Source organism: Episyrphus balteatus, chromosome 2 (assembly GCF_945859705.1).
Source record: "Episyrphus balteatus chromosome 2, idEpiBalt1.1, whole genome shotgun sequence".
NCBI classification, from domain to species: Eukaryota; Metazoa; Arthropoda; class Insecta; order Diptera; family Syrphidae; genus Episyrphus; species Episyrphus balteatus.
The window spans coordinates 48,962,460-49,083,914 of record NC_079135.1 but is presented as its reverse complement, the minus strand read 5'-3'; the positions used below and the strand labels follow the sequence as shown (position 1 = coordinate 49,083,914).

At 30.8% G+C, this 121,455-nt stretch overlaps 5 protein-coding genes and 1 long non-coding RNA gene across 18 annotated transcripts; 5 read left to right on the top strand and 1 right to left on the bottom strand.

The window, feature by feature from the left end:
• Positions 1 to 14,198: 14,198 nt before the first annotated feature.
• Positions 14,199 to 30,442, top strand: LOC129911743 (rab GTPase-activating protein 1-like). Of its 4 annotated transcripts, none has more exons than XM_055989646.1 (11): positions 14,199 to 14,379; positions 18,198 to 18,553; positions 18,922 to 19,122; positions 23,443 to 23,712; positions 26,069 to 26,249; positions 26,315 to 26,502; positions 26,830 to 27,899; positions 27,958 to 28,146; positions 28,217 to 28,936; positions 28,999 to 29,382; positions 29,826 to 30,442. In XM_055989646.1, the coding sequence occupies exons 2-11, from the start codon at positions 18,352 to 18,354 to the stop codon at positions 29,970 to 29,972; spliced, it is 3,552 nt and encodes a 1,183-aa protein (XP_055845621.1). In that variant the 5' UTR covers positions 14,199 to 14,379; positions 18,198 to 18,351; the 3' UTR covers positions 29,973 to 30,442. The 4 variants fall into 4 exon arrangements, with proteins under 4 accessions (XP_055845621.1, XP_055845620.1, XP_055845622.1 ...); XM_055989645.1 differs by having other exon boundaries at positions 14,200 to 14,379; positions 26,063 to 26,249; positions 29,826 to 30,440; XM_055989647.1 differs by lacking the exon at positions 18,922 to 19,122 and having other exon boundaries at positions 14,202 to 14,379; positions 26,063 to 26,249; positions 29,826 to 30,440.
• Positions 30,443 to 36,517: 6,075 nt separating this feature from the next.
• On the top strand, positions 36,518 to 102,547 carry LOC129911741 (ribosomal protein S6 kinase beta-1). 2 transcript variants are annotated; one of them, XM_055989644.1, is made up of 11 exons: positions 36,518 to 36,716; positions 37,568 to 37,721; positions 67,741 to 67,781; positions 73,965 to 74,091; positions 75,745 to 75,876; positions 75,948 to 76,081; positions 76,151 to 76,342; positions 76,403 to 76,493; positions 78,817 to 79,065; positions 79,145 to 79,252; positions 97,415 to 102,547. In XM_055989644.1, exons 2-11 carry the CDS (start codon positions 37,623 to 37,625, stop codon positions 97,643 to 97,645), a joined length of 1,404 nt encoding a protein of 467 aa, XP_055845619.1. In that variant the 5' UTR covers positions 36,518 to 36,716; positions 37,568 to 37,622; the 3' UTR covers positions 97,646 to 102,547. The 2 variants fall into 2 exon arrangements, with proteins under 2 accessions (XP_055845619.1, XP_055845618.1); XM_055989643.1 differs by lacking the exon at positions 36,518 to 36,716 and adding an exon at positions 36,867 to 36,994 and having other exon boundaries at positions 37,148 to 37,721.
• On the top strand, positions 48,203 to 49,510 carry LOC129911742 (uncharacterized). 7 transcript variants are annotated; one of them, XR_008771695.1, is made up of 4 exons: positions 48,203 to 48,536; positions 48,607 to 48,640; positions 48,731 to 49,083; positions 49,144 to 49,510. It is a non-coding gene; the product is annotated as an uncharacterized LOC129911742 (long non-coding RNA). The 7 variants fall into 7 exon arrangements; XR_008771697.1 differs by lacking the exon at positions 48,607 to 48,640 and having other exon boundaries at positions 48,203 to 48,359; XR_008771694.1 differs by lacking the exon at positions 48,607 to 48,640.
• LOC129911740 (uncharacterized) lies at positions 79,325 to 104,492 on the bottom strand. Of its 3 annotated transcripts, none has more exons than XM_055989642.1 (6): positions 103,818 to 104,492; positions 86,924 to 87,115; positions 86,682 to 86,816; positions 82,670 to 83,424; positions 82,471 to 82,606; positions 79,325 to 79,622 (listed from the first exon to the last, which is right to left on the bottom strand). In XM_055989642.1, the coding sequence occupies exons 2-6, from the start codon at positions 87,054 to 87,056 to the stop codon at positions 79,453 to 79,455; spliced, it is 1,329 nt and encodes a 442-aa protein (XP_055845617.1). In that variant the 5' UTR covers positions 87,057 to 87,115; positions 103,818 to 104,492; the 3' UTR covers positions 79,325 to 79,452. The 3 variants fall into 3 exon arrangements, with proteins under 3 accessions (XP_055845617.1, XP_055845616.1, XP_055845615.1); XM_055989641.1 differs by lacking the exon at positions 103,818 to 104,492 and adding an exon at positions 92,941 to 93,003; XM_055989640.1 differs by lacking the exon at positions 103,818 to 104,492 and adding an exon at positions 92,937 to 93,505 and having other exon boundaries at positions 79,406 to 79,622.
• Positions 104,493 to 111,606: 7,114 nt separating this feature from the next.
• On the top strand, positions 111,607 to 113,190 carry LOC129910497 (tektin-1). Its single transcript, XM_055987900.1, has 3 exons — positions 111,607 to 111,919; positions 111,974 to 112,486; positions 112,557 to 113,190. Exons 1-3 carry the CDS (start codon positions 111,747 to 111,749, stop codon positions 113,134 to 113,136), a joined length of 1,266 nt encoding a protein of 421 aa, XP_055843875.1. The 5' UTR covers positions 111,607 to 111,746; the 3' UTR covers positions 113,137 to 113,190.
• Positions 113,191 to 115,160: 1,970 nt separating this feature from the next.
• Positions 115,161 to 120,327, top strand: LOC129908316 (all trans-polyprenyl-diphosphate synthase PDSS2). Its single transcript, XM_055984732.1, has 4 exons — positions 115,161 to 116,149; positions 116,208 to 116,397; positions 119,207 to 119,753; positions 119,820 to 120,327. Exons 1-4 carry the CDS (start codon positions 115,845 to 115,847, stop codon positions 120,089 to 120,091), a joined length of 1,314 nt encoding a protein of 437 aa, XP_055840707.1. The 5' UTR covers positions 115,161 to 115,844; the 3' UTR covers positions 120,092 to 120,327.
• Positions 120,328 to 121,455: the final 1,128 nt, after the last annotated feature.

Here is a 121,455-nt window from a genome sequence, read left to right as displayed (position 1 = left end):
TTATATCAGTTCAAAAATCAATCGTTAAATGTCACTTATCAGCTTTTACACACTTTTTTAACAATTTAGTATAAATTCCAGGCCTTTTGATTAACCAAAACTAATATCTAGCCAAGTTGGTAAATATTTGATTGAAATTCAAAGACTTTAAATGATTTAATTTAAGTGAAGAAAATAGTACGTATACGCCATAGTGACCCATTTAAAAATTATTTCTAAATTCAATGCTTACGCATAATTTTTGATAATTTTTTCGGACATTCATTTTTAGATATCTATTGTCTGTTCAACAGTTAGTCATTCAAACTCTTAGAGCCATGTACTGAAGCGAAACCTAAGCATTCAAACGTTTAGAACAAAGCAGTCTATATTCAACTTAAATGTTTAGGTTTCATATTAGAAAATGGTTCTTAAATGGCCAACAAAAACTACTAAAAACGAGAAAATTCTATAAATATTATTACGGCACCATTCAATTTCAATTTACTTTCACTATGAAATTCGTTTAATAGAAATTCTGAGCGACCAAAATATTAGAACAACATTTTATATAACCTAGATTGATTGAGTCACTTTCAGGAAATTCTTATGATTAAGATTACCTACAATGGTGGGTGGCAATATGAAAATTTGTTGCATCATAAAAGATAAGTTGGAAGCTAATCAGTATCAATTTTGAAACCAAACAAGGAAGAGATAGCTAACTGAACTTGTGATCGCATAACGATTGTTTAGCCCAAAATTGATTAATTTTTGGATCGAGGTTTTTTTTTCCTTTTTTATGATAAATGAGGTATTAATTTCAGAATACTATTTAAATTAAGAAAACACCAGTTGATTCAAAATATATTCATGTATGTTGCATACTCTTAGGTGCCAACGAATACACGAGATAACCGATTTAAACGCGTAAAAAATTCGAATGGAAAAATTGTTTAGCTGTCCTAACATTTTGTTTGCTCCTGGCATTTCGTTTTGTTCTTAAAAAAAAAGAAGAAAAACATCATAAAACGGATTCTACACATTTTATTTAACATAAGGAACATACTCTAGAGATTGTTGAGTGTTGAATTAATTTAGAGTTCTTGAAAATTTTAAATGCAGCTAATTCAAGAAGCAGATACAAATCACAAACACATTCGTTAAGTTAATCTTCATCAAACCCACTTAGTTAATTCAGGATTACCTTAAATTGCTCACTGAAAAACTGAGCCTTAGAAAACTTTTATTGGAAATTTAAAAAAGAGAAATAGATCGGTTTTTTGAAGAAAATAGTACTCATACACCCGAGTGACCATTTTTTAAATTTGTGCTTATGACTAACTGCTGAACCAAAATTTTGTAACTATAGCTGTTTTTCGTTAAAATTAGAAACAACTCAACAATTGTAGAACACTCTTTGAAGAAAAAAGTACGTTAAGGCTCGAGTTAACCATTTGTTTAAATTGCCTATATTTGTCAGCAGAATTCAAATGAATTTTGAATGCATTTACGACATTTATTGAGAATTCATCAGATACGGAATTCCAAGCAGAAATTCATTTAAATTCTTCCGCTATGTTGTGTATGTCTATTTTCTGAAAATAAATAGTTGCATATCTTAAGGATATTCCAAAATATTGAATAATCAATGATTTTTCGATCAATATAATCTCATATTATTATCAAAATGAAATTCGGTATTATTCGGATCAATGTATCTACTGACTAAAAATTTTAAACTACGGATTGGATTTCGAGCAACTATAACAACCAGTTACATCTTGAATTCCTTTAAAAATCTCTCTGCTGAACTTGATCGTAAACTAATGTCATCCAGATGAAACTTAAGGTATCCAGATTTACATCATTATTTCAGTTTAAAAACACCTACCTCAGAGCAAACATGTCTTTTTTTACTGACCAATAAGAACTGTCAAGGAAAATTTAAATGATAGAATATAGTTGTTTCTTTTTTATAAATTTACTGTTATATTAATTTATGTTACACATAATAAATTAATTTTCTTTTTAGTATAATTTGTGCAGCGTTTTTTCATTTATTTTTTTTTTTTTATAGTGCAAATAAACAACAAAAAAATATTTTGTGTTTTTCTTTTTAATAATAAAAGTAATTCTCATCAAACATCTTAACAAAATTAATATCTTCGATTATAATGAAAATACAAAAGAGCAAATATATATGCATAAGAATATGTATAAATCTAAAAAAAAACAAAATTTTCAAAAAAAAAAAATATAAAAAATAAAAAAAAAAGATCCTCAGAAAGGTTTCAAGAAACAAACAAAATTGAGAAAAATACAAATTGTACAGTCCCCTTATAAAAGGAATATATATATATATTTATATTTTTATTTGAATTAAACAAACAAAAAAAAAATAATGTACAACGAAAAACCAAAAACAAAAGTAATTATTATAAGAAACCATTTAGACAATGTTACGCAAAATCAATTAAATATGAAATTCAAAGAAAAGAAACAAAAACAAAAAAAGGAAAGATTTTTATTTATTTTAATTTAAATTTTAAATAAAAATATAAATAATTAAGTTTTATCATATCAATATAAGAAAATATTTTATATTAAATTCAATTTTAACAAAAAAAAAAAGATTAAAATAAAACAAAACCAAAAGAATTTTAGGGAAAGGCTGCAAAGATGTGTGAATAATGAAACGTTCTGTGATTGTAAGCAAACATAAAAAATAAAAAGATTGCTTAGTTTGATTTTAACTCAAACATTTTGGTTAGAATTTATTTTGAGTTTTTTTCCAAGCCCGTTTTAAAAATGAAAATAAATTAATAAAAAAAAAAAACAAATATAATTATATTTTTTGTATAAATGAAGACTGTTTCAGATTTTAAAGAAACATAATTCTTTTTGGATAGGAAAATATTATTTCAAAAAAATATAAATGTTAATCTAGAAAAATAACTTATTGGCTAAAAAATAAATTTTTAATAAAAAAAATATTAAAATATGGCGTAACTTTATATTAATTTTAAAAATTATATTATAAAAAATAAAATTAAAGTTAGAATATATTGATACAGTTCTCCTTCTATGCTATTATATGAAATTTATTAAAAAAAAAAAACTGAATGCATATATTGGAATGTTTAAATTTAATTTTTGTTTTAAAAAAATCTAAATCTTAAAATGTCATATTTATGTTTTATTTAAAAAAAAAAGTATATTATCTTTACAACTACATTATATGGAAAAATATAAATTTTGAAAAATAAACCCCTTTTCGGAGTAAAAAAAAAACAACATTTGGACCTCATTAATTAAATCGTATATTTGAATATTATGTAAAATATTTATATATATTTATCCAACCAAAAACAAATCTTTGAACAAAAAAATACAAATATTTTTATTGCATGTGTAAAATATAAAAAAAAAAAAATATAAATTCACCGCATCAGAATTTTGTGCGCTATCAATATTTACCAGATTACAACTGCCGATTTTTTCCATAACAAACACTATTATTTCATGTGTTTGTTATACAAGAAAATTAAAAAAAAAACACACACAAATATTACAAAATTAAAAATAATACAAATTTTATACATAAAATTAAGTACACAAAGTTTCAAAATAAAAAACCGAATATACAAAAAAAATAAAAACAAAAATTCACACAGCCTTCATAAAAAAAATATAAAAATAAAAACAAATATATCGAAATATAAAGAGAAACAGTAAACAAAATCCAAAACTGTATACATATTAAAAAAAAAAAAAAAAATTTATATTTATATTTATATTTATTCAAAAACTAAAATCTTATATAACCTAACTTCAGGTTGTTTCTTTTTTATTAACATAAAACAAAATTCAATAGATCAAAAACTCACGTTACAAAACCAGAAAATTTAATATTAATTTCATCTAATTGATAGATATTCAAAAAACATTTTTAGATTTAAGATAAGATTATGAAATATTCTATGAAAATATTTTGAAAAACAATTAAGAAGAAATGAAAATTTTAAACAAAATTCAAAATTCTTTAAAATTAATCGGGACAATGGCAAAAATGTGGATATATATGAAAAGTTCGGCTGTGGTGCAGAGTAAGATAATAAAAAAATATGAGAAGGTAGAATAATAGTTTATGAAAATTGGTTACAAATATTGGCAGTGGGAAAGAAACCAGTGATACGAAAAATTTGTTCATTGAATTTAGTGAAGGAAATTACAATTAATATCAAATTTATACTCGTAAAATAAAAATTATTAAGGTATTATTTTTTATAATTTTTGGATAAAATGAAATGCTGGATTACCCATTTTCTAAACACTTCCGTTGAAATTTATTGATAACCATTTTATTTTATTTATGTATTTTAGGAAATATTTGTTTTATTTTTGCCAATTTTTTTTTTTCTAATGTAAGCCATCACTTATTTCCAATGAACGAATTTGATTTGAATAGAAAAAAAAATTAAAAGTGAAATTTATCTTAAATCTACACATTTTGAATAAACCATCCTTAGATATAAATACATAAAAAAAAACAAAAACTAGTATAAATTTTAATATTTAAAATTATAAAGGAAAACAAAATTAAAATTATTAAAAAAAAAAAAAAAATAAACACATTTATACCTCCATCAAAATTAAAAAAAAAAACTTATTCACAAATGACATTTAATTCTATTTAAAAAAAAATTAATAAAATTGTAAATATTTACTACCTATGCCTCGATTCATTATAAACAAATATTAATTTATAGTATAATAAAAATAACGAGTACATAATTGCTTAGATAGTCCAATGTTAGATTTACATATATATTATTTTACAGAGAAAAACAAAAATCTTTAAAATATTCTATTGATAGATTTTTATTAATTTCTTGATTTTCATAAATACTCGTTTTTATGTGTATATTTGATTTATATTGTAAATTTTAGTATTTATTATCTTAAAATATTTATAAATTTATTGTATACATAATATTATATATGTAGTTTAAGTTGAAAGCAAAAAAATAAAATGGTTTGAAAATATAATTGTAAATTTTTTTAACGCATACAGTTAAGTTGTTTTTTATAAAATATATATTATATATATAAATACATATATGTATATGAGTAATATTTATGTATTTTTAATGTCATTTTTAATTATTAGACAATTAATAACAAAAATCTAAAAAAATTAACAAAAAAAAAAAAGAAAATAGAGATTTAAACACACAAATTGATTATGCATTGTTTTTATAATAATAAAATTATTGGTAAATCAAAAAAATATAAAACAGTTGTTTCTTTATAATATATTTGATCAACATTTGAAAATGATGAGTTTTTTTGAAGATGGAATGCAACTAACTATAACTTTATATTGATAGTTACTTTAGAATTTCTTTCAAATGCAAGTTTTATCAGATTACAAAAGGAAAAGAATTTCTTTCATCATCCAAAAAAAGTCGAAATGTTTTGCATCAACTTTGGAGATTTATGAAGAAGGTATGTAATCATTGAAAAACAGGTAGGTAATATGAAAAGTTATGAGGAGTCTGAGATTATAAATTAAAACAGCAGGCTTTGATAAGGATGATAATAAAGCAATAAGGGAACGATTGATTCTACTTCTACAATGCCAGTTCGAAATGCTAATTTGCTACTGTGTAACTGCTTATATAAGAAAAGTTTTATCCTTCTTTCCAGACCTGCTAAAATCGTTCCTATATATTATATTAGCTACTGTGTAACTGCTTATATAAGAAAAGTTTTCCTTCTTTCCAGACCTGCTAAAATCGTTCCTATATATTAGAGTTGACCGATTTTTTTTTTATTTTATTTTCAAATCGTAATAGCGCTGAAAAATTGCGAATGGTAAAGACCAAGAAGTTGTTTAAAAAATAATAAAAATCCCTGCCACATAGTGGTGTCTTTGGTACTTTTTGGCGTCAAAAATCTTTTGCGCATGGCCATTTCTTGACGAAAAGTCATGAAATTTAGTACACTAAAGGATGTTAGTATAACTATAAAAATGCTTAAGCATTATATATCGTCGCCGTTCAATGAAAACTCCCTAAGTCCATTTCGACTTCAGTTACATTTTCGCAGTTACCCAATAACCAAAGCTTTATTTTTCAATTCTAACGAAGCAATTATTTTACAGAAATGTTAACGAACACGTAGATAAGACCATTTTTGAATTTTTAGTATTGGATAACCAATTTCTAATGCGATTTCTCCAAAAGTGAAAAAAGGACTTAGGGAGTTTTCATTGAACGGCGACGATATATATAATAATAACATTATAATATACTTTAGTTGTGTTTTATTTTCCTCGTGATCCAGATCAGATCATTGTTTTTGTTTTGTTTTTGTTTCGCAAATAAATTAATGATCCGGATCACGAGGAAAATAAAACACAGCTTTTATACCTATAAACATGAAATTGTAAATATTTAAGACTAAGCCAATCTGTAGGTTTAAATATCGTAGAGTGAATAAATGAATAAATGAATAAATGAATAAATAAATAAGAAAAATCTTCAAACTTTTTTCTATTCAAATGGTGTTTCCAAAATGGCGGAAAGATCAAGCGTTTATAGAATCTTCTTTTTCCAAACCGTATATAACTTAAAATTTAACTAAGTTGATGTCAAAAAGATGTTGATCTTTGATTTAAGTACCACTGTTCATGAATATGTTTTTCGGAGTGAATATCGACGAGGTTCAGTGGTATACCCAGAAACAGATTACGATTGTTCCGATGACGAACCCGATTCCAATTTTGAAGGCAATAAAATTGAGATCAAAGAAAGCAAAGTTGCGACTTGCGAAAGTCATTTATGTCACGGAAGTCCAGTGATATGGAAATCCAGTGCCAAAAATGTAACATGTCATTATGCTGCAATATTTAAGAGGAACTATGTTTGGCTAAATTCCACATATAATAAATTATTTAGCTTTTAATGTATAATAAACCATGTATGGGCTCTTGATCGAGACTATGAGAACACTTTTTTTTCAAAAATTATTCTTTCATAAGAACTTGATCTCTTTAATACAAAAATAGATTTATGCAGCTAGAGTAGATACACTCAAAACTAGATGGCACTCAAAAAAGTGTTGTTTAAAAAAAAAACCTGTATCTCTCGTAGCTCAAAAAACTGAATTTTGTGGCTTTCGCCACTATTATTCTCATAGCCTCAATTATGATTAAAGCATGATGAAAAAATAATTTTTAAAATTTTCACATTTCATTTTGCAATCATATTTTCGTTTCCAACTGCACATTTTGTATAAATAATAATGTCACAATTTAGCTCACGAAAAAAAGCGAAGAAATACGGAGAAAAAAATGTCACCTAAAATTTAGCAGATCGCTCTAATTTTAAACTGACATTTTTTGTTTCCTTTTTTTTACTTATTTTTCAGTCGATAAAGGCTTAATTGTTACAGATACAAAAACAAATATATCGAAATATAAAGAGAAACAGTAAACAAAATCCAAAACTGTATACATATTTAAAAAAAAAAAAAAATAATTTATATTTATATTTATATTTATTCAAAAACTAACATTTTATATAACCTAACTTCAGGTTGTTTCTTTTTTATTAACATAAAACAAAATTCAATAGATCAAAAACTCACGTTACAAAACCAGAAAATTTAATATTAATTTTTTCATCTAATTGATAGATATTCAAAAAATATTTTTAGATTTAAGATAAGATTATGAAATATTCTATGAAAATATTTTGAAAAACAATTAAGAAGAAATGAAAATTTTAAACAAAATTCAAAATTCTTTAAAATTAATCGGGACAATGGCAAAAATGTGGATATATATGAAAAGTTCGGCTGTGGTGCAGAGTAAGATAATAAAAAAATATGAGAAGGTAGAATAATAGTTTATGAAAATTGGTTACAAATATTGGCAGTGGGAAAGAAACCAGTGATACGAAAAATTTGTTCATTGAATTTAGTGAAGGAAATTACAATTAATATCAAATTTATACTCGTAAAATAAAAATTATTAAGGTATTATTTTTTATAATTTTTGGATAAAATGAAATGCTGGATTACCCATTTTCTAAACACTTCCGTTGAAATTTATTGATAACCATTTTATTTTATTTATGTATTTTAGGAAATATTTGTTTTATTTTTGCCAATTTTTTTTTTTCTAATGTAAGCCATCACTTATTTCCAATGAACGAATTTGATTTGAATAGAAAAAAAAATTAAAAGTGAAATTTATCTTAAATCTACACATTTTGAATAAACCATCCTTAGATATAAATACATAAAAAAAAACAAAAACTAGTATAAATTTTAATATTTAAAATTATAAAGGAAAACAAAATTAAAATTATTAAAAAAAAAAAAAAAATAAACACATTTATACCTCCATCAAAATTAAAAAAAAAAAACTTATTCACAAATGACATTAAATTCTATTTAAAAAAAAATTAATAAAATTGTAAATATTTACTACCTATGCCTCGATTCATTATAAACAAATATTAATTTATAGTATAATAAAAATAACGAGTACATAATTGCTTAGATAGTCCAATGTTAGATTTACATATATATTATTTTACAGAGAAAAACAAAAATCTTTAAAATATTCTATTGATAGATTTTTATTAATTTCTTGATTTTCATAAATACTCGTTTTTATGTGTATATTTGATTTATATTGTAAATTTTAGTATTTATTATCTTAAAATATTTATAAATTTATTGTATACATAATATTATATATGTAGTTTAAGTTGAAAGCAAAAAAATAAAATGGTTTGAAAATATAATTGTAAATTTTTTTAACGCATACAGTTAAGTTGTTTTTTATAAAATATATATTATATATATAAATACATATATGTATATGAGTAATATTTATGTATTTTTAATGTCATTTTTAATTATTAGACAATTAATAACAAAAATCTAAAAAAATTAACAAAAAAAAAAAAAGAAAATAGAGATTTAAACACACAAATTGATTATGCATTGTTTTTATAATAATAAAATTATTGGTAAATCAAAAAAATATAAAACAGTTGTTTCTTTATAATATATTTGATCAACATTTGAAAATGATGAGTTTTTTTGAAGATGGAATGCAACTAACTATAACTTTATATTGATAGTTACTTTAGAATTTCTTTCAAATGCAAGTTTTATCAGATTACAAAAGGAAAAGAATTTCTTTCATCATCCAAAAAAAGTCGAAATGTTTTGCATCAACTTTGGAGATTTATGAAGAAGGTATGTAATCATTGAAAAACAGGTAGGTAATATGAAAAGTTATGAGGAGTCTGAGATTATAAATTTAAACAGCAGGCTTTGATAAGGATGATAATAAAGCAATAAGGGAACGATTGATTCTACTTCTACAATGCCAGTTCGAAATGCTAATTTGCTACTGTGTAACTGCTTATATAAGAAAAGTTTTATCCTTCTTTCCAGACCTGCTAAAATCGTTCCTATATATTATATTAGCTACTGTGTAACTGCTTATATAAGAAAAGTTTTCCTTCTTTCCAGACCTGCTAAAATCGTTCCTATATATTAGAGTTGACCGATTTTTTTTTTATTTTATTTTCAAATCGTAATAGCGCTGAAAAATTGCGAATGGTAAAGACCAAGAAGTTGTTTAAAAAATAATAAAAATCCCTGCCACATAGTGGTGTCTTTGGTACTTTTTGGCGTCAAAAATCTTTTGCGCATGGCCATTTCTTGACGAAAAGTCATGAAATTTAGTACACTAAAGGATGTTAGTATAACTATAAAAATGCTTAAGCATTATATATCGTCGCCGTTCAATGAAAACTCCCTAAGTCCATTTCGACTTCAGTTACATTTTCGCAGTTACCCAATAACCAAAGCTTTATTTTTCAATTCTAACGAAGCAATTATTTTACAGAAATGTTAACGAACACGTAGATAAGACCATTTTTGAATTTTTAGTATTGGATAACCAATTTCTAATGCGATTTCTCCAAAAGTGAAAAAAGGACTTAGGGAGTTTTCATTGAACGGCGACGATATATATAATAATAACATTATAATATACTTTAGTTGTGTTTTATTTTCCTCGTGATCCAGATCAGATCATTGTTTTTGTTTTGTTTTTGTTTCGCAAATAAATTAATGATCCGGATCACGAGGAAAATAAAACACAGCTTTTATACCTATAAACATGAAATTGTAAATATTTAAGACTAAGCCAATCTGTAGGTTTAAATATCGTAGAGTGAATAAATGAATAAATGAATAAATGAATAAATAAATAAGAAAAATCTTCAAACTTTTTTCTATTCAAATGGTGTTTCCAAAATGGCGGAAAGATCAAGCGTTTATAGAATCTTCTTTTTCCAAACCGTATATAACTTAAAATTTAACTAAGTTGATGTCAAAAAGATGTTGATCTTTGATTTAAGTACCACTGTTCATGAATATGTTTTTCGGAGTGAATATCGACGAGGTTCAGTGGTATACCCAGAAACAGATTACGATTGTTCCGATGACGAACCCGATTCCAATTTTGAAGGCAATAAAATTGAGATCAAAGAAAGCAAAGTTGCGACTTGCGAAAGTCATTTATGTCACGGAAGTCCAGTGATATGGAAATCCAGTGCCAAAAATGTAACATGTCATTATGCTGCAATATTTAAGAGGAACTATGTTTGGCTAAATTCCACATATAATAAATTATTTAGCTTTTAATGTATAATAAACCATGTATGGGCTCTTGATCGAGACTATGAGAACACTTTTTTTTCAAAAATTATTCTTTCATAAGAACTTGATCTCTTTAATACAAAAATAGATTTATGCAGCTAGAGTAGATACACTCAAAACTAGATGGCACTCAAAAAAGTGTTGTTTAAAAAAAAAACCTGTATCTCTCGTAGCTCAAAAAACTGAATTTTGTGGCTTTCGCCACTATTATTCTCATAGCCTCAATTATGATTAAAGCATGATGAAAAAATAATTTTTAAAATTTTCACATTTCATTTTGCAATCATATTTTCGTTTCCAACTGCACATTTTGTATAAATAATAATGTCACAATTTAGCTCACGAAAAAAAGCGAAGAAATACGGAGAAAAAAATGTCACCTAAAATTTAGCAGATCGCTCTAATTTTAAACTGACATTTTTTGTTTCCTTTTTTTTACTTATTTTTCAGTCGATAAAGGCTTAATTGTTACAGATACAAAAACAAATATATCGAAATATAAAGAGAAACAGTAAACAAAATCCAAAACTGTATACATATTTAAAAAAAAAAAAAAATAATTTATATTTATATTTATATTTATTCAAAAACTAACATTTTATATAACCTAACTTCAGGTTGTTTCTTTTTTATTAACATAAAACAAAATTCAATAGATCAAAAACTCACGTTACAAAACCAGAAAATTTAATATTAATTTTTTCATCTAATTGATAGATATTCAAAAAATATTTTTAGATTTAAGATAAGATTATGAAATATTCTATGAAAATATTTTGAAAAACAATTAAGAAGAAATGAAAATTTTAAACAAAATTCAAAATTCTTTAAAATTAATCGGGACAATGGCAAAAATGTGGATATATATGAAAAGTTCGGCTGTGGTGCAGAGTAAGATAATAAAAAAATATGAGAAGGTAGAATAATAGTTTATGAAAATTGGTTACAAATATTGGCAGTGGGAAAGAAACCAGTGATACGAAAAATTTGTTCATTGAATTTAGTGAAGGAAATTACAATTAATATCAAATTTATACTCGTAAAATAAAAATTATTAAGGTATTATTTTTTATAATTTTTGGATAAAATGAAATGCTGGATTACCCATTTTCTAAACACTTCCGTTGAAATTTATTGATAACCATTTTATTTTATTTATGTATTTTAGGAAATATTTGTTTTATTTTTGCCAATTTTTTTTCTAATGTAAGCCATCACTTATGTTGATCTTTGATTTAAGTACCACTGTTCATGAATATGTTTTTCGGAGTGAATATCGACGAGGTTCAGTGGTATACCCAGAAACAGATTACGATTGTTCCGATGACGAACCCGATTCCAATTTTGAAGGCGATAAAATTGAGATCAAAGAAAGCAAAGTTGCGACTTGCGAAAGTCATTTATGTCACGGAAGTCCAGTGATATGGAAATCCAGTGCCAAAAATGTAACATGTCATTATGCTGCAATATTTAAGAGGAACTATGTTTGGCTAAATTCCACATATAATAAATTATTTAGCTTTTAATGTATAATAAACCATGTATGGGCTCTTGATCGAGACTATGAGAACAATAGTGGCGCAACCCACTTTTTTTCAAAAATTATTCTTTCATAAGAACTTGATCTCTTTAATACAAAAATAGATTTATGCAGCTAGAGTAGATACACTCAAAACTAGATGGCACTCAAAAAAGTGTTGCTTAAAAAAAAAACCTGTATCTCTCGTAGCTCAAAAAACTGAATTTTGTGGCTTTCGCCACTATTATTCTCATAGCCTCAATTATGATTAAAGCATGATGAAAAAATAAGTTTTAAAATTTTCACATTTCATTTTGCAAAGTACACAGATCGAGCTACATACATTTTAGCTCCCATCCCGACTAACAATTTTGATTCTATAAGGCTATACAGATGCTACCGTTGCTTCTGTAAAGCTCTATAGAAGCAAAATTGTTTGTAGGGATGCTGAATTCTCTCCAAAAATTTGTTAAAGAATTTCAGTCGAGTTGTGCGGAACTTCAGCTTAAAGGGCCCAACCCATAGAATCCGTTGCGTTCGTTCCGTCTTTCAACTTTCAACGTTTTCAACTGACAGCTCGATAAAACACACACATTCTTATGGGAAGCGACCCATAAGCGACGGATCGGACGGAGACGGACGGATTCGACGGAAGAAGTTGCCCAACTTTCTACTTTTTCATCCGTCGTATGCTTTGACATTGGTTGTCAACAATAGATCTGTTCAATTTTCTGTTTTAGAGTGCACACCGGGGAATTTCAGAACTAAGAACTGTGTTCTTTTCTTCTCCGATTTTATGAATTGTGAACTTTAATTGTTTATTTGTAAAGAAAATGTAATAAAAGTATTATTTAATGATATATCTAATAAATTATATTATGCCAAGTCATATCTACAAATGATAATCTGTTATTAAAAATTGTTTTTAACTGAAGAGCAAGTACCTACATGAAATCTAGTCACGCATTTTATTTCATTAAATAAAAGAACAACAATAATAGTTAAAAATTTCTTGCATCAGAACTTCCTTAGTGCACATTCAGCGATAAAATATCGAACATACCTCGGAATTTGAAGTGAGCTGTCAAAAAGCAATCCGTCGTACGACGTATTCTATGGGTCACCCCTTTCTGTCCCAAACTTCAACTTCAACGGATGGATTGACGGAACGGACGCAACGGATTCTATGGGTTGGGGCCTTAAAAATCATATTTTCGTTTCCAACTGCACATTTTGTATAAATAATAATGTCACAATTTAGCTCACGAAAAAAAGCGAAGAAATACGGAGAAAAAAATGTCACCTAAAATTTAGCAGATCGCTCTAATTTTAAACTGACATTTTTTGTTTCCTTTTTTTTTACTTATTTTTCAGTCGATAAAGGCTTAATTGTTACAGATACAAAATATGTAGAAAAAAACGAATTGTATGTGTACAAATTCGGCTGAAATTCTTAAAATTCTGAGCTCAGCTAAAGTTTTGAAATAATTTTGTATGAGAGCTAAAATTTAGCTCGATCTGTGTACTAGGCTATTGCACTTATTGCAATGGCTGTTGTAGCAAAATTTTTCAGCTTTAAGAAATCTTCAATTGCAAATGCATATTAAATTCACTACTGAAAAATCATTAACATTATTTCAGATTTTTTTTAGTACTGATGTTTTTAATGTACATATTTGTACTGACATTTTTAATCCAAATTCAACGACATCTACATGTCACTTTCAAAAAACTCCTCCACTACCATCCCTGTCTATTTCGCACTACACTACCATCATTAATCACACAAAATTAAAAATGGCGTCGCTTAAATAAACATATCTAGTTCTACTCCTCTATCTTAGAGAAAATTACCATCTATCTTTCACTCTCACATATTGTTTGCAAATAAAAAAGATGTAAACATTTCACATACGTGAACTATTTTTCCCTAGTATTTGTGAGTTTTTCAAAAAAGTGTGTGAGATACATCGCGCAGCTGACACAAAAGCAGAAAACTTCATCATTTATTCTCTAAATATTTAAAGAAGAAAAAAACTTAAATTTCTTATTTTAGTTTTTTAGTTTATTATACACCAACTAAATAAATAACTAAATTGCTTCTTCATATATCAATTTAAATGGTGAGTTAATATTTATACCGAAACACAATTTATGAAAATGCATATATTTTTCTTTTGATGGCCTCCGTCATCGATTTTGACAGTCTACTTTCGATTTGATTCGATTGGGGAAAAAAATCATCAAAAGTGCAATCGGAAAACTAAAAAATTTGCAATTTCAGGATGAAATCAATGAAATATAAAGAAAATTTGTCATAAATTTGAAATTACAAATTTTAAATAATTTATTTGTTAACTACTAATAAATCTAGTAATATTTTGTAAGTAGTTTTATGCATTTTGTCAATGTTGAATAGATGGTGCCTAGTTACCTCTATCTACATCAATAGTTACCTTGGGTAGGGTGTCTACCTTTCAGAAGATTAATCATCATCGATTTCCCAGAGAGGCAAAGGCAAACAAAAATCATCCGTCGTTGTCGTCGTTGCGATAGTGTACAATTGCATGTATGTACATTGGCTTCGGTGGTGCTTGTTTGTATATTATTTTAAATAATATCATCTCCAACATTCCAAGAGTTGGGCTTATTGGAATTGTAAGACCCCACGTTAACTGTTGTGGGTAAATGATAACAAAAAAGTGAATGTGGGAAATGGGGACAATTTGTAAGGTAGTATGTAGGTATTTTATAGTAAAAATCTCATGTTTAGTTGTGGTTAATCACCTCTTTTTTTTAATTAAAAAGATACATTCAATATGTAGCTATCTAGTATCTACCAGAATTTCCATTTGAAAATACATAATTTTTAATGCAAAAATGTAACTACATATTTGGCTATAGTCTACCATTTATTATCCCCAAACCAAGATATATGTAGGTACCTATTGTATGCTTTGTTTTGAATTAAATCCATGCCAGTGAATTGGAAAAATTTCTGTTTTGGACTGACAATAGTTTCTTCCCACAAGATTGTAGAAGTGAGTTCATTTTAGTATACTTGTCCTGAGCGTCTCTATTTAATTAGTTTTTACAATAGAGCAGTACCATTTGCGATTTATGTAAGATTTACAGACCGATTGTCCCCCACCAGTCACAAAATTTTTGAGACTGACAAAAATTCTCAAATTCTGATATCCTATAGACCAGTGTTTCCCAACCTTTTATGTGACGTGCCCCACCAAAACCATTCCGAAATCCCCCATGCCTCCCCTGCCATCATGAGCTCACAAAATTTTTAGCCCTTGAAATCTCAAATCTTCAAAAAAATGTATGTCTGGAATTATGAAAATATACACATAGAAAATAAGTACCCACACAAATTTTTGTTTGTTAAAATATATGATTATTATATAATTAGTTTATATTAGGTAGCTATTTTTAAAATTTAGTGATATCCTTATGGTTGTTGCCTCCTGCAGATGGCTTTAATATTAGGTTCAAGTCCTGAAAGTTTCATTCTCAAGACTCCCCGTTTTGCAATGTCGAGACGATCTCGTTTTTTTAACATCAAGTCATTTATGGCACTAAATCCGCAATTCGTCAAATATAAAGAGGGAAAATGTAGTAAAAGTTTTCTAGCATGTTGGTTTGGGGTATTTGACCTCAGCTTCTTCAGAAACCCAAGTCATCGTTCCTTTTATGCCAAATAAAGTTATAATTGAGTTCTTCTTGATACTCTTTGTTATTATCAGAAAGATTTACTAGCATGGTTTACATCATCCAATTTGGGAAATCGATTTGTTTTAAATTAGAAAAATCTTTCTTTAAAATCAGCCGATACATTTTTCAAATGGTTGACAATTACATTCTACTTTTTTCAAAATTTTTGTTCAAACTGTATTTCTAGCATAGTTCAATGTTTGAAGCTGCTTAAGGGTGGGCACACAAGAATTATAGATTTTTGAAAAAAAAGTGTAATGAACCAAACATTTCAATTGCCCCCCTAAAAGGTCATAGAATGCTTCCATGGTTAGGTCTTGTGATGTGATGAAGCACACATTAACAAAGTCACACCCAAACTACCGGTGTTTATTTTCTGGCCATTCTTTTTTGCTGTCCTCGATGTGGTTTTATGCGCTGGTGCTCAACTAATTGCTCATTGCAGTTAATCTATTCAAGGTCTTCGCATTTCGCGAGTAAACCGAAATTCGTTGCACAAGTATCGTCCGATACGTAAAATACTAATCACCTCCAACACTTATCGCTTTTTATATCACCTATCTAAGTAACGCTTTGTAAATATTGTTTTGTCCTATGTTTTTTTACTCTTATAGAGATATTAATAAAATTAAAGTGTGTTGTCTTGTTCTCCTTAAAATGGTACCAAGTGAAGGGCGTTCGTTGTGATGCTTAGGCATGGAACCAAACTCTCCGTACCAGGGTCAATCCTCTAGTATCTTTGAGGCTTATTAAAATAGGGACAAAACTTAAACTCGAAACCAATTACCGTTTAAAAAACATCGACATATTTATGAATGTATATTAGGGTGGTTCTTATCCGGGACATGCAGTTGGATAGCCGCCAACCGGTTGGAAAATATGAAAAACAAATTCCCTATTTTTAGATTCTTATTTGATTTCCTTCCTCTCCCAGATTTAACTTAATTTTTATGTCAAACATTTCATTTGATTTTATAGGTTTTTTGTATGGGGTATTCCATTAAAATTCGGGATTCATTGGTATTTCACCTTAATTCAATTCTAAAGCTCATTAGTGTTGCATTAGTGTTATATTTATAATGTACATTGCCCTAACAATTGTCTCAAAATTGACAAGGGATTCTCAAACTGATTGAAATTTCTGACGAAATATTTGAAAATTTAAGATTTATTTTGTATGTCTTAATAAGTATAGAAAGTGATATCAAACTTCATATTTCCAAAAATAGAAAGAGCAAGACAATTTGTCTTGCCCAAAGATAATTTTAACAACTTTTTTTAATTTTCATTTTCAACGGAAGCTAGCTAGTGTTTATCTTGCGCTATAGGAAAAACGGTTCAAACATTTTGAGAAAAAACTTTTGCATTTTAGTGTAATTTTGTATTCTCGTAAAACTCATTATGTGGTGTGGTTTTCATGTCCGGAAGTGTACATTTTTAACAAACAAAGATTTTGATAAATAACTGTAATGTTATACATCCCAGAACTTGATGCAGTGTCACTTTAGTATTTAATCAATTTATCATTGTTAATAAAGATTCTTTTGCCATCACCTGATGATGTTCATAGACATGAACGAAACGACGATTTGACCTTAAGCCCGTTTTTAAAACATATAATATTATTTAAGTTTAAAGTCTCATCTTATTATTAAAAGCTGCGTAAAAAGTCATTCATAGACAAATATTTTTCATCTAATTTTGTAAGAAATTTAATAAAGAATTTGATTTTACATTTCAAAAATATCTTTTTAAATGGTTTTGACCTCCAAACAAAGAATTTCCATAAATATAAATAAAAATAAAATAAAAAATGTTTATAAAAAAAGTAAATAATTGACACCTAAAAACTTGAAACTGTTTTTATTTTCTAGGTTCCTTATTGGTTTGAAACTCAACCTGTGCCCCTGTTTTGTAACTTTTATCACTGGCTATACAATTTTTGAATGACTTTAAAATCTATTTTATCTCATCAAAATAAAAGAAATTTTGTTCAAAATCATACTTAACACATAAATTTTAAACTTGAAAAAAAAAAATTAGCTTTATTTACGGAAGAAAATGGATTTTAAAGACATTCAAAAATGGTTATCGCCAGTGATAAAGTTACAGACCAGGGGCACTGCTTTTGAGTCTAATTTATTCTTTGTATTTTATTTTTCCTTTTTTTATTTATTATATTTATAATTGATATAGATATTTATTGTTCTAATTTCAGTGAAAAGTTAATAAATGCTTTGCAGTCTGAATGAGTTATCCTCTATTTCACAAATTAAAGATGTTTCAAGCTGCTATGATCAAAGATCACAAGGAGCATTGAAAACACGTTGAATCCAACAAATTAATTGTGTTTTGAACTCGCGTATAGCGTCATGGATGATAACATCAGCACGAATTCGTCGTCTGATTCAATAAGTACAAGTGGAGAATACGAAATTGTCGTCGATAACCCAATGAATACAAAGTCCAGTAATATTAACAACAAATCACCAACTTTAGATATACCCAATAACGGTGATTTTCATGATCTAAAAAACGACATGACCGAGGCAATTCGAGAGCTAGAACAAACAGGTAAATTAATTTAAAAAAATTCATGAGTTTCTTCCATTTTTTCCAGTAGTTTATGCTTAGTTTTGCTTCTTGTCCCAAAAGGCAAACAAATAACTAATTGCACGAATGCACGAATTATACGAACGAGAATTAAGTAAGAGATGACACCTTGATCAGCATGCTGCGGCTCTTAGGTGTTCGTTGGTGCTTTTGTTTTATTTCTCTTTTATAAATCTGAAAAATCAGTTGCACAATGGTTCTGTCTGTAGAATCTCAGTGTCCTTACTTATTTGCCTATTCTTTTTTTAAAACCTCACTTTTTTCTAATTTAATTTTTTCGTTTTTATTTTTTAATCTGTAAAACGCCTGAAAAATGTATGTGTCTCTAGATCTTATTGTTTCGAAGTGCGACTATGAACTTCTGAATGATTTGTGTGTGGATAGGACAACAGAGGCGATGGCATTGTGTCAATTGAACAACGGACGTAATTCGATGGAAGTTAAAGCCTGCATTTTGGATGCTATTAACGATGAAAATGCTGTAAATAACAATATTATGATGAATGAATCAGGTCTTGTGCAAGATACAGGTGATAAAGCAACCAAAAGTGCTTTAATGTGCTTCATAATATAAATTTTTTAGAGTGTGTAGTCAAAACTAATGTCTCATTTATATAGTTAGTTGAGTCATGATAGTTGAACCATAATAATTGTCTGTTTTTTTTTTTTTTCGTTATTGTTAATTGCATGTTTCCGCTAGATTTTTGTTTCTATTTTTTTATTATTGTATATTTTTCTCCATATTTTGAAAAGTATAAATATTATTTTGTTCAAATTTCGTTGGGTAACTTAAAGCATTTTACATTGGTTTATGTTTTGTAATTGGCATGTCGTTGCCATTATAAATTTCCACAGGCTAGACAAATCATATCATACGAATCAGACATAGTTCTTCCAATACATTTGGCTTTTTATCAAATATCTTTCGAAGAATGTCCTTTCAAAATAATCCAACCTTACCTATCGTACTAATTTTCAGGCTTATTGTCACCTTGATGAGTTCCTTTTGTTCGTTTAGCTCAAAATATTGATATCAAAAGGTTGACCTAGTTCATCTTACCGATATAATTACAGCGTAGTTAATCAAACGAAGACAAAAGAAACTTTTTGAAATTCATCCACTCATGTTTTTAAATATTCAATCATACGTCAAAGGGAGTAAAACATGTGTTTTGATTTTTCTGCGGACCCAGAGTGAATTTGTTTAAAAAATAATAATTAAATTCTATTGGTTGTCGTCTTTTTTTAAATTTTTGACTTTGACTGTAGAAACTAACGAAATTGCATTGCATGTTTAAAAAACCAATTTAAAAGTTAATTGTAGAACCCCGTGAGGCGATGGTTATTGCGATGGACTATGACTCCAGAGGTCTGGATTCGATTTCCTTGCTCCACCATCTAAAACAAAAAGTTTGTTTTTCAGGGGTATTACATATTGCGAGGAATTGACAAAGCTTCGGTGGTAAATTGTGTTCCAAAAAAAAATAACTCAAACTATCAGTCATGGCTCTCATTAATTTTCAGACGACTATCGTCTATTTAAGTTAAATATTAGTTAAATAGTAGTCACATAGTACTTCTTCTTAATGCATAAATATTATTATATTTATTATTAGCCCGAAAAACAAAAGTGTTGATATCTGATCTGCCCATCGTTCGTTGATTTTGTGTTCCATATTTTTTGATACGGGTTTGTTGAAATTTAAATGTAACAAGTAAAACACTTTGTTAAAATTATCTGTATAATACAACTGTGTGCAAAAGGCATAACAGCATAAGTCGACTTATGTCAAAATTGAGTTTTTTTTTACAAAATCTGGTGCACAATAGCCGATTCCGTCTGCCATATTTGTTCGTATTCTTATTTTAAGCGGTTTTTAGAATTATAGATAAAAGAAAAATGACAAGCATTTATTTGTAATGGGAAGCCAAACATTCAAAAAACGCTCTCCTGAAAAGTTATGAAAGGTGACTAATGCTGTTTTACCTTTTTGGAACAGGCATAATTTTGTGAGTTAGTTATCGATTGTTTTCAAAATAAAATATTTCTCCTATTTGCTGTTTATCAACGATAACACGTGTTTTCGTTGAAAGGGTCATTCCAAAACATAATAACTTGGGCGGCCACTGCAGAAGCGGTTTACTCACCGAACTAACGTAAATTATTTCAAATTGGGAATGAATGAATACTATTGGTTTTGGTAGTTAAAAAAACCACAGGTCTTCCCGCCCGCACCCTGGCTCGATTGGTATGGTAAAAAAAATGAAATCTTTATATAAGTTAATATTAAGTTTAAAACTTCAATGAGGGATTGAATTAGGTCATCATAAAAGCCTAACGCTCACATCTCAGTTCTACAGCTATGGCCAAAATAATTGAAAAAATGTTTGCTTCACTTAAATAAGTCAAAAATGTTAAGAATTAAGTATATTTTTAAAATAATAATTAAAATGTCAACATATTCAATGCATTTGAGTAAACTAATTTGGTTTCAACAACTAAATCAGGTGGTCAAAAAAAATAGTGCAATCAACAAAATAAGAAAAAAATATTAAATCATTGTTTTATAAGTTTGTCTTATATTTGACGTTGTTAGGTCATCGAGTTTTTGAAAAATTTTAACTTTTTATCAAAATGTTTGTAATTCTTAAAGTCAAATAAGCCGCACAAACACTAATTACACCTCATTCGAAAAGACGTAAATATTAATTTCGCTTTAAACCACGCTGATAGGGACAAATTATGAGTTGTTGAGAGGATTTATAAGGTACATTGCTATAGATTGCCCATTTTAAAGTACATAATCGCCTCTCTTGTGGATGGATTACACTGTCGAATATTTTCTCCCAAGAAAATTGCCCTCATGATCAAGTTACTAACATCTCTGCTTAAGTTTGGAACAGCTGTTCTAACATCATGTTACACCTGCTGGATATTTCGATTGACATTTTTCATATAAATTGTTTTTTTTAAGAGCGGACGGTTAAATGTCTTCGCCGTTTTGGAGCTCAATGTTTTCAAAGACATTTTTAAACAAACAAACACTTCTTATAGATGCAGTTTTACAATTAAAGGAACACATTCGTGAATACCTGTAAAAGAATAGTCAAATTTGTGTGCACGTGTACCTTCCGTGAGCAATAACAATTTTGTTAATTGTTGATGCAATTCAGTGTTTTATATATTGTGCAGAGGTTCAAAATGACAATTTTCCTTTGAAAAAGTATTCACTTATGATTGGTGGAATTCAAATATGTACATATACATACATACATAATTTTAAAGGTTTTCTCAATTCATCTTTTATGCACAAAAGTGGATTTCGGTTAACTTAACTACTTCCTTGGTCAGATCAGTGTTAATTTCGGGCTCCGACGTGTTTTGTTTTTTTAGTTTATATTTTTGTTTTTGCGATCCATTGTCATTGGCCAATTGTTGTTGTAACAATCACCATATTTAGATCAAATGTATTCATTTTGATAAATGATAACTTTTAAATCCTACTTGTCACCCACCTAGTCGATTCCACTGTAGTTTTCTGGTGCTTCAATTTTAAAAGGTGTATTTCACTGATCAGTTTAACCGCTTACCTAAATAGTGAGTAAATAGAATATAATCGTATTTTAATGCGTAACTTAAAACCAAAACAGAAAATTGATAATATTTTCTGTTTTGGCTGAATCAAATTCATTTTTGAATTTTCTACAGAAAACGTCTGTGAAATTATTGAGATACAAAAATAATTTTACCACCTGCCAATTGTTTTCCAAAACTTTTATGATAAAAAACTAAAGCAAATTGTTCAAACACACGCTGTTGTAATTACAAACATAAAATATCTTCACAGTGTTCTCTCTATTTCTTCAATCATTTATACTTGCAATCTGTTCCTTTTTTTTAAATCTCTTATTTGATTAGGTGCAGTCTCGTTATGTCTACTTTTTTATCAATTTAAAAATAAAATAAAAGAAAAATAAGTTTTACACACCAACAAATAATATTGAAGAGCTTCACCCAATTCTAAATCAATTGATTGACGGTGATAAATTAAAAAGAAACAAACTTTTTTTCTTTCATAACTCTTCGATTGCTCAAGCGTTATTACGTAGAATTTTATTTAAAACTAAATTCCCGAGTGAACCACCACGGACTACAGCCCGCCCTACGCACAGTGGTGATCTACATTTTTTGTTATTTATCTTTTTGTTTTGTTCAATCTCTTTTTTTTATCATGTTTCGCTCAATTGAACTTATAGTGTCTATCTGCATTTGGTTCTTGTTGTATGAGTTGATTTTGGGCGCTTCCTATGAGAGAAGCGCAAACGGTCAACACAGTGATTCAAAGATGGTTTATTATTAGAGCGAGTTAGCTCTTCTCTGTCTCTATCGATATTAACTTGAATCGGATGATTTATCGATGCAAATGATCAGTCGGGTGGAAGCATTGAACCAGCAAAGCAAACGAAAGTGAATAACCTTTCCTTCGTCATTGTTGCATCAAAATAATTAGATTTTTTTTTCTTGGAGCAAAGAATCATAGCTGATTAAATTTATTGTGCAAAGTGAAATGCAAGAAAATCAAATCAGTGTATTATCGGCATACACAAGTTAGTTGCATTATTTTGCTATATTTTCTTATTTTTGTCTCATTCTCCAGCCTTTACTTTCCTATTTTGTTATTGTTGTTTTTGTAGAATATAATGCATTGTTTTTGTAATTAATTGATATATATTTTGTAAACAAAACTCCTACTTAATCGTATTTGATTGTAAAGTTGTTTTCAAAACTGAATCGTTTCTTTTACGTTCCAACTTTTGTTAAATCTTTCTTCTTGTTTGTTTTTTATTAGCTTCGTGTAATGCAACAAAATTGGCACAGAAGTCGTTGACACTTCCCTTGGCTGGGACATCAAAATCAACAAATATACCAGTAGCAACTCAGTTGGGTACTCAAACTCTTGGTCGACATGGTGGCCCACTATCACCTAAATCGAATATATCTACACCAGATGTCAATAAGGTTGGTCATTCGGTGTTCTATGATTGTATCGATGGCAGCCCAGCTGGCGGAGAAAAACAGGATGATATGAAACCGGAAAAAAGTGATACTGATGAAGAAGGTGAGTGTTAGTAATTTGTATTATACTAAAATACTCTATGTGTTAATTGATTGTTTTCAACAAAAAACATTAAGATTTCATTAATTTTAAGTCGCACTTGCTTAAGTTCAAATACTTCGGAAAAATTAAATAACTGAATGTTCGCCGAAAAAAAAAAAAAAAGTTATCCTTAAACCGAAGAAAAAAAAATTCGGAGCTAAAACACTTCTATAAAAAAAAGGAAATTTTAAGATAACTTCAGAATCAACCAGCAACTCTCAAAGAAGTATCATTTTGCATATTGTCTCACATTATTGCCCATTCAAAAACCAGCGGCTTTCTCATTAAACAGTATCAACTTCATCCACTATCATAAAAACTTAAATGAATCCCAGCTTTTTATATAAGTTAATCAAAAAGAACCTTTCAAAATCGAGGACTTAAGTTCAGATGCTTTGTTTTGCACGCGGGGGAATACAGCGACACAAAAAGATTCGATGGTTTTCCTGCTACGAACGATGAACCAACATTAAACATCTCTTTATATCACCATACAAAATCAAATATGTATCACGTCTTTATGGGTTTAATAAAGCTTTTCAGGGCCTTTAGTCCATACAAAAATTTGGCGTTTCGTCCCGGTGGAGCTCACTTGGACTCATCAGTTGACTTATCGTGAGGCACCTTGTCAATACGCAAATTTTGTTTATATTCAGTTCAACTAACAGATTTTTAAACAAAAACCTAATGTGAACTATATCCAGCAAGATTAAGATTTAAATCATTAAAACTGGAAAGAGGTTTTGCCCGTGGCCTAGTGGCTAGTTAATAAAGAAGAAGGAGATTAGTTTTGTAATACAAATTCTATATACTACTGAAATCAGTAAAGTAGAAGAATAAGCACTACATTTAATTGGACTTGCTAAATTATTGATTTAATAGCTTTGTTAAGCCAAATTTTTGTATGGACTAAAGGCCGTTAAAAGCTATATTAAATCAATAGTTTAACAAGTCCAATTAAATGTAGTGCTTATTCTTCTACTTTACTGATTTCAGTAGTACATAGAATTTGTATTACAAAACCAATCTTCTTCTTTATCACGTCTTTAGTTAAAAGTTCTTAACAATAACCATCTTCAGATACCTTAGATTGCCTTTTCAGATCCTTTTGCTCCTGATTAAAAAGACATCACAGATCTGCAACTAAAGTAGCCGAGATCCACACTAGAATGTTTGTATTTGCAATATTTTGTTGAAGTTTTTTTATTATCTTGCGCAAGCCTATCAAACCGTCAATGAAAAGAAAAACATATTGTAATGAAGCAAAAGCTAAACACTACTAAGCTAAGTGAAGATGATTGAAACATTTTACAATATTTTCAGATTTGTCAAAGCTCTTGGAAATAGCTTTGAGCTGTACAGAATTTTCAGAAAATATTGCATTTTTAAATTGTTGTAAAGCCTTTTGGGATACATTTTTCACTGACAGATCATTCAATATTGTAAGATCTTATCGTATGTACTTTGCTTTATGTGCATATACATACGTATGTATATGCAACAAGTACGATAAGCGCTACAGCTTGCCGAAGTCTTCCCTCAGTAAAAAGCTCCGATGTTGCAATTCTTAAGGATATAGGATTGGTCTACGGACAAAAAAAGTTAAAGATCGCGTATTTACTAAAGATGAAATTGCCAAATGGATAGGAAGAACCAGATATTTGGATGCGAATTTGCTATCAGAGCTAAACGGCAAATTCTTGAGCTTCTGTGATATATACGTAATAGCTATGATGATCCGCGTAACGCCAAATTATATCATTTTAACCTTATAAAGGCGCCCGTCCCAAATTTATATCTCAGTAGAACCCTTGAGCAAGAACGACTTTACAATATTCAAATCCAGCATTGGAAAGGAATTCATCTTTGGCTTTACCGATTCGACATCCACAAACGTCGGATTTGATACCACACCACGTCGATCATATTTTAAGCGCTAGAAATCTCTTTATTCTATATAAGCAAAATACATTCGTGCTCAGGATTGGAAACCAGTAAAGTGAGTTTCAAACATTTTGAAAGCGTTTTTCTCGGAAGTTTGGCGATTAGTCTGCTTTAAGGTCAATTTATTAACGATGGGACACATTGTGTCGATATTTCCTTTAAGTTTCTTACAACACTCGCACGATTATTAATATTAACGATAGTAATAAATAACCCTTAAATATTAAAAAAACAAATTATCTGAATTGAACTTAAGTTTGCGATTTGATGATTCATGTGCCAATTTAATAGAACAATCTGCAAAGCGATTCTAATTGATATTGATTGCCCTTTACCAGTGCTGAACTAAGTTTTCTATTTTGTTTAGTTTCAGATATCGACCAACAGGGATGCACAATATTTTCTGGCGTCACTTACTTGGGAGCAGCTAACATAAATGCACCAAAGTCAGAAATTGACATTCACAGAATAATGTGTGAGTTAAATACGGGATCGAATTCGGTTGGCCTTAAAGTTTCTGTCAGCATTCCCAATTGTTCCGATGGTCTTGTCATGTAAATACACTTGAATTTATTGAAATTTAATTTAAATTATTAATTGGTTCATTTTTGTAAAAAAGGCTCTATGACGCAGACAACAATTCACTTATATCGTCGTATGAAGTACAAACAATAATTTTGTATTTTCGCGGACCAGTTGACAGTACCGAACGCGGTTGCTTTGCTTTTACTTGGTTGCATGGTGAATCCTTGTTCCAATGTCATGTGTTCCGATGTCATATACCCGAGGCAGTCAACCAAGTTAGCGGTAAGATATCCTTTTTTACCGACTTCCAAAAAGGAGGGGGTATTCAATTCGTCTGTATTTTTTTTTTTTTTTTTTTTTTTGTGTTTGGTACCTCATAACTTTGGACTGAGTGAACCAATTTTGATAATTTTTTTTTGTATTGGAAAGCTGGTGGCTGCAATGTGGTCCCATTTCAATTTGGTTCAGTAAATGTCATAGAAACTATTAGAAAAACAATAAAACCCAGTTTTGATCCATGGAAGTCGGTTTTGTTTTTTGATAAAAATGATTATTTGTCTGTTTATTTTTTAATTGGAATTTACAAATCTATAACAAATTGTCTTGCAGCATGTTTCACCAAAGCTTTTCGACGTTATCCAGCCAGTCTAACGTGCAGTGTCACTTCAGCGGTCGATAGTATAATGATAAACTCAATTACCTCGGACATAAGTGGTAATCCAATTAGTGCAGCCGGCTATGAGTTTATAGTTTCACTTGAAATCCGAGAGAAAGTGGCCAAGGCGTATTGTGCTGTTCCACGGGGTGATAGGTCAAGCTTCAAATTGCGATGCAAGACCGACAAAGAAGTGTGCATTACTGTAAAACAAACTGCATCTTCAACACTACAACCACTTTTTATTGAACGATGTTTTGGAGTTCTTCTCAGTCCTGGCAAACTTGTCCGCCAGGCTGATATGCAATTACTCGATATGGTCTCGATGGGATATCAAGTGGCCAACGTTGACAACCAAACTCCTTTGACCCTTAATCCGTATCAAATCCGTGCCGAATGGAAAGCTAGCGACAAAGCTTTTGAGCAGCTCAACTATGAATCTAATAAAACGTTCCTCACTGTAGCTGTGGATCTTGTTATTCGTGGAATACAAGAACCTGTACGATTTGTTATTGAAACTCCAGTCATAATACAGTCACAAACTGAAATTCGTATAATGGATCATTTCACATCCAAGCGTCCCATGTCACTGCGTTTCTATCTACATTTGAAGAAAACCGATGAAGCCTCCTGGGAGGTGGCATCTATTGATCCATCTGAGGAAATACTCGAACAAACACCCCAGTCGTCTCTTCTTAAATTTGGAATTAATAATTTATCACGAATGGTTCGATCGTCGAGTGTTGTATCAATTGAAGATGATTGTCCAACAGATTATAGTTCCGATGGAGATGAACCTTTGCTCAGTGGCACTGGCGAAGTTTCAAAGGAGTGCTCACAATATACCTTAGATGAATGGGATCCGATATTAAAAGAATGGGACACAGAAAAGAGACCTAAAAATTTGGCTCCGCTTGTGAGGCTCGGTGTTCCTGAGGCATTGAGAGGAAAAATATGGCAAAAGTTATCAAATGTAGAAGGCAAAATTGAAATGACCGACATGTATAGGACTTTGATAACTGAAGTAAGTAGACAAATTCATAAAGAAAGAATATTTGTAAATGATTTGAAATTTTTATCAGAAAACAAAATGTGAAACAGTTATTCAGCGAGACATTCACAGAACATTTCCTGCACATAAATGTTTCAAAGAAACCGGTGGATCTGGACAGGATGCACTTTTCAAAGTGTCTAAAGCATATGCCGTCTATGACAGTGAAGTTGGCTATTGTCAGGGTCTGAGCTTTATTGCTGCCAGTTTACTTTTACATGTAAGCATTTTGTTAACAGTTTTTTGTTTTATATTCAAAAGTTTTAATTTTTGTTTGATATTTTAAAAAGATGCCCGAAGAAGACTCATTTTGCGTGCTGGTTTCGCTAATGTACGACTATCGTCTTCGAGACCTCTACAAGCAAGGCTTTGAATCCCTTTACCTGCGATTGTTCCAACTTGACCGCCTTATTCGCGAACATTTGCCCAAACTTCATGAGCATTTCGAACGATGCGGTGTCGAAACTCATATGTATGCATCTCAGTGGTTCCTCACCTTATTCACAGCAAGATTTCCTTTATGTTTCGTATTCCATGTTCTCGATGTATTCCTACTCGATGGTATACCCTTGCTTTTCCAAGTGGCCATTACTTTGCTTTCAATCTGTGAAGCCGAATTGCGTCAACTCGATTTCGAAGGAATACTCAAGTATTTTCGTGTAACGTTGCCCAAAAAATGTCGCAGCTCTAGTCAAGCCCGTAAAATCATGAAAATGGCTTGTGAACGTAAAGTCAAAAAATTAAAGCAATACGAAGATGAGTTCTTCTTGCAGAAAAAGAATGAGGAACGTATTGAAAAAGAGGCACAAATATATGAAGCAAAGTTTGGCGAAGAACGAAAAAAATTACAAGCTGAAATCGCTCTTTTGCAAAAGAAACTCGATGACAGCACCGAGAAGGGAATTCAAACCGAAAAGACACACACTGGAATAACACATGATTATAAGCAAATTATTCAGCGTCAAGAAGAGGAAATAACTAGGTTAAATGAAGTTGTCGATGGAATGTCGGTAAGTGATGATGATAGAGTTTTTGTTTCTTAAAATGTTGACGTTTTTGTTCTGTCTTTTAGGCAACGATAACAAAATGCAGTGTGTGCTCGGAAAATGTCCAGAAGAATTCATCGCTCAAGAATGTTCTAAAGCCACAGAAAAAACAACCAGATGAACCTGCCCTAGGACCTCTGGATCCCATAAATATAGCTACACAAAGAATACGTGAGCTCGAGCTAGAACTTGCTCAAGCTAAACTCGCTCAGGTCGAAGCAGAATGCAAGAATCAAGATCTTAACCATCAGCTCAATGCCACCTTATCAGAAATCCAAAATAACCGCAGCAGCTGGCAACCATGGCTGTCGAAAACGTTCAACTCTATACAGGAAAAGGTCACGACAAGGCGCGATGCCCCCACATTCCAGTCGTACACAAATCCAGGTCCCGACGAAGGCAGCAATCAGGTAGCTTAGGCCAGCACAGACCTATTACCGTTGGGCCGGCATTTAAAGAGAGAGCGCGAGACCACCATTTAACACTTGACTTCATCATTATTATTGTTTTTCTTTTTGTTTCTTTCCTTTTTTGTCTGTATTTTAAGTTTACTATCTCATTAAATCACATTGTGGAATATTCATGTACCTTTTTTGTAACGTACGTTGCACATGTGTAAAGTTGTTACACGCCATTACACCGTCATTTATTATTTTTTTTTTATTTTCGTTCGTCACCTGCTTCACAACCTTAATTTTGAATTTATTATTATTTTTTATTTTGTTTATTTTTTTCATTGTTTATTATAAAATGAAAATAAAAAGTTTATATTTAGTTGTTTTGTGACATAAAAAAAAGAATCTATTGGCAATTTGTGTGTGTGCGTATGTTTTTGTTTATTTTTTATTTCTAGGACCGCAGGGCATCATCATTGGTAATGGAACAATCTCCAAAGATGCCTTCTAAATTCCAACATGTACTCAGTCGCAACAGTATTGATATTCTACCAAGGGAACGTCCCATTTTAAGAGACAACTTGAGTTTCAATAATTTGAAATAACAGCTGCGGCAGGATGTTAAATCTCCTCGCACCAGAATCCTCTCATCTTAACTCTGGACATAAAATCAAAAGAAATATAAATAAATTGTCGTTTTGCCTCGAATGTAATATGGGAATCAAAATTTTAAGTTATTTTGCCCCTTTTTTTAATATTTATAAAATTAAGTTAATTGGTGCTCGAATATTTGTTTTTGTTTTTTTTTTTTTTTTTGTTTAACAATCTCCCCAATATGATTGTTCTCTTCTTAGAAACTATATTTTTAAAATTATTAGATTTGAATTCACTATTTAAGAGCAAAACAAAATAAGCACAAGTTAAATGTGTGCACTTGTTTAATAAATGAAAGGAAACCAAAAGAAAAAAAAAAACACTTGGAAACTATTTAATTTGTTTTCTATTATTAAAAGTGTGGGCTATTCGTATATATATTTTTGCACTTCAACCAGTTTATCAAAACATAAAAATATATATAAAAACAAAAGAAAAAAATTTATAAAACAAAAAAAAAATGAAATAACTAAAGCAAAATAATAATTTATGTATAGTTACTTAATGTGTAATCTAAAAGAAATCTATTTGCAAAATAAAACTATTTGATTTCCCATGCTTAAATGCAATGATTTTCTTATTCATTTGATATTGGTAATAGCTTTTTTACATTAGGGGTCTAAGTTAAGCTTAAATGAGGGATAAGAAATTTGGACGAGTTGCCAGAAAAGCACAAAAATTTCATGATGGCGATGAACTCAAGTTTCATATATCTGGTAAAAAAATGGATAGCGTAACGGGTACAATGGTTGGCACCCCTAAGCATTTTTTTCACTTTGAATTGCGAATTACTCTCGCATTTAAAAAGTTAGGAATATGTTTTATATGTCAAATTAAAGTTTAAAGAATTTCTGACTTGCATGTTTTTAGAAAAAAATGTTTAAAAAACAAAGACTATTTTTAAAAAAAGCTACCGAAAAGGTACAATCATTGGCACCCAGGTACAATTGTTGGCACCCGAGGGTACAATTATTGGCACCCTCAAAATTGAAAGAAATACAAGTGTTTTTCATGATAGTTTTTATCAAAGTTAAGTTAAAAACAGTTTAATATAACAAAAAATCTTCATTTAACGCAATTAATAAAAAAATTAAATAAAATGTACGACTGGGTCGTATGTACTGGCTCTTGTATTTCAATTTACATACCTTTATCTTAGATAATTTTTGGAAGTTAAATCTTTTTTAACTTTAAATTTAACTAAAAATTATGTCATTTTCGCAAAAAAGAGAAACGTCATATTTCTGCTTGCCAATTTTTTTGAGAAAAACTAAACACGCTTTTTTGTTAGAATTTTTTTTAAACATTGCGTAGGCCAAATTTAATCGAAATCGTTGGAGCCGTTTTCGAGAAAATTGCAATATCTTGAAAACTTTATATAGGAGATATCCGTTAAGAACGAGATATTAAAATAAAATAAAAACGGGTCTTGGAAATCACGTAGGTACAAATCGTCTGTAACGAGTTTTTGGCAAATCTATCAAACCTTTTGATCTATTTTTACCCCATTTTTCAAACATAAACTTATAACGGATACACGGTATAATTATTGGCAGTCTTGAAGGTACAATTATTGGCAGTGCCAACGATTGATGCCCCAAAACACCCATTATTGGCACCCCCCTGCCAATAATAAAACTTCTACTTTATATGGGACCAATTATTGACACCCCTTTTTAATTAATTTGAACATATTTTTTATATAAAAAACAATTAAAAACATTTAATTTATTATATTGTTAAGGTAAAAATAAATAAATCTTCATCCAAAAACTCAAAAAAATAATCAAAAACGAACAGTTACCAAATTCGGTGTCCTTATCGGGAACACTGTATTTTTTGCACTTTTTTCATGAACTTAGAACGGCTTTACTTTTTTACTAATTAAAAGGGACTGAGAATGAAATAGACCTAAATAAAAATGCAGAATTGTGGAGAATTGATAAAGGTTTTGATTAAAATATGATTTGTGTCCCTGGGCATAGTAGTTCTTGTGAAATTCTTTATTGCATGAAGGGTGCCAATAATTAGTACAAAAATCGGGGGTGCCAACCATTGTACCCCTTACGCTACTACTCGCCACTCGGTTGAGTGATCTTACCGTTAAGCATGAATTAGATTATTTTAGGTCGTAGGGATATTTCTCTTCTTGATTACCTGCTTGAAGGCAAAGTGACGGACCCAAAAGTGCATCAGTTATTCTTTTCTGACGATGGAGCATGGAGCCATCGTAAGTGAAGACCCGATATCCCTGCAACGAGCACTTGATGTATGGGTGGATGTTCTAGAAGGTAGTGGGTACCGCATAAGCGCGAAAAAGACAGAATACCTATGATGCCCATTTTCTGATCCACACAGGCCTATTCCTGACATTTATTTGAATGGTGTAGTGCTTCCCAAGTATGAAAAGTTTCAATATTTAAAAAAAAAACCGTCAACACTGCTCTTGGAGTCAAGCAGGACAGTAAAAAGTAAGGGACAAATGAGTGAAAACTCTCCAATTTTTCCCTAGAGCTGCGTACTGAAAAACGAATAGCTAAACGAAATTTTTCGTTCACGATTTCGTTAACGAAATTTAGTATGGAAAATTTCTTTTCGCTTCAGCTGCGTAGGTACTAGGCTAAAGCGAAATTATTTTGTGGGATGCAAATGGATTTTATAAATAACTCAAAACTGATTTTTTCAATACGAAATACGATTAATGTTCTCGATATTATGATCATGCGAAAATAGAAAGAATTCATTTATAGATATTCATAATTTATTATAAAATTCACTTTAGGCCCAATTTATTCACACTCCATTAAATTTAAAGTCGCCATTTAAAAAGGGAAATTTTAAAATTTGTATGGAATTTGACAGATTTTTTATTTTTAATGGGGACTTAAAATATAATGGAGAGTGAGGAATTTGGCCATTAATCAACTATAATTAAAGAGGATTTTGCTAAATCAAAATACAAATAACCTGATAAATTCGATTTCAGAGCGAAATTCTTTTATGTTATAAAAATGAATTTTATAAATAACTCAATACTATATATTTATATCGCCAATGGAATTTTTAATGTTTTCGGTAAAAAATATTTCCATCTGAAAACAGTAAGGGCCAGTTGTACAAATATTTAATCCGTGGATTAGTAACTTTTATCTTCTGAAATTGGTAGTAAAGCCTGGGGCCAAATCGTCGCATCCGTTGACGAAACCTCAAGCGTACGAAAGATAATTTCGTGATACATTAAACGAGCACAGCGATTGGGATGACGGCATACGTTAGAAAACAGAACGACATTTTTGGTAGAATGTACAACTGCATAGGCCAAAACATAATTGTTGACAAATTTGACTTCGTCGACCCCTATGCGAGGATGGCCGAGTGGTCTGAGACGCCTGACTCAAAAAACAATGTTGCCTTCTAAAGATATGGGAGCGTAAATGACATGGGTTCGAATCCCACTTTTGACAAGAAATTTTTTTTTTATTTTTTTTATACATTTTAAAGAGTTTTATTATTTTTTTTTTGGCTAATCACGTCGTTTTAGTTTTTATTTTTTTTTTTATTTTTTTTATACATTTTAAAGAGTTTTATTATTTTTTTTTTGGCTAATCACGTCGTTTTAGTTTTTATTTTTTTTTTTATTTTTTTTATACATTTTAAAGAGTTTTATTATTTTTTTTTGGCTAATCACGTCGTTTTAGTTTTAGCCCAGTACGCAGATCGCGCTAAACTAAATTTTATCTCGACAATTTTTATCTCTACACGCGTTCGCTAAAAGCCAAGATAAATTTAAATTTAAAAATAACGGCTGAATCACAGTTTCATTTACTTATACCAGCTTACATTCAATATTACATTACATATTTTTTTACCTGCAGAATACCTTTTTTACGCTCTCATTTTGTTTTATTCCTCTTCTTTTATATATTCCAAAGTTTTTTTTGCCTCTTATTCCTTGCAGCAACAACAACAACCACAAAAATGTCAAAATTTATCTGTGAAAAAATGCGCTGAGCATTATTTCGCGAGCTAAATTGAGTGGAGACTTTTTGCAAAAGTAGTAGATGAGAATTCGAATTTAGCGCGTGAACTGCGTACTACCTGGCTAAAAATCCTCGCTAAAATTTATCTTTGGAGGAAATTTGTATGAAAGATAAATTTTAGCGCGATCTGCGTACTAGGCTTTAAAATCAAATTTTTTTTCCATATAATTCTAATTTGAGGAATTATATTTTTCTTTAATCATTGGGGGTTGGTGCTGGTGCTTTGAACTCTTTTGGTGAAATTTTATTTTGTTGATATATGGTTAGTACGCAGATCGCGCTAAACTAAATTTTATCTCGACAATTTTTATCTCTACACGCGTTCGCTAAAAGCCAAGATAAATTTAAATTTAAAAATAACGGCTGAATCACAGTTTCATTTACTTATACCAGCTTACATTCAATATTACATTACATATTTTTTTTACCTGCAGAATACCTTTTTTACGCTCTCATTTTGTTTTATTCCTCTTCTTTTATATATTCCAAGATTTTTTTGCCTCTTATTCCTTGCAGCAACAACAACAACCACAAAAATGTAAAAATTTATCTGTGAAAAAATGCGCTGAGCATTATTTCGCGAGCTAAATTGAGTGGAGACTTTTTGCAAAAGTAGTAGATGAGAATTCGAATTTAGCGCGTGAACTGCGTACTACCTGGCTAAAAATCCTCGCTAAAATTTATCTTTGGAGAAAATTTGTATGAAAGACCCAAGTAACAATTTTACTTGCATAAGGTCCATTTTCTTCGATTCGGCAAGCTCTAGTTTGTATAAGTTTAGTTTAAGGCTTACTTACGCAAATCATCCATTTTGGAAACAAAGGAGGTCTCCTTAAGGCCATCTGGAAGTGTTTAGAAGAAGCCTTGTAAATATAAGTTAAAGAAGACCTGTTTGAACCGTTTTAAAGAAGTTTTCTATTTTCAAGTGACAGAAGGCTTTCATAAGACCTGTTCCAAGAGGTTCTTGTAAGTATGCAATGTTTTCATCTCTCAAGTATGCAATGTTTTTCACCAATAAATATGCAAAGCTTTTATCCTGCAGATATGCAATGTTTGTAACACTTTAGAAAAAAAACATTGCATTTATATGTGAGGTTTCAATTAGCTCCCTTTTTGCCACTCATCTTTAATATTCGAGTATGGTCTACTGGTAAGGTGCTGGCTTGGTATGCAGAGGTACGTGGGATCGATTCCTGGCGGGGCTATTTGTGAAATAAAAAAAAAAAATGTGCCAAAAAAGAAGAAAAAACAAAATAGAAAAAAATTAAAAGAAAAAAAAAATCAATAAAATCTTTTTTTTTATTCATAAATTCAACATCTTATAACAACCTCCATAAGGCCTTATTATAACATCCAATGCAAATGATAGTTTCCTTAGCGAAGCTATAGTTTCCCTAAAATGTTTCATTGTTTTGTAAAAAGGCCTGCATAAGGTCGTTTTACGCTGTTCGTCACAAGCTATTAGCTTGTGGATTGCCTGTGGAGGAAGGTCTCGGGGAAATTCGGTAATCTGCGCCAAAATGATTTGCATAAGACTTGTCCTTCTTCTTAAACAAGTAAAAAAATAGCTTGCATTGACCCTTATGAAAGCTAAATTGTTACTTGGGGATAAATTTTAGCGCGATCTGCGTACTAGGCTATATGCCCTAATGTATGTTTTCGTGATTTCAAACAGTTTGATTATTTTTAAAATAAGATATTCTTATATTTTCATTACTTTTTGAACCCATTAACAATTTGTTCGAAAGCTTCAAACCAAACGAATGACATTCCGTTCAGTCGAATACGAAGTCGTTTGCTGTACGTATGACATCATGCCAAATGAACAGATTTCGTTAACGAGCTACTCGTTAACGTATGCGACGATTTGACCCCTGGTACGCAGCTCGCGCTAAATTTTAGCTCCCATACAAATTATCGAAAAATTTTATCTGAGCTTAAATGGATCCCATACAAATTATCGATAACTTGTATGGGAATTTTATCTCGGCTAAAATTTAGCGCGAACAGCGTACCAGACTTAAAGCTGAGGTTAAGCACTTGTTCAAGGTCCATATATGTAAAAATAGCCACATGCATGCTTGATCCGAGTTTGACCCGCAGCCAATCCACCGAAATCGGCGAGTTAAATTCCTGAACCAAGGCTGATCAATGTTTGAACAACTGGACTAAGAATTCATAAAAATATTAATCGTTTACTATTTCCGTTCAGCTGTTTGAAATTGTTAAAAATTATAGCAAAAACATAAAACAATTTAAAAAAAAAAATCACCAACGTCCTATAAAATAATTCAAACACACTCTGTCAACACACCCCTAATAATTACGACATTAGAAAGAGATCAATATACAAACACAATTCGACTTTGGCCTTGGCCAAACACAAGCAGCAATATTTCCATCGACCATTTTCTTCACTATTTTTTCGTTCATTCTTCGTGATTTTTGATTAGTTTAGTTCAATTTGAGCATTCTCTCGGTGAAGAAAACAAATACAAAATAAATTCGTGAAAAACGCAATTCGTTCTATAAACCAACACGCGCAATTTTTTAGAAAAAATTTATCACAAAATATATCAAATATTTTGTGAATTATATGAAATATCAATTAAAAACAAAGAAAAATTGTTAATCTACTCAAAAACAGTTTTAAATGTAAAACAAAAAACCCCCCCGAAAAGAAACTCTACGTAATGGGCCAAGGAAGCGTGTAAAAAAAAAGGCCAGTGTCTACCTTTTTGGTTTCGTTTTTTTTTTGTGAAAATGAATTTTTGCTTTCAAAGCATTCAGTAAAAAAAAAAAGTTTATACAAAAAAAGTTGAAAAATAATCAAATTTGTGCTGCTGTCACATAAATTTCATGAAATATTCAAACAAATTGAAAATCAAAAAATTTTAATTTTTTGTAGTCTCGTTATCGTGAAACGAGATCAAGTTCGTAGTCGTCGTCGTTGTGAGTGAGGTGTTCTATTGCGTGACATATTTTCGTGTGAATATTCATCCTACACACATCTTCATAAAATTTGTCGAATTTTTTATCAAAAATTTTGTGATAATTTACGGCAAATTATTTTAATACAAAAACAGTCTCGCCAAATAATTAAAAAAAAAAATACCTAAAATATATTTGGGAGAAAAAAAAATTCCAACTTTGACAGTGTGCGTGGCAGTGAGTTTGAATTTCGTGTGTGTAAACACAGGAAAACCCAAAAACAACAAAAAAATATCGTGTTTGCGAGTGCAACGATAACAAGTTTTCGTCATCGAAAAAACATCTCGTTGTCCTTGTCGCACTTATTTGGAAACTACATTTCTGTTTCGATTTACACACTTTCGCCGTAGAGTAGTTGTTGTTCGCCGTGGTCGGTCGTAGTGTCGCGCGCGTCGAGAACATATTTCAACTAGAAAAAGACAATAACAAAAATATACATTTTGTTTCTCCTTTTCCACATATATATTCGCTAAATTGAATTGCATTTCTTTTTTCTTATCACATCGATTACAAAGAGTATATTAATAATTTGTTGGTTCGTTAAAATCCATTCATAATAAAAATCGCATAATGGCTGATGTTAGTGATGTGACTGACGTTTTCGATTTGGAATTGCACGAGGAAGAAAATCATCGAGACTCGGATGACGATATTATCGAACTTGATGATGTAAGTACATACACATCTACAACAAACGAATATAATGCTTTCTCGCTCATTTGACGTGCATTTCCGTTATTATATATTATTTGCAAATTGTATATTTATGTTTTTATATATGAACGTGCAGCTGCACTGGAGTAAACAATGAGTAAAACTATAAAAACTGTTTTATTTTTTCTTTCTCTTTTACTGCATGCGCCTATCGTTTGTTGTTGTTGGTTTTTTGCTATAATATTCACACGATGCAGCAATTTGTGTGTGGTGTGGTATTTATCGTTTGTTTCAACATGCGTGAAAGTAGAATGAGAACGAGTGAGACGGAGCATGACAAGAAACCAGATTTATTGTTTTGTCTAGACAAATTGTCCAGAACTGTTTTTTTTTTTTTAATATTTTTGGCGATTAGGAAGGATTTCTGGGACAAGGAAAAGAAAGAAAACAAGGGATTCGTTGCTGATTTTGGTTGGGAAAATTAACAACATTAGAATTTATACCTGTTTACCTTTGTTGCAGTAATGTACCTAACCTAAATACATTTTGCCACTTCACATGAAACATTTTGCACCCAAAATTGGGTTGGACTTGTTAAACGAGTCATGTTGAGGAATTTGCAATTATTAAAAACTAGTTGAGTCATGAAATATCAATGGACTATACCTAGAATTCTAAGAATAAGGGTTACAGAATAGATACATAGCTACATTTAACCCCCGCATTCCTACCCTTTTAACTTATTTCGCCTATTTGCGAGGAAGTAATTGATATCTGAAATTCCCTCTAAATAGTAGGTAGGTACAATGCTGAGATGTGATTCATCAATAATTTGTGTTATGGACATTAAAAACCATGTGTCAGTAGGATTTGTATTACAGATTCCTAGTATCAACCAACACGGATTTGGCAAAGCTGTTGTATCTACTTTGTTTTTCTTGTAACACATCCCTTAAGTATTTAAGGGAGTTGCTCAAGTATTTTAGTTCGATGTAAAGAGTAAAGGTCAACTTTTTCATGACCTACACTGTGGATATAATACACGAAAATACTGAACTAATTCAGGTGTCAAGCAAAGATTCCCGCTTATTGAATTTTTAATTGCACTGTTTACAAATGACATTGTTAACCATCTTCCTGGAGGAATTAGAATGGTTCTAAGACCCCAGACAACACATCACACGCAGTAACACAAGAGAATGGACAAATAATGAGCATTGGCATTTTGCCGGGTTTCACATCTATTTTCACAGCTGAAGCTTTTGGTATTCTACAAGCAATTAACACAGCAGCCAAACATCGTAGGAGAACTATAATCTGCTCTTACAGTATATCTGTGTTAAAAGCTACTATAAACCCGAACAACAATGTAGAACTAGTAACCGAAATAAGAAATCAGCTTTTCAAACTGCAAAATAAAATCAAACTTATGTGGGTTCGCGGCCATACTGGCATATGCGGTAACGAAGAAGCAGATCGAGCTGCCAGCTCGATGAAAAAGGCACACGTTTACTCCTTCATTTTTACAAAAAAAGACATGAACAACTTCATACAAAAATCTCAAAGAAAGGAGCAGCTGAATGATTGGAGCGAATACCATCACCACTACAAGGAAATTAACCGCGACAAAACATATCCTCAATACCCGAAACTACCAAAATATAAAATCAGAAATTATATTCGACTTAGGCTTGAACACACAGCCGTCACACACGAACACCTCCTCATTAAACAAAACCCGCCCATATGCACCACCTGCAACGTAACTTTAAGTTTAGAACATTTATTAAAAAATTGCATAACATCTAAAAAGTTTTTTAAAAACAATAATGTATGTACATATATGATCTACTTACAACTCCAAATCATACCAATATTGAAATTATAAACAATCTCATCAAACCTAAATATTAAAATTTGAATTTATTGTAAAACACTTACTGGCTGAACAGAATGGAAATTCGCTTGTGGCAAAGAAAAACGCCGTGGTACAAGATGTCAAATAAAATCGCTCAAAATGTAGAAAAGATGAACAGAATTATGTGGTGCGCTAAAATGTCAATTGCCTTGAAAAAAAATAATTTTAACTGAGCAACCACATTTGAAACGTCAAAAGTCATTGCGCTTGTAGCTTGAAGTAAAAGTCGACTCGACTTGTACCACAGCGAATTTGCTTGCCACAGCCACAGCTACGTATTCTGGCACCAATATACTAATTTCATACTTTTTAACTTTGACAGCGACACAAGACACAAGCCACAGACACACATTCTGGTCTACCAGTAAGAGCGGAATTCAGAGTCGTTACTCAAGTAAAAATTTTTCTCAAGCACAAGTCTGAGATGAATTTTATGAGTATTTGCCCAAGTATTTACTTCAAAATTTTCTCAGTGGGAATTCATTAGCTAAAGTAAAGACACCCCTAGGTTTTCTTAACGTAATTAGTAGCTGAAGTGGACCAAACGCAAGACCAAATGTTCACTTGAGTAAAATTTTTACTTAAGTAACGACTCTGAATTCCGCTCTAAGGCCCAATTTATTCACTCTCCATTATTTTTAAAGGCTCCATTAAAAATTATAAAACTGTCAATTCGCATACAAATTTTAAAATTTCCCTTTTTTAATGGCGACTTTAAATTTAATGGAGTGTGAATAAATTGGACCTAAGAGCTAATAGTCCTCTCAGCTAGGCTCTTTACACTATGTATTAGCTAGTTAGTTTTAAGTGCTTGTTAATAAATAATAAATAAAAAATAAAAGAATGGTTGGAACCTTTATCAATGTGTTGCTATATGCTGACGACTTGGTCATCAGTATCGAAAGAAAATTTACAGTTGATGATAAACTGGCTGGCCACATACTGTGAAATTTTGGGACTTCAAATTAAGGGGTTATATCTAGTTGTAAGTGCGAAAATCGTGCTTTTTCGTGAATTTTTTGTGAAGAGGCTTTCTATTAAATAAATACATACAATAAATGGACATATAGCAAATTTATTGTATTTTAAGAATTCGCGATGTAGGTATTTTCAAAAATATTGAGTTCTAAAGAGACTAAAAGATAAATACAGGTAATGAACGAAGGAATAGTCAAAATTTTGATTTATTTGACAAAATGGCGTCTTCTCAAAGTAAAAAATCGTTTTTTACCAAGAAAATTTTCACTTTAAAGTGGCTTAAAAATTATTCCTTCATTCATTACCTATCAGAAGTATCTAAGAAGATCGTGTGAAGATCTTGCTCACCGACTTTGAAAATACCGTTTCGAGAAAAACGCGTTTAAAAATTGTGGGAACCATGTAAACTAAGTTAAAACGCCTTCATAAAAACTTTAACTTCTCCGTTACTGATTGCCGTATCAATGTAATATTTTCAGATAGTATTTTTAAATATGTGCCCTTAATTATGAAAGTGGACTAAGTCACTCCTAAAAATGGCATCAAATCTAGCCTAAAAATAATTATTATTTAAGGGGTAAAGTATATTTGAAAGCGAAATTGCAGTAAATAAACTTCTTTATTGCTCCTCTAGTGATTTCATAAAAAAAATAAAATTAAATCGTTATAAGAAAATTATTATGTAAGGTTTTCTTTAAACAATGCAAAAAGTGACTTAGTCCACTTTTAGAATCAAGGGCACATATATTTACATTCAAAATATGCAAAAAAAAAATTTTGTGTTTTTTCAAAATTACAACCTATAACCCCCCTTAACACAGATAAGTCAAAAATTATGATTTTTATCTCAATCAAATCGGACTGCAGTTGAAAGCATTTGGAGGTACAATGGGAGAATATCAAAAGTAACAAAAGAATACAAATATCTTGGAGTGAAGCTGAATGCTTGATTCACACACAATATTGCGAGGCGAGATCGTTGCGAGAGTAAAATTGATATCTAGTTTTCGATGGTTGGCCAAATAATTTCCTATTTTTACACACATTCTTCTATTTCCTGTCCAATTACACAATTACCCAAAAAAAAATCTCAACATTATCAAATGGCCTACGATTTAATTGACCAAGAAAAAATCTAGTCTCGCTCTTGTCTCGTCGTCTCGCAACATTATAAATCAGGCATAACACTACGGTGAATTTTTCAACCTAACATGGACGAAGATTTTTTCTAACAAACACATAAGATTGTCGTCCAAATACCAAATCTAAAATTCAATTGTGAGATCAACTCGGTGTTATGCAGCACAAGGGGAATGGAAGAGTACCTATGGGGAAACTGAGAAACTTCAAAGAAGCTTCATCAAAAAATGTTTAATCTCCCAATCAACACACCTAATTTGGCGATATACTTAGAAACCAGCTTACCGAAGATTTTTACTAGCTCTTTGAAATAACAAGGTGATTATCTAATTAAATCATGCTGCTATACGAAATAAGGCACAAGGATTGGTGGTATGATAAATGGAAACGGATTGCCGCTTCAGTTATTGAAGATATATTCAATTTGATATAAACAACATTTTGAATGTAAAGGAAAATCTTTATAGAATTATTCAATTAAATGAAAACTCGGTTCAAAATTCACTTGTAAAAACAACTGCTGAATCCGAAAACCGAATATTATATAGTCAGTTGAATTTTAATCTAAGTAGGCCCTGATTTTTCTATTTTATGACAGATGGTCAGCACTTGAAACCTGTCGGGTTTAAAGGAATCTGTGGCCGAACCTTTCTAAGAGCAAAACTGAAACCATACTTAAGCTAAACAGATCTCAATTGTCCCTTTTTGGTCGGTACCCTAACAGGTCACAACTCAATGGGAACTCACATGAGCAGAATGGGTTTTGTCTCACCCGACTAGTGTAGAGGGTTTCAAGATGAAGAGGCGGAGGAGGGCTCATACTACTTCCTTTGCGAATGCCCCAGAAAAACAACTCTCGGAGAATACTTCTTCGACGAGTGAGATGACGTCTCGTCCTTGCCATAAGAAACATCCTGAAATTCATCCAAATTTCAGGATGGTTCAGGGAGGCTCCAAATACCCATACCTAATTCCCAATAAAACCTTTCCTTACCCATCCAAATCCTTCCCACCTTACCTTTGGGAGCACAATGGATCCATCGAGATCTGAGTGGGATGATTCGACCTGCCATATTATCGCCTCGTTCTAACGTAACCTAACTGAGGCTAAGGTTGTCAATTTCAACAAAATCAAATGCAATGCAAACCTTTTTCCAAACACATTAAAAGAAATATAACAATGTTTACCCAATATAAGTTCGTAAAATTTGAAACTGATGTCGAAACTGAAAAGAAGAAAACAACTTACCTGAATTGAACGGATCATTCCTTGACAATCGTTATTCTATTATCTGATTTTTTTTATGGCCTAAGGTAAAATGTGCAGATTAAAAAAGATTTTTGGATGCCAAAACCTCAAGTGGCACGTACTGTAAAGGTGATATTTTTTTTTTGCTTATGACGTGGTTTAGACAAAGGATCGGGCAAAGGTTCAATTTCATTTGCTTTTGCATATGTTCAAAAACTTAATTTTTACCTGGCTATTTTCCGTAGCCTAATCTCACTCTAAATCTTTTGTTCTTCTATTTTTTGCAAGTCTATTATAATGACTCGACAGGTATGAAGGCAACCATTGTTCATAAACTAGGGTTCATCTTAAGTCCACATATAAAATTACCTTTGTTCATACATACATACATAAGTTCATCTTCTTGTTATCCAGCGGACTTCCTATGTCTGGAAATTAGAATACCCCTTTCTTGGAAATACATTTTTGGTGTTTATTTTTAGGAACCCAAATCAGAAATATAAATACAAATGTACTCAACTGTAATTGATAAATATTTTTTTTTAAATTTCTCTAAGTATGACTTCACCATGTCTTAACCTTCACACACTCTTTCAAGTAATCCAAATTATATCAATTTGCTTGTAAATGAATCTCCCACTCAAGGTCGTCAGGTAGATAACCTTGTTCTAAATTGCAATCGCCTATACTTCAACGCTATCCGCAACAGTCATCGTCGCTAACGATGTTGTTGCATGGTCAAATGTCTGCCACTGAACCGCATTTAATCACAATCAATTTTATTTTAGCTAAAAAGTAGGTAGACATTGCTTAAAAATCAGTCTTTTCAGAGATTCTTGTGAATTCTAAGAAAACTAACTAAAGGATTCATAGGTACTAATGTAAATGTACCTATGGTTTTTGTCATCGTCTTTTGTTTTGCAAACAAACACCCCTTAATTTTGTTTTGTATGATTTGAAGGACGCTACTCATTTCTTAGAACAAATGAATCTATACTTTTGGAGATCCAAATTGTGATGTGAGAATCTATTTTTACACAAGGAAATGCCAATGAAAGAAATGTGAGTTTGAGATTGTTCAGTTCATTTAATATTTCGTCTTGTATACATATTTATTATATTTGTATGTATCTTTGAGTATGTATGTATTATATCTCCCCTGCCTATAGAACTATTCTGGTTTTGTGTTTTTTTTTTTTGAAATTCGTATTTCTTAACGGAACACCCATTTAAATTCGATAACAAAACTTCAAGGCTAAGTTCATAAAAATTCAGAACTCTGTGTCTGGTCGGGGATTGAATTGAGTTGGTGGAAGTTTTCTTCTACTACACATACAAAAAGATTCTCAAAGACGAACAACAACGAAACACACAAAAGCAATAGAAGAAGTTTTTTTTTGTCTTTCTTTTTGATTTAATCGTTTGGATGTTTTCGCCGAATCTATCTCAGAAATATTATGTAGGTACAGTACATATATACAAATGTGTATAAACTTGCTTGTGATAAAAAAATATCAAATTGTGTTTTTACCTTCAAATGTATTCGTTTTTGTGTAAAATGAACAAAATAAAAAATAAAAAAAAAAATGAGAACTTTGAAAAGCAAAGACAGCAGAGTAGAGAAGAAACATTTGATTGTAAAGATGAGGTCAATAAACAGACTTTGGAACAATCAAGGTCAATTTGAACAGGAACACCTATAGTTATTTTATTTGTAGACAAGATTAGACAGTGGAGGCGACGAGTGGCCTTTAACTTAAGTGTTTGGAAAACGATTTTGTTTCTATGGCATTTAAGCAGGCTACCACTTATGAAATTGATTTTGATTCGATGAATTCAAATAAATAGATTATACAAAAGTATTTACTTCAAAATTCTGAGTGAATGTTTTTGGTGCATTAAAAACCTTAATAAAACCTAGTACAAAAATGTACCTAATTACTAACATAGTAATTGAAACTACACATTCAAAATATGTAGTATGATTTTTAAATACTAATTTAAAAAAATTTGTAGGATCTCGTACATTGAATTTGCATAGAAAACGCCAAAAGACGGTTTTCGTTTTTAAAAGGACACAACCAACAAGCCAAAAAAACATGGTGGTCAATTTATAAAACTTAAGAGTTATAACTAGAAAGAAAATGGCATTCAAATTTCAAAGCTTGGCAAAAGTTCCCCTTGCATAATATAGATAACGTCTCATTCATTACGGTGCTTAAGGCCATTTTCTTACCGAAGACGACGTAATTATTTATAGGGTTTGACATTAGCTCTGTTTTTTTTTTTTTGTACTCATTCTTGATGAACTTTCAAATGAAAAATTTATAAGGCTATATTTTCCAATAGTTTCATCTAATTTAAGCGAAGTGTCCAACATCAAAGTCGAAGAATTTATAGAGGCGTTTAAATACTTAAAAACGGGAAAAGCTATTATGCCACACGAAATACCCTCACAATTTAAAAAAAAAAGGTGGGAAGTATCGGGTTTAGATGACTCATAAATTATGATTCTTGCCTCAAGCAAGAGCCCGAGAAAACTATATGCAGATAGTAATTATAGACATGTATTATGGAGCTGTTACTAAAGTATTATCTGTTGCTGGAGTCGGAAAATTTAAAATCACAGTAATGTTACACCAATGAAGCGTCTTGAGTCCTCTGAACTTCATTATATTTCTTGATTACATGCTTGAAGGCAAAGTTACGGACCCAAAAATCCATCAGTTATTCTTTGCTGACGATTAAACCACCATAAGTGAAGATCCTATATGCGATTGCAACGATTGCTTGATGTTTGTGTGGATGTATCCGAAAGATACTGCCAATTTTTTGATCCACACAAGCCTATTTCTGACAATTATTTGAATAGAGTAGTGCTTTGCTAGTGTGAAAAGTTTAAATATCTCTATATGATCAATAGCGAATCTACTTGTGATGATGTGGCAAAACGGCGTACGAAATCAAAAATGTTTTAATAAATTACCTAATTATTGTTCTCAACTATTTACCAAGTTTTTAGTGAAAGCATTGTAAGAAACAAAAATGGAAATCAAAATACAAGTTTTAAGTAAGGGTTCTTAGAAATTTCACAAAAACTACATTTAATCGAAAAGCGTAAAGATTTGCAATGATCAAGTTATCAAATTCTGAGAGCCCCTAAGTTTGCCTTTCGGCATATTTCCTTTGCACCATTATTTTTCAAAACACTCTGTTTATTAAATGTTTTTATTTTTTATTTGAACTGGCATTTACAAAATGTTTGAATAGGTATGTATGTATATTTTGTCATTCCAAAGTTAGGAGCATACCAGGTTGTGTGTATAAAACAAATCTAAAATCGAAATAAATATGAATGTTCATGAAAAATTTTCAATTTCAGACGAAAAGTTCTAATGTTTGATTGATTTATTATTTTTTTTTTATTTTTGATCGCGATTTTAAAGATTTTTGTTTGATTTTAAAATAATAATTTTCCTCTGACGATGGATAGGACGAATAGGTACATTCAGCGAAATTAAAGTGTTGGTGTTTAATACTAAACACCAAGAAAATTTTTCTCTATCAAAAACTTGTTTATGAAAAGTATAATGTATTTTGATTAGAGAAAATAAATACAAAATAAAAAAATTTGTTTGTATGTGTTCTTTTATTCGTATTAACTACAACTAGATATGAATGAACTTTTTTATTGTTTAAAGGTTTTTGTTGTTTGATTATTAAAACATAAAAAAGACATGAGATATGAATGAATTAATTTTGGCATTTTTAAATATAAATGAAAACAAAAAAGTTGAAATACAGAGTCATGATTTTAAAATAAAAATTTCACAAGCAATAATGGAAAGTAATAAACAAAATATTGCAAAAAGATAATTGCTTTTGGCAGAAAAAAAAAGAAAACAAAATTGGTGCATTCTGGAAGTTGTATTGACGCACCTAACCATTGTGTCACATTATGTGTTAACATCAAACTGTCATTCTGCATAATTGGTATGGAGAAGTACAGTGGGTTAGGTGGTGAAGTAATGTAGGCATAATAGTCTGATGGAAAGGATACTTCTCAAATCGGCCGCACAAATCAACGAAATAATGCAAAAAGAAGATTGTTGAGATATTCTTCGATCTAATTTCATCACATTTGTCCGAAAAAAACCGTTATCCAATGGAGGATAACATTATTCAACAAGATGGAGATCCTAAACACAATGGAATCAAGGCACGAAATTGGCTAGGAAATCATTTTTTTTGTGATCCAGCACAAAGCTCCAACTGAATGCTATCGAAAAATTGGATTATTGTAAAAAAATATGACAGAGCACGAGAGTCCACTTTGAAACATGTAACAAATCTGAGTTCTGAATATTCTTCAGGAAAGATTTCTTAATTGATTTGTTTAAAATATCTCTAAGATAGTCAAAATCTTAATAGAGAAGGAGTTATTTACTTAACTCATTAAAAAAAAAACACATTTTTTACCAATAAGCAAAACGTACCTCAACAAACAAGCCTCTCCAACTAGCTCGGTACAAAGTTTGCTGTATTCAGTTGGCTGACACAAAATAGGCCACAAAATTTTATAGGCGATGTTGAGAAGACTCATAGCTCTGTAGTTGGCACAATTCGGAATCTATGTTCTTGTAAAAGAGGCATAACGTACAGTTTTCATTTATTGGGAACACTTTCTTTCGACCATTAAGGAGTTGGTGTGTGCTCCTGGTGAAGGCTTATCTCCAGCAGTTTAGCGAGTAGGCTCTATCAGCACAAGCCCTTTGCTCAATTTGAGTCTGGAAATCGCTATTATCCCATATTTTAGATGAAAATCCATGAAGATTATAAAAAAAGCATTTAATGCTAATATTTTGTATTGAAATTTTATTTTTAGTGTAAAATATTTTCGATTTGTAAGAATATTTTTTTTTATAAATTCATTTTTTCGTTTTTTTTTTCTTAAACTCTGTACAGAATGTTGCTATTTTTAAAGATCTTTACACAAAATGAGTTGTAAAGTTGTTAAACGCATGGTTTTTCTTTGGCGACTTAATACGCCAATTTTTTTTTTTTATTAATATCATGCCATAGGAACAACAATTCAAACCAAAACAAGCCTATGATGTGTAGGAGCCTATACAAAACAAACAAAGACTAACTTTAGCTATGATGTCACTGAACTCAAAATAATTTGCCATATAAGGGGACAATTTTGAATTGAATTTCTTTATTGAGTCTTTTAGGTTACAGTTGCTGTCTTAGTCTAAAAATAACAATTCTTTACTACTTTACTTAAGTTAAACTGGCGGCTATAATGTATTGCCTGCTCTTTCAGTTGCTTTGTAATGAAAATGAATACAATGTTTGCCTCATGGCGGTCAGTAAAATGTTTTTCTTTTTTTTTTCTACTCTTGCTCATGACAGAGAGTTTTGTTTACGTTAACTGTGTGACGTTTTGTCACCCTCTTATAAACTAGGATACATATATACAATAAAAAAACTACAGATACCTTACAAACTAACCCTACGATAGAATGCCTTGAACATTTGTTAGGTTTGTGAGATACGAATATACATAGTATGTACGGAATACAAATATACATTTTCTTTTTTTTTTTTGTTAGAGCGAGAGCTCAGTCAGATTCTTGTGAATACATTGTATGTTAGGTTAACATTTTCGTTTATAAGAGCGAGTACGCCCTTAGATTCATTATTTATTTGTTTTTTTTTTTTTTTTCCCCTTTTTAGTGAATATTATTAACATGGAGGAAAAAGGCATTTATCGGGGAACACATTTATACTTCGATTGTTGTGTACGAGACGAGATAAACATAGATACACAGAGGGTGTTACAAAAGAAAAAAAAAAGAAACTTCATTAATGAAGATAATGAATGACAGATAACATTGATTATTACAATTATTTGTTTTATAAAATATTTTTACTTTTGATTTGTTGTTCATTTAATTGTCTTTTACATTGGTGATTTTGTAATTATTTATTTTATAATAATACCTGTTATATATTGTTTGATAAATACTTGAATTGTATTTTATTTCAATTAGAAGATAACTAAATGATACTTATTCTAGTATTTTTAAGTAAGTACTGTCGGCCAATCTTTAGAGAATTTTGGTAACTTATTTTTAATAATTTTATAGGTAGAAAAGGGGTTCCCCCAACGTACACTGTAGTGAATCGCGGGACGCAAGTGGCGAATGGATAATTATCCGCGATTTTGATTTGGGATGGCCCTGTTATAGAACTCTAAAGGTTCTAACACTGGAGCGTCAAGATCCACTGAGAGTATTCCGAGTGGTGACAGATAACCAACGCCGTCCCAAGAGGACCCAGTCTGGGATGCTAAGGAATGTATTATTAAGTCGTTTTCGGATTGTTCAAAGTTTGAAATTGTTTTTTTCATGAGAAGCGAGACGTATCTCATCAGCGGGACAGTATTTGTGTCGCTGTAAATAAAGTTATTTGAGAATCTTTTGGTCCGGGTCTCAAAGTTTTTACCAGCACAGAGCCTAAGAAGTTTTCTTTCAAGGATTTCCATATTTTGGGCTACCGAGGGAGAGATGGTAAACCATATTGGAAACCCGTATGTCATTACTGGTCTAACTAATGTTTTATAAAACAGTAGTTTGGATTTTTTGTTTAAGGCTCTGTGCCTGAAAAAGGGCATCAGCATGTTAGAGACTTTTCTGGTCTTTTCAATGGTGAGTTTAGCATGATAATTAAATTTAAATAGATTGTTGAAGTTGATTCCTAAATATTTCAACTTGTTTTGAACTTGGATTGGGCAACCGTTGACGTTTAGTGTGAGATGTTTGCTTTCCCTTACTACTCCAATTGGACCTTTACCACTCGCGTTTCTGATGCAAATCAGTTCTGATTTTGGGACATTCAGCTTGATACCCCAGGTGTTGTAATAGTCGTTTATGACCCCGATGTGTTTTTCGAGGTGGTGTAGAGCTACTAGTGGATATTCGTGGTTGGAGTACGCGATGGTGTCGTCGGCGTAAAGGAGACCGGTTGAGACCAAATTATTTTCTGACCATGTATGGGGGAAGTCGTGCACAAAGATGTTGTATAGGTGTGGGCCCAATATTGACCCTTGCGGGACGCCACTGTCGCAGCTTCGGGGGTTCGACTTTGTCCCTTGAATTTGTACGAAGAAAGTTCTATTAGATAGAAAGCTGTGCAGAATATTGTAGATGTAACTAGGAAGATTAATTGATACGAGTTTAGAGATAAGCCCCACCCTCCATACGCTATCGAAGGCTTTTTCAACATCGAGAGAGCAGGCGACTGTGCATAAGGGGACAACGATCTCTCGTAATAGACAACAAAATAAACACGCTGTCGCGTCAAGGGATGGCCCCTTGTGTCATCATCTAAAGTCTTTCCCCTACCAACAACTAGAATTCAAAGAAAAACAACAACAAAAATTATTATAAACTTGGTGTGACGAAAAATTGCCAAAGGTGATTAACCGAATAAAGTGATTTTCGGTTTGGGATTTTTAAACGCGCAGCTGTTGCCGGCGCGCCGATGCACACGGCTAGTGTTACACAATTAACTTCGGTTTACTGACATGCCAGTTGTCAGTCTTTTAATGTCTGCAAAATATTCTTCCTTTTTTTCTTCTATCTACATGCCACAAGAAAAAGTGCTAAAATTAAGACCGAAGATCAGAGAGTAATTTGATATATTTCACCATTCTTGTTGACAGCAAGGGGAGAATATGAATGAGTTACGGTTTGTTGACCTTTTTTTTAATATACAAAGGTACTGGAAATTATAATTAAGCAGGCATTTTTCCTCTTGGTTGGTCTTAAATGTCTCCATTAACTTAAATGACTGTCAATATTCAAGTATTTTGGTGGTTGGTATAACAAAAAAGAGATTAAAATCTATTTCAAGAACGGATGTCAAAATTTATAAGACCTCTATTATTAGATTGCGTGATGTCTAAAAGTTTTTTTTTTTGATTTTGAATTCGGGTCGACTTGTTGTCATTGCTCTCGTTTTCAACATAACATAATGTTTGAAGCAAAATTTTGTCGTTTAAAATAAATAAAATTGTATTTTAGAGAAGAATATTTCTAATTGCATTTTTATTTTGTATGCAGACAAGCGATAGACGATATTATTATTATTTTTATTTTGTATTATTTTTGTTTATTTATATTGAAGGTGGTTCGTGTGGGCACTATTTTTATAATAGCTTTGGCATTAAAAAATATTATTCTGGGCTGTTTATATTATATTTAGCAATATGTTGGTTGAAATATTGTATTTATGTTGCTAGATATTAACAAAAATTTAAGGACATCTCCAATTTTATTTTTATTTGTCGAACATTTGAGATAAAATTCTCCTGGGTGGTGTCAAATTAAGGCTGAGGAATATTGAAAAAATAAATACCTAAACCTTAAGGGGCTCGGATCCACACCCCTAGGTAAGCAGTCAAGCACTGCAATCACTGCATTATTGCCAACTGCGTTTTTCTATATTTTTCTTATCAATTCCTAGATTTATCTCGATTAAAAATTAGTGGTTGCATGTTTAAAGTTGTAACAATGCTTCCGGTCAATTTAATGAATTGACGTCATAAAAACGTGTATTATTGTGAAAGCGAAATATCTAATAATTACCTACATATTAGAATCTTTTGGTGTGTCAAAGTAGATTGCCTTGTGCAAAAATTCTTTTCTTACTGTTTATTGTTAAAGTTCAAACCCTATTATGTCATACAAAAATTACACTGGTCAGCAAAAAAAATTTAGTTTTGCCAAAAAAAAAAACTGTACTTTTAGAAGGTTTTGGAAATTAATACAAATTTATTTCGAAAACATTAATATTTTTCATTTTGGATGTACCTACTTTTTGAAAAATCACTGTCACGACTGAAAAATTTCGATGAAATTTTCAGGATTTGTTTCTCTAGTTGAGTTAAATATTTTTTAAGTACTTGAAGAATAATCCGTCCACTGTCACGTCCACTTTTCTTATAGGGGAAGTGGGGGCAAGACCGCCTATGGGGGCAAGACGGTTTTCGTACTATGTTGTATGAACAAAATTGGCAACATTTGCAATATAAAATAGGTGCCCTTTGGTACGATCGATCACGTCTGTAAGTTTTAGCAATTTCGGTTAAGACCCCGAAGAGTTACGGTAAATTTTGTGATTTTTCATCAAATTGTTATAATTCATGTGAAAAGTCAGTTGTATTTTTGACACTGAAATAATTAAAATTTTTAACTTTTCCTTTTTTTATAATCAGACCTATGATGGTAGCCGATCGGAAAAATATCCGATCGGAGAAAAGTTCCGATCGGAAGATTTTTGTATTCACGGTACCCGAATTTGAGGAGAGAAATTATTCCAATTTTTTTGGTTTTTATATTTTTCGGATAATTTTTCACGTTTAATTTTCTATCGGGAAGAATCGGAAAGAAAAAAAAGCATAAAGCACAACGCGTCTCAAATATTTTGACAGTTCACTGCATAGCATCGCATGTATTTTAAATTTTCAACGCACCTAAGATTTTTTTTCGTACATCTGTCCGATTTTACATGTCTCTCAAGTTAGCAGAGCAAGGTCAGCAGAACATATGTTTTGTTATTGGATCTTTTAGTGCTTATTAAGTGCTAATTAAGTGCCCCAAAATTAAATTAAGTGCTCCACTACTTTTGGAGAAAATTAATGTTCTGCTAACTTGATTTAAAGTTAGCAGAGCAATTACCCGAAAATGCCCTAAACTGCTCGTAGAAAAATCGGGTTTGGTATAATATTTAGGTGCTAATTAAGTGCTCTACGAATCCCAAAAAAAATTTCCAAAAAAAATTTTTTTTCCAAAAATAATTTTTTTTCTGTTATTTTCGAAAAAAATTTTTTTTTTTTTCAAACTCTCTCAAATAATTAAGTGCTTAACTAATATAAGTTAAGTACCCCCATTTTCCGAAGAATTTTCCGAGATTTTTCATTAAAAAAAAATATTTTAATTTTTCATACAAATTCGTGTTCTGCTAACTTGAATTTTGATTTTCTCAAAAAATAAATTTTTTTTTTGACAAAATTCAAATGGAGTAATTAAGTGCTCGACTAATTTGAATTAAGTACCCCATTTTCCGAAGAATTTTCCGAGATTTTTCATTAAAAAAAAAATTGTCATTTTCCATACAAATTCGTGTTCTGCTAACTTAAATTTTGATTTTCTCAAAAAATAAATTTTTTTTGACAAAATTCAAATGGAGTAATTAAGTGCTCGACTAATTTGAATTAAGTACCCCATTTTCGGAAGAATTTTCCGAGATTTTTCATTAAAAAAAAAATTGTCATTTTCCATACAAATTCGTGTTCTGCTAACTTAAATTTTGATTTTCTCAAAAAATAAATTTTTTTTTGACAAAATTCAAATGGAGTAATTAAGTGCTCGACTAATTTGAATTAAGTACCCCATTTTCGGAAGAATTTTCCGAGATTTTTCATTAAAAAAAAATATTTGCATTTTCCATACAAATTCGTGTTCTGCTAACTTGAATTTTGATTTTCTCAAAAAATAAATTTTTTTTTGACAAAATTCAAATGGAGTAATTAAGTGCTCGACTAATTTGAATTAAGTACCCCATTTTCCGAAGAATTTTCCGAGATTTTTCATTAAAAAAAATATTTGCATTTTCCATACAAATTCGTGTTCTGCTAACTTGAATTTTGATTTTCTCAAAAAATAAATTTTTTTTTGACAAAATTCAAATGGAGTAATTAAGTGCTCGACTAATTTGAATTAAGTACCCCATTTTCCGAAGAATTTTCCGAGATTTTTCATTAAAAGAAAAATTGTCATTTTCCATACAAATTCGTGTTCTGCTAACTTAAATTTTGATTTTCTCAAAAAATAAATTTTTTTTTGACAAAATTCAAATGGAGTAATTAAGTGCTCGACTAATTTGAATTAAGTACCCCCATTTTCCGAAGAATTTTCCGAGATTTTTCATTAAAAAAAAATATTTGCATTTTCCATACAAATTCGTGTTCTGCTAACTTGAATTTTGATTTTCTCAAAAAATAAATTTTTTTTTGACAAAATTCAAATGGAGTAATTAAGTGCTCGACTAATTTGAATTAAGTACCCCATTTTCGGAAGAATTTTCCGAGATTTTTCATTAAAAAAAAATATTTGCATTTTCCATACAAATTCGTGTTCTGCTAACTTGAATTTTGATTTTCTCAAAAAATAAATTTTTTTTTGACAAAATTCAAATGGAGTAATTAAGTGCTCGACTAATTTGAATTAAGTACCCCATTTTCCGAAGAATTTTCCGAGATTTTTCATTAAAAGAAAAATTGTCATTTTCCATACAAATTCGTGTTCTGCTAACTTAAATTTTGATTTTCTCAAAAAATAAATTTTTTTTTGACAAAATTCAAATGGAGTAATTAAGTGCTCGACTAATTTGAATTAAGTACCCCCATTTTCCGAAGAATTTTCCGAGATTTTTCATTAAAAAAAAATATTTGCATTTTCCATACAAATTCGTGTTCTGCTAACTTGAACTTTGATTTTCTCAAAAAATAAATTTTTTTTTGACAAAATTCAAATGGAGTAATTAAGTGCTCGACTAATTTGAATTAAGTACCCCATTTTCGGAAGAATTTTCCGAGATTTTTCATTAAAAAAAAATATTTGCATTTTCCATACAAATTCGTGTTCTGCTAACTTGAATTTTGATTTTCTCAAAAAATAAATTTTTTTTTGACAAAATTCAAATGGAGTAATTAAGTGCTCGACTAATTTGAATTAAGTACCCCATTTTCCGAAGAATTTTCCGAGATTTTTCATTAAAAGAAAAATTGTCATTTTCCATACAAATTCGTGTTCTGCTAACTTGAATTTTGATTTTCTCAAAAAATAAATTTTTTTTGACAATATTCAAATGGAGTAATTAAGTGCTCGACTAATTTGAATTAAGTACCCCATTTTCCGAAGAATTTTCCGAGATTTTCCATTAAAAAAAAAATATTTTAATTTTTCATACAAATTCGTGTTCTGCTAACTTGAATTTTGATTTTCTCAAAAAATAAATTTTTTTTTGACAAAATTCAAATGGAGTAATTAAGTGCTCGACTACTTTGAATTAAGTACCCCATTTTCCGAAGAATTTTCCGAGATTTTTCATTAAAAAAAAATATTTTAATTTTCCATACAAATTCATGTTCTGCTAACTTGAATTTTGATTTTCTCAAAAAGTAAATTTTTTTTTGACAAAATTCAAATGGAGTAATTAAGTGCTCGACTAATTTGAATTAAGTACCCCATTTTCCGAAGAATTTTCCGAGATTTTTCATTAAAAAAAAAATATTTTTATTTTCCATACAAATTCGTGTTCTGCTAACTTGAATTTTGATTTTCTCAAAAAGTAAATTTTTTTTGACAATATTCAAATGGAGTAATTAAGTGCTCGACTACTTTGAATTAAGTACCCCATTTTCCGAAGAATTTTCCGAGATTTTTCATTAAAAAAAAATATTTTCATTTTCCATACAAATTCATGTTCTGCTAACTTGAATTTTGATTTTTTCAAAAAATTCCACTTTTTTCGACAAAATTCGAATTGAATAATTAAGTGCTCCACTAATTTGAATTAAGTGCTCCATTTTCCGAAGAATTTTCCGAGATTAAAAAAAAAAAAAATTGTCATTTTCCATACAAATTCGTGTTCTGCTAACTTAAATTTTGATTTTCTCAAAAAATAAATTTTTTTTTGACAAAATTCAAATGGAGTAATTAAGTGCTCGACTAATTTGAAATAAGTACCCCATTTTCGGAAGAATTTTCCGAGATTTTCCATTAAAAAAAAAATTTTTTCGAGGTGGACAAACGACAGAAATTTGAAATTTTGAAAAAAGTCAAATTTTGGAGATTTTATGGGACTTTGAAATTTTCAGTACAAAATTTGTTTTTTGAATATCTTTTAAACGTAGGGTGGACAAACGACGATTTTTGGCATACGTGTAGAACTCGAGGTGGACAAACGACAGAAATTTGAAATTTTGAAAAAAGTCAAATTTTGGAGATTTTATGGGACTTTGAAATTTTCAGTACAAAATTTTTTTTTTGAATATCTTTTAAACGTAGGGTGGACAAACGACGATTTTTGGCATATGTGTAGAACTCGAGGTGGACAAACGACAGAAATTTGAAATTTTGAAAAAGTCAATTTTTGGAGATTTTTTGGGACTTTGAATTTTTCAGTACAAATTTTGTTTTTTGAATATCTCATAAACGTAGGGTGGACAAACGATGATTTTTTGTTTGTATCCATTTCTCGAGGTGGACAAACGATTGCCGTTTGAATTTTTGAAAAATAATAATTTTTGAGGACTTTTTAATTTTCAGTAGAGGTACACTGTGGTGTATGCGTACTTTTTTTTAAGTTGCTATAAAAAAATTCTTTTTGGAATATCTCCTAAACAGAGGGTGGACAAACGATGATTTTTGGTATACGTAAAGAACTCAAGGTGGACAAACGACAGCAGTTTGAATTTTTGATGAAAATTGATTTTTGGGGATTTTAGGGGAGTTTTAATTTTTCAGTGCAAAATTTGTTTTTTAAATTGCTCCTAAACAGGGGGTGGAAAAACGATAATATTTGGTATGTATATAGAACTCGAGGTGGACAAACGATTGCAGTTGGTTTTATACGCCTATCTCAAAATTTGAGCGTTTTAGACGATTTTTCATTTTTCAGACTTCCTATAAAAAAAAAAGAATTTGCTCTAAAATTTTTTTGAAGGGTGGACAAACGAAAATTTTGGGTGGACAAACATGGACAATCGGTGGACAAACGAATTAGACAAATTTGGTTCAAAAATTTTGAGGTCGCAGTTCTGGCTTCACGGAGCCCAGACCACGAATTTGTATGAAAAATTAAAATATTTTTTTTTTAATGGAAAATCTCGGAAAATTCTTCGGAAAATGGGGTACTTAATTCAAATTAGTCGAGCACTTAATTACTCCATTTGAATATTGTCAAAAAAAATTTATTTTTTGAGAAAATCAAAATTCAAGTTAGCAGAACATGAATTTGTATGGAAAATTAAAATATTTTTTTTAATGAAAAATCTCGGAAAATTCTTCGGAAAATGGGGTACTTAATTCAAATTAGTCGAGCACTTAATTACTCCATTTGAATTTTGTCAAAAAAAAATTTATTTTTTGAGAAAATCAAAATTCAAGTTAGCAGAACACGAATTTGTATGGAAAATGCAAATATTTTTTTTTAATGAAAAATCTCGGAAAATTCTTCCGAAAATGGGGTACTTAATTCAAATTAGTCGAGCACTTAATTACTCCATTTGAATTTTGTCAAAAAAAAATTTATTTTTTGAGAAAATCAAAATTCAAGTTAGCAGAACACGAATTTGTATGGAAAATGCAAATATTTTTTTTAATGAAAAATCTCGGAAAATTCTTCGGAAAATGGGGTACTTAATTCAAATTAGTCGAGCACTTAATTACTCCATTTGAATTTTGTCAAAAAAAAAATTTATTTTTTGAGAAAATCAAAATTCAAGTTAGCAGAACACGAATTTGTATGGAAAATGCAAATCTTTTTTTTTAATGAAAAATCTCGGAAAATTCTTCCGAAAATGGGGTACTTAATTCAAATTAGTCGAGCACTTAATTACTCCATTTGAATTTTGTCAAAAAAAAATTTATTTTTTGAGAAAATCAAAATTCAAGTTAGCAGAACACGAATTTGTATGGAAAATAAAAATATTTTTTTTTTAATGAAAAATCTCGGAAAATTCTTCGGAAAATGGGGTACTTAATTCAAATTAGTCGAGCACTTAATTACTCCATTTGAATTTTGTCAAAAAAAAATTTATTTTTTGAGAAAATCAAAATTCAAGTTAGCAGAACACGAATTTGTATGGAAAATGCAAATATTTTTTTTTAATGAAAAATCTCGGAAAATTCTTCCGAAAATGGGGTACTTAATTCAAATTAGTCGAGCACTTAATTACTCCATTTGAATTTTGTCAAAAAAAAATTTATTTTTTGAGAAAATCAAAATTCAAGTTAGCAGAACACGAATTTGTATGGAAAATGCAAATATTTTTTTTAATGAAAAATCTCGGAAAATTCTTCGGAAAATGGGGTACTTAATTCAAATTAGTCGAGCACTTAATTACTCCATTTGAATTTTGTCAAAAAAAAAATTATTTTTTGAGAAAATCAAAATTTAAGTTAGCAGAACACGAATTTGTATGGAAAATGACAATTTTTTTTTTAATGAAAAATCTCGGAAAATTCTTCGGAAAATGGGGTACTTAATTCAAATTAGTCGAGCACTTAATTACTCCATTTGAATTTTGTCAAAAAAAAAATTTATTTTTTGAGAAAATCAAAATTCAAGTTAGCAGAACACGAATTTGTATGGAAAATGCAAATATTTTTTTTTAATGAAAAATCTCGGAAAATTCTTCCGAAAATGGGGTACTTAATTCAAATTAGTCGAGCACTTAATTACTCCATTTGAATTTTGTCAAAAAAAAATTTATTTTTTGAGAAAATCAAAATTCAAGTTAGCAGAACACGAATTTGTATGAAAAATTAAAATATTTTTTTTTAATGAAAAATCTCGGAAAATTCTTCGGAAAATGGGGTACTTAACTTATATTAGTTAAGCACTTAATTATTTGAGAGAGTTTGAAAAAAAAAAAAAAATTTTTTTTCGAAAATAACAGAAAAAAAATTATTTTTGGAAAAAAAATTTTTTTTGGAAATTTTTTTTGGGATTCGTAGAGCACTTAATTAGCACCTAAATATTATACCAAACCCGATTTTTCTACGAGCAGTTTAGGGCATTTTCGGGTAATTGCTCTGCTAACTTTAAATCAAGTTAGCAGAACATTAATTTTCTCCAAAAGTAGTGGAGCACTTAATTTAATTTTGGGGCACTTAATTAGCACTTAATAAGCACTAAAAGATCCAATAACAAAACATATGTTCTGCTGACCTTGCTCTGCTAACTTGAGAGACATCGATTTTACTGTCGGAAGGGTTAAAATCATATGAAAATTGAAAAATTCGTACAAATCGGATAAAATTTTCTTCCGATCGGCTACCATCATAGGGCTGAATAGAAAGTGAATATTAAAAAGTATTTTCTGCGAAAGAAGGAGTCATAAAGACAAATTAAAAAAAAATTATACAGAACATCAAATATGATATGAATGGGGCAAGACCGCCCATGGGCGAAATTGGAAGCTCTGGTAGCTTAAACAAAGTGAAAAAAGATGTTCACCGTTAAATCTTCCAAAAAGCTAAGCAACAGGCGCCAAACAATACTGTAATTGATGATTCTGATGAAGAGGACTTTGCAGATTGTATTTGTACCTTCTATCTGCAACTGTTTTCTTGATCCAATCCAAAGTATTGTTGGATTAAGTGCAAAATGTGTACCAAATTGTACGAAAAAGCTTGTGCTGGAGTGAAAACTAATGAAAATATAGCATAATTGTCTTATTATATATATTATGTTACAAATAGGCTGCATTTAAAACAATAGAAACGGTCTTTCTACCAACAAAATTTGATAGGGCGGTCTTACCTCTATGTGGGGGCAAGACGGTTTTTTGTTTGATGTTTTTTCAAAACGTATTATCTTTTGTTCAGTGTTTTTTTTATTTTTTTTTATAATAATTAGAGTTTCTGCAAAAAACATTAAACTTAATGAATAAAAACTTAATTCTATTTAAAAGATGTTTTTGATTGGTTTTTTAGACAGTCAAACACTTAGTGGGCGGTCTTGCCCCCACTTCCCCTATATAAGTTTTGTTTTTTGGTAACAGCTTTAAAGATTTCGATGAAATTTCATACAAAATTTTGGAGGTACTTTCTTATTACATTACCTATGTACATTAGGGTGTCCGTTATATCCCAAAGTGATGTTTACGGGGGTGACACCCCCCAGATCGAAAGTTTAGGGCCTAAATACGGGGAATTTAGCAAAAACAAATTTTTTGGAGGTCATTAACCCGTGCCTCTAGGGTCATACTTTCCCCATACAAATTTGTATGGGAAATTTCTAACTCATACATAAAATTTTTTTTCTCTCGAGTTAAATCATCTATTTTTAAAATGTTTGTTGATTCTGGTTGCAAAATAGTTTCTTTAAAAGATTACATTCAAAATTTCCCGTTAAAAAATGTTTTTATATTTTATTTCGGTTTTTTGAAATAATTAGCTGTTTTCGTAGTTTTTGCTTTCACCTATCACATACTTTTAAATGCGGTTTTATTGGTTTTTAATTCTTTTCAAATATTGCATTCAAAAATTTGTGTATAAATCAAAAATTTTAATTTTTTAAAATTTGTATTTGAAATTTTTGTCGTTACGATCTATTCTATTGTTTTTTTTTTTTTTTTTATTGCAAAAACTTAACATCCATCTTATATTAGACGTATTTGAGCATGTACCTATTGAAACTTTTAAATTATTTGGTTATTTAATAGCATGAATACAGGTACTGAAAGATTAAATGATGTTAATTTAACCTGTGGTAAGGGATTTAAAAGCCAAAAATATTTCTTGTGATTATTGTTAAGAAAAAAAAGCTCTATTACCTACGACTGATTATGATACTAGGTAACCGAGTAGTAACGAGAAATTAACATTTTGTAAAATAAAAATCTAGCTTAGAATTTAGGCATTTCCTGGAAACTATTGAGCGGAAAAAAGATGTCTTTGCGTTGTTGATTTTTGTATCTATTTTTTTTTTTTCAAAACTCAAGTCAGAGGTAATCCTCTAAGTGAGAAGAATTTCAAAAGATTTTGAATTCTCCATTGAGAAAGATTTTTTTAAAATGGTTTGATTCATAAGACTTAAATTTTTGAGGTGACCCAGAAAAGTTATTCTAGTATTTCTGCCCTATTTCTTACCATTCAGGGAATAGATTGGTCATTTATAACTCAAAATAAAGTCCGAATACTAAGTATGTGTCGAGAATAAATGACAAAACATTTTTAAAAATCATGTCTCGAAAACCTCTCCATAAATTTTTTTCGACATTATTTTCAAGTTTTTGGCTTCAGAATAAGAAAGTATAACGGCTTTTGTTGCCCAAAAATTTTCCTGTAGACAAAAAAGAGTACACAAAATTTGTATGTATTAAGACTGTCAGTAACATCAGAATTATGCCATAACTGTATACAGTTACACTTTTAACATAGAAGATCACCGAATAAAAATTTTTAACACACAAATTCTGAAAAAAAGATTTAATTATTGAATGGGAAAACATTTTAACACTTAAACAACTTTCGCTGTTTTGTCGAGAAATGTTAATTTTTTTCTATAGTTTATAAACTAAAATTAATTTTAAGGCTTACCATCAATTTTTGTATTCCTATTTTAGGGTTGCCAGTTCGGTGACACATCCTATACAAAACCAAATCATTTTCTTCGGTCATATGGTAGTACTTGTACTTTTATTTACAAAGTTCGATACTAAATATGCAACTACGATGCAAAATAACTTAACTATAAAGTAATATTTGTTTTGTTCGAATTTGCTCTCGCAATTTCACAACATTGTGAAATGAATTAATTATTTTACAACTTGCAAAATTAATTTGTATATTACTCAATAATCATATTTGTATCGTTATCGTGTTTTGAAAACATTCTCTTCAACAGAATTCAATATTTTTCTGCAACAAAAATCAATCAACAACTTCATTTGTTCAACATGGAAATACCGATATAATATTTTTTTTAATACAAATTGCTCAACAGTTTCCAGGAAATGCCGTCTAAATTCAAAGCTCCATTGCAAACAAGTTAATATTCATTCGCCTGCAGGCTATCCTAACTAATAGAAGAATTAAAAAAAAAAATTATCATTATCAAGTTTTTATTTTGCAAAATGTTCATTTCTCATTACTACTCGGTTACCTACTATCATAATCAGTCGTAGGTAATAGAGCTTTTTTTTGTTGTTTTTCTTCTAAACTATAATCATAACTGATATAACCTCGAATTATGCAATTTGTACCAATGAAGGTATTGGTCGTGTGCACAGCAAAATGCATTTTGCGGTGGTGTAAACTATTATTATACTTACCTAATATTGCTTGACAAGCAAAATGAGCAATTAATAAATAATTAAATATTATAAACACAGAAGAACGATTAGTTTAGTTTTTGCTTTTTTTTTTAATAATTCTTTGTGTAATCTGGGGGAAACCTTATCGAAAGTGGGTGCTGTGGTTGAGACGAGGCCAATGTTATTATATACCTGTTGCACACGGACAGAACACACCTCTTAATCAATAAACTATAAGATATTGTAATTGACAAGGGTAGAGTAGTAAATTGAGGTGGCGTGCAGTCAGATTCTAACACATGGCAAAAAAATACAACTGAGAAAAAAACTTTTGTTTGTATTAATCATATCGTAATAAGGGCAATGTATCGTTATAAAAATACAAAAGAGCCAAAATATTTGGTTCGTAATTCCTAAATTCTGATTGAAACTGGAAATATTGTACTAAGCGACATTAAAAAAAAACTCATAGGAATTCAAAATACATCTTATTCAGCAATTTGTTTTTTTTTTTTTTTTATTTTTTTAATAACAAATTAAGAAAAAAATTCAAGACATGAGGTACCGGTAGAACCGGGTGATTTTGGCCTGGCGGGTGACTTTGACTTTGACATGGACACTTTTTTAAAAAATTGTTAATATATGAAGGACTTGTTTGATTTTTTCCAAGTTTCTTTGTAAATTCGTATAATTTGATGAATTCAAAAGTGATCATACTAGCTTTATTTAATTAAAATAAGATATTAATTTATACTAAAATTTAGTTTTCTTAAAAATGCTAAAAAAAAAATCCCCTGAAAGTGTTGGATGGTTTGAACATGTTGAAGAAATAGGATTGCAAAATGACTTTAACTCCGATATGTGTATTGTTTTGCACGTTGAATTACTTTTATTCTACCCTTGTAATTATTTCATAAAAATTAATTTTAATTTGTTTATAAAAAATGCCATATGGTAGGGTATGCAAAGCTAAAGTGGAAAGAGCACATCAAAAAGAAAAGAGAAGAACTAAACTTGAAATATAGAAAAATGTACTGGTTACTTGGTAACAACTCTGATTTATCAACCCAAAACAAAATAATGCTGTATAATCAAGTACTAAAGCCTGTTTGGACCTATGGTATCCAATTATGGGGCTGTACAAAGAAATCAAATACCGAAATCATCCAAAAATTCCAAAACAAAGTCCTTCGTGGAATAGTTAATGCACCTTGGTACATAAGAAATAGCGATCTACATCGTGTCGTGACCTACAAATAGAAACGGTTACAGAAGTTGTTAAAAAATACGCTGTATCGCATAATCAGAGACTGCAAAGTCATACCAATTCTGAAATGGTGTCCGTCTTGAATACAAGAAACCATGTTCGGAGATTAAGAAGAACCAAGCCTCATGAGCTTATGGTCTAAAAAACATGGGAAAGTATTAAAAGTTTAAACTTCCCCCAAAGTGATTTTACAAAGTTAAGAAAGAAAAATCTGATGTCGATCTCTCAAGATTGGTCCTGATAAAGAGGTGGTTTTAGTGGTTAAGAGTCCCACACTACTTGTTTCGAATACTGCCAAGTGTCTTTTGAAGATTTCCTCCCGTCAAAAAAAAAAAAAATATGGTAGGGTGACTTTGGCCGGCATATCGGGTGACTTTGGCCGGGTGGCCAAAGTCACCCTCTTAATTTTTGCACTAGACTTTGTTTTTATATATTGGTATATGTTGACAAAACTAATATTTGGCAATATAATTAAAATGTTATCAGATCATACATATCAACATTTGGCAGCTAAACCACTAGACGTAGCCTTTTTTCGGCCTCTTAAAATATTATGGATGAAGACCTTAACAGCGTATAAGATGGCAAACTCGAAAACAGTGCCGAAAGATGTGTTTCCTAGGCTTCTAAAATAACATTTTAAAAACAACATTTTACTAAAATAACATTTTACTTCGGCTGCATCTTAAATGTTGATAACGATGAGGTTACAGTGTCATTCCTGCGAAGAGGTACTGGGTACAGCTTCAGAGAAAAAAAGACGTTGCACAAGTCACCAAAAGTGATCTGGAGAAGAAACTTCCTGTTCCAATGGTTGACCGCAGAGAGAGACTATTTTTTTCCATATCCTTTGAAGGATATCAAAATTTATGCTAATTTTAATTTTTTGTTTTTTTTTTTAATCAAATAAAAACCGACAATTCTGTGTACGAAAATAAAAAAAATACCCACATGTTTTAAAAAATCTGCTCTTTCATTTGGGCTGGGTTGGAATGACGTGCTACTAACTTGTAGTTGAACTGGAAATATAGCAAACGTCCTACCGGCCAAAGTCACCCGGAATGGAGGGTGACTTTGGCCACCCATATTTTGGCATTTATCTATAGAACTGTCGGACAGATTTCTTCAAGATTAATCATACCTATAGAATGAGCGAAGTAGGTAAATTGGTTGAAATCTTCATTAAAAAAAAAATTATTGCAGAAGTTATTCACATTTGAATTTGAAAACGTGCCAAAGTCACCCGGTTTTACGGTATAGACTCTTTGTGCTTAACATGAGTTTTGCTAAAGTGCTACCTACATTTTTTGGTGTTTTGGTCAACGAGTTAAAAAGATTTGTTGATATGTATCATATTTTGATAGTTTTTCTTCTTTACAAATTGTTTTTTAAATTATCAAAATACAAGTGAAAATTAGGTGTGCTGCAAATGTCATTAATATTGGAATTAAAGAATCAATGATGTCAAAATTATGTAGAGGTCTGACGGATCAAAGCTAGGCATTTCATCCTTAAGCCTGTGGGAACGTTAGAAATGACGAACGCTCCCAACCTTGAAACAGGCTGTATGACCAAACTTCCAAATTTTTGGAAAAAAAACTATCAATCTTTTTCCAAAAGATCGTTTTGAATCTAAATTTTAATGACTTATTTTTATTTTAAAGTGAAAAAATTCCTCAACTTATCGACGAACGTACCAAAACATAAGGCTTAATAAAAAAAACTCGCTTTCAAACTTTAAACAGGCTGCGTTTGAAAACTGACAACTTTTTACCCGGAAAACATCTGAATTTAGGACGAAGATGTGTTTACCTTTGATTTGACACCAATATCGTCTTTTAGCTTTAACTAACTAATAGCCCTCACTTCCAATTTGAGATTTTGAAGTCTTATTATATTACGATTCGATTGGTTGCACGCTTCATGTCTCCAGGAAATTTATTTTATTGATTTTCATCTGAAAAATTATAAGCGTAGGTCACGAATTTAATTAATCCATTCGCAAATAATATTACAAATACCTTCGACAACCATGGCGAATATTTTCAGGTCACATCATTTTGCACTGATGTTTTCTAACAGATCCCTCAGAGTACCTTTTTTTCTTCATAGTAATGCTAAATTGTCTCTAATTAATAAAGATTATCGGATTATAAAATGTGCAAATGTAAAAGCACATATAAGTACCTCATCTTAATACCTCCACAAAACAAATCTGCGATACTACAACCGCCGTATAGTCTAAAAGTATTAATTTTGCTGTAACATGGGCCAAAAACCTCGTCGCATGTATTCTGACGTTCAAAAATTCATATCGTAAAATAAAAATTTGTAACTCTTGAATTATTTTTTTTTATAATGGATTTAGGTCCGATAGACTGGCATGGAGCCAAAAACATTTGCTTTTGATAAAATGAGAAATTATTTTTTTTTGTGAACTTCATATAAAAATTTCTAATTCGTAACTCCCGAAACTAGAAAAGGGCTGTATGTTTCTTGTTACTGTTTTCGTCCATTACTTCAACAATTCTTACATACGTATAAACATTTTGTATTTTAAGTTTCTGCAATCAAAACTACATTTAGCTTCGAAATTCGTAAAATTTAGAAAAAATAAAAAAATAAAAAAACAATTTCCTCTAGCCCCGAAACGGGACATGGTTAAAATTGAAGCACCCAGTGCAACAACCAGATAACTCCACTTTCTGAAATGTTGAGCAAATTAAAAAAAACTATCTCAAAAATAAGAAATCGAACTTATTGCAAAATATCAATTTATTTTGAAATGAAATCATCAAAATGAATTTATTTAAATCAAAAAATTGTACATTTAAGTAAAAAAATAAATAAATTTGTTTTTGGACTTGTCCTGTTTTTGCACCGATTTTAGTATGAATTAAAAGGGAACCTCGTTGTCATCTTCGTAGTCTGAGTTTTCAGCTTCTTGAACTGACTGCTGCGACATCAAGTTATTGTAAAAATGACATCCTCATATTTCTTGGGGTTGAGGGAAAGATTATTTGTATATAATAGTTTTGGCTTAAAGGGGTCACCATGCAAGTTTGCTTTTATTTCTATGTCGTATGTCGTAAATGGCCCATGGTGACTAATGGAAGCTGAAACGCTTGCCATATTTTCTTCTTTTGTGTAGCAAAATCTTCGATATTTCGAGATGGTCCACTTAATACGATCTTTGTTGGTCACAGTTTTCTTGTAAAACGGAGCCAGGCTCGTTTTAAAATCAAATATGTCCTTATTGCTCACTGATATCACATTAAACTTTTTGGAACACTTTTCCACTAAATTCTGCCAGTCCTTTGGTAGATAAAGACGTTCTACTCTTCGTTTTTGTTTTTCTATAACGCCAAAAGAGCGATCGCAGGGCAAAAAACTGTGTCCCGGTTCTGGTAAGTGATGTTCAATAAGGCTTATATTTTTGTGTTTTACAAGAGCATATAAATATTGGACGAGAGTGTTGTTTTTATTTTGAGCGCCACAGTTATCAGAAAATAAATATAATTTCGTCACAGTTTCACTTAAAATGTGTTCAATGAAATGATGCAAAAAGCTTATGACTTCATTTGGACCCTTTTTCCCGATGGTCTCATCATACATGTACATGATCCATTTTCATATTCGGAGCCCGATATGGAAAAATCTGATTCACTTTCACTCATTTTTTTTAATAACGTACCCTCGCACCAAGAATTAACTGAACCAAATGATACATTTCAAAACAATACAGTAAATTCAAGCAAAAACTTTTTTATACACTCATACCTGTAAACCTCATTTACTGTTATGAAAAACAAAAGCTTACTTTGTTTAAGCGGTGCACAAGCATTTACTGTGTTGAAAAGCGGTGCAAAAACAAGACAACTCCAGGAGATGTCTTATTCGTGCTCCGTTTTGAATAGAGTGATAACTCCAAACCCGAGTTTCCTTATCCAAGAGTCAATGGATTTGTCATTTTTTTACACCGAACGATGCAGGATTTTTTTTTTCGTATTTCTGCATTAAAAAACATATTTCGCAAAATAGTGGAGTTATCTGGTTGTTGCACTGGGTGCTTCAATTGTCAAAAAATTGAAAATTATGCTTAAGTTTTTAAATCTACAAACTGCATACCTTTATAAAACTTTGCATATCTAAAAATTCTAACACCTGCAGTCGCCTCCTATCAAACCTCTAGACTCGTTTAGTTTTCATAAAAGCAAACAAACTAAAATATTAATTAAATTCACTATTACTAAACCTTAATTATTAAACAAGTTGTAAATCAATTCATCCAACACTTGATCGATGATCACCCTTAAAGTAATAAATTCACTGATATATTTTCTTTTTTTTTTTTTTCAATTTCAGGTCGACCTAGAACCAGAGCTCAGTATAAATATGCCACAAGGGTAAGTGTAAACAAGGAATAAATTCTTTTCCAATCTAAAAAATATACTCATAATGTATAATAATAAATCATTTTAATGTTCTATACCTAGTTTGATTAAAAAATAGAAAAAAAAAAAAAAAATAGAGTTCTAATCGAAAATTCATCACAGATAAAAATGATAAGAATTAATCTGCACACTCCACTCAATATACACACAATAGAACGCTGCTGTGTAAATGTTTGATTAGCATTAGAAAATATTTCTTCTTTTTTTTTTGTTTTGTAGTGTTTGCTTCAATCATGAAACACACAAATAAACGAACAAGTGCTAATGAATACTGAAGTTGTTAATCAAATTGGAATTAAGAAATATTACTTGTAACTATTAGTTTTATTATTATTATCGAAAGTCGTGTGTAACTGCATGGAAGCAAGCTAAACTATTGAAAGGTTACTTCATTGTTGCCAGATGTTAAATAAATAACCTTTGAGGAAATATGAAGAAAACATTGCCTTCAACTTTTTTTCAATGATGTATTTAGTTGTTTTGTTTAGAAATAAGTTCATATTCCAAAGATGAGGATATTCTTCCATACATTTTCAAGCTATCTGCCATCGTAATGTTCAGTCAGATACCCTAGCTACATCATTATTTGGCAGAGAAAACAAATGGGATTTATATGAATTCCTTGAGGGACTCCCGAATTAAATATTGAAAATCTAAATACGACTCTAAAAACCTAACATTGAATTAATCCAGGATAGTATCCAAAACCATTTACTTTGAGGTTATACTTTAAAAAAGTTTTGGAATGCATGAAAGTTTGCCAATTGACCATTGAATTGGAATGATAAAAGAACAACCATGTCGCGTCGATGGCTGGACCAGATTTGCTAAATGATTCTTAAATATTGGCATTCGAATTTCCATAACATAATAATGCAATTAACTGTCGTGAATTTGTCGTAAATTCTTCGTGAAAAAAAATTGCGCCAAATTAGCACTACCACCTTCCGAAATCTAAAAATGTGGCATGCATGAAAAAAACTAAAACATTTTTTTTTTTTATTGATATAGGTGGTTCTAACAGCTCACCCTTCGGAAATGTTAATTAGAGCTTGTAATCAATTTTTTTTTTATTTTCCATATTTTTTTCTTTTCTACTGCCACAAGACGACTTTTAGTTTGATTTGAATAATTAGGAGTGTTCGGATAAATAATTATGATTTTATTAATCTATGACTTAAAGTTTTCTATTGATGTTTCCAGAAAGATTGCCAGCTTTCAGAGAGATTGCCAGCTTTCAGAGAATATCAGCTTTCAGGGAATTCAATTCAATTATTTGAGTGTTCGGAATTTTAAACTAAGAACTATTCGTACCCTCGCCGAAAAGGCATTCAATTCCGATATTCAAAATTAATTGTCATTAAAACTAATTGTCAAATTAGTTTTACTAATAGCAAAAAAATCCCGTTGACTTACAAAAAAAAAAATCAGAAGCATAATAAGGAATTACATTACATTACATTACATATTAATCTAATCCGAAGATAAATCTACGGACTAGACACACACTACAGCTTCGGAAACTTAGTCCATTTTGCTGATACAGCACAAGACATTAATACAACAGAGAGAAAGACAAAGAAAGAAAGAACAACAGAAACACATATAACACATAACTACGTGGCACAGAGGGGGAGACATCGTTGACAATTGTCTCATGTTATCGCACAGGTGGCTTCAGTTAAGCTGGCGATTTAGAAAAAACTTCTGAGCCGACCGTTGGGTTCGAACCCACGATGTCTGGCTCTGAAGTCATCTACTCATTCCTCTGTGCCATGGCCACCTGCATAATAAGGAATAAAACCACTAGAGTTTTGTTTTTTTGTGACCATCAAAAACAAACAAAATGTTATACTATCTTAAAATTGTACTGGTTTGCAAATATTATTTTTTTTTGTCCTTCATATCATTTTTTTTTTTAATTATAACAGAGTGAATATAAAAGTATTCAATCTAATTTGGTTTCTGAAAAATTCTATCGACTATAAATTTTTTACTTTGATTTTTCAGATTCGTTTAGCATAGTAAAAATAATAAACGGTTTTGAACCAATTTTGGAGTATACTCAAAGTAATGTGAAATTCTTTGCTATATTGAATCCAAAATACATAATCTTTCCGTCATAATTTGGTTTTTGATTCTAAATCAGAAGTCACAAGCAAATAAGTGTTTCCTTAAACTAAAAACCATTTGTCATAAATTTCTATTTCCATTGTCTTGAGATTTCTAAAAATTAATTTAAGAAAGAAAAAAATGTATTTTATAGATTGCAAGAGTAGTTTTACAAAAAATTGGTGATGTAATTTGACTTCAAAAGTAGGAACCAATAAATCAGAACATGAAAATCCTTTGGAAAAAGTCTGTTTTAGTTTAAAGGTGAATTTATTCATTTAAAACTGCACCCTTTTTTATCAAAAAGGCAGTTTTTTTAATTCTAAAGCAAATTATTTGTTGCCTAAAAAATTTCAATAATAGCCCTGTTCCATTGGAGGTGGTAGTTTACTCGTGAGTAGAAATCTAGTACAAAAACTACACATTCCTATCTCCTCGAGTAGAAGATCATGTGTTAATTCTAGTACTAGATCTACTCATGAGTAAACTACCACCTCCAATGGAACGGGCCTAATGATTAACAATATTTTTTTTAATATGTACGACATTTTGACATTTTTTAACGAAATACATGTGTGTTATCTTGATAAAAAATGAAAATAATTATTCATACGCCAAGAATTTCAAAAATACAATTTTTTCTCCTTTTTTCCACTTTAACAACGAACACTATAAATTAAAAATTGAAGTTGCTAGAATTTTTGCAGTTTCTAAAGGTAAAAGAAAGTTTTCTTTTTTTCACTAAATTCACATTTTAGGGTGTAGTAAAATTTACATTCCATTTCGTAATGCGATAAGGCCTACCAAGCGTGATTAGTCTCCACCCGAGTGCAACACATTGCAAATTAAATTAAAATCTTTCCCTGAGATTTACGAGTCAAATCTCAATACATTGGCAACACTATTGAAAATGTAAGTTACATGCAGTTAATGAAATGCGCTCAGTTTATGTGAAACGCACATTCTTGGGGTTTTTCCTAGAAATTTTAATGAAAACAAAATTGAATATTTGTGAATAACCGAATGCGTTGAATTTTCATCGGAACCGGATGGCACGTTAACTCATGATTCAAGATTGCTTTTCTGTTTTGCTATTTGCTCTGTTACTTTCTGTAACAAGTTAATTTTTATTTGGACTGAATAAAGAAAGCTATTTGGTGTTCAGTATAAAGATTCATGGAGACAAACAAAAATAACATTTTCGACCAAAAAAGACAAGTACTTCCGCCGCTGCTGCTGTTTGTTGCTGCAAAAACACCAACAACAAAACATCAGTCAGAGCAATTTAACCAGCCGTGGCAATCAAGACGCCACTTTCAGCTTTTGTTCTGAGTTGTCTTTGTTCGCGAGCCAAGCTATACGTAGCGACAACGACGACGACGACCAAACGTGAACGAACAATCGACGATATGGCCACGACGCTATGTGACCTCTAGTCTCTAGAATTCCTATCACTTGCCAATTTTTTCATTCTTTTCTAATTTAATCACACACACACACCCCATAGCTCATACCGCCATACCTATGAGTATCTTTATAATGAATCATTTGGGTGATCTTTTTGAAGTGATGTAGAATTCGGTTGAGGAAAGTTTTTAAGTGGCGCCGCGCCGATAAATTGGGTAAATGCCTTGCTACTTGTCTGTCTGGCACATAATGCTTGTGTGACTCTTAAAATAAACACAAAATCTAAATCAATAGGGTCATTTGAGCTTGCAACTTTGCATGTTTTCTTGTGTTGGAATATAATTAGTGGCAAAAATAGTTTAAATTTGATTTTTTTCTTTTTTTTTTTTTTAAATTGAATTTTAAATAATATCCAAATGAAAAATAAATTCATTTTGGATCCATCAAATACGGCGACCATCATAGTTACAGACGAAACAATTTTAGAACTTCTTTGATCGGTCTTATGCCCAGTCTTTTAGTGTGAGATTATTCTGGTGTCAGAATTAGCCCCAAAAAAAAGTGTTTTTTTTAAATAATTTTTGATCAAAAAAAAACTGCCTGAGTTAAACCTGGGAGTATTTGTAGGAATCTGTTTTGACAGGTGTACAAATATATCGAAATGAACAGAGACATGAAATTCTAAACATTCATTATCACAATAATCTATAACTTCGGTTAACCGGGTTGTCAGGTTAACTAACCCACAGTTTTTTCTGTCATAGCTTTTCATAGGAAGAAATATTCTCACGAAGGAAGACCTCTTGTCCTTGGAGTCATTTTACCCTCCAGGTTGGGGCTCCCACCGCTTGGTTATGAGTTACTTGTTAGTTAAGAACCAAATACAAGCTTGGGATATGAAGGATCCAAATGTTGATTACCTTAGCAAATTAACATTTTACAGTCAATCGGCACGTGGATTATCGGCACTTTAAACAGGCCACGAACTAATAGTGGATACCTTGGATAGGTATAAAACTGACATCACAACCATCCACGAAAAGCGATGAGATGGAACAAAATGAGGAAGATGAAAACTGCGTTATCTACTACGGAAACAGCTTGAAGGACTTTGTGCGGCAATGTGTTTAGGGGGACATGCTCGTTACATGCTCGGGACATGCTCAGGACATGCTCGGAACATCTTCGTGACATCTTCGGGACATGCTCGGGACATCTTCGGAACATGTTTGGGACATCTTCGGGACATGCTCGGGACATGCTCGGGACATCTTCGGGACATGCTCGATATATCTTCGGGACATACTATTAACATGCTCGGGACATCTTCGGGATATCTTCGGGACATGCTATTGACATGCTCGGGATATCTTCGGGACATGCTCGGGACATGCTCGGGACATCTTCGGGATATCTTCGGGACATGCTCGGGACATGCTCGGGACATGCTCGGGACATGCTCGGGACATGCTCGGGACATGCTCGGGACATGCTCGGGACATCTTCGGGACATGCTCGGGACATGCTCGGGACATCTTCGGGACATCTTCGGGACATGCTCGGGACATCTTCGGGACATCTTCGGGACATGCTCGGGACATGCTCGGGACATCTTCGGGACATGCTCGTGACATGCTCGGGAAAATGCTCGGGACATGCTCGAGACATGCTCGGGACATCTTCGGGACATGCTCGGGACATCTTCGGGACATCTTCGGGACATGCTCGGGACATCTTCGGGACATCTTCGGGACATGCTCGGGACATGCTCATTACATGGTCGGCACATGCTCGGGACAACTTCGGGACATGCTAGGGACATGCTCGTGACATCTTCGGGACATGCTTGGGACATCTTCGTGACATGCTCGGGACAACTTCGGGACATGCTCAGGACATCTTCGGGACATGTTGCATTTACTCGGATCACTACCTTCTTGTTGCTAAACTTTGGATACGCATATCCATGGCACCACATCAAAGACGCGGATTTTAAAGGAAAGTTTGTTGTCAGACTACAAGCTCAAAATTATTTGACGGACGTTTGATATTCTGTATTTAGATACTTAAATTAGACTAAAAATGCCTGGCTTCTCATATTTTCTTCGAGGTGCGATCTCAATGTATTGTTATTCTTCTTCAGTACCACCCTAACAACCAAAGATCTCAAGTTCAACAGCAATGTTACTTCATATTGTATTTTTAATCTGCCCCCAATAGGAAAAGTACCCTCAATCATTTAAACGTCTGGTGAATGATTCTTTTGAAAATAAAAAAAAGTAAAAAGATTTGAATTCAATACAATATCGATAAAGTTTTGTTTTTTGAATTGTTAATCTTATCATTGAACCACGAGACATGAAACCCTTGAATATTGAAGTGATTAAACTTAAAATTATCAACACTCGTGAGTAACATTTTGTAGCATTTTCCTGTTTGTGTACTACAATTTGAAACTAAAAATTCTTATGTTTTGTTTAATCAATTTTTTTTATGTTTATCAATTCTGTTTTTTATCTGTGATTTTTTCTAGGTATTGATATATACTATATTCTGTTATAAAACAAAAATTGAGCTCTCTTTTTCGAAGTTTAACTTTTTTTTTATCAATTCTAGATCAGATGGTTCAGAAACTATACAACTATCAGAAGAAAACGTCAATCCTGGAAAAATAAAATTGGGACCAAAAGATTTCGAACTTAAAAAGGTGCTGGGCAAAGGTGGATATGGAAAAGTTTTTCAAGTGAGTATAATACCGTACAAAATTTAATTAATATTATTATTTTTAATCTGTTCTAGGCTTGGTAAAGATGTAAACGGCCAAATTGTTTTTTAATAGTTTAATTAACATCTTAAAAACATTTTTTTTTTTGGAACAAGAAATGTTATCCCAAAATCTTGTTATGCAAATACCTACCCAGTCAAGTTATACTAAAGTTCGAATGCAACCACTTAAATATGAACATAAAGTACTTGTTATAGTTACCGCTATTTTAAGATTTTATTGTCATGCTTTCATGTGTGTGGAAAAGATTTTCGCTTTAAGTCGTTTTCAATCTTGAAGTGGATTAACATCGAAACTTGTGACTGACCTTCATAAGTGTAACATGAATGAAGCGATATCTTTCGGACTTTGCGACCACTCGGAATCACGCTGTTTTTGTTTTTGTTGGAATATTTTACCGCCAATAATTAGGTGCACATCACGCTCTGTGAGGACTTTGCTGCGTGCCTGGAAAGGTGAACTGGAGCGAAAATACGAAACTATTTAGAAAACAAAAAATACTATGCTTTGGATCTTGTCCTCTATAAAATGCAGATGTCGGTCCCTTCCTCTCAATAAATAGTACAACATTTTTTTTATGTTTGATGCTGCAAATAATTTAGGCATGTATCCTCTTAAGTTTCCGACGTAACGTCAATTCCCAACTCTTTTATTGGTTCTATGCGGATGTGCTCATTACCCCTTCTTTTTTTCTTCAATTTTAAAATTCAGAACTAAATTCAATGTGCATCGGTATCTCGTTTTAAACCTTCCCTTTTTTTCTAAACTTTTATCCGAAGTCCGTTTCACTCGATCACGTCGGGTTTTCAAGACATACTCAAAAAGAGTTCACTCAGTTCGACTCAGTTGGTATTGTCATGTTCAAAGGAGAGATCCTGAGAACCCCGTCAAAAAGGCAATATCAACACGAAATAAAAAGAAAGGTAGGCCTAAAAACTCCTGGTACAAGCAAACGAAAAAAAACCAGCATTCAGTTGGCCTCAGAAATGGAACAATACAAAACCGGGAGGCTTGCCGGCGTTTTCTTAGGTCAACCCGCGAACCCCACAGGCGGATCACTAGTGTGAAGAAGATACGTGGGATAGTAATGATTCCCTCAACATCGAGATCATAATTGCGCTGAGAAAAGGAAGAAGAAGAAGACTCAAAAAGAGTTAATAAAAAACCTGAAACGAACATCTTTTTTGAGGTTATCTCGAAAACGAGATGTGATAGGGTAAAATAGGCTTCGAATCTGGTTTCAGTGACCCGAAAAAAAAATATTATTAACATAGTCGCACCCCACGAAAAAAAAAAATTGTGCGGCGGTGACATTTTTTGGGGTTATCTCAAAAATCTGACGTGATGGGGCAAAATGGACCTCCGATTCGGTTTCACCGACCCAAAAAACATATGATGAATGATGAATACAGTCGCACCCCCAGGTCATAGCTTCTTTTGTGTAGCTGTTTTGTTATCGGGCCTACTCGCAGTGTAAATAGTGGTCAATTGTAAATGTCACTAATAAGCGGCTTAAAACGTTCACATAAAATGATTGATAGGCTAATAGATGCATGTTCAAATGACTTTAATTTACATAAAATAAATAACCTTTTGTTTTTTTATTTCTAGGTTCGCAAAACCGCTGGTCGAGATGCTAATAAATATTTTGCCATGAAAGTCCTCAAAAAGGCATCAATAGTCACAAATCAAAAAGATACAGCTCATACAAGAGCTGAACGAAATATATTAGAAGCTGTAAAGGTAAATTGTTACAATTACATTTTTAAATGACAAAAAAAGTTAAACAGAAAATTTAAATTGTGTCTTTTTAGCATCCATTTATAGTAGAACTAGTTTATGCCTTCCAAACAGATGGAAAATTGTATTTAATCTTAGAATACTTGAGCGGTGGAGAGCTATTTATTCACTTGGAACGCGAAGGTATATTTCTAGAAGACACAACATGGTAAGTTTATATACAAATAGATTTTGTTACATGATTTAATTTTAATATTTTTTTTTTTTTAATTAACAGCTTTTACCTCAGTGAAATCATATTGGCCTTAGGTCATTTGCACTCACTTGGAATTATATATCGAGACTTAAAGCCTGAAAATATCTTATTAGACGCACAAGGACATGTTAAACTAACCGATTTCGGTCTATGCAAAGAACACATACAAGGTGGTAGTGTCACACATACATTCTGTGGTACTATTGAATATATGTAAGATCCGTAATTAATTGTTGATAGGAAGATAGATTGAAATGAGTTTTTTTTCCATAGGGCTCCAGAAATTCTAACAAGAAGTGGCCATGGCAAAGCCGTAGATTGGTGGTCACTTGGAGCTCTGATGTTTGATATGTTAACTGGCGTGGTGAGTAAATATCTCTTTGCTTAAGTAATACATTTGTAAACGCAAATACATGTTTTGTATTTCGTTATATCATTTTTGTTAAAGAAATTTAGTGATTTATTTTTTAAACTTAAATAGCACATCCAACGAAGAGGAAATAATATTCTGATTTTTTGTCCTATCACCATTTTGAGATGTCTTTTGGAATATGTGGCCCCTTAACCTACATTTTTTTTTTTAATATTTTCTACTTAAATACCTTTTTAGCTGGAAGAATACGGGTTTGCAAAAGTGATTTTGCATTTGATCTCTGCGGAGATGTCTTTTTCCGAGATCATAGAAGCTCTCGTGTAAAAATAGCATTCGACTCTTCAAAATTCTATCTGTCCATCGTTTTTAATCTCATCCACTATCAAATGCTTCGATGATGTTTTGGATGAATTTGTCGAAGTAAAGAGATTTATCCATGATCATTCAGACCAAGAAGAAGCCATTGCCTTGACATCCAAGTCAAAGACATCCGAGATGCGATATGGTTCTTATATATTTTCCTTTTTTTTGGGGGTTAAGGCACAAATCAGCATGATTTTTTTTTCGAGGCGTGCAGTTGCTTTCTAACCAGAAGAAGTTTTCCTTCGTCGTGGGCAAGGTCCTGTAATATATCCAAGGACAAGATCTCGGCTTATCGGCTCCCTTTAGACTAGAGCTCTTGATACCCGGATACCCGAGTACTCGCCCGAGTACCCGGGTACCCGAGTTTTCGGGTATTACTCGAGTACCCGGGTACCCGGGTATTCGGGTACCCGGGTAGTTCGGGTACCCGGGTACCCGGTTGTTTAGTTACCCGAATACCCGGGTACCCGGGTACTCGGGTATCAAAAGAAAAAAAAAAAGGATTTGTTAGGAAAATTGTTAATACTGAGCATTTTAAACGGTAAATAACACACCATAGGTATAAGATTGAAGGCAAAAATTAAACCCAAAACAGTTCTCCAGTCAAAGCGAAGCATCGTCGTCAAAAAGAGTTTTAAATTGGTTTACTAGCAAAAATTCCTCTGGGTGGCCGAACTATGCCCACCGGAGAAGGGTCCTTGCCGTGTGCAAAGATACCTTTCATTTTGTTTATTTTGATTTTTATAGATTTCCATAAAAATTTTCCAAAATATTAAATCAAAAAAAAAAGCGGAGAAAATGAGGTTTGAAAAAAGCTCTCATAGAAAAAAATAATCAAAAATTTGTTTGACATGGTTGTATTGAAATGTTAATATTTCGAGATATACGCAATGCATTTTCCAGATCAAAGTCTTAAATGGATCCTGATAAGATTGTTGAACAAATATATATATAAAATTACCACAGTTTTTTCGAAAACTTAGAAATAAAAATAAAAAAGTTTCCACTTTTGATTTTTTCAAAATCGAAAAAAAATCAATGTGGCTACCTTCAAACGCTTTTACCACAAGAACGACGCAACTAATGTTAATGGTTATGGGCTTAAAATGTAGCTAAGAATATTCCAATGATTTTTGGTTTTTTGTAAAAAAAAAATTTTTGAATCCAACATGGATGCCATGGCCATACAAATGGTTTTTGTTTTCTTGTGAAAATTTTTTTTGTATCTAACATGGATGTAATGGCCTTCCCACTTCGGAGTTAAATAAAAAAAAACAACAGCAACTTTTTTGACAGACAGCTGCCAAAGTGTATGTACAGTGGTGCCAAATGTTTGCATGGATTTCAAAAATCCCGATGTCGTTTTTTTGCACAAAATCTATATAGATAAACAAAAAAACACACCTAATGTTAGTGTTTATTGTCTTAAATTGTAGCTTAGAATATACCAATCATTTTTGGTTTTTGGTAAAAAAAAAAAAAATTCCACCCATCATAGATCCCATGGCCCTAATACTCTTAAATCAAACACTTCCAAATAAAACAAACATATGGCTTTATTGTACCCGGGTACCCGGGTACTCGGGTATTATAATACATGAAACTACCGGGTACCCGGGTACCCGAACTACCCGGGTACCCGAATACCCGGGTACCCGGGTACTCGAGTAATACCCGAAAACTCGGGTACCCGGGTACCCGGGTATTTGTGAGGACGTTTATTACCCGGTCGAAATCAAGAGCTCTACTTTAGACGTGACTTAAGGCTGAATAAATAGCTCGACCCAACCAGAACAAAATGATGCTTTCGTTGATTCTATGAATGAATCCTTCTGCTACCATTATCTGTTGGAAGTTCCTAAGTGGGAATACTCTTTTGCTAGGGAAAGATTTTTTTCTCCTTGAACATTTTGATAATTCTATAATGCGCCATTTTTTTTTTGCCTTTCAGCCGCCATTCACAGCCGATACCCGCAAAAAGACTATTGAAACTATATTAAAATCAAAATTATTCATACCTGGATACCTCACACAAGATGCTAGAGACTTAGTACGCAGACTTCTTAAGCGTGTCGTCCATCAAAGACTTGGTTATGGACCTGAAGATGCCGACGCTGTACGAGGTCATCCATTCTTTAAGCATGTCAATTGGGATGATGTTCTAGCCAGACGTTTAGAACCACCAATTAAACCAGTATTGGTTAGTAAACAAATTAAATTTATATATTTGTTCAAAAAAGAAAAACATTATTAATAACAATTATTGTAAATATTTACAGAGAAGCGAAGATGACGTGTCACAGTTTGATACAAAATTCACCCGACAAATTCCAGTTGATTCCCCAGATGAAACCACTCTCAGTGAAAGTGCCAATTTAATATTTCAAGTAAGTTTTTTTTTTTTTATTTTTGCAAACGTATATTTGAGAAATTAGAAAGATGATATACTTTTTTTTATTTCTTTTATTCATTTTTGCTTGTAAATAAATAACTTATTAAAAAAATTCTATAATAATCATTAAATATAAAGTAATAAATTAATTTAAGGAATACTTCGAATACAATTTTTCTAATTTAAATTATTATACTATACATTGGGTGCATCACATTGAAAATGGGGTTCCTTGAGTGGTATTCCGGTTGGTCCATCTGTGTACTCGCAGAAATTCAAACCTATTCTTCTCAATGGATGGCATTTGCTTTTTGGATTACCCCATTTTCCCTTGAAGTTAAGCCAATTCGGAACAAATGAGCGAGCTGAAAAAGAGCGAAAATTGAATTATTATTTATAAGGATATTATTTTTTGAAAAACCAATGGTCATGTACAAGACTATTCGGCCTATTCTTTTGATATCCAAATGTCGAATATAAAATGGAGGATAAAAAGGACTACACTACACATCGTTGGACAAATGTTCGGCTGTCGAATAGTCGATATTCGGCCGAAAAGTGTAACTGAATATTCCGTATTCACTTAATCACTATTCGCGGCATCTCAAGTATAATAACTAGTCCTCAGGTTTAAATGCAATGGGCAATATTAGTATTCATAATTTAAAACCAGGTTAGAAGCAGCCAAGAATTGGTATAGAAGTGCTTCTAAATTTTCGATAAATAAGATGAAACGCAGTATTCTTTAGAAGCGACGAAGTCACAGGTTCTTGAACTGTGATCTATAAGATTTGTTATGCCTTCAATTTTACCTGCAAGTTACTTTTTACACTGTACTCAAGTTGTTACTTTGAGTTATTGTATTTCAGAGATAGTCGTTTTTTAACTACAACTTGGTGTTGCCCCAGATATCTCTGTCGTTGATGCATGAGAGCACAACCGTAGTTATCTAGTATGCGTTCTTTCTGAGGTAGTAAGGTAATTTATAATGGTTTAAAATCGTAAGCATAAATTAGAAATTGAAATTTCCTCTTTTAATGTTTAAAATTAATACATTTTGGTATTGAAAGACTTAAAAAAAACTTGTTAGTATGATTAAACGTTCATAAAAGTACATGTATAATAATGTATAAATGTATCTTTAAATCGGCATCTAAGCTAATTAATGAAATAATATCGTGGGCACAACTCCAAAACCATGAATCTGCAAAATTATAGTTTTGAGAAAAGCGGCTTCTAAGTTTTGGAAACTCATGCAAGCTTATGAGAATTCGTGCAACAGACATTGATAGTTTACGCAGCTATACTCTGTCCGATAAAAATTGGCAGTACAGGGAAGATAGGGCATTTGCATCTCACTCTGCTTCACGCCTTCTGGATATGTCTATCACATAAAAAAGCTCACACAGCGATGCCGCATTATCAAAAAAAAATGTTTCGAAAAGGTACCAGCGTTACCATTTTATCGGTAAAATTTCACAAAAACGAAAAAAAAATTAATTTTTCGTTTAACACCAAAATAACAAAACAAAAAATTCACTCATTTAAAACACAGCCCGACCCCAAGCAAGGGTAAACTATTTTTCCTGTTGAAATGTTAAAATGCATGTCAAAATGTTGACATTAACTGTTTTCCTTCATACACAAAATAAAAAACAAACAGCCACCAACACCACGACAACACATAATGCTTTTTTTCATTTTAAAAGCTTGAAAAAGCATTAATCCTGAAAGCTCTTTCAGAAAAATAATAGAAAAAGGAGTAGTTTATGAAGGAAGTTTACCAATGGTAACTCTTATGTATTGTAAATACTTTTAATAAAAAAGTTTTATCATTGAGTTTCATTCTGCCACAGATCGTGTGGCAGATCGGTCATAGGAGGGTGTACTTCGCTTAATAAAGAAATTACAACAACAATGCCATGGCGCGTCTGTGGTTTTCTTGTGTGTTTCAGGGGCATATTTGTCGTGAATTGCTTTTTGGCAGTCGTTAGGTCCCACTGATTTTTAAAAAGCTCTCCCATAAGGCCTGTACTGCCAATTTTTATCGGACAGAGTATAGGCAACAGTTTAGAGTATAGTTATCGACGCTCAAAGGGTCAAAATGGCAAAAAGGTGGCATTAAATCAACCAAAAGAGCTAGACACTTGACATTTGGATCAAATCCTACTTATACAAGTGTTAGTTCATAGACAACATTTCGAATGGCCACGCCCATTTTTAGGGTTACCACCCATACACTTTATTAAGATTTTCGAAATTTTTTGGAAAATCCTCAATCAGTTTAATGCAAACTTTGAATGCCTTTTATAAAATAGTAATAAAATTGCAATTATAAAAAAAATTAAATAAAAAAAGTGTTGCCACTTTTGAAATTTTTTTTTTATTATTTTATTACTAATTTTTTGAAATAAATTTATTCAATGAATTTTTTAAAAATATTTTATCATACATAAATACTCATTTAATAAATGAACGAATTTAATAATTTAGATGTCTTTATCACTCTCAATTTTTACTAAAAAAAAGGTGTATTTATAGAAAATGACGCCACCAACTAAAAATGAACAATTCACACAGGGTAGCAAAAAGTAGCAAGAAAACTTTTCATATTCTAAAACTAGACAAAACGCAGAACAAAATGACATATAAAACTTATTGGCGTTTTACGGCGAACGCAACTAAATGTCTAAGGCTTTCAGAAGATTGCAAAAACATAGTTTTTTTTTTCATTTTTGACTACGAATTAAAATATTTTGAATGCATATTTGTCATAAACAGAAAATTTATTAGAACGTACCCAAGCTCACTGATTCCATTTCAAAAAGATTCAACTTAGTACAAGTAATAAATAATAAACAGCACACAATTTATTGAAACAGCCCAAAATGATAAAAAGTCGTAAAAACTCTACCCAAAAGTGATCTTTCTCTTCCTTTGAGGCAATCTCCTGAATTACACGTGGTTTAAATTAATTTTTTCTCTCATTTCTAATTCTCTATTATATTTCAAAGAGAAACAGTTGGGTTATTCAAAACAAAGCTCAACTTTATGATTTGATTAAATGCCAGCTTTTTTGAGTTTTGCCCCATTGTGCGACGCAGTGAATAGAGGAACCGATAACAAGTTAAATGACGCAAACTGAAAATGTCAACAAATGCAGATTAGCGAATTTGACTTGAAGCCGACTATATAATTTAGGATTATACTAACCTGTTCTTAAATTTTCATAAGAAACATCTACTGCTTTCCATGTATGCCAAGGAGTACCGAATCCATTAACATCATAAAGACGAGCTACTTTAACGAATCTATGTTTTCCTGGTGCTGTCCATAAACCATGAGATCCCTTTACAAAAATATTTAATTTTTATATCGCCGACAGGTAAAATAGATATTTATGTAAAATTACCTTTGCAGCAAACAATACTGGATGATTAACAAATGTTGTAACAGTTTTTGGGAAATTAGGTCGCTGCAAAATTCCTTTTCGTGTTTCTTGTTTTCTAAACTCAAAAGACCCAGTCAAATGATTGTATGTATAGTAAGCACCAGCATCATGAGCCGAAACATACATTTCATATGGATGAGCATTTGTACCATCAAAATACAAACTCATATGTTCCCAATCTCCAACATGACTACCAATGTCTTTGCGATTACCCAAACAGTAACCGTAAACAGCTGGAAATGGGATGCTCCCTAGAACTCCCAAACTTACAGTGCACATAGTTTTGCCTTGACTATATGGATAGAACATCCAAAATGTCACATGAAATGCTGGAACATTTTGCTTCTCTTTCTGTGGTTCTATGTAGTCTTCATTTATATTATTATTCATGCCACTATCGCCATTGAACTTCACATTGTCAACCAGATTTGCTATAAACTCACTGACTTCTTTTTCTGTAGAAATTGGTTGAGTTTCGGTTGTTGGTTTTTGAGATGATGTCGAAACAAAACTTTTTTCTGTGTTTTCTTGAGATTGTCCTCTTTTTTCAAAGAATTTTTGTGTGTCTCGTCGATTGCGAGAAAAACCCGGAAAGAGTCTAGATGAGCGTCGAATAGTGTTATTTGTTTCTCCAGATTCATTCATCGATACTGGAATATAGGGGACTCTTCGTTGTGGTTGTGGTATTGGCTTTTGTATTGGCAAGATTGGCTTATCTATGGAGAAAACATTTTGTAAAATTTCTTCTATGATGTTATTTTTTTCAATTATATTCAGATTTTAAGCAAATGTAAAGTATATATTAATAAATTCACGTTCCATTAAAATTTAAGTCGCCAAATAAAAAGTAAAACGTACAAGATTGTATAAGATTTCATCCACAAATTTAATATACATAATGGAAAGGGAATTGGACCTATAATTATTCATTTTCAAAATCTTGTCAAACTTATGAGAAATTTAAAAAGTCAAAGATTGCAATATTGTTCAGTTTCTATTTAGGTAACTACTTCTTACTAGATTTAAAATACAACAAAAAGAATAGATTCCTATTCTTTAAAAAAGCTTATAATATGAATTTTTGTTCTCCTTGATGTTAACATTTTAGCAAATTACCCATCCACTTCTAAAATGCTTTGAGCAAGAAAATACTTTGCATAAATTTAGTATTCAACACTAGTTAAAAAAGAACAAATTCATTTTTATTTTCGGTTTTATTATTATTAAACGAAGTCAAGTGTTTTAGAAATATTTCTGAAAGAAAACATTTTTGGCACGGTTCAGCATTCAGTAGCATGTATGCTTGGCATTGGACTAACGCGAATGTATACTTTTCATATTTGAGAGTTAAAAATGTTTCAAAAATTAATCGGCATTCTTTCCTGAATGTTTTTAATAAATATTTTAGGAATTCCAAACCTTATTCTTTTTTTTGTCAAGTCAAGTTGTTAAAAAAAATTAATTTGTACATTAGGGTGGGTCAAAAAAAATGGAAATTCGTTTTTTTGATTTGGTACTTCGACAACTCGATTGCTAGACAACTCTAGAATATACTCACCAAATATGAGCACTTTATCTTAATGGGAAGGTCCTCCGCTTTTCAATTTTCCATTTTTACATGCGAATGTCTTCTAATATCGAATATCTTCTAAACGGTTAAAGCAACCAATTTGATTCCAAGGACTTTTTTGTAGAACATTTAAGCCCCTACAATAATCCATCTTATTAATTTAATAATAATGACTTTTCAGTGAATTAGAAAATTTTGAAAAGTAAAAAAAGTTTTTATATTTTTGTTTAACTTTGACCTCGAATATCTTTCAAATGGTTAGATTAATAAAAAAAATTAATAAGACCTTTTTTGTGAAACAATCTGTTTACTACAAGAATATGTCATGCGCGTTTGATTATTATAATTTTTCAATCTGTTAACAAGTTAAGAACAAAAAACGATTTTTTTAAGATTTTCTCTATTTTTGGACCTCAAATATCTACTTAGCGGTTAGATAATTCAAAAAAGTGTATTTAACTTTTTTTGTAGAGCGTTCAATTTTCTACAGGAACATGTAAAAAAAATTGGCTAAAAATTCAATAAATAAAAAAAATATTTTTTTTTTTGTAGAAGCTTGATGTAAAAATGGAAAATTGAAAAGCGGAGGACCTTCCCATTAAGATAAAGAGCTCATATTTTGTGAGTATATTCTAGAGGTGTCTAGCAATCGAGTTTTCGAGGTACCAAATCAAAAAAACGAATTTCGATTTTTTTTTTACCCACCCTAATGTACATTTATAAACATGGAATTAATGGCAAGGCATATAAATTTAAAGGTTTAATAACACTGCGAAATAAAAAATTGCAGTGCCAGATAATTATGGTAAAATGAAAGATGCTAAATAATCAAATCTATTGTGAGTTTCACGAGGAAAATTCTTCAATTCTTCACCGGAAATATTTTTGTTTATAAAAAATTTTAAAATCTATTGCCTAATCACCCGAATGGAACTAACATTTTGCGCTAAACTGATTTGTTGTTCTTCACCAACATTCAAATGAAAAAAGAGCTGCCGATTACCTCGCATGTACAAGTACATATAAAGCGAAAATTGAAAATCCATTTATTCAAGTAAAATCTTTTTCACGTGAAATTTGCAATGGGGTTGAATATTGTGACTGAATGGTAATATAGCGAAAAAAAAATGTCTTGTTAAAAAAAAGAGAAACAAACTAATGCAATGATCAAATTGCAATTTAGGAAAAATGCCAAGTCGTTTTTGAAAAGTTACAATATTATGCGTCAACTCTCTGGCAGGATTCTACTCTAATAAGAGTGGGAATTAAAAAAAAAAAAATAATTTCAAAGTTTGTAAAAGAATTGAGAATTTATTCTAGTTTTCAAAAACTGCACTTTAACATTATCTGTGCATTCACTAAACTCACTAAACAAAAGGACGTGAAATATAAATAAATATGACATTACGATGATATATCAGTATATGGGTCTATATAAGAGCCCCCGAAAACAACAAACTTGCTCTCGGCCAACAGTTAAATCGGTCCCTTAATCAGTATGAAGATGTATGAAAGTGCGCACACTACAACGATTAAGTATCGGCCGATCCAAAAGTTTGGTTGATAAAAAAAAAACGTTTGTTTTGCTACACAATAATTGTCTCCAAACTAAAATATTTCCTACCTAGCCGATATCTGCCTGCGCGCACTAGGAGCTCAACTATAGGCTGATAGAAAGTTTAAAGTGTGGGGGCTCTAAGGAGTCACAAATTAAAAACACAAACAATTTAATAACAATGAGTCAATGTCATTATGTCATCAAGATAAATAATTTTGTGAAATTTTTAATAGGAAATCCGAAAAAAAATGTAAAAACAAAATACCATTTATTCTGAATACTTTTTTCAGTATTATCGTGTTTAATACATATTAAGCAGTTTGAAATAAAAAAAAAAATAATATTAATAACTCCACAATACTAATTTAAGCTCATATTAAAACCTATTTATTTTTTCAAATTTTTATCAATTTTTTCTTCTAAAATTTATCACCAAAAACTTGTCGGGAATAAAAAAAAATAAAATCTTAATGAACCTCCTCATTGTTTTTCCTAAAAGTTTCAACTTTTGCTTGCACTAAAGCAAGATTAAGATTAGTAATAACATCGTATGTACATTAATTTTGTGCATACATATTTGTTTGTAATTAAAATGTATTAAAAGAACTTAATTACTATATAAACAAAACTACTTTCTCTCTAACTTATAAAATTAAAAGGTAATCAAATATTGCTCGCTGGACAAAAGAAAAAAATACGATATTTTAATGATAGCTAATAATTGCATGTGTGTAAAGCAATAAAATTCATATTTACTTGTAATTAAACGAACAATAAGTTGAGTACATTGTGCTTTAAAATGACCACTAAAACTTTTTACTATATAATTAATTAATAAGTCTTACTTGTTGAGGTTGTTGTAGTTGTTTTTGTTGTTTCTGTATTGCTGCTACATAATCGAACGACAGCATAAATCGGTACATGATGCTGATTTGGATCTTTGCCATACAGAAATGAACCGTCATTTTCCAAGAGTTCATCTTAAAAAAAAAGAAATTGTATGATTATTTCAAATTTAATTGATTTCAATAAGCATTCCAATTGGTAATTTTATAAAAAAAAAATCTATTTTACAAAAACATTATACCTATTTCAGCATTTGTTACCAAGTAAGCCTTTTTTGAGTTATCTCCGATTGGCATTCCTTTGACTTCAGTTTCATCATTCCCCTTATCCACTGCATGAACATTCCGAAGAAATTCTTCAACGCCTAATGGCATGAATTTTTCTTCTGGTGCAAGCCATACAACTGGCGCCCATTCTTTAATCAAACGTTCAACTAAAATAAAAAAAAAAAAAAATTGTTTTATTTTTGTTATTTTAATTTTAAAGTGAGTCTACAAAAGTTGAATAATTTAATGAAAAATTAGATATTTTGGTGACGCGATGTCTGGAATGTACCTAATCTACGTGGGCTCAATGATTTTTTATAGCTCCCACATTTGCATAATAAATCGCCCTCTTAGTCTGGTGGTGTACATACTCGTCTCGTATACCCGCACAAAAAATGTCGTATGATTCAAGTAAAGTATTTGATTATTACATAAATCAATTACGCATTGTTTGTGCGCACCTGCATTGCACATGTTTAGTTTAAAAAATTAAGTCTCATTTCCATAGTCGGGCGGATCCACCGGTTATAGCATAAATATACCTATTGCGTAAAGCGTTTAAAGCAAAGAATTGATTAAGTCATTTGATAGTAATTACAACGTCATCTGTCACAAAGCTTAATAGGTTATAAAATTTATACGTTTTTATATCTAATTTGTATACATTTTGTACACACTTCGGTTCTTTTGATTAGGTCAACGTAAAAAAAATCTGAATTGATATTTATAAAATAATTTTTCTTGTTAATTGTGGTTAACAATGTGACAATCTCAAACCACTTAAGCCACTTCGACCTCTGATCTCAAAACTCATCAAATATCTCTTAGTAAAGACTAACTTAATATAAATATGTACCTAATCTAGAGAGCCGTATTGTTGCAAGTTAAGTATCTTCTATAAAACAGATAAATTGTGCAAATGCGGAAATGCTTATGAGAAATCATGTTTTTTTGCAAAAATTTATTGCAAAAAAAAATAGTCGAAAAAAAAACTAAAGTTTATTAGGTACCTATACAAAATGTTGCAAATGAATGGCGAACTTGTTTAAGATGGTTTCACTTGTTACATATCTGAATAGTGTTGCAGTAAAAACGTAAGACACATATTTTACTTAAAATCCTTTCCCCTAAAAGAAACGTGTGATTAGTTTCGCTTACATATAGAAATGTGGTATGCATTCAAGTTGGTTAAGATGTTTTTTTATGTAAAAACATTTCGATAGAGAGTAAAAGACTAAAGTAGTTACATGTGATTTTTTACAGTCCACTGATCCAGTTAGCTAGTAAGTATTGGATGCCAATTGAAATTGGGTCTTTTGCGTAGGAGGAGTTGGGAAAGTAAATAATAATTGTAATATTTTGTTTGAATCATGAATTGGGGAGTGGCTAATGAAATAGATCGATTATTCCGATAAAGTTTAATTTGTTGAACTAAATAAGTGTACGTTATTGATTCATTATTTCTAGAAGTGCTTTTGAAAATACTTTCGCAATTCGTGGAGAATAGAGAGAATTGTACTTTTGTGTATTTTTAGAAAAAAAATTGGAGTAAAAGTAACACTGAGTAACATTCCCTCAGTAAATTAAAAAGAGATAATGACAAATAAAATGCACGATCTTCCTTCAAAGGAATACGAAAGGAACAAAAACATGAGAATAATATGTGAAAAAGGTTTTAGTGTATGCAAGTAAAGAGATCAAGTGTTGTGTATATGTATGTCTGGTACTAAGATAGGTGCTTATTTTGTAATATCGTACCCCTCAGGCGACAGGCCAAAAACATGAATTTTAAAAATGGACAACTTGATAAGATCGGTTTCCAAAGCTAATCACTGCCACATTCATTCACCGATTGGAAACATGGATAAAATTATTATTGAACAACTGAAATTGACGAATTCTTAATCAAAGAAAAGGAAGCAAAGTCAAACTAATTTAATTTACACATTCATGGTTATGGCTCATGGGGGAATACATATATTAAAAAACCATGATTATAAAAGTTTATATGAACTCATTTGCCCACTAAATACGCAAAAAGTATATGAATGCATCTTGTATTTATAAAGCAGGTGGTCTTAATCCAAAAATTGTATCGTAGTAGGAAGAAAGTAAATATTTTTAGGTATTTTTTTGGTAATTTTGTATTAATAAAAATAAGATACGCAGTTTGGAAAGGAAGTACAATTGAAATTATCTTTCGAACAGATGCCATATTAGCAAAAAATTACATAGTAGGGCCCCTGAATCCGAAGACAATTATAACCCATCACGTCAGGTTTTCGAGGTAACGTAAACAAAAAAATGTTCGTTTCAGGGTGTCCAACACTTTTTGAGGCTATCCAGAAAACCTGAAGTGATGGAATGAATCGGACTTCGGATTCGGTTTCAGCGACCAAAAAAATTTCATGGTTTTAATATACAGGGTGCCCCAAAAGTAATGGATCAAACGAAATATGCTGATAGGCCAACTTAAGGGCTCTCAGAATTTGGTAACTTGTTCATCCCAAATCCTTACGGTTTTCGATTTAATGCATTTTTTGTGAAATTTCGAAAAATTCCTACTTTGCAACAGTATTTTGCTTCCTCCGCCCCCAATTGATTTTTGTTTTTTATTATTCTTTCACTAAAACATTGCCTAATAATAAGAAATAATTAATTAATCAAAATATTTTTTATTTCATACGCCATTTTGCTACAGATTAATTAACAGTTCCAAGTTTTCTCAAAATTTAATTGCTTACATTTATTTCAAAGCAACACACCGAAAAAAATTTGTATGGTGTGACACTGGTTTATTACTTTAAATTAATTTAAACTTGTCCCGTTATTGCAGTTTTCAAGAAGGTATACAAGTTTCCAAAGTTGTAGTTTGATCGAAAAATATTACAATTTTAATTCAACAAAACAGGGTTTTTCAGAGCAAAAATACAAACAAAAATAAACACATTTTCTCCAACTGTTTTTTGTTTATTTCTCTTTGAACAAAAGCCTCTATTTTTGTTTGTTATTTTGCTCTGAAAACCTTTGTTTTTTTGCATTCAAATTGTAATATCTTTCGTTCTAATTTCATCTTTGGAAACTTTTATACATTTTTGAAATCTGCAATAACACGGCAAGTTTTCAAAATAATAAACCAGGGTCACACCATAAAAATTTTGTTCAGGGTGTTGCTCTGAAATAAAAGTGAGAAATTGAGTTTTCATAAAACATGGAACTGTTAATTAATTTGCAGCAAAATGGCGTATGAAATAAAAAATATTTTGATTAATTTATTTCTTATTATTAGGCAATGGTTAGTGAAAGAACTGTAAAAAACAAAAATCAATTATGAGCGGAGGAAGCAAAATACTGTTGCAAAGTCGGGATTTATCGAAATTTCACAAAAACTGCATTAAATCGAAAACCGTAAAGATTTGGGATGAACAAGTTACCAAATTCTGAGAGACCTTAAAGGGCCCAACCCATAGAATCCGTTGCGTCCGTTCCGTCGAAGTTTTCAACTGACAGCTCGATAAAATACACACGTTATTATGGGAAGCGACCCATAAGCGACGGATCGGACGGAGACGGACGGATTCGACGGAAGAAGTAGCCCAACTTTCTACTTTTTCATCCGTCGTATCCTTTGACATTGGTTGTCAACAATAGATCGGTTCGATTTTCTGTTTCTGAGTGCACGCCGGGGAATTTCAGAACTAAGAACTGTGTTCTTTTCTTCTCCGATTTTATGAATTGTGAACTTTAATTGTATATTTGTGAAGAAAATTTAATAAAAGTAGCATTTAATGATATATATAATAAATTATATCAATTAAATACTCAAATTCTGTTGTACACAGAGAAAAATATGACCCGCTAAAAACTAACAGATTGCCATATTGTTTTACCGTCCATACATTTCATAAGGAAATCTTATTAAAATCAACGATTAACAAGTTTTTTTTAAGGAGATTTCTTATTATTTTTATAGAGAAAATCTTATTAAAATTTGACTGAAAAGTTGATTTTTTTTGCAACTTAGCACTAGAACAAAAATCGCGATCAATATTTTCATGGCAGGTTGGTTCAGGTGGTAAGGGTGGCGACTAATGATTTGAAGTCTCCAGTTCGATTCCCAGCCTGGTCATTGTTTTTTTTATTTTTTTGCAGATTTTAAAACAATAAGGAAAACCCGATTGTTTTAATAAGGTTTCCTTATTGGATGAAAACCATAGAGAAATCTTATTGTTTTTGTTCTATTTTATGTGGTCTATTTTTCTCTGTGTAGAGTTCAATTTTACTCTGCCAAAGTCATACCTACAACTCATAATTTGTTATAACAAAACTGTTTTTAACTGAAGAGCAAGTACCTACAGGAAATCTAGTCGTGCATTTTATTTTATTAAAAAAAAGAACAACAATAATAGTTAAAAATTTCTTCCATCAGAACTTCCTTAGTGCACATTCAGCGATAAAATATCGAACACACCTTGGAATTTTAAGTGAGCTGTCAAAAAGAAATCCGTCATACGACGTATTCTATGGGTCACCCCTTTCTGTCCTATTCTTCAACTTCAACGGATGGATTGACGGAACGGACGCAACGGATTCTATGGGTTGGGGCCTTAAGTTGGCCTATCAGCATACTTCGTTTGATCCATTACTTTTGGGACACCCTGTATATTTTTTTTACCAAATTGTGTTTTTTTTTTATTTTCATTCTTCTGCATTCTGCACTTATTCTGTTTTTTTTTTTATTACACTTTTTGAATTTTTGAAAACCAACTTGACAGCAAATGAAAAATGGGAAACATCAGAATTTTGGTGATTGAGGAATCAAATCTTTGAAATCTCAGAAATTTCAAACATAAAACGCGTCATCTTCAAAATTTTAATTTTTAACAAGCTTACTATTAACAAGCATTAGAAAACCAACTTTTTATGGCACACCTGGTTTAGTTATTATAGTGGCACAGTAATTTTAATGCACACAAATTCATTTTTCTATTTTCTGAAGCTTTAACATAATTTAAAAGCAAAACAAAAAGATGGTCAAGAAAATCTTTGGAAAATTATTATTGACCCTACAATTAAAAAAAAAAAAAAAAAAATGTGACATGTCATTAACTGAGCAAAGTTATGAAAAAATAGTTTTATTACAAAAAGCATGCACCATACTATTTTTTTAGTTGTCTATTTTTACCCAAAATTTTAATAAGTTTAAAAAAAGTGCAACAATCATCGGTCTATTTTGGTTTTGTCCTGTAGTATGAACTACCATAAATTGGTATTCCATTTAACATTTATTGTTATTTATTATCAACAAAAGTTGAGCAAATAAATATTTCTCAAACATTTTTTCAATCAAAATCTAGTTTGACCTTCAGACCCGTTAAAAATCTAACAAAATGCCGTGAATAAAATTAAATAAATTCATAAATGCAAACGCCAATGGTAATAATAAACATACTAATAGCAAGGTCAATTTCCAAATTGCCCCCTATTGACACCCTTTAAGCAGAATATTTCATCGCTAAAGTTAATTTTTTTTTTGTTTTGTTTTGTGAAAATTAAATGATTTAATGAGTAAATCTCTTTGTCTTCCTCTCGGATAACCCATTATCACCACGATTTTTGTTTCAATTATTACTTAACCAAATTGATACCACGCCACGGTAGCAACAAACTAATAATAAACGTTGCATGGCGCGCGAATAAATGTATACAAAATAAAAAACAAAACAAAGCGAAACGAAAAAAAACTGATTAGCAGCATGCGTGCGTGCGCTTAATAAAAAAAAAAAAATCTTACAAAATCTTCAGTTTAACTGAATTAATTTGAGTTAACAACAAAAAATAACAAAAATAAAAATCAAACTTTCTTTTTGTTGCTACAACTTCTTCGGCGGCACCACCTTGCGTGCTTCATTAATTTATAGAAACACTAACAACAAACAAAATTATAAACAAAAAAAAAAAGAATTATTTTGTCGAACCAAATCGTACCTACTTCTTTCTCTAGGGATGAAAACCGCCCACCATTGTTGATGTTGTTATTGTTATTATTGCTGTTATAAGCCCTTGATGTTTCGTTAACGATAGTATTTGTTGTCATTTCGGCCTGACCATGTGAAAGTTGCAACACAACGCTGGCCAACATGGCCCAAACCAAAACAACTGCTCTCCCTGTTGTTTTTGTTACTCTTTTTATTTGTGGTAAATAACAACTTGCACCCATGTTGCACTAATGCTAAATTTGCTTGAGTATCTTCACTTGTTATTTGTTGCTGCCTCCTTCCTTTCAACCGGTCTGTGTTGGATGGAAGCACTGATGGTTCTTCCTCTTGTCTTGGCGGACTTTGGAGATTGTTGTTTATTTTTTTGCGAATTGGAATTCATAAGCTGAGCATGCCTCCACTTAAATTAGCATTGCAGTCGAACCAGTACTTGTTTTTGATGTTGATGTTGGGATCTTAATTTCATGATTTAATAATTTACACTGCCACAGGCTGTTTTGAGCCAATTGTTTGTGGCTAATTAAGGACTTGAAGGCCGAGGCCGATGCACTTGTTTTTTTTTTTTTTGCTCAGAAAAACAAAAAGAAAACTTTTATGCTAATAAAAATGGATCACCCGTTAATAAAAAAAAATTAACAACTAAGTGAAATTTTATTTGCTGTTTACTTTAAGCTTTTCAATGTTGCACGAAAGGAAAGCGTTTCAGCGCAGTCATAGCGTTGTCCAATAGAAAACCAAAAATTAAATAAAAAGGTAAACGTTGCCCTCAATCATAAAAAAATGGGCATACACTCTCGTATATTAATATTTACTAGGCTTAAAGTGTCAAAAAGATTTATTAGCCAGACGTCGCGACACACCAAAAGGTGTGTATGTTTGATAGGAAATGCAAAGCAACGTTAAAGCCACTTCAGGTTGCATTTAAAAAATAACCAACAAAAGCGCGGCAAAAATGTTAAACGAAACGTAAAAAAGTTGAAAAGTGGTCAAAATGCGTCCAAACGAATGTAACTCCTGAAAACACGAAGCACTTTGGCTGACTTCACAATACCAACTGAATCGGTTGAGCCAACCGGGCATGATATTATTGGAGTCACTCTCGAAGTCGTTGCTGCGGTGGTACGGTTTGGTTTGGATAGCCAGTCATCCACTGAAATGGAGTTCTTGTATCTTACTTTTTTTTTTTGTTTAGTTTCTTTCGATTTGTTTCTCTTGAGCTCGTGGTAGAGATAATAAAAGAAAAAAAGCTTTTACAACTTCAATTGGAATTGTATTGAAACACTCAAAAAGGTAATGAGGTATGTTGTTTTATTTTTTTTTTGTAATAAGAAGTAAGGCTTATTATTTTGTCGAATTGACAATCAGGGTCAACAATAATAATGCTACTGTATGAATCTTAAGATAACCAAAATTTTTTTTTAATAAAAATAACCTTCAATACAAAAATACACAACTTGTGCAAGCTCATGTTTGCAGATATTTAGTTTAAAGCCTTTAAGCTAAGTGATTTACCATTGTTTTCATGGATAAACAGAGATAGCATTTTTTGTTTGGGATTTAAGTGATTAGGTATAGTTTGGGAGAAAGCGTTGCAAATGTGGAAGCCATTACTTCGAGAATAATGTGTTGAAAAAATAACAGATATCACCAAGAATATTACAATACTCTTGCAACTTTTTCTTGGCATTTGATTGTTCCTTGAACTTCTGGTGGATTTTTTAAATCGAAGATAAAGGGTGGTAAAGTTTTCGAAATTTTTTTTTTTTTAAGTTTTAACTAAAGATGTAATCAAGGAACCAAACCTTAAATCCAATTGTTTTTATAATACATAATTTTTAGACTACTCTCCATTACCCATTCTACCCTTTTAAAAATAATTTAAATTTCTGTTAGTGCGACAGAGAACAAAATATTCATCCTAAAATTTTTAATTTGTATGCCTTAGTTCCGATTTCTTTCAGATTACTGGCAATAGAAAACCTCTTATCGACAAAAAAAATTGAAGATAAAAGTTGTTAATAAATTAAAATACTTACAACTTTTATTTCTTTTTTTTTTATTTTTTAACTCAAAAATCTAAATAGAATTATATGCATATAATATACATAGATAAAAATGTCAAAACAAAATTTTTAGGTTTTGCTAAAATTTTCTGAAAACGTTTATTTTTGTGACTCAAGCTGTAATTTTTAAACTTTCAAGTATGTTGATTTGGAACTGAAGTATTAAGCGTATTAATCAATCAATTGTGGACTCAAATTTGGGCTTAGATTTTGCCTTTAAAATAAAAAATATGAGTAAACAGTCCACTATTCATTTAGATGAAGTGCTGAAAGTAGTGCAAAAACAATGGTGATTAAGGGTATAACTTAAACGTTATATGTTAAGAAAACTGAAATCTCAAGCGTTAAAAAAATTTATACTTATTAACTAATCGCTCAAAGTGATAATTTTTAGGCAACAATAAAACCTTTTTTCTTATGTACCTATGTACATAACAAATTTTGTAATCTCATTAAGATATTTCCAATATTTTCCTCCAATGATAACATCATATATTTACCCTAAAAAAAACTCACTATCTCTGTAAGTGTTGCAAAGCAAATTCTTCCCCAGAAAAATGTATGACTGACTTCTAAAAGGTTCGCTAGTTAACAGACTTCAGGAATTCTCTCCCCAAATATTTTCCACAAATATTTCATTCCATCACATGAATTTAACTCATGTCTCATCTTATAAAAGAACCATGATTCTGAGGTATAAAGAATTAATAAGTTTTTTTTCGATAAAATAAATAGGGTATGCGCTAAATTAGTGTACTTTTTTCAAAATTAAAACCAAAGGCTCAATGTGTTTTGTTATTTACGCATTTTTCAAAGAAAATTCTCCTCTAAATTAAAAGTTACCACGACCAAGAAAAAAGGAAGAAAAACTTAAAAAATTAACCATCTTTAGGCAAACCTTTTTGTTGTGACCTGAAAGGCACACGGGTGCGAATTTAGTTTTTACTTTTTTCAAGTCACTTTAACTTGTTTTGGTCTGAATATTTTATGGAGAATTTTATATCTATTGATATTGGTGACCTTTTTTGTACTTATGTAAGTTTTTGGTGAACGGGCTTCAGGTCAAATGTTTCATTTGACCTGAAGCCCGTTCACCAAAAACTTACAGGAGAATTTTATATGAAATCGATAAAGAATTTTCTGAGCAATTCAAATATTGTATTGACAATTAAAAAAAAAATATATATTGTCTCCATTATAGAGAGACATTTTTGCGAACCATTTTTTTTTTGAAAAATCGCTATTTTTTTTATTTTTGTCCTTCCAAATTCGCACCCGTATGCCGACAGAGGCTTAATATGCGAGCAACCAAAGAACACATAAAAATTACTATTTAAGTTTTTTTTTGTTCCTTTCCAAGGTCAAAACATTTTTTTTTAAATATAATTTTAAGATTACTCTCCATCATTAATTATTTTTGATTTGTTGTGCGTATATATGAAAGTTTAGATAATGTTTACAAAGATCAACTCGCCTTATTTATTGCACCGTAGTTATGTCAAACAAAAAATAGGTTACGCATACGCCACAGTGACCCTCTTAAAACACCCTCTTAAAAGTTTATTTTAGATACAGAACTCTTACGAATACGTCGACACTCTATTTGTTTTGTGGATCAATCAAATATTAAAGATTGCTTAATAAATTTGCTTGGTTTACTTTTTTTACCAATACGCTTATTCAGTGAAGTCAAAAGCCCGCCGATCTATAGATTAAAATACAAATCGACTTACGTACAATTTTCTATTAAATCAAATGCAACATTATTTTCTCGACTATGGGGGCCGTTGACCAAACAAAGAAATAGGTATCATGCGATGCTATTGCAGAAGAGAGGAAATCTTTGTTTGAATATAGATTTCATGCTTAAGTAGAATATGTCGTAAGAAGACGCAAATAAAGAGGGGAGGGGAAATAGGGATAACATGATAGTATATAGGGAAAAATAAGTGTTGCAACAAGAAGAAAAAAAAATGGAATTGCCATTAGTCTTGACTGGTTTTAAAAGAAAGGAGTACAGGAGCACGACTTGTATGTAATTTGAATGAGAACGTCTTTGATTGCTTTCAAATTGGAACACGTTTTAGGAACTGCCTGCTGATGAATGCCCTACATTGAGTTCAATAACAAGACCTATATATTTTCTTTTAATTTCTTTGATAATTTTTTTCTTGTTTTATAAAACAATGCCTAATGATAAAGAAATCCAAATTTGGTGATTAGTTATAAAATGCCTGTTTTAGTCATATGGTCTTGTCTTAGTCTCTCAATATAAACCAGCATGTTGGTACTTTGAATTACAAAATGATCTGAAAATTTTTTCAAAGCATTGTTACAAAATTAATTAATTCCCATATTTCACAAACAGAATTTTTAAAAAGTATTTTTACTCTTTTCTTTCCAGGGTTTTACTTATGTAGCACCATCAGTCCTAGAAGATATGCAACGAGCCAACCGAATGCCAGCCAGATCACCACGACGCACTCCGCGACAAAATCACGATGGTTCATATCGTTTAGCGTTTCCGCCACAACGAGGCATGTGTTCGCGTGCAACACCACCACATCTACAGACATTTGCCCCCCGACCATCGCCGCAGGACGAAATGATGGACGTACAGGGTCCTGTTGTATAGTTTGCAATGTTGCAATCAAACATAAATAAAACAAACAACTAGCAAAATGAAAGGAAAAAACAGAAATAAAAACAAAAGTTACAAAACAAAGTAAAACGAATATATAGACAAAAAGGCATGTAAAATATACACTATATACCACATAATATGCTATACATATACAGTTATATTTTTTTTTTTTGCGAGAATATAGATAATTTTTTTTCATTAAAATATACTTACAACTTAAGTTTATCAAATTGTGTTTATAAAAAAAAGAAGAAAAAAAAAATAAAGCTTTTGCAAAGCAACCCATGTAAATGTTTTAAGTTGAATTTAATAATTGAGTTTATAGGCAGTAATCAATATAATTCATTGCGCAGTTATTTTTATTTTTATATATTTAATTTTTTTCTATTTACCTGCTAGTTGCATAATTTTGAATATTTGATTCAATTCTCAAAGGAAATTTCACAAAAAAAAAAATGTTTAAAGTGGTCGAACCAGAATTTTTTGAAATTTTTCACTCGTCTCTTTAAAACAAATAAATATTTGATTGAGGTTATTTTTTACCCTACGAAATATTCGCACAATAATTTAAAACCACTTTTGTGTTCTTTGTTTCAAAACAAAACAATCATGTTATGTTTAAAACTCAACAAAAAAAAATAGTTTGTTTTCGTTTTTTCATACCATTAAGGCTTCAAAACTGTTCTCCCTACTTTAACATAAAATTCGATGATCATAATTATTCTTCACCAAAGTGGTTAAAAATTTAATAATTGTATTGTTTAATATTTAGAACAAACTCCAGAAAATTTGCAAAAATAGCGCCAAGTCAACAAACTTATTCAATTGCAAAAACCCGCTCTCACGTACAGAATCAGCAAAGCTATCGGTTTTTAATTCATCCATTTCTGAGGCCAAATGAATCCCGGTTTCCTTGCATTTGTTTTTTTTTTTTTTTAATTAGTTATATTTTCGGTTATATTTGGAAGATTTAAAATTGTATTATTGATGTAAGATAATATATGCATGTTGTTCAGGTAGAAAGTATAATCGAAAATTAGCCTACAACTTCGAAACTGTAGAATGAAGTCACATAGTATGGTCCAAGGTGTCTAATTTTTTCTCGTTAAAGATCTAAACTGATGAACCTCTTGAAGCTGTTTTCTTTGATATCTATATCACTACACGGATAAAAAAGACAAGATAAAAACAAGCAGATTCTGCATTAAATAAAGCGGATTTCTACATGGTTTACCATGTCGATTTTTAAAAAATAAAAATTCCTTTTAAAATTAAATAAAGTTCACCTTAAATTTAACAGAATTTAAGTGGATTCCAATTATTTTGAGCCTAATTCCTATTATTTTAAGAGGGTAGGATTTGAAATGGGCATCATCTTATTTTAAGGTGCCCTTTTTTTTCCGTGTAGGCATATGAAAGTTGTTTCATTTTGAAATTTTTGTTAAAAGCCAAGAATTTTCTTTTCAGTCAGTTTCACTAGTCTGCAACGCGGATTGATGATTATCCCAATTCCAAATTGAATTTTCTTATTTACAAAAAATTAAATTTTAAGAAAAAAGATAGATACATCCTTCCGTTTTCCAGTTGATGCCTTTTCTCTGAAACCATTTAATGCATCATCCGATCCGATCATCATAAATGTAAAAACGCAATTGCACTTTCTAAACCCATTTTTGATTTAAAAGTTCTGTCTGATCTTAGTTACTCACTATCGAGTTGAGATTAATATTTTTTGTATTTTTTAAATGTGCTCAATGTCTTTTCGTTATTTCTTTCTGTTGTAGGGACGTTATAGATTTTAAATTCCGCATTATGAATACCGAATCGAAATAGTCTGCATTTAGTTTAATGTTCGATTCGCTGTTCATAATGAGGGCTTGCTTAAAGATTTGGGTATGAAATTTTAGATGCGAACTTATCTATGGAATGACTCGTTGGAATTCAAATCACAAGTCTGCAAAGAGAAAGAAAAAGTGAGAGCCTTTTAACAAGTTCAACAAAGCCTTTAAGAGCTTAAACAAAAGTTGATCTTCACAAAGTCCTTCGGACTAGAGTTAATTGCAAAAGAAACCCAATTGCATAAAATGGAACCGAATTGGTTAACAGACTTTATTTGATAATGGAAAATAAAAAAAAAAAAAAAAAAACAGAGTTAATGTAAGCGTGTCAAATTGATACAGCAAAAAAAAAACATATTATTTCAAAATGGCCGATCGAATGTAGATTTCAATCGTGTATAACCCGACTTAAGACGTAAAAGGCTATTGAAGTCCATTTAGTCGTGTCGTGTTTATAACGTCAAACTGAATTTATTTTATGCTGTGAAATATTCAACCAAACAGATTTAATATCAACATGTCAAAAAGAAATTGACACAGAAAAACTAACAATTTTCAAAATGGCCGCTCGAATTAATATTTTAATCGTTTATAACGCGGAAAAAGAAGTTTAACTTCAAAAATGATTCAGCTGTGTAAAATTTATTTAACACTGCAAAAAAAATAAATCAAACAGATCTAATGTCAGCGATACAAATAGAAATTGATGCAGCATAAAAAAAAACCATTTCAGTGTTAAATTTTATTTTGTGTGCGACTAAAGAAGTTTAACTTCAAAAATGACAGCTGTGTCTGAAGAAAAATTATGTTTTAATTTAAATTAGCAATAAAATTTTGCATAAATTCTGTTTAAGGTCACTTTTTCAGTGCTGGGTTAACTAAGAGTAAGTCCCACAAATTAATTTATCTTTAATTTAGACAAAAATGGAATTTTCAGGAGAGTATAGATGCGGAAATGCTTAAAAAATTTGAATTGTTGAACATCAGATACATTTTGTTTACTTGATCCAGGGCTAACTCAAGAAAATAGTTAAGTTAACTCGGGATTAACTTCAATCGTGGGGGATTTTTTTTTTGTATTAAAAACAAAACAATAAGTAAAAAAAAAACAATCTAACACTTTGTTCAAGAATTGAACTAAAAACTAAGACGGTGTTCAGTTTGAACTTTGTCCTTTGTCCAATTTTAACGTCTCTGTGTTGTTTTTTAACTCTTGATTCATAATGAGAAAGAAAAAGCAAAAAAAGACAGACCATTAATTACGAGTGAGAAAGCAACACAGGCGTCAAAATGAGTAGGACGACTGACTGGAGGACCCACAGCCAAAAGTTTGCTTCTATTAGTAGATATCCGTCGGAGCGGAAATTTTTCCGATTTCAAACGAACCGGATAGTTTTTACCTGAAGCACACATCGAAGTATATTTCGTATGAAATCGCATAATTTTCTGCTCCGAAGGATACCTCGGTATGGTCGAATGTTTCTGCCTAAAAAATTAAACAAGCCATTTTTTGTTTTTTGTTACAATCAAATTTAAACAAATTTTTCTATATGCAAAAATTAGTACTTAAATGATGAATTGTTCAAAATCACAATGAAGCCGTTAAAAGAATTCACATCGAAAAAAATCAATGTCAATGTCAAAACAACTAAATCTCAGGCTTAGGACCTTGTCAATTGTCAAAAATGGGATGAAAAGGGAGACTAGAAATACCTTATGTTTACTTTTAAATTCGCCTGTCGCATTTGTTGTCTTTCTATATTTTTTTAACAAAATTTTGAAATTTAAATTATATTGTTTGTATTGTTTTTTTTTTTTGAAGAATCAACAAATTACTGTTAGATTTGAATATTAATAAATAAACGACTATTTTTAAATTTCCGCAACAGCTCAATTAACTCCTTAACTTTTTAGTTTTTACATTTCCTCAGTTTGCTCCTACAAAAAAAACTAAGAGGAATTTTTTTTTTCAAGTGGTGGACTTGAAATTATTCGCTGCGTATTTAATATTTAATTTTAAGTATAATTGCAAACACAATATAAATAAAGAAATATTTAAATATTTTACACAATATATATAAATATAAAGAGAATTTGCATGTATACATATTATATATTATTAAAATGTGGTCCGTTTTTACAAATAAATATATACATACATTATTATCTTAAATAATTTTTTTTTTTGTATTTTATTAATTTATATTTTTAAATATATTAAAAACAAAATAAAAAAAGGTTTGCCTCTTTTACTTTTTTGTTTGTTTTGTCTTATATTTTTGTTATTGATTATTTTTTAATACTTAGTGCGGCGACTTGTTGTTTTTGTTGGCAGCCATCTTAAATCATTTATAACCTATTAGATTAAAAAAAAAAAAATAACAAACAGAACAAACAAAAAAAAATATGAAAACTCGATAATATATGAAAAGAACTAAAGCAAAAAATAAGGCATTTTACGCGTGGCTTTATTCCTATTCAAATAATTTTGTTTCAAATTGTTTAATATTTTTCTGTTTACAACAAACAAAAATAAAGCAATAAAATATTTTTTTAAAGAAAAGGTTTATTTTTCTAAATACAATTTTATAAACAAAATATATAGTTTGAAATAGCTTCTTTATAATAATTGTTTTTATTTTTGTCAAAACTGTTTAAAATAAAAAACAAGCAAAAAAAAATATTTCGCTACTGCGTTACTATAACTGAAAATTTATAAAAACAAAAAAAAAAAAACACAAAATTACAAATAATCTAAAGGTGCTATTAAACAAAAATAAAAAAAAAAAACAAAAAATATATTATTGTGTATTAAAAGACAGAAGAAAAAAAAAAAAATAATAACATATACCTCGATGCAATTATTATATTTTTTAAATTATAAACAAATACTAAGCAAAATAAAACAAGAAAATTTGTAAATCAAATATTATGCTACACAACAAACAAACAAAAAAAAAAAGCAAAACATGAAATGCCTTGTTTTTTACATAAAAAAGTTCAAATTAAGTTTCTTTATTTAAAGAAAAATTTGACGCAAAAACAAAAATAAAAATCCAATAACCATAGCAACGGAAAGTGTTCAAAAGAAATAGTGGATGTAAGAAGAACTCTAGTTAATTCTTATATTTTTTTTTTGTTTTTTTTTTTTATTAATAATATTTTTTTCTAATATATATATATATAAAAAAAACAGCTTAACACGAAAGAACGTACTATAATCTAGTTTATGAAGGAAAATATACACATTATTATACCAACATTAATATCAACAAAAATACAAAAACAACAAAAATAAACCTGATTAATTTGTATAGCTTAAGAAGACAGATAAACAAAAAACTACATTTTAAACTAAAAAAAGAAATAAAGGAAAATTAATTTTTTTGGGACAAGTAAAAAATTTCCTTAAAGATGTTATGAGAAGTTATAAAGCAATAAGATGTAAGAATCAATGAAAAAAAAATAATTAAAAAAAAACCTAAATTTATAAACAAAAAATAATATAAAACAAATTTTTGTATTGAAAATATCAATTCATAAAATAAAAGTTTGATTTATTTTGTACTAAATATTTTATTTTATTAAGTACCTATATATGAATTTATTTTTATAATATTAAAATTATTAAAGTGTAAAGATAAAAAAAAAATCTTAATAACAAAAAATATAAAAAACCATCAAACAAACAAAATTTTCTCCAAATGCCTTGTCCTTTTGTAATCCTTTTTAAAAGACAATTTAGTTTTCTACATCTAATTGGCCAATATATTATTTATTAATTCTACAAAGGTCACGAAGATAGGAATATATAATACCAAATTACACTGGTCGGCAAAAAACAAAAAAAAAGTCGGGAGCAAGAACTCTGTAAGGTGATTTTAATTAATTTGAGTGTGCTAAATTCAAAACTGTTTACAGATTTATTCCAACACGTCTAGTTTTTGAGCTATGCTCATCACTATTTTCGCTATAAACTCCCAAAAACTAATTTTGAAAAAAATGTTTTTTTGTCGTTTAATCTAAAATATATATTTTTCCGTAATAAATTGCTTTTTTTATCCAAATCAAGAGTCGAAAACTGTTATTAACTTCAAATCTGCTTCATAAAACAATAATGTTATCTTAACCACCAAGATTTTGATATATCACACACTTCTATATCAAATATCTTTTAGAAAAAAATTAGAAGGAACTAGCTTTTGTTCATCTTCGCAATTCTGGCTTTAAAGATCTATTTAAAGATTGTGAGAGATTAACATGATTGAAAATGTCTAGTTTACACTTTATGTAAAAGGATTAAACATAATTTGTACTTCTCCCACCATTTTTTCTTCGAGGGTTTCTTCAGGAACCCGATGTTGGAATCCTTAAAGTTTTATTAGGTGCATAGTTAGTTAGTTTATAGTTACAGGTGGTACGCAACAAAAGCTGACATAGATCCTTCTCTTGCGTTTGCTATACCGAATTAACGATGTTTACACATCAATTTTTTGGGACGAATAAATTATGATTATTTTCACACGAAAAATTTTTCAACTGAAATATTTTTGTTTGCTCAGATTTTGAGTTTTTTTTTTTTTGCAAGAATGATTTTTTTTTTATTTCAGCACTATCGGGGCTCATTGGATGCAGCACTGCCGGGAATCACCAGTTTGAAATTATTATTTCCAACCACCGAGAAATTTTGAATTCTGAATTTGAAAGAAATTTTGCTTTATCTATGGAAAAAAAAGGATTTTATAGACAGAGCAAGGGTATTAAGGGATTGGTTTTAAAATCGACACATTTTTCACGGAAAATGGAAAACAATTGGATTTGGTTTTGTACTTGTAATTGTATGCCAATTGTTTTCATTATTAAAGGGACGCAAACCCACAATTTTTTTGCAATGACATCCCTCTTGCTCAGCCTCTAGTAAACGTTTTTTTAGTTTTGATCGTAAATAATGTACACAAGGAAAAACGGTAAAAGGAATATGTTATCAGAGAAGTATAAAATGTTTTCCACAACTATCAAATCCCAAAATTAAGCCAAAACTTTCGTAGAGAACAGTTAATTGCGTACTGATGAGGTTCAGGCCAAAACGCTTGTATCAGATTTTTCAAAGAGAGCTAGAAAACTTTTGTTTAAGATAACTCAATTTCGTATAATTGGTTTGAAGTACTATCAAAACATTTTTATATATATGGAAATCGACGACGACGTTCCTGAAACCCAATATCCCATAAGTCTTCGAAAAAAACAAAGTTGTTTAAAGAATCTAAATCATCGAAAACCAAAAATAATGAAGATTGTAGAAAAAATAATAAAGCTTCCAGATCGTAGAGCTAATGGAAGTTGTTGTTTTAAAAGGTTAACAAATTTTGTCAGGAGTGCTAAATGATATCCATTTTTCTTTTGGTTTAAAGACTTTAAAATTTAATAAAAATAAACAATTTATCTGCCCAAACGGTTTTCACAATTCTGCACAAGGATTTGAATTTTGTTTACTTTTCGGTTTTTCATCATTAGGTACTAATGAGAAGAGAATAAAATTAAAACGGAAAAGGAACGCTATTTTTTAATTGGGGCAATTTTCAATTGGGTTCCATGTGGTGAAAAAAAATTCGGGGACAGGTTATTGGGTTATTGCCACTCTTTAAAAAAAGATAAAGAACAAACCGAACGAAAAGATACAAAATCGGTGGATCTCTGTGGTCGCACTTAAAATGTTCAATATTTAAAGTTGAATTTCAAACCATATAGCAACATCTTAAGGTAAAAGCAGTTAAAAAGAAATTCAGATTATCGTCTTAATAGATTTTTAATTTCCATTGGATTGCGACCAGTACATTACCTGTAAAAACTGTATAATTGAAAAACCTTTTTTAAAGATATTCTCAATACATTTTTCTCTAAGTAAATTAATGATAATAAAGTAAAAGAAATACTGAAAAAACACTTTCAACCGTCTTATTTACAATAATAAATCTTAGAATTGTAAACAAACAAGAAACAAACTTATATTATATAAATAACTTAAAAACAAATAATAATGTTATAGTCTGAGTTATTTATTTACGTTTTTTTTTATTAAAAAAAAAGTAATAAAAAATAAATTAACAAAATTCAAATACAACGTAACTGCCAAAAGTGTTCAAATATTTTTTTTTCTTAAGAAAATATTTAAGCAAATATATTTCTTAATACAATAGAACTTTGTTCAGTTATTGTTTAATTTTGTCCAAAGCCTAAATTTAAATTGAATTTTCAATTGTTTTAACAAAAAAAATAGTAAAATATACTTGCTTCCGATTAATGCTTGCTCTTTGTTAGCGAAGTATCGATTTCTAGAGTTCACCCATTTTAAAAATTGTAAATAAAATCGATAATAAATAAATAAATAAAAAAAGAATTAAAAACATTGCATAATCGAGATGTATGTGTATAAAAAAAATGCTTAATATTAATAATAAAATGTAAATATTTCAATAGAATCTAATTCCTTATATTTACATATTTAAAATGAAAATAATTATAATAAATTAAAATTAAATATAACTCGTATAATTGCAATAACAAAGCAATTTGGATTAAACCATTTAAAATAATATAAAACAAGTATTTAAGTTACATAAATAAAAATAGGTAAAAGGTACATGTTGGAGTTTTGATGCGGGAGCCATTGTAATATTTATATACAATAAAATATTGCTTCCTTTGAATCTTGATCTTTTTTTTTTTTTTTTTTTTAATTTTTGGAAATTGGTACCTGTGGAATTAAATAATCGGGCTTGGGACTCCTATGGAGCATTTTGTTTTGGAGTTTCATTTAAAAATATGTTTACAATAAATAACTAAGTTTTTGTTTTGTACAAACATACAAATTAAAAAAAAATATTTTAATATACTAATATAAAAAATAATAATGCTTAAGTAAAAAATAATGTTTTGTAATTAAAATTAATCTCTTCTGAGTATAGTTGTGGACTCAGAGCTGAGGTCTATTAAGTACGTTTAATAACCAAACTGTGTAGAAGTAATAGATAATGCATATGTATATATGTACGTATTACGGGAAACAATCGTAAAAGAAATTAAAAAATTGGAGAATTAAAATTCCAAATTCTTGAAACCTCCTTTCTTAATTTGAAAAGTGATTTTAAGATTTCTCTGTATTTTTAAGTTTTAACCCTAAATATTCTCCTATTCCCACACTGGAGTTCGCAGTTTCTTTGGATTTGGATTTGTTGGATCAATGAAAGATCCTTAAACCGGAAGCAACTATATTTGCTCAAAAGCTTATCAAAAAGCTGTTCACTTAACTACACCTAGTTCTGAGTCTACTAATAACATAAAAATGAAAAGTGGTAATACAAGTAAATTGCATCACTATAAAACGATGACATAAAACGATTAAACTTTAAACAGTACCAAAAGGTTTGCATGCCTAATGTAACTTTGGTTTGATTCACATGAAGAACTATCAAATTTAACAAAAAATGTTACATTATTTGGCAATGAAAAACAAAATAAAAAAATAAAAACAATGTTATATTGAATTGTGTAATACATTTTGTCACATAATTATCGTGTGTTATATCAAATACAGAGTTTTTGAGGAAAAGAATAAATAAATAAAGTTGAACTATGACAAGAGAAATATTTGGCTTTTTATTTTAAATGCATTCTTAAGAAACGAATTTAGAATTTTCCTAAATTTTACAATCTTTGGAAATATGAAAAAATCAACTTTTAAAAATTTTAAGCAATTCTAGATCACGGTAAGAATTAATCGATAATAATTTTAATCTATCGACCAACAGTGTTTTTCAACCTGTGGAGTCCCGCTCCCGTGTTATGCAAGTTAAAAGTACAACATTTCCAGTTTACTGAGAATTCAAATAGAGTGGCCGTGTGTAATCGTTACCAAATGTTCCACGAAAAAGACTTACACCCTTATTACGATTGTCAACTATCAATTGATAGTTGATAAAAAATAAATTTCGATCTAATTTGCAAAAAATTTGAAAACAAAGAATGATGCAAACCGTTATTATCTGAAATGTAATTGATTTTAAAACACCAAATTTCAGTATTTATGAAATTAGCAATTGATAGTTGACAATCGTAATAGGGTTCTTATTCATAAATCCAGAAAACAGTACCAAATTGGCCTTCTGTTTATAAAAAAGAACTGTAAGCCATCAACAAACATATTCCTAAAAGCATTCGAAATGTTTCATATCGCTCAATCGAACACACTACAAATCGCTTTCATGCGAATTGTTTGCCTGTAAAGAGTGTAAAGTGATCGTCTCTTCTTAAAGGTAAAAAACACTGATACCAAAATAAATTTTTTGATTGTAAACTCTTAAGGCTTGGCCACACCGGAGGGTATGCGGTAGCGGTACGGGTAGAGGTAACGGTACTTGTATGAAAAAAATTCCAAACTGACATACATATCAACGTTCAGATGTGGAATTTTTTTCATACAAATATCGTTACCGCTACCCGTACCTCTACCGCATACCCTCCGGTGTGGCCAAGCCTTTACAGATTATAATTTTTTTCGTGTAGATTCGGGTATCCATCAATACGGCGCGATTTAAGGATAAATTGACATCAAAAGAATTTGACTTTCACTTATAATGCTCATCGAAAGAACTCATACAAAACTACAGAGCAAAATATTATAAATAAAAGCATTTAGTTTTGTTTCGTTCTGCAGTACCTACGCAGTACCAATGGTTATTTAGAGAAATCTTTTTTCTAGTAAATCATTTTTATAAAAAAAAAACAAAACCGACTTCCATGGATCAAAACTGGGTCTTATGGTTTTTCTCATAGTTTCTATAGTCATAACATGGACGAAAAAATCGGATCACACTGCAGGCACCAGCTTTCCAATACAAAAAGAATTATAAAAATTGGTTCACTTAGTCCAAAGTTATGAGGTAATAAACATAAAAAAAATACAAACGAATTGAATACCTCCTCCTTTTTGGAAGTCGGTAAAAAAAATTAAACCGGTTTGTCCCGATTGTTATTATACGAAAAAATACACATGCACTATGCACATTATATAAGTCGCTGTGGCGTATGTGTAACGTTTTTGACGTGATAACGTCTTATAAATCGATGAACCATGGCAGCACAGGCATGGGCGATATAAATATTTTGAGCTGAAATAATAAAGCCTGAACTACATCAAAACACAAAGTCAAAAAAGTAAACACGATGTTTTTTCTTGTTCCCCCTAGTAGCTTGTTTGTATATCTCCCTTTCATTTTAAAAAAGTATTCGATTCAAAAAGCTTGAACAAGACCAAGCTTTCAATTTTCACAAATTTTTAAAAACAAATACACTCAAACTATATTTTATATCCTTTCCGTAAGGTAGCTCGTCGATCACATAGTTCCTGTCATTTTGCGAAAAAAAGCTCTTTTGACAAACAATTGAAATTTCAAATACAGTCGATTCCTTATAAGTCGTACTTCCTTTAGGTCAAATTTTTCTCTAACTCAAATTTTTTTAAAGTTTAAATGAAACCGACTGCAGCAGAAAGATTAAAAAGATTCCTCTTAGTCGAATTTCCCTCTAACTCGAACCAATTTTGGTGTCCTGTGACGATTCGACTAAGATGGAGTTGACTGTAATTTGTTTATTTTTCATTTTTTTTTTATTTGAAATTTAAAACTTCAAAAACAAAAGAGCTTTTTTAATTAATTTTTTTCCAATAGATGTCAGGTAAATATATATGTGATTTTTATATTTTGAGCTTTTTTTTACTTTTTTGTACTTTTTTGACTTTGTGTTTTGATGTAGTTCAGGCTTAAGCCTGAACTACATCAAAACACAAAGTCAAAAAAGTACGAAAAAGTAAACAAAGCTCAAAATATAAACATCACATGTATATTTACCTGACATCTATTGGAAAAAAATTAACTAAAAAAGCTCTTTTGTTTTTGAAGTTTTGAAATTTCAAATTAAAAAAAATTTTAAAAATAAACAAATTACAGTCAACTCCATCTAAGTCGAATTGTCACAGGACACGAAAATTGGTTCGAGTTTATAGGAAATTCGAGTAATAGGCATCTATTCAATCTTTTTGTTACAGGCGGTTTCATTAAAAATGGTGAAAAAGTTCGATTTAGACGGAAATTTGACCTGGATGAAGTTCGACTTAGAGGGAATCGACTGTATTTGAAAAAAAAAAATATTTATTTGTCAAAAGAGCTTTTCTTCGAAAATGACAGGAACTATGTGATCGCAGAGCGACCTTACGGAAAGGATATAAAATATTGTTTGAGTGTATTTGTTTTTGAAACTTTGGGAAAATTGAAAGCTTGGTCATGTTCAAGCTTTTTGACTCGAATACTTTTTAAAAATGAAAGACAGATGTACAAATAAGTTACTAGGGGGAACAAGAAAAAACATCGTGTTTACTTTTTTGTACTTTTCTGACTTTGTGTTTTGATGTAGTTCAGGCTTTAAGCTTTCTAATGGTATAAAATTTGTTATAAGTTATTATATAAAAAAATGGATTTTTGGGTGATGGAAGTGATTTTTTCACTTTTTCATAAGAAATGATTGTTTATAATAAATTATTTTAATACTTTTTGCGCATTGTAAAAATTTAAAAATGGTTATATTAACTAGAAGAAATATTTGGCTTTTTAATGGTATAATTGTTTTTGTAAGCTTTTTAACTAAAAAAATTAATATAATGAGAAATGAAAAAAAAGGTAATTTTTTTTAGCTTTTTCTTGTAAATTATGATTGTTTGAAATAAATAAACGCTTCGATTGACTCATTTTAAACAAAAGCACACAACCTGTTTTCTTAAAAATCATCTTCCGTAAACCGGCTTTACTGACAGACACTTTTTTGTTCATAGTCACTGGAGCGTATGCGTAACGTAAACTCGACTAACCCTTCGTAGCACAATGATTCAGTTTTTAGTACAATTTAAAAAAAAAAACCTAAAAACAGTTATGTATAATACAAGGAAAAATAATTTAAAAAACTAAACTTTAATTTATTTATTGACAAAATTTACCTAAATGATGCAGATTTTTAACATTTCGCTTTCTGTGCCATTTTTAACAAATAAAGAAAAATTGTTTTGATAATGAAAAAAGTGCGCACTTTTTTCACTATCAAAACAGTTTTTCTTTTATGATTTACAGAATTTTGGAATACAGAATTTTGAAATCCAGAATTTTAGAATACAGAATTTTAACCCTCTGTCGGCACACGGGTGCGAATTTGGCAGGACAAAAATGAAAAGTGGTCACAGAAAAGTGTCTTTATAAGGGTGAAAATACATTTTTTTGGAATTGTGAATACAGTATTCGAATTCCTTGGAAAATTCTACATCAATTTCATATATGATTCTCCATAAAATAGTGAGACCGAAAAAAGTTCTAGCGCCATGAAAAAGTATAATCCAAATTCGCAAAAAGGAGGTGTGCCTACAGAGGGTTAAATTTATAGAACTTTAAAAAACAGAATTTTGAATTTACAGAATTTTAAAATACAGAATTTTGGAATACAGAATGTTGGAATTCGAATTTCGATTTTAGTTTTCTTATGTGTCAGTTCGAATTAAAAGTCTAATGAAATTTCGAAGTTTGGCCTTGATTTTGAATAAGTCACTACACTAATGCTGCCAATAAAAAAGGATCCTTCAAAACAAGACTTTTAGATATTCGATAAATCTATTCATATCTAAGAAACCTTATTATGCCAAAGGCACAACTCATGTTTTTTTTATGTCTTCAGGTTAATAAAATCGCATATAGCAGAATACATAAATAACCTGTGCATCTTTTTATAGGCTGAGGAACTATGATGTCTGTTGCCAAATTATTACTGGAAATTAATAACATGAATATAATATTGCATGTTGTATTGAGGTTGCTATTGCTAGCTAGGATTATGTTTGTTGTTTTTCTCTATTAAATTTGCAAAATCAATGATATACAGCTAAAAAAAAAAGAGTTATCCATTACTTTTGAAGCGCATAATTTATGCATTCGAAAAATAAAAAAAGAAGCCTTTGCTTGGAGCTTGTAATTTTCTGTTACTGGTGTAACGTCCTAGTTACCGCAAAAAACAGGAGCACTAGGCAACCATTTCAAACAATCGATATAAATTTTCTTAGAAAAATTGACACGACACATAATCTTTGAAAATTATTATATTTTTGTCTTTACATTTGGTATCTGAGGTCCCGTCTTTTCAGTTCAAGAATTTCTTCTAAAAAAATGTTCAAAGAGTCCAAATCTCGCAGGGTTGGGGCAATGAATATCGTTGGTCAAAGTGTTGGCCGTTCTTCGAGAATGCCTCTTAAATATACGGACGATGATTGGGATTTTAACAACAGGATCAAATTTCGAATAACTGATGACCAGCAGAAACTTGCTGAAAGGATTGTCGCGTAAGTTTTTGTAAAGCGAGTTAATTTAGAATAAAACCTAGTTATTAACTTTAGCGAATCAAAACGAGTGGTAGATGAAACAAAAGATACGACTCAAAATTGGCAACGTGAAGTTGAACATCATATGAAGGAGAGAACAAGTGAGATTAAATTTTTGGTCGATGAGCTGAATAAGCAAAAGAAGACTGCTCTACTGGAGGATGAAGCCTTGAGTACTTATTGCAATCGGATTGTACATGCTATCAATTTCCTTAAAGAGAAATCTTTGGAAATTTGTCAAAAATGTTGTATTTATCGAGAAGGTCGTATCGGAGTGGATCTTGTCGATGATGAGGTTGATCGTCAATTGAGACAAGAACTCAAGGTCACCAAAGGATGTCTGTCTTTGTTGGACAAGACATTGAAAGAGTCTGCTGAACAATTGAGGAAGCTTCGTGCTGCAATGTATTTGTTGGATAAGGATCTAGGTCATAAGGATAAGTCATTGCTTATCGATCAGGCTAATTTAACCTTGAGACAAACTCAGCAAAATGTCAGAAATCAAAGAGAATTGGCAATTCCGAAGTGGTAAGTATAATTCTTGCAGTAATAATGGTAAAATAACAATATTAACATTTTTTTCTCTTTAAAAAAAAAGTGTCTACTCTCTCTCAGAATGGGAGCATAAAACATATACAAATATTAAGGACAATGCAAAGGAACTAAATTCAGCTAAGCAATTACGTGCTTATGTTGATATTCTTTTAAAGCAAGTCGTTGAAGATATGCAAAACCAAACAGATCGAACAAATGAAGCTTTTGAGATGAGAATTGAGGAAATGCGTCATGTTAAGAAGATGCTGGAGCAAAAACATAGCGAGATTGTGAATCATATTAGTGATGTCAATCGAAATCTTCGTCAATTGGAGTCGGAGTTGTCGGATAGGGAAGAGTCGTTGCATTTGTGTATGGTGCGTTTGAGTAATCGATGTCAGAGACCAGGATTGGAATTAACTTGTGATGCTGTTCAGAAAGCTTTGAATAGTGAAATGAGGGTCTTAAAGGATAACATTTGCAAGTTGAAGAAGAAAATTGCAGAAAATAAAGCATCTCTTCGTTACTTGCTGCATGTTCAAATAATGCAAGAGGAGGAAATTAATATAAAAGCTAATAGCCTTAAAATTGACGAAGTTGATTGCATGACTATACGTCGAGCTCTTCGTTATCAACCGTTTTAATAATGTAAACATTATGTTTTGCTTGAAATAAATTAAATGCAACTATTCGATTGAGATGTAATTGTTCAATATGGTATTCGAAAATATTATTCTGCTACTACTGCAATTTTGTTAAGAATCAATGCTCCAGCTTTCGCAGTGATTGTCATTGAACTAACTCATTATACATTTTTTTTTTTCAATAAATTTGGATTCCACATTAACTTAGTGAATAAGTTGAGTTTATTCAAGACCTTGTTCTACTTTTTTTTTTATAATAGTCCTGTTTTGTTGGAGGTGATAAACTTCTTTAGCTTCTTAACAAGCGATGCGGAGAAGCGCAGAAAAAAAAGTTTTGGGACAAACTAAAACTTTAATAAATGCTTGATTGGTTGTAAAAAAAATCTTTCGAATCAGACGTAGTTTGGTAATGATAAAGCCAGTTAAATGAAAAGAGAGCAAAAATCATAAAAACCGTCAGAACTCGAAAACGGGACGAAAACTAGCAGATTGCCACTTGTGTTTTTCGACTTAAAATGACCTCAGGAATCTATGGTTTTCAATTGGGGTGGTGACTATGGGACCCCCTGTATAAGCCGCGTTCCTTTAGAGGTGGTGTTGTCTTCTCATGAGTAGAAATCCTTGTACTACTAACCACACAATATATTATATACTCGAACAGAAGATCATCGCACTAGTATTTAGGTACAGCTACGTGAAGCCAGAACTGCGACCTCAAAATTTTTGAACCAAATTTGTCTAATTCGTTTGTCCATGTTTTTCCACCCAAAATGTTCGTTTAAAAAAAAAAATTAATTTTAAATTCTTTTTTTTATACCTAGGAAGTCTGAAAAATGAAAAATCGTCTTAAACGCTCAAATTTTGATATAGACGTAAAAAACCAACTGCATTTGTTTGTCCACCTCGAGTTCTATATACATACCAAATATTATCGGTTTTCCACCCCCCGTTTAGGAGCAATTCAAAAAACAAATTTTGCACTTTAAAATTGAAACTCCCCTAAAATCCCCAAAAATCAACTTTTATCAAAAATGATGGGAATTGCGGTTTGAAAATCAATAGTAAACTACTTGTAGTACCTTCTTGTAATAAGTAGTTTCCACAAGACTTTAGTAAAAAAAAATTTGTTTGCTTGAGGTGACATCATATTTTACACAATAACTTTTTATTTATTGCTATCGTTTGTCCACCCTACGTTAAGAAGATAATTAAAAAACAAAATTTTCTGTCCACTTTGAGTTCTTGACGTATACCAAAAATCATCATTGTCCATCCTCTGCTTAGGAGATATTCCAAAAAGAATTTTTTGATAGCAACTCTCAAAAAAGTACGCATACACCACCAGTGTACCTCTACTGAAAATTATAAAGTCCCCAAAAATTACTTTTTTTCACAAATTCAAACGGCAATCGTTTGTCCACCTCGAGAAATGGATACAAACAAAAAAATCGTCGTTTGTCCACCCTGCGTTTAAAAGATATTCAGTACAAATTTTGTTTTTTTAATATCTTTTAAACGTATCGTAGGGTGGACAAAAGACGATTTTTGGTATACGTAAAGAACTCGAGGTGGACAAACGACAGAAAATTTTGTTTTTTAATTATCTTCTTAACGTAGGGTGGACAAACGATAGCAATAAATAAAAAGTTATTGTGTAAAATATGATGTCACCTCAAGCAAACAAATTTTTTTGTACTAAAGTCTTGTGGAAGCTACTTATTACAAGAAGGTACTACAAGTAGTTTACTATTAATTTTCAAACCGCAATTCCCATCTAATCGGGCAGAAAAGAAATAGTAATAGTTCTACCACCTCCAAATGAACTGGACAAATTAAGTCAAATTTGAGTTCTTTGCTTTTTCTTTTTGATATACCTACACAAAACTGTTGATAGAAAAAGTTCATACTTTAAAATTTTTCATTTTTTTTATGCATATCACTAAATTCCTCAATACCAGCCCTGCATCCAAAGAAAAACACATGTCATTTTGCTAACGTCAAAAAATTTCCCTCTTTGAGGGACCAAATGTCTGTCAAAGCAAACCCGACCAAAACATTTCTAGTTTTTTTCTAGCAAAATTATATAGAGAACTACCAAATCCCATTTAACCACTTCTATTTAAAATAAACACTTGACTAGGCTTGTCTTAAAAGCTTCCATTCATAACAGACTTGGCTAGGCGCACCTTCATTCAAATTGACTTACCTTAAAAAAATAAACTCAGCTCGTCTGCTCGTGTATTGTATAGTTAGAGCTGAATTTTATTTTATGCCTGTGCTGGCTGTTGATGCTGCATTCCGATGTTGTTTACGAAATCACCACCAACAGTAGCACGAGCACCATCGAAGACCGAACAAGAAGAAATACCGATACCAAGAAATAAATTGGCAGCAGAAAAGAAGAAAAAACAACAACGAACAAAACAATAAAGAAAGTAGGTCGTTATTCATCGTTGTCGTTGTTCGTTTCGGTGTGATTGTGCTATTCATTCGCTCAGTAGAAGAGTTTCACTTCACTTTTTCCTTTTCGATTTCAACGAAGACAGTCGTGTTTTTTTGGTTGTTTTATTTTTTTGCGCTTCTCTCAAATAGTTTGTGTTTGCAAAACATCGTGATCCTTTAGTGGTTCCCATTTCCCTAATCCAATCCCACACGTAAACAAAAAGTGCCTCTTCTTCTCTAAGACACAACTACTTCCCTTTAAAACCATGTTAAGTAAGCATCTTATGCAACAAGTGATGAGGTATCGCTTCTCCTCAGCAATAGCTCAACTTCCTGTGACTTTCACCCAAACCCGATTGCTTGGTGTGTCGCCAAGGTGCGATGAGAAGTTTGCCACCAAGCAAGTGCCGAAGCACGATTGGAATCGTGCTGTTAGTGAGGCCGAACGTATTGTTGGGTATCCAACATCGTTCCTCAGCCTTCGGTGGCTTCTGAGCGATGAAATTGCCAATGTGGCCTTGCATCTGCGGAAGCTGGTGGGGAGCAATCATCCATTGCTCAAGACAGCCAAGTAAATTTCGCAATTATTAGTTTGATGTTATTCTTCTTTGAACTTGTTTTCTTTATAGGCATTTACTTTATAATGGAAAGAATACAATGCAAGCATGGGGATTGATTGTCTTGCTAATATCTAAAGCTGCAGGTCATGCACCATCTATTCCAGATATGGAACAAGATAAAAGTGCAGGAGTACTTCATTCGCAGAGAGCATTGGCTGAGATTACCGAAATGATTCGGATTTCACATTTGGTTCATAATGTAAGTATAATATATACCTGCATTAAATTTTAAAAGTTATTCGGTTATAATTTCTATCTAGCTTTTGTCTAATGCAAATACGATTAATTAGCACGCAGCATTAATTTTTCAATTTTTTTTTTTTTTTTTGTTAAGATGAGATTCGAAAAAAATTAACATAACATTGTGTGTGTAGTTAACGAATGACGACGAGTTTATGTTTATTAATGACATCAACGTGATCTCTTGAACGTGCAAAGAATAATGTATTTTCGGTTTTGAGGAAGAATGTAGCAAGTGATATACATTTTTAATTGAATGCATTGTTTAGATAAATATAGGAAAAACCAATTGAATGTTATTTTATTTGTTATTTAAAGATAACACAGTTAATTAATTACTTTAAGGTTATTATTATTTATTGAAATATTAGTTTATGCAAATCATTTCTACTGAAACAGTTATTTTGCTTGAATTCACACCTTAAGCTGAATGGTCGTTTTTACCCTACTACGATATTTGTGTACAATTTGTCATCATGTAAACAAGCATGCTGTAGTACATTCTAATTAGAAGTCTTAAAAAAGTTTAGACTTGATGTAATTAGAGATGAAATTGTTTAATATGAGTAATATGAGCTCAAGTATTTAGAAAATAGATCCGTTAAACTCAAATTTTATAAATAAAATAAAAAATAAAAGACACAATCAAGGCTTGAGTAAAATATGACTTACAGAGAAGGAAATGAAATACCCCAGAGCATTTAAGTTAGTATTTTACTGAATCTCTTCTTGGTAATTGCTTTACTACCGGTTTGGTCCAAAACGATTACCGTAGTTATGGTCTGTTTTACACTTTTTGTGCACTTAGGAAGTCTGTAAAATTTCTGAGGGTTCCGAGAGAATTCTCTCAGAAGAAAATAAAACTACGAAAGACTGCAAAAGAGTCTGGAAAAAGTTGAACATCATTATACAATCACAATTTCATATGTTACGTTTAATTCGATGAACAAAAATACTTTTTAAATGAAAAAAAAAAACAAGTAAACGCGATTCAATTTAACAATCACCACAATCTGATTTGTTCTCTTTTTTACTTATTTGTTTGATAACAAAAACAGCACAATTTTTGTAATTGGGAACAGACTCGGTACCAAATATATCCAAAAATTACTAAATTCGTAAGGTCAGTCTGTGTTTGTTGTTTCCTAATACCTTTTTCACACTGAACCGTAATCAAGCCCATTTTCGTTGGAGGCGAGTATTCGTCGATAACGTATGTGTTCCTGTTCATACTCTTCAGGTGTTCTTCCCTTTTTTGCACCTTAGGCACAATTTTTTCAAATATCTTTAACTCTTTCGCAACATCATAGGAAACATAATTTTAAGATGCGAGATTAAATTTTGATTTGTCATAAAAGATCAATTATTATCTATTGTTGATTTACTGTAAAAAAAAAAAAAACAGGGAAATACTGGTATTTCAAATTCTATTTGCCAAAAGAGACCTCTTTTCTTTTATCCCAGATCAAATTTTCCTGATCTCGATTTTTATCAAGATTTACACCCATTTTCACATGCACCTACACATACAGCTATGTTTTACATTTTTGTATAAATTCTTGGTCAGCTTTTTGATAAATGTACAAGTATTTTATCGACAGATGAAAGCAAATTTGTGTTTTTTGGTGTCAATGGATCAGAGCAATACTTTTGTCCCAAACACCGAACACAACCCGAGGTTTTGTAAAAATCCCTAAAGACTAAATAGAAATTTTATTTTTATGACCAAAATTAACGGTCTTGCCATATGACCAAAAGGGTTTTTTCTCAATAACTTTTCTAAGGATTTTAATTGAAAAATATATATGATGTGGCAAATAAAATCGTACTTTTGAAATAAAACAAATATTTTTTGGACCGCAACTAACGCTGCTACCAAAGAACCGTTTTCTTGATATCTGACTTTCTTTCTCCTAATTAACATGCATGATCTGAATGATTTTTTTTGTAAATAAAACGTTTTACTAACTTTAATATTAAAATTTAAAATAAAATTCTTCGATTTAAAAAAAGTTCCTTTTTTATTTATATTATATTTTTGGACATTCATTTGTAAATAAGAAAAACTATTTGAAAAACGATTCTAACGATTTTCATTTTATTTTATAAAAATTCTCTGTAAAACAGAAGAAATAAAATGGCATATTTCGTTTCAAGGTCAATACCATTAAAAGAGATGTTTTTCTAACTTTATACTGTCTTAGAATAAAACTTATGAATTTAAAAAAAGTTTTAATACTCCAAGCTACTTTAAACATAAGAGCAAGTACGTGCGACCCAGTCTTGCACTTTATTTCTTTAATACAAACAATTCCAAGGAATGAACAATTCCTTGCTGGAGGACTTACTTTTGGACAATCATAATTTTGTAGCGTTTTCGTTTGGTCGTCCCCACGATTCCGGATAAATCCAAAATCGTTCGTTTGCTACTTCATGATAATTCTGATTCTGAAAAGAAGAGAAAATTGATACCAGATTTAAAAAGACGGAATCCATAACAGAGGCACGCAAGACGCAAACACTTACACAATGTTATCAGGCCATAAATGGATTGATAACCCTTCATGATTAGGCAGCTATGTTGATACTTATCTATGTTATTAGCTTATATAACTGATTTCTGTACAATTAACTACTTTGAATAGCTCCTAAGAAACGTACAGTAACTTTATGTATGTAAGCTATTTGTTTAGCAAACTATAGCCCGTATTTTTTATTTTGTTTCAAGTTTAAACGTTTCAGTATAATGTGTGTAATTTCTATTTTAGAGTTTGGTTAACCTGCAACGCTCTACTGAGGCCGGCAAGGACGTAGCCAACTATGAGGACATGACATTTGGAAATAAAATTGGTCTCCTTACTGGCGATTACCTCCTAGCGCATTCTTGTGCTGAATTAGCAAATCTTCGAAATCAAGAAATTTGTGAACTCATCTCATCAGCCGTCCGAGATTTCAGTGAGTCTGAATTCATCGGCGATCGCGATGAACAAAATAATCCACTTCCATCGAAACCGGGTACCGTCTATCCACGCAATGCAGTACAAACAAAACCATTTGTTAGTGATTTCACCGAAACCGATGCACTAATACCCATCGATGTGCAATCTACTTTTGGTGATCCCGAAAAAGAATGGGAAGTTCGTCATATTTTAAATGCGGGCAGTTTATTGGGTAAAAGTTGTCAAGGATCCTTAAAGTTAGCCGGTCAAAATGAAGAAATGCAAAAACTTGGCTATTTATTTGGTAAACATTTGTCCTTGGCCTGGCAGGCTTGTCTAGATGCTGAACCTTTCCACAGCAACACATTACCATCCGGTAAGAAAATTTAAAAGTATTTTTTTGTGGAAATTTAAATCATTTTACTTTTTTTTAATTTCTTAGATGCTACATTCAGTTTGATCGGTGCTCCAGTTTTATTCCACCTCAAACACGATCCGTCGTTGTATGAAGAAATTGAAAAAGGCATGGTTTCAGTTGACAATATTAACTACCAAAAGCTACACAAAATCATCTTGGAAGGCCCGGGATTGGAGAAAACAAAAGAACTCCAGCACAAGCACACCACAGCAGCGATGCATGTTCTGGAAAGATTTCCTCCATCAGATGCCCGAACGGCACTAGAGAATATTATATTAGCAATGCAGGATATGTAGTGTTATATTAGTTGTTAGATTTTGGGGAATTTTCTGTTTTCAAATTTTGTTTAGAAAAAAAGACACTGTTGGGATTGTTTGAGGTTCTTTTATATATTTTTTTGTTTACTTCATTTCTATTTATGTATACATTTGTGCACTCACATAAACCCTTTTTTATACAAACAAGTCATTTTTTTGTAGTAAATATATAATATGTATATATTTTAAAATAAACTGTATATGATTCTTTTAAATTTTATATTTCAATATATTTAAGGACAAAAAGCGTATGAAGGTAGTAAATTTGATTTGAACGGCGAGTGTTTTAACGGAGACGAGAAAGAAGTTTTAACTCACATTCTTTGTTATTAGATTTGATTAGTTTACTTGAGTCATAAAGAGTGTATTCGAGAATATAGAAGAATACGAGCCTTGTACATTGTGAGAAATTCTCAGAATATCGAGCACTTTCCGCCAATTATAATAGTAAGCGCTAAAATCATGAATAATGAACAACATATAATTATTGTATTTTTTCCAATACTAAGAACGAATAACACACAACTTTTTTGTTTTAATTTATTCCACTCAAGAGAACATGCACATCAAAACAAAATCATCTCTAATAAGTATGTTGTTATGTTCCAATTGCTATTTTATAAAATTGAAGAAACTTTCAAAAATCAAACACAGAACAAATTAATATATTTGTATATTTAGTCGTGTTTACTGAGGATGGAATGAATGTTTTCGGAAATGCATTCAAAGTGAGTTCGTTAATAGTTTTTCTTATTATTTATTAAACAAAAAAAATTTTAACGCAATTCAAAAATTGTGAAACCATAAGTTGTAAAATTAATATTTATGTATAAAAATTCGTTTTGATTGTTATGGTTATTGAAGTAAAGTTTGCGACTAGCCACTTCGGAAAGCGTTTGCGTTACTACTACGTTATAATTTCTTGATCTCCGTTAACATTGCTATAACAATAAATCTAGCAAGTCCACATTATGTATTTTTAAGAGTTTTTCTTTGAGATGAAAATGGGTTTCTGGATAACATCTGAAACTAAGTCGATGTATGTAAAATTAACTGAGAAACCACTTATTAACGAAAAAGACTACTTGTGATGATTTTCAACTTATTCGGCCCTAGCGAAGTAATCCATCGGAGCGGATTTTGTCCGATTTCATCCGAATCGGAACAGTTTTTGCTTGTCGGAAGCACACCTCCAAGCATGTTTCGTATGAAATCGGAGAATTTTTCGCTTCGACGTATACTTCGTTAGGGCCGGATGTCTCGTGATGCTGTAAATTTACTTTTAAGAACTCTGGGATAGTAAGATGACCATAGTTAAATTAAAGTAAGCCTCAATTTAACGG

What these genes read in the sequence shown, in the direction of transcription:
- LOC129910497 (XM_055987900.1), top strand. Translation starts at nt 111,747, where the DNA reads ATGTTCAAAGAGTCCAAATCTCGCAGGGTTGGGGCAATGAATATCGTT. An exon ending in CTTGCTGAAAGGATTGTCGC is followed by an intron (nt 111,920 to 111,973) that starts GTAAGTTTTTGT and finishes TATTAACTTTAG; the next exon opens with CGAATCAAAACGAGTGGTAG. An exon ending in GAATTGGCAATTCCGAAGTG is followed by an intron (nt 112,487 to 112,556) that starts GTAAGTATAATT and finishes TTAAAAAAAAAG; the next exon opens with TGTCTACTCTCTCTCAGAAT.
- LOC129908316 (XM_055984732.1), top strand. Translation starts at nt 115,845, where the DNA reads ATGTTAAGTAAGCATCTTATGCAACAAGTGATGAGGTATCGCTTCTCC. An exon ending in CCATTGCTCAAGACAGCCAA is followed by an intron (nt 116,150 to 116,207) that starts GTAAATTTCGCA and finishes TTTTCTTTATAG; the next exon opens with GCATTTACTTTATAATGGAA. An exon ending in CAGCAACACATTACCATCCG is followed by an intron (nt 119,754 to 119,819) that starts GTAAGAAAATTT and finishes TTAATTTCTTAG; the next exon opens with ATGCTACATTCAGTTTGATC.
- LOC129911743 (XM_055989645.1), top strand. Translation starts at nt 18,352, where the DNA reads ATGGATGATAACATCAGCACGAATTCGTCGTCTGATTCAATAAGTACA. An exon ending in TGTTCCGATGGTCTTGTCAT is followed by an intron (nt 26,250 to 26,314) that starts GTAAATACACTT and finishes TTTGTAAAAAAG; the next exon opens with GCTCTATGACGCAGACAACA. An exon ending in CTGCCAGTTTACTTTTACAT is followed by an intron (nt 28,147 to 28,216) that starts GTAAGCATTTTG and finishes TATTTTAAAAAG; the next exon opens with ATGCCCGAAGAAGACTCATT.
- LOC129911741 (XM_055989644.1), top strand. Translation starts at nt 37,623, where the DNA reads ATGGCTGATGTTAGTGATGTGACTGACGTTTTCGATTTGGAATTGCAC. An exon ending in ATATATTAGAAGCTGTAAAG is followed by an intron (nt 75,877 to 75,947) that starts GTAAATTGTTAC and finishes GTGTCTTTTTAG; the next exon opens with CATCCATTTATAGTAGAACT. An exon ending in TGTGGTACTATTGAATATAT is followed by an intron (nt 76,343 to 76,402) that starts GTAAGATCCGTA and finishes TTTTTTCCATAG; the next exon opens with GGCTCCAGAAATTCTAACAA.
- LOC129911740 (XM_055989640.1), bottom strand. Translation starts at nt 93,168, where the DNA reads ATGGGTGCAAGTTGTTATTTACCACAAATAAAAAGAGTAACAAAAACA. An exon ending in GGTAACAAATGCTGAAATAG is followed by an intron (nt 86,817 to 86,923) that starts GTATAATGTTTT and finishes TTTTTTTTTAAG; the next exon opens with ATGAACTCTTGGAAAATGAC. An exon ending in AACTACAACAACCTCAACAA is followed by an intron (nt 83,425 to 86,681) that starts GTAAGACTTATT and finishes TTTTCTCCATAG; the next exon opens with ATAAGCCAATCTTGCCAATA.